Source organism: Lampris incognitus, chromosome 11 (genome assembly GCF_029633865.1).
Source record: "Lampris incognitus isolate fLamInc1 chromosome 11, fLamInc1.hap2, whole genome shotgun sequence".
NCBI lineage: Eukaryota > Metazoa > Chordata > Actinopteri > Lampriformes > Lampridae > Lampris > Lampris incognitus.
The window spans coordinates 12,760,122-12,904,300 of record NC_079221.1 but is presented as its reverse complement, the minus strand read 5'-3'; the positions used below and the strand labels follow the sequence as shown (position 1 = coordinate 12,904,300).

Genomic DNA, 144,179 nt, shown 5'->3' with positions numbered 1-144,179 from the left:
ATCAGCATCATCATAATAATCATCATCACTGCCCTCTTCATCATCCCGAAGACCACATGGCGATGTTTTTTTTCTCTTTTCATATTCAGTTTTAACAAGAGCAATGACCCCAGCCATTATTCCAAATTGAATTACACATTGACCATGTAATATCAGAAGTGGCAAGACAGGCTCTGACACGAGAAGTTTCGTCCAAATTTTCCGTGGCGTTCATACTGCACACGCAATATGAGCATCTTTCCTTTGATCACAAAGGTGAACCGTTCCTAATAGCTACTCTGTGGATCAACTGGTTTAAGTCCAATAATCATTCACGATTCACTGAAAGTCAATAAGAACCACATGAGAAAGCTGGGATGAGTTACCCTGCTCTCCTCTGTTGACAACCGAGGTTGAGATGTTAAGTTTTACAACTGAAAGGTGTTATGAGTAATATTTCATCTTCCCTAAAGCGTAATAAGACTATTAAACATCAGTGGGGTGGTACTGATTAAAACAAAGTTAATGACATATGACTCCTCACTCACATTTCTACATTCAAAGGTCCAATGAAACATCCATTAGAACACTGCAGCCTTCTGTAATTTGACATCTCTGAATCAAACAGATGGTCAGGTGGCATTTAGTGAGGGGAGGGGGATTGATTTGATTGACAGCCAATCACGGCTGGGCATTTTTGTTAGAATGTGGACATTAATATGCTATTGGCTAGTTTGTTTGGTGTTAGAAGATCACTCATACCACATCCAAATTCATCCAAAACTCAACAGCCAAAAACATCCAAATAAGTTTCATAAATGACATACCTGTGGCGGCATGGAGGAGTTCAGGAGATGGCAGTGGGGTTTTTAACTAGATTGTTTAACACAATCTTGGAAAGTGAGAGGATGCCTGGGGAGTGGAGAAGATGTATACTTGTACTGAATTTCAAGAATAAGGGTGATGTGCAGAGCTGTAGCAACTACAGAGGTATAAAGTTGATCAGCCACAGCATGAAGATATGGGAAAGAGTAAGAGAAGCTAAGTTAAGAGGAGAGGTGATGATTAGCGAGCAGCAGTATGGTTTCATGCCACAAAAGCGCACTACTAATGTGATGTTTGTTTTGAGAATGTTGATGGAGAAGTATAGAGAAGGTCACAAGGAGTTACATTGTGTCTTTGTGGAGGAGTGGTATTGTATGAGGAAGTTCAGGGTGGCAGAGAAGTACATGCATGAGTGGTGCAGGATATGTATGTGGGCAGTGTGACAGTGGTGAGGTGTGTGGTAGGAATGACAGATGGGTTCAAGGTGGAGGTGGGATTACATCAAGGATTGGCTCTGGGCCCTTTCTTGTTTGCAATGGTGATGATGAACAGTTTGACAGATGAGATCAGTAGGAGTCTCCATGAACTATGAGGTCTGTGGATGACATTGTAATCTGTAGTGAGAGTAGGGAGCAGGTTGAGGAGATCCTGGAGAGGTGGAGGTATGCACTGGAGAGAAGTAGGAGCAAGACGGAATACATATGCATGAATGAGACGGAGGACAGCCGAATGGTGAGGATTCAAGGAGTAGAGGTCATGAAGGTGGATGAGTTTAAATACTTTGGGTCAACTGTTCAAAGTAACAGGAAGTGCGGAAGAGAGGTGAAGAAGGGAGTGCAGGCAGGGTGGAGAAGTGTCAGGAGTGATTTGCAACAGAAGGGTGCTGGTAAGAGTGAAAGGGAAGGTTTACAAGATGGTAGTGAGACCAGCTATGTCACTGGTCACCAATCTTTTCAAGCCTAAGATCACATTCCAAGTCCAAACGTAAACCAAGAACCACTACTTGCAAAAAATGACAAAAAAAGCCCAAAATGTAGTTCCACTTTGACACTTGTCATTCATAAGCCAATTATTTTTGTTTCAAAGCCCCTATCAAATATTTGTCTCCCACCAAGATCACAAGCCACTTATAATTTCGTTATGACAACAGGCAAAGTATTCATTTAATCATGCAAATAGCATAATCAGAAGTGCAACTATCATTCAAAATTTTATGACAACAGTCAATTTAAAAATTTTCAATATTTATACAGGCCTATCACACTGTCACCATTCATAAAATCATGTTCCCATTTTACGTGAAAATGATAAGTTTTTTTAATTTTTCCATCGTGCCTCTGCCATCATGCTTGATAGCTTGTGATCGTAACAAGAAGTGCCTGAGCTAGTTAAGGCAGCAGTCATGGATGTAATTTGTCAGCCGTTAATCTAGAAACGATATTTGATTGGCCAGATATACCCCTTCCCCACCCCTCGACCACCATCACTACACACAGGGCTCACACTGGGCACATTTGAAATCAAAATAAATAATAATGAATAAATAAAACATTGACATTTATGGGGTTTTTTTGCCTCTGAATTTGAAAACTTCTCACAATTGACTTGGAATGGTTCCAATATTGACTTGTTGACCGCAATCAACAGGTTGGCGACTCCTGAGCTATGTTGTATGGTTTGGAGACAGTGGCACTGACGAAAAGACAGGAGGCAGAGCTGGAGGTGGCAGAGTTGAAGATGCTAAGATTTTCATTGGGAGTGACGAAGGAGGACAGGATTATGATCGAGTATATTAGAGGGACAGCTCAGGTTGGTTGGTTTGGAGACAAAGCAACCAACTGTGCAAGATTGAGATGATTTGGACATGTGTGGAAGAGATTTGCTGGGTATATTGAGAGAAGGATGCTGAATATGGAGCTGCCAGGGAAGAAGAAAAGAGGAAGGCCAAGAGGAGGTTTATGGATGTTGTGAGGGAGGACATGCAGGTGGCTTGTGTGACAGAGGAAGATGCAGAGGACAGGAAAACATGGAAACGGATGATTTACTGTGGTGACCCCTAACGGGAGCAGCCAAGAGTAGTAGTAGTAGTAGTTAGAAGATCGCTCATCTTCTCCAACTCTCACTCCCATTCATTGCACATTTTGTTAGTGTATGAACACAAGAAAATGATGATGAAGTAACAAAAAAACCACTGTATTTGTCAGGTTGGGAAAAACATTATCATTATAAAGTCAAGTCAATAAACACAAAAACATAATTTTTTTAACTTAATTTCTCCTGCTGTGTGGTGGACCCAAACAGAGCTGCAGACGGTTTGTCGCTCTTCTTCCGGGGACAAACTGTTCACCTGTGAATCTGAATATGTATAGAATCAACAGGGCCACATGTGAAAGACCGTCTAAAACAGACGAAAAGGAAAAGAATTGTCCAGGCCAATCCCGCTAACCGACTACTCTTGTTATCCAATTCTTTTCTTATCCTGAAAATTGACTAAACATGCAGTTTCATTCCCCATGACGCTGTAACTGTTATCGAGGGGACGGAGGATTACGTACACTCATAAATCCATAATGGTTAGGATTTGCTGGGATTTGTGTAAAAACAAGATAACATAACCTGTTAACTTGCTGCATTGTTCCAGTCAACTAACTGACCCAAAATATGTTCAGGATTAATCAATTAACACACACACACACACACACACACACACACACACACACACAGCCCCACTTTTTAAAAATTCTGCAGGTTATGTTTTACTGCGGATTGAGGAATTCAATTTGTTTGGATACGAGTCTCTGTGTCTGAAGGAGGGAGGTGGATGTAGAGAGCCAGACTTTGTCATGCTGTTTTGGTCTCTCCTTGTTTTTCTTGGCCTTCTCTTTCAGGTATCTTCAAATGCCGTCTGTGGTCGACAGTGATAATATTGTTTCAGATACGCGGCGCTGTGGTCGGAGAGCTGCAGCTTACCAAACCAATCTAAAGAAGGAACAGCGTGATGGGATCAACAGATTTCCTCCACGTGAAAGTTAAAAGTCATCCGTATGTTTTGTGTTTGTTTTTAGAGAATCTCTCTCTCATTCAGTTTGTGTGTGTATTTCTAGAGCACTGAGGAAAGCAATGTAGCTGAAATGTTTGCTCTCTTGTAAACTTCATTAAATGAAACCCTCAACGGTAGGGAAAGTCCTCGAAAAACAAGGAGCAAAATAATCCTGTTATTCAAGTAATTGTTTAATAGACAGTACAAGCCTGTTTCATGCTATATGCAATCATCAGCTGTCACTAGAGCTAAACAGCAAAGAACATATATATATATATATATATACACACACACACACACAACTGTCTCGCCGTGCACATCACGTGCACAACATTCAGTGGGGAAGGGGGAGGTGCCTACATTCGAATACATGTGATTGCTAACAGTTCAGTAGGAGGGGGAGGGTGCATACAAAGTTAATAGCATTTCTCTGTTGGCATTATCTATCTATAATTACAAAATAGACGCTTATATCTGTGTTTGCAACTGCTTTTATGTTTAAGGATTTATGCAAATGTGTAGCTTTAGAAATAACCGTCTAGGGAATGTAACATCTTTAAGCCGTTATATTTGGTCGTTGGCAGACAGAAATATTAGTTATTCAACCACCTGGAAAATCCTCTCAAAGAAGAGGCCATATTCAACCAGTAGCAAAATGTGCAATCTATGTCTAACTGAAAAATATTTTATCATTTGCAAACCAGAAATGTCCACATTGAATAACTGGAATGAATTGGCCAGCAGTTACAGACACAGATATAAGCATTATCAGAACTGCCGGCCTGCATGGGCTGGCAGCTGGCTTAGCCTGCCCCGCTTCCACATCCTGTCAGACCGCCCTTGGTGTTTCCTCTTCAGGCGCAGCTCCAGGCAGGGCTGTGATCCCTGGGCCCACAGGACGCAGCAGCAGACCAAACTGTCCCAACCGATCCAGCGCCAGCTCTCCCAGCCATCAAACGAAGACACAAACTTAAGACGCAGACATGGACACTGCATTGGACTGTACCGGGTGAGGCCGCCACAAACATAAGTTCGCCATCGTCCCACACTGGAAGCGGAATATATATATATATACACACACACACACACACACACACACACCTATATTGTACTGCTATGTATTAAAAGTTTTTTTCCTACATCCATCTTGATAAATATACTGCACCTTTAGGTTGTGCACTATAGAATAAAATACTTTTGATTTTTGAAGTATAATGTCGTCTCAGCCTCTCTTTTGTGTGGAGTCTTCTTTTTTCCTTGTTTTCATGATTTCTTATGATTCCTTATGATTTCTTTGCCTGGGTCCTGACCTTTGAATCGGATTCTTCTGGTCTGGCATCATGACATGAAACAGCAGTTTCTCGGTTGAAAAAGCGATTATCTAATGAGCACCACGGGAAGGGGGGGGGACGATTAGCCAATTAGCGCCACGGATGGAACTAATGCCGCATTCAAGCGGTTAGTCGATGTCTTCTCAATATCGCCCGATATCATAGTTTGTTTTTACTTCGCTCCACTCTTGAAACCCTGACAAAACCAGTATATTGACATGGCTACGCATCAGTGTCGGCTTAAAAAGACGTTATATTTAGGCGGCTATGTTGGTCTCTAGTGATTGGTTAGGGAAAACTGAATGCCCCTCCCCTACAGAAATTGGTCAGGGTGGAGGCAATGTCAGACTGAAGATGGAAATGGTGTGTAACGAGTTGACAATTCTGTCTGATATCAGGCAAATGATTCCTTACACCTGCAGTATTTCTGCATTCATGTGACAGCAACTAGTGACTTTGTTCCTTTTTGTGTGGTCCTTTTTTTAACTTTGGCAGATTCTCTCTCTCTCGACTTTGCATCTCTCCACGCCTGCAGCTGGACATCACTCACCATCTCTGTGATAACATCCAAACTTCCTGATTAAAAGGCTGACAGGCGATTAGTTCATCTGAAGCTTTCTGGTATTGAATTCCACCAAAAAAAAACAAAACAAACACAATTAATTATAAGTGACATATACTCCAGTGCGTGGCAAAATGCATCCATCATAATGACACTTTTAGTCAGCCACTGAGTATAAAAAATGTCTTCCTTAAAAGGAGAAATAGTCTGACAAGTGGAGGAGATATTTGGGGGATGATTTCAGTTTGTAATGCATGTTCATTTGTTTGAAGTTTTTTTTGACACAAGAAACAATATTTTGAAATTGGGCAGATCTCAATGTCACTTAAGATCTGCCTTGATTTATAGGAGGTTATTCTCCATCTTTGGCAGAATGTTGAGAAAAATCAACATTTTATGAGTGGCTTGTTTAGACTGATGCCTTTAAGGCTGTTATCAAGATTTGGCTACCCAGCACAGTATATGTATTTCTTGTAAAGAAACCAGATTGGATTAAAAAAAAGAAAGAAAGAAAGAAAAGGAAAAAGCCTTGGATGTAACAGCACTTGCATGGAGCATCCATCTTTGTGTCAAGCCTTTAGCAGATCTGAGGCCTCTCTGTTCCCTTTAGGAAGCAATGCGCCTCTGGCCAGTCCCTGTTCTTAGCAAAGCAGATATTTTCTGGCCTCCATTGTTTCTGACAGACATATGGAAACCAGATGGTCTTTGGCTCAACCAGTCGTTCGAGTTTCAGATTGGTGTGCGGTACGTAATCAAACGGCTGCGTTACACACACCAACCGGTGTCCAAAAGATAAACACTGCTCACGCCGATCTTGTATTTCCGTGTGTAATCCTGTTCGGCTGATGCTTCCTGCGCTCTGCATGTCTTCTGTGACCTCTGCTCACAGATTACTATGGAGGAAGCTTTAAACAAACACTGCAACGCCATGCCGCCGCACATGTCAATGAGCTTAGTGAAGGCTGTCCGGACACATGTGCTACAAGTCCGAGGTGAACTCTCTAAATGTGTGTCTGCATATTTATAGGTGTGTGTGTGTGTGTGTGTGTGTGTGCGCACGCACACGTGATTTCGTGTGTATTGTACATTATCGGTGTATTGGGATTCTGCCAAGTAGTTTAAAGAATGTTATGGAAAATTAAAGTGGCTGGCTGAGGCAGCTGTGGCATTTGAGATCAGGGGCGGTTTTTCCGATCCGTTCACGACAGTGCCGGTCAGTCACCTGGTCACAATTAAAGCCCAAAGGCTTCACTCCTCTGCAGTCACCGGCTGACCGCATACAGCAACGCCTGAAAGGATGTCGACGAAACTGAGAAGAAACCCAATGTAAAATAATTTCATCTAAACTGTTTTTTTTATGTATTTCAATGATGCATTTCATTGAACTTTGAAAATGAAATAAAATCAATAACTACAGTTTCAGTTTAAAATAATTCATCTTTTTGGAAAAATGTCTCTGTTCTGATCTGTTTAAAGGGATGGTAAATGTAATTTAATTACATGCATGGGTTGGTAGTACGTATTAATGAAATCCTGTAATAAAATTGTTAGTGCTGTGTGTCTATTACGCTGCATTCACATGGAATCCGGTAAACAGCAGCCTGCACACCGGAAGTCATTATTGTGGATGAGAGCAGGATGGTGGATTCAGATGACACCAGCGGCAACGGCAGAAAGCGCTCCCAAGACAGAGAAGACGGGGGGGGGGGTTACTTTTATAGGTATATGAATCACTGATTAAATAAAACAATCACAAAACACATTTGCACAATGTAATTTATTTTTCTACAAACAATACATCACCATAGCAACCCATGTCGTTTTGTTGTTTTACTGTCCTGCTGTTCAGTCACGCAGTTTGTGGTGTTTCCTGTTCCGTTTTGCCATCTGCCGTTTACAGTCTTCCAGATTCCATGCGAATGCAGCATAAGTGATACAGTGGCGAGTGTTTCACTATGTCTGTTGTAATGCCACTAGGAGGCGCCATGCAGTCTGCTGGAAGAGCGATGCGTGACGTCACACAGACTCAATGCTGAGAAATTCCACCGGTGTCGCTCTTCAATACAGAAGAGACAAAACGCGTAACGCCCAAATCAACTTCCACAGACAAGATGGTGGAAAGTGACTGGGAAGGCAGCCAGTGTGCATCAGACTAACAGTGTCCTTTAAAAACACTTGATGTAATGAGCTGCCACCCCAGTGCCCCCAGTCTTACTGTCCGTGTGCTGCGCTGACATGACGTCAGAGCATTTACACATCGGATCTGTGAGGGCCTGGTGGCCTGTCCGGGGAGTCTCCCCACCTGCCGCCCAATGACTGCTGGGATAGGCTCCAGCATCCCCGCGACCCTGGGAGCAGGATAAGCGGTTTGGATAATGGATGGATGGATGGACATCCGGGGGATTTCTCTGATACCTTCACATAGCTGACATGGAATCCTCCACGATGAGGACATCCTGATTAAAACAGATCTTAGTTGGATGAGTTCTTTATGTTCAATGAATTGCATCAATTATTTGTTTATTATTATAATCTACCTTCCTAACTTTTTTTTACCAGATTGTTTTATTGTCTTTATCAAGTTTATCTTATTGTTTTTTCTTACTGTGTACTTTTATAGATTTTATTCCACATTTAGCTCCCTGGGGAGTTATTATTATTGTGTTATTTATTTGCATGTTACTGTGTTTTGTGCTTACAAGCGTCTCCAAACAAATTGTCCCTAGCGGGATTAATAAAGTTGTTTGTATTGTACTGTAACTGTGTTTTTACCATGAGCTTACTTTTTCTTTAATGTAAAGTAAAAAATAGTGACTCTTGTAAGCGAGTAAGAAATACGGACAAAGGGAGATCCTGTTTTTGGAATATTTACTCGAAATTGTTGCCCCGAATCCTTTCTAGGAGCTTTTTTGCGGTTTCAGTTTGATGAGTTTTGGCTTGTTTGCTCGGCCATACAGAGCTTCTACAACACCAATAACATGATTCAGTGTTTAGTCTTCGTAGCTCTGACAACAATTACCACCAATTCTCTGAGACATGGGGGATTATACATGGAAAGTGGTTTCATTTGATGGTTTCGTGGGTTTGGAAGAAAAAAAAGTAGTTAGAAAACAATCGTATGGACCGAGCTTTTTGGCAGCGAAGGGGATGGAGAATATTTGGAAGGTATTCAACGCCAGTGATGGATCCTGGGTCCAGAGTTCAGGCCGGCAGCCTGGCCAGCACTGCAGCAGGTGCTACCTGAGGCTGGCTGTTTCAAATCCTATTTTCAATGGCTGGAAACTATTTTAATGGGAACCACAGGGCTGCATACTTCAGAGTGAGAGAGAGAACGAGAGAGAGTGTTCTTATTGTCCAGGACCAATTAGCCTGTGGACACTCCTGTCAGGAATCTCTCAGCAATTTCTTGGGAGAAAGAAACGAGAAAGAGCTAAATAGAGACAGAAAGAGAGGAGATTGTGACAAAGAAAGAGCGATAAAGTGAGACAGTGAACGAGATGGAGCAAGAGAAAAAGACAGGAAAGAGGAGAGAGCACGCTATGGAGAAAGAGACAGAGCGAGGGCAAGCGAGAGTGATAAAGAAAGGAGAAAGAACGTCTAAGCGGCTCAGAAAGAGAAAGGAGAGCAAGAAACAAAGTGAGCAAGAGATAGAAGACAGAGTGAGAGAAATAGAGCCATAGGCGTAGATTGAGGTAGGGATGGTAGATTTCAGGAAAGCTGAAAAATGTCTACCAACATTTAGACCTATAAAGGCGCTCACACATGATCAGCAGTAAAACTGCTCTGGCTGTGGCATTGTTTTCCTATGGGGAGAGCGGTGGCGCCCAACGAGGCCGAAGCGCTACCCTTGTCATGGCACGTCACTAGAAATTGCCACCGAGTGCTGCGCTCAAATTTCAACTTTGACCTCGTTTTTTCGCCGACCTTTCAAAGTGCAATCAATGAGATAACAGCTCTATGTGACGTAGCCAGACGCGACACATGCAATCAGGGGAGGCAGAGTGAAGAAAAAAATTGCCCGAACTCTATAACACAACATTAAAAACATACCACGATCTCGGCAGGGAAAGTAATGCATGGTGAAATGTCAGCAGTCAGATGGGCTACCAGGTTTGTGAATAGGCATACAGTTTACGAACTTAGCTTGAGCCAATGCTAAAGTTAGCTTAGCTTTGATGATGCACACCTGGGCTGCTCTTGCCTCTGCACCAAGTGTCTGCATTATGGTTCGTGGCCTACCTTGCGGTGAGCGAAGGGCAAATCTCTTATCATCTGAAGGCGCCCTAATCGCGGCTAAAATAGAGACATTTTTTCCCCATTCCACTGGGTGCTGTCGCACTTTTCCTATTCAATGGGAGAGCGTCAATGAACCCACTTTAGAGTAAATTTCCGTGTCCTGAAAGCTTTGACTGGCTAACCCTAACCCAACCCCAACTTAAACCAATCAGAGGCAGGCGTTCCCGAAGTGGGCCCGGCTAAACGCATTCTGTAGGGTAGGCTTACTGCGCATGAACAGAGTCGTTCCAACACCACCTCGTCAGTCAGTCTGTCACAGAGTACTGATACAGTTTGAGTGGGAGGATGGTTTAGATTTTCATGTGTGGATTCAGTAAAGTGCATACATTCAGTAAAGTGCGTACAGGCATGCCCGTCCCAGCGGAATGAGAAGTTTTTTGTAACCCGTTGTAAATAGTATCATTTTGAGCCCGATTATCTAATGCTCGTTAGTTCTTCTTATTTTGAAGTCAGTTTCCCTTTTTTCAGTTTCCTTTTTTGTATATGTAACCGGTTATTTTTTGCCAGGTGCGGGATTCGATACGAGGTGTACTGCACCACATGGCGACATCACTAACCGCTCGGCTAAAGGGTCAGACCCATTAGCTAGGGGCTAACGTGTCTTATTACTAGTTTACAGTCGTCACCTTCCCCGGAAGCGCGCCCTCGCGCTTTGTCATTCCGCGCTCCGAAGAGACTTCTGAGGATCTGCACACTTCCGGATCCCACCGCTGCCACCGATGTAACCGGTTATTTTCTTGACCGGTGCGGGATTCGATACGAGGTGTACTGCACCACAAGGCGACACCACTAACCGTTCGGCTAAAGGGTCAGACCCGTTAGCTAGGGACTAACGTGTCTTATTAGTAGTTTACATATATATTAATAATGTATATACAAAGTGGCGAAACATGGCCCTGGACCTTCACTAGGACCACATGTGGCAATAGAAAAAAAAAATCAAACAGCAATAAAAATAATAGCCAGAGCCCTGTCGCATGGAAGTTCAGCATATTAAAGGTTTCTTTGCCCTAACTGGCTTCACAATACACAAAGGTGAGTCCGGAAAACCTTATAATCCAGCTTCTAGTATACCCCTCTGGTCAATCGTTTACAAACCCACTAAAAATAATTTACAGATGACTCATTAGAACAGCAGACGTCCGCAAAGGCTGCACAATTTCGAGATAGAATAAAAACAGAGAAAATCAGCCGATTATTGAAAAAAGCTGCGTACTCACCAAATGAAGATCACTTGAAATCAAAGTCCATCCCGCGATCCTTTTTAACAAAGTGTGCTGGGTCGTACAGTTTGTTTTTTGACTTCAACTCCATAAGAAGTTATTTCTCAACTGAGATTAAAGCCATCGCTGGCAGACGAGACTGTCCAGTGCTTCTTCTTGCGTACGCTTTTGTCCTTTTCAGTGCTGAGAACGTTCTTTCCACGCAGGTGTCCGGGGGTGGACTGATGTTTCAGAGACGCTTTAGTTAAGCGACTCAAATTATAGTCTCGCGATACCAGACAATCGGAGATCTCCGCCTACCAATCGTCTGGGGATTCCTAAACGCAAGATAGTTGCTAGAACGGCGGCGAGAACGGCCGCTAACAAGCCTACGCCTACTGCTACGCCCCTTACATTTTGTCAATGGCACGCCTTACCGGAAGCTATGCTCTCTCCCCATCCTCCTCCGCAGTGAAACAAACTGGAGATATAGCGATTCACTTTGTAACGCGGAGAGAGCTTTTTAAAACATTGAACATGTATGTCCCGAGTAACGTTAGATCATTTGATTCAGTTTTATCGAACGTGTGCTCAGTCCACAAAATTGGAGCAATTAAGGATTTACAGCGGCTTTGTTTAAAACTTTTAACCCAGGACAAGAAAGACGTGTTTGCTTGTTTACCAACTGGTTACGGGAAAAGCTTGGTCTATCAAGCCTGGCCAAACTGTCTACGGCTTGTTGTCCGCACAGGGACAGAAATCTATGATGCTGGTCATATGCCCTTTGCTGTCGATAATGGAGGAGCAGGTGCCGGTTTTTGAAAGCAAAAGGCTTTCCTGCCGCATACGCGGGACAAAGCGACGACATCGATGACCAGATCGCCGCCGGCGATTTCGACCTTGTGTTTGGCACACCAGAAATTTTTGTTGGCCAAGCAAAGTGGAGACGGCTTCTACAAACACCGTTATTTCGGGTTGGAGTGGCTGTTGACGAAGTACACACCGTAGTGCATGGGTGAGTTTGAAACCATAATTAATGTTAGCTCGCTGACTGTGTATTGTAACGTGCATGGATAAGAAGACACGCTTGCCGCTAGCTGGCGGGTATGACCCTTTAGTCTAGCGGTTAGCGATGTCTCCTGCGGTGCGGACGATACAGGTTCGCTTCCCGGCCGCGGCAATTTCTGTGGTTGGGTTGTCCCCCGAATTCGCTATAGTATTGTTTCTGTAGTTTTCTTCGGCGACTGCGCCTGAGCCGTCCTATAACACAAGTGTTGCTGGTACCACAGTGTTTACAAGCACACGACTTCTGCATGTCACCGCCCCAATGTGAAGGCTCCGCCCTAAAGAATTTGGATTGGTTCTGCAATTAACTTCTTTCTTTTTTTAACTCTGTTTCCACCCAGTTTTAGCGACTAAAGCTGGGAGAATGTCCTCGGTCTCTAGTTGAGCGAAGCGTTTAGAGACTGACTTGAGTCTACTCAAATTACTAAATCCCGTGATGGACCAGGGCCCCTTGCCGGAACTGAAAAGCAAGCAATCCCAGCAGTATGTTGGTGCGCAGGCTGCCCGTTAGCCACGGATAGCGACTGTAGCTGCTAGTTTGAAAATGCCTCTGGTTAGCTCTGGGTAGCTTGCACCAATCCTGGCAAGGCGGGTGATGGTCTACCTTTCTGGATTATTTCTAGTTTTTCCTGAAAAGGCAATCTAGAAAACTGAGTTTCTATTAATTCAGCCACACGGGTCTTCTTCACTAACTCCCGCCATAAAGTATTGTTGCGTTTTGGCCGTTCGTTCACACAACGGCGTTTCGGGGGCCTGAAAACGCAAACTTTTGAAACCGGGTGAAATCTTTTGAAAACAACTTCAGCGTCGCCGTGTAAACTAGCAAAACTGGTACCTGTGGAAACGGTGACGTCACGGCTCCACTTCGCTCAGGCGTATTACGTTTTCAATCAAATAGCCATGCGCGAGTAAGAAAACATTAACAATGGCGGATTACCGAGCTGTTTGTGCCGTTATCTCTGCTAAATTCATTAACGCTCCTCCAGCGAAGTGTAGATTTGTAGTGGATTTTATAGGCCATGGTCACTCGGAGTAACAACTCCACTTCATCGTCCGTCCAGACAAAGTTATGTTTTCGAGCGTACGTCCGCCATTGTCTGTTCGTCCGTTCGCTCATCGCGCTGAGAAGAAAGCGTTTGTGCGCAGGCGCGTGGTGTACGGGGTCCATCGGAAGGGCTCTCTACTACAAAGTTTAACCGCCATCTACTGGCCTGGCATGCATACTACGGCCTTTTCAGTTGTTTTTGAGGATCCGTGTGCGTGCAAAACGATGTCGCCTGAACGCGGAACTTTTTTTAAAACGCAAAGGAAAAACTTTTCCGTTTTTAGCAACACCGTTGTCGTGTAAACGTGGACTAAATCCTTCGTTGTCATTCTGTCGTCTTTTTTCCCCCTCGATAATCGACAACCTTCGCCGGTTGATTATCAAATTTGCGAATACTCGGAAGATGTCAGATATTGTCCCGCCCACAACTCTACAGAATATGATTGGCTAACACAACTGTCAAAATCAGCTAGTCCTGGCACGGGGATCTGCTGATTCACCCAGATACCGTCGGAAGAAAAAATTGCGATTGGTCCATTTCCCGTTCCATTATATTAAGTCAAGTCAACTCAATTTTATTTGTATAGCCCAATATCACAAATCACAAATTTGCCTCAGTGGGCTTAACAGCAGCACACCATCCTGTTCTTAGACCCTCTCGTCGGATAAGGAACAACTCCCTAAAAAAAAACCTTTAACAGGGAGAAAAATAGGAAGAAACCTAAGTTTGCCATTAACCCACCTGTAACGTGCATGGCTGACCCTTTCGTCGAGCGGTTAGCGATGTCTCCTGCGGTGCGGGCGATACGGGTTCGCTTCCCGGCCGCGACAGTTCCTGTGGTTGCGTTGTCCCCCGAATTCGCTACATTGGTGTCAGAAGTGGGATGGAGCGACCATAAGGCCATCGGAAGCGTATGCGCCCCGAGGCGTGAAGGAGCTGATATGCTTAAGCCTGGGGACGCTCTTCCCAAAGGAGGGAGGGTAGTGTAATGTGGATGGATAAGAAGACACGCTTGGCCGCTGGCACTTTGGTCTAGCGGTTAGCGATGTCTCCTGTGGTGCGGGCGACACGGGTTCGCTTCCCGGCCGCGGCAGTTCCTGTGGTTGCGTTGTCCTCCGAATTCGCTACACATCGTTTGCCATGACATATTTGTCCAAGTATATAACGATGATTTGGAAATTATAAATTTTATTTCAGTGGATAAAATTAATTAAAAAAATATTTATTAGGAGTACAAAAATTCTTTCAATATTTTTTCTTGGGTATTCACTGAATACTCCAGAGGGTTCCCCTCTGATCTAAACCCATCCTTTTTGATACCGTCAACCCTGTTCTCTGTGCTTTCCTAAACACCCCCTTAAGATGTCCGATCCCATCTAGCTTTGATTAATTTTTATGAACTCCCATCTACCTTTGAACACATGATGGCGTTTTACAGCAAGCGGAAGTCATTATCAGGAAGGTGTTGCTTATATCATTTTTTTCCAAGACACATTTACAAGATTTTATTCTGTGATTTTTTTTTCAAGATACGAGTAAAGAAAGCTGTTTAAAAAGTTCTTGCAAGGATAGTAAAACGTGTGAAGCACACCGACATTAATGCCTCCAAATTCACTATATTATTGTATTGTGGTGATACACAATTGAAGGTAGAGTCACCAGGGGCTGCTGCTCCTTTAAGGCAGACGTTCAGAGTGCTGACGTAGGCACAGTAGGGTTTCCGGGGTGGAGCCATGTTTGCAGCAGTCTAGCGGTTAGCTGGTTGCCACGAGAGATTGTGCTGTATCGGTGTCGTTTTGTGTGGCGAGTAAACGGAATTGACTCGACTCGATCTCTCCGTCTCCTCATTCCTGCACTCCCACAGTATAACTATTGTACTAGGTTAGATTCTATGTAATAACGCCATTCAGAATATATTTGCCACATTTAGTAACATTTAGAATAGACCCAAAACCCTGTGATGTATCGCTCTAATTGTTGTCCCCGTCAGATCTCTGCTGTAGTTTGTTTACAAAATTAACCATATTGCCTACACATTCCACTCCACCCATGTGTCCCTCCAGCTTTTAAGCCGAATCTACGCCCTCGGATAGAGCAATGCAGAAACAAATGAGAGAGAGCAAGAGCAATAAAAAAGAGAGAGAGCGAGCTAGAGGTAGATATGGGGGACAAAACGTTTTTCCTTGTTCATGATTGATACCCTGGTGTGTGACTTGAGGTGCCAGACACATTTCCGCCTCTGGCATAATGTGAGGTCTTACGCAATAATAGCTCCTGCTAAATGACTGTATAATGTGCTCATTTGTATTGAATTAAGTGCAGTCAGACGTTAGCGTGGTCATTACAGCGCTGGCCCATGACGGCTGCCATGGAGAATATCTCCCACATGCTGCACACCATGACAGGTTATCTACAGTTCAAACCAGGGTCCTCTCCCCCTTGCCCTGTTACTGATCAGCACCCAGTAATTCAGCTTTAGCATATGGGATGAAGAGGGTGGGTAATGATGATGATGATGCCCTTTATTGTCCCAAGGGAGGAAATTCATAGTCTGCAGAAAGCTGTCAGTTTAACATCTAGTATTACAAAACACAACAAAGCACACAACATACTGTACAGTAGCGCAAAAAAACACAACTTGGGACAAATACAACAACTGTATTTTGTCCATAAGTGCAACAGGCACAGAGACTTTATGAACGTGATTTGTGCAAAGTTTTGTCGGTATTGCTGCTCAGAGGATGTTCTGTTTTTCATTGTAAGGCTTTAACTTGCAGTCAGTGCATGATTAGTGCATGATTTCCAATTGCATTTACTAGAGTTACCAAGTGTTTTAGCAAAAAGAATAAATCCGACGGAGATTTAAGAAGGTAACTTATCTACGTGTAACAATTTTCAAGGCTCACCGAGTGTTTTTCTATGGTCCTTTTATAGGAATTCAGTGTTGACTTTTCTTTAAATGGAATCATAAACACGGTCTAAGTTTACACAGCTAGGATGACATGCGGGGTTGCTGGGGTGAAGGCATCTGTGTGGAGCAGGAGCAGGAATATGGTTTTGGAAGAATGGCTCTTTTTACTGGTTTCCCATCAGCTGTGTTTCAGGCTGACCTCACATGAGGCTCTCGAGGAGAGAAGGATCTGAGGGGGGCTGCTGTATGAAACCCCACAGCATTTTGACTTTCAATGAAATGCAGGAGGCGTGTTCATGGCTTCGCCACACACACACACACACACACACACACACACAGTTAAAAAATTGTGCATTGTTACTAGTGCATCTGTATACAGAATCCACTCACCCCATACTACCTCTCTCACTCTCTTCTGTGTCATACCACATGCTCTCTCTATCTCCCTCTCTCTCCACTTCCCTCTCTCTCTGTCTGTCTCTGTCTCTCTCTCGCGCCCTCCCTCCCTCCCTGCCTCCCTCTCTCCCTCTCTCCCTCTCCCTCTCTCTCTCTCTCTCTCTCTCTCTCTCTCTCTCTCTCTCTCTCTCTCTCTCTCTCTCTCTCTCTCGCTGTTGCTCTCTCTCTCCCCCCTTTCTCTTTCTCTTTCTCTCCCTCCCTCTCTCTCCCTCTCTCTGTCTCTCGCTCCCTCCCTCGCTCCCTCCCCTCTCTCTCTCTGTCTCTCTCTGTCTCTCTCTGATATCTGACATCAATCAGTACCCTGACGGCCAGCTGAGATGGACATATCCTCGAGAATAAGATGTGTTCTCTGATGGATTAGTGGGCTCCTCTGTTAACCTCTGACCTCTGCCACTGTCTGACAAACAGACGGCATTGCAGACTGACACCTGTTGAAAGCAGTATGAGTCTCAAACAAAGGTCAAAGGTCAAATGAGGTCTGGCGCGCATAAATACAGTTCCAGTTGGAGAGAAGAATGGAACGTTGACAACACGATTCCAGGAAGTGTCAGACTTTGGATTTGTGGGCAGCATCGCGTCGATGGTGTAAAGTAATGTGATGACGGGATTTGGAGAGGCTGATTATGTTCCACACTCCGGTCGACTGGCCTCCTTTTTAATTTCACCTACTGCTCTTTATGAAAATACCTCCATCCAAATTTCTCCTGTCGCTCTGGCTCGGCGTTGGTCTTCCAGAGCCCGTCTGAGCCCGGAGGCTGATGATTTATTTGTCTTAATCACAAAGCGGGAGCGGTGACCAAAGAGGGCTTTAGTAGGACGAGCTCTATCACCGAGCCAGGAAAAAAAAGCATTTCAATCAGAGATGATCTCTCCATCTTTCTACTTGCTGTCAATCCACCTTCAACTTTTCCTACTGTAGAGCGACGGCGTTCAGAGTAGTTCAAGATGGCTCCGAACTGGGTTATCGCGAGGGAATTAGATCATCAACTGAGAAAAACATTATCAAACAGACCTTGTTTTGTCATCACCAGCGTTTCAGGGGTCAACGGGCTTTTTTTTATTGCCATTTTTTGGTTTTGTCATCCAAATGTAGCCTGCTGTACTGACTTCCAGGCAATCATCATCTCATGATGTTTTCCTGGAGATAAAATCATTTATAAAATTTTGAACGGCAATAAACGTGGCACACATATGAAGTTATGTTTGCTATATGGATATGTATATGGAGATATGTTTGATATATGGATGTGTATGGAGATATGCTTGATATATGGATATATATAGAGATATGTTTGATAAAATGTGCTGTGGACGAACACAAAGCAGGTTTAGATGAACTCGCCCAACAAAACAGTTTGTTTTACCATCTGAAGGCTCCTCGTTTGTTGTACTTACTGTAAAGTGCATGGACTCATTATGCGTGACTCAGGTACAGTACAGCTGTCGTCTCGTAGCCAGCGCGCGTTCCACAGTAAAAATATATGTGGGAAACAAGGTTCATCTCTAAAACCAAGTCAGAAGCTGGCCATGGGTGCCGGTGCAGACCGAGCTGAATGTTTTTCAGTGTGGCGGGGTCAGGCCCGAAAACGACTTCAGCATGATGTGGATCTGCTATGTGATTTGACTCACAAATGGAAGTTACATAAAGCAGTGCTGTTTTAGTGATTGTCAGGAAGGTCCATTTTCTCAGGTTGACTGGTCTGTGTTTGGTATTTGGTCGCTGCTGTAAGACTTAATGATCTGCTGGACTCACGCAGAATACGGGTTCATACTGTAATATACGGCGGTTGAATGGTTAATAATTCACTTCGCCGAGCAAACTCACATTTGGTTTTTACGGACTTTACTGTATCACACACACACTTGGACCTCTCAGACCCCATCGTCTTTCTGTGGCATTGTATTGGGATGAAACTTGGATGCCGAATGCAAATTCAGTCCCAATACAACGCCATAGAAAGATGATAAATGAAAATATTGAACTATTGTCCAGCCCTAGAGCCCATGTCCCATTTAATGTCACATGTACATGGTATGTTGTAGTAACTGTATGGTGATATACAGTATAGTATGTATAAACTGTATGTATTTATGTGTATGTTCAGGTATTTTTATTATTATGTTTTTTTTGTGTGTGGATTTTCTCCCCAATTGTACTTGGCCTATCACCCCACACTTCTGAGCTGTCCCGGTCGCTGCTCCCACCCCCTCTGCTGATCCGGGGAGGGCTGCAGACTACCACATGCCTCCTCTGATACATGTGGAGTCGCCAGCTGCTTCTTTTCAGCTGACAGTGAGGAGTTTCACCAGGGGGACGTAGTGCATGAGAGGGTCATGGTATTCCCCCCAGTTCGCCCTCCCCCCCGAACAGGCACCCCGACTGACCAGAGGAGACACTAGTGCAGCGACCAGGACACCTACCCACATCCGGCTTCCCACCCGCAGACACAGCCAGTTGTGTCTGTAGGTACACCCTACCAAGCCGGAGGTAACATTGGGATTCAAACCGGGGATCCCCGTGTTGGTAGGCAATGGAGTAGACCACTATGCTACCCGGATGCCCCCTTAAAAGTGTATTTTGATGTACAGGCTACCTATCTATCCAACCATCTATCCATCTACGTATCTATCTTTCAGCGCTTTGACTCCCCGGGGACATATGCAAAGGTCCTGTTTGTGGACTTCAGATCAACGTTCAACACCATCGTTCCAGACATCCTCCGCTCTAAAATCACTCCGCTCACTGTACTAGCCCCCACCTGTCAGTGTATCACAAACATCCTGGTAGACAGGAGACAGCAGCTGAGGCTGGAGAAAATCACAATCAGCGCTGGCGTCCCCCAGGCATGTGTGCTCTCCTCTCAGCTCTTCTTCTCCGTCTACACAAACGATTACATCTCAGGAGACCCATCTATTAAATTCCTTAAGTTTGTGGATGACACAACCATCATCAGCCTCATCCGGGATGGTGAAGAGTCTGCATATAGACGGGAGGTTGAATAGCTGGCCCTCTGGTGCAGCCATAACAACCTGGAGCTGAACACGCTCAAAACTGTGGTGATGACAGTAGACTTGAGGAGGAGCCCCCCAACACCGCCCCCCCCCCCTCACCATACTCAACGGCACCGTGTCTGCTGTGGAAACCCTCAGATTTCTGGGTTCCACGATCTCCCAGGACCTAAGGTGACCGTCCAACACAGGCACAATCATCAAAAAGGCCCAGCAGAGGATGTGCTTTCTCGGTCAGCTCAGGAAGTTCAACCTGCCTCAGGAACCGCTGATTCAGTTCTACTCTGCAATAATCCAGCCTGTCTGCACATCCATCACTGTCTGGTTTGGTGCCAATATGCCGTCTATTCAGGACTTATACATCTCCAGAGTCAGGTAACAGGCAGGCAACATCACTGCAGACCCATCACACCCTGGTCACAACCTATTCCAACTCCTCACCTCTTGTAGGCGCTACAGAGCACTCTACGCTAAAACAATCATATGTAAAAACAGTTTCTTTCTGCAGGCTGCCACTCGCATGAACACTTAACATTATCATAAAAAGCTAAGCGTGCTGTAGATACTGTATATTGTATATATACATGCATATTCTGTCATGTCCACCTAACTCATGTATATAAAGTACCCTGCTAACATATTTATTCTAGCATTTTTGCACATTGCCTTCCTGTTTCACCTGTGCATAGTCATTCCTTGTATATATTCCTCAAGATTGTTGTGTTGTTATTCTATGTAAGTACATTGTGAGCCACTAAACTGGAGTCAAATTCCACGTATGTGTAACGTACATGGCCAAATAAAGACAACTGATTCTGATTCTATCCACCTGCAATACTTACCTTTTCTCTTATGCATAGACATTGTCACCAGTGTTTATTTTGTGTCCTTTACATTTTTTTCCACTCTGTCCTGATATCGTCCACAACGCTGCAGATCTCTGTCCAAATGGTTCCTCTTGGGGTCGGCCCAGCGGTGCAGGAGGAATGTAGCGGGAACATAAAAAGTGGGACAATGGCTCCATCTGTGTGTTGGTGTGTTGACACGTTCGAGCCAGAGCCTTAATTTACGGTCACTGGATTTGTCTTGTATCTCCTCTGCTGTCGGCCCTAAGTCAGCGCCCTGATCTTCTCATGTAATGCGGTTATTTATCATCAGCGTGCAGGATTTTCTCTGACAGCTCAGCTCACAAGCACACACACACACACACACACACACACACACACACACACACACACACACACACACACACACACACACACACACACACAGAAGTACACACGTGTGCAAACAGACATAGGCGCAGACAGAGCACACACGCACCAACATACCACCAGCACCCCAACCCACACACACACACACACACTAATGCACGTACACACACAAAATGAGAAACACATTGAGCTTTTGGTTTTTGTCCTCAGTTTTTCTTGAGAGTCACATTTGTCTTCTCTGCTCTTTTTCTCTCTCCCTCTTCTCTGTCTGAATCTCTATATCAGCCTCCATAACTCTGCCCCCCACCCCACCCCCCACCCCACACACACACACACACACACACACACACACAGACACACACTTCCCGTAAAGATTCCCTGATTGCTTCACGTAGCTGGCAGCACGAGTGGCCTGTCAACCACGGCGGCCTGCCAGCAGGAGCGGCGGCGTTGTCGCCGCCGCGTGTTTCTGCAGAGTAAGGTGCACCAGAACTGGCCTTCGCCTCTCCCGTGACTCGTCTTCTGCGTGACTCGCGGCCGTGACCCACGAGGAGGGAATCGCCAACGCAGGCCTGTGTGAGCACTTCCAGTCAGGCTGATGGAGCGATTCGGAATCGCGCGGCTTCCTCACCTTGAAAACATTTGACCAGATGTGCGTGGACACACACGGTTGTCGTCACGAGTGCGGTGAGCTGGTGAAAAACTGACGCGGGCAATTACGCAACTCTCGCACACATGCTGGGGTAGTGTTAGACATCAAGTCGTCTTTGGTGATTAATACATGAAACCCACAATAACATGTGGGTGCAGACTCGGTGTATCCGGTTACTGTGGAGAGTACAGGACTCACCGCTGGATGCCAGTGTGACTGACGGAGCCTCCGTAGGGTTTCGAACGACGGAATGGACTCTTACTGGCTAAATGAGACGAGACAACTCTTCAAGGTCAAAGTGTGCGTGCGTGTGTGGCTCTGATCCTTTAGGAACTGTAAATATTTGGGGGAACATTCCATACATCATATTTTCCAGCCTGCTGCAGTATGCAGGGCCATCAGAGGTTCCTGGTGGAGAGACTGGAGTTAAACATGTTCATCTGGCGGGGACACCAGACGGCTGCACCACCGTAACCTGACAGCCACTCAATAAATTTCCAATAACCGAGCCGGGTCAGAAGTGGGAATCACTTTTTCAGTAAATGCTCCCATATAGGGATGAGTTTACAGAATGTAAGCATCGGGTGGTGGTGGTGGTGCGGGGGGGGGGGGTTGTACATTAAGGTGTGACTCCACGATGAAGAGGATGGGTTTGCCTTATCTTTGGCGTCTGCAGCGTTAAATAATGACTGGAGACGTTCTCCAGCTCTTCTCACCTGGTATGGAACAGTGGAACTTAATAAGCCATTCCACTCATGGCATCAGCCGATGAAATGGCCCTTGGATCAAGCGGGTGGAAAAAAAAAAGAAGAGAAAAAAAAGTTTTTTTTCTCCCTTTTCTTTTTCCATACTCAAAATCGAAACCAGTCCAAGCAACTCGCAAACTTGACTGAGCTGTGAAGGACCTTCTGGTCTTGGCCACGGCAGCTATCGATTTCCAGAGCCTTACTGAAACCAGCAGGGAGCAGGTTACTGGGATTGATATGTAAAAAAAAAGAAAAGTTATGGCCTTAATATTTTAACACCAGATGAAACTTTGTCTGATGCGACCGTGACAACTGTCGTTTAGGTTGTTGCAGGCGGGCGTGTCCTACCCGAATGAAGCTGAAGATGCTGTTTTTTGTGAGGGAGCCTGCAATAGTTTGTCGGTTCATCTGTGAACCACAGTGAATGGAGAGACTCGTCTGTTCTGCCGCCCACATGATCGTCCCAGCTAGCAGCTGACTTACACGGGCCGGCGTCTGAATGTGTGAAAGGTGTGAGTGTGTTGGAGTACTGTATTCCTCCTCTGCCATACCCAACACACACACACACACACACACACACACACACACACACACACACACACACACACACACACACACACTGAGTTTTCCGGCCGCGTGGCGCTCATTGGCAGGTGGGCCTGATGATGTGTTGAAAAGCAATAAAGTGAAGGAAACGAACGACCAATCAGTGATGAGTAAAGCAGAGCAAGCACAATGTGTCTGACCCGCACCGCTCTCCTCTCTGTGTCCCTCAGTGAGGGAGAGAGTGGGAGGGAGAGAGAGAGTGGGGGGGGGGGGGAGAGGGGGAGAGAGAGAGAGGAAGAGCAAAAGGAAAAGAGGGAGGAAGATGGATGGGTGGGTGGAGGGAGAGGAGGTGAGAGAGAGGGATGGATGTGGGAAAGGGAGAGAGATGAGGAAGTGAAAGAGAATGAGAGATGGGGCTAGAGAGGAGAAAAGGAGAGAGGAACACAAAGACAGATATAAAGATAGCGATAGATAGATAGATAGATAGATAGATAGATTAGATAGATAGATAGATAGATAGATAGATAGATAGATAGATAGATAGATAGATAGATAGATAGATAGATAGATAGAGAGAGAGAGGGAGAGAGGGATGACATGTTTCATCTGTGACTGATGATGTTGTTTTTGAACAGACGAGCTCCGGGATGAGGAGCTGACCCTCAAAGATCCCGATCTCTTTAGGGATGTGACACCTGCTGCCACTGACTAAGTCAGGGGTCAGAGGTCAGTGACTGGCTGTTACAGGTAGGTTGGTATCCTGATGCAAACCGGGCTGTGTTGTAAAGCTGGCTGGATGAACGGTAATGAGGGGGTCACAGGACCAAACTGGGTTACCACTCCACAGCCAGGAGGGGCAGAGAAAAGGGGACTGTGAAGATGGAGAGAAAAAAGAGGAGAGAGGCAGCAGGAGCAGTGGGGGAGGAGTGGATAAGTGTAAGGATAAGGACAAGAAGTGGATAAGGACAAAAAGATGGAATATAAAACGGGGAGGGGGGGCTCTCTGTCCTGACACGTCTCTTTTAGTCTGGTTCCACATTTCCTCTCTGAACGACCCCATGAAACAGACCACCGACTCAAATCAACGTCTCCTCGTACTCGAACAGTTACGACGTCTGCTCGGTGACGAGGGTGACAAACAACATCCACTTAACCAGTCAATCAAACGTTACCCACAATCCATCAGACTTCATTTGTGTCACTCACTTTGTACATAAAAGGTCTTCTCCGTGGACTGTCACGTTGTCATGGTGGTGCAGCTTGCGTGGTCCGGAGATCCAGAGAGCACTGCCATCTGGAGCTATGCTCCGGGTAGGGTCACCCATGGTGGTAAGGTCAAGGGGGAGGTCCCTGACATGATGATGATGATGATGATGATGACATAAAATGTGATGCAATACGCTTTATATGAGAATGGGTTTAAAAATACATAAAAATATACATGGAACGAAAAAGATGCACAGAAAAAAACATACACAACATACAAAGTATACAAAATGTTTGCATGTATTCATATATATATATACATACATACACACGTGTATAAATATGTACACACATATACACACATATGTATATATACACATATATGTATATATATGTACACACATATATGTATATATACGAATATATGAATATTAATTTAACCATATGAATATTCATTCACGCACGCACACACACACATATGTCCAAAGACATGTAGGTCAGGTGAATCAGCATTACTAAATTGTCCCTAGGTATGAATGTGTGTGTGTGTGTGTGTGTGTATGTGTGTGTGTGTGTGTGTGTGTGTGTGTGTGTGTGTGTGTGTGTGTGTGTGTGTGTGTGTGTGTGTGTACATACACACAGGGTGTTGTGATGCGTCTAGTGCAGCAGTGTGTAGTTGGAGGGAAGGTGCATGTGTTCTTCCACCCCGCTTGTGTCCTTCCTGCCCTTAGCTTGCTGCCGCTGGCTAGCCTTTGTGGTGAATAGGGAAGCATCCTAGCGTGTAAGCCTTCCCTTGCCAGTACATAGCCTCTCCTTCACCAAGACTCCTGCCAGGCCTCCCCGTGGCCACACGTGGTAACTGGGGTCTTGCGGCCCCAGGCTAACTTGGCAGGGGATCTCGGAGCAGCAGTGGGCCCCAGAGATATGGTGTGCAGGCCCACCCTGGTGGACACGCCCTGGCACCTATCAACCACTGCCCCGCTGCCTTGTGGGTGAGTCTGGAAGACATAAGGCTAAGGGAGCTTACCCCAACAGAAAAGCAAGCTGTGGCGGCACGCTTCGAGGCAGTTTCCGAAAAACTGGATTTCCGGCAGCCCCCTGCAGTTGTGTGGAGGTGCCGGTCGTCTAGGGATCCCCCTTGCCATCGGAACCATCTCCTCTACAATCAAGTCATGTGGCGTTGGGAGAAGCGCACCCCCCATGCCACTTTAAAAACCATCTCTGCGCAGGTATCTTCTGCTATCTGAGTCCTCAAAGGACCCACAAATAGAAGAAGATGGTCATCATCAGGCACGATGGACAACCAGCAAGCAAGCAAGTGTCGGCCCTGTGTGATGGCCTGGCGGCCTGTCCAGGGTGTCCCCCCACCTGCCGCCCAATGACTGCTGGGATAGGCTGCAGCATCCCTGCGACCGTGAGAGCAGGATAAGTGGTTCGGATAACAGATGGATGGATGGATGGATGGATGGAAGGATGGATGAATGAATGCTGATGACACATGCCGTGCTCCTTATCCCAGTCTTCTTGTAGTATCATGAGATCCTAACCTCTGTGTCAGTGTTTACAGAACAATAAGATGTTTTCAGCGTGTTTAACGGCTAATGATTTTATATGATCGATTGATCCTTTAAGCGTCATTGATAAAGCACAGTTCGAAGGCGGTGAAGCACACCAGCACAGGATTCAGAGCGGGGATGAATGCAGATACTCTCAGACGGCAGAGGAAAAGAAGGACAAAAAGAAAAAGTCGAAAAAGAAAACCAACAGTGGAGGAAATTTGAAAAATATGATAAAATATGTAAATGATATAAGAATTCCGTTTGGACGAGAACATGCAAACAGGGATATTAGTAATGATTTGATACGAACACACAGGGTGTGTAATGTCTCAGGGGCCCAGGCCAGACTCCACAACACACCTCCGCTGGCCGCCCGCCGCCTCCCATCTCGTGTGATGCCATGTGGGACAGAATCAACCACACTGGAGGCTGGAACTCATGGAACACACACACACACACACACACACACACACACACACACACACACACACACACACACACACACACACACACACACACACACACACATACACATTTACACACAAATATCCCTTGTCCAGACTGGAGACTTGGCTGTCTTAAATCAGACCTGGCTTCCCTCACACCAAACACACACACACACACACACACACACACATGCACACGCACAAAGTGGACCCAATGGCTGTATATAATGATGGATGAGCTGTGGACTTCAAAAGAATTTCATGATGCAACGCCATCAGCATGTGTTTGTGTTGCTGTGCATTCACCAAGAGGACGCGCTGCAGGCATGTGCAGAGTCAGTGGCCGATGGCATGCGTTTGTGGGGTGGTCTGCAGGAGAAAGTGATGCATGCGTTGGTAGTGTGTTTTCTGGTGTTCGCCGACACCATGTTTATGTACAGGGAGTATTGTGATTGACAGCCTCCATTACTTTGCAGACTTTCGGACACTAGATGCTTATATTACCTCCGCTGCCTTTCAGCTCACCTACGCTTGTATCTGTGTTGTTGATGCTGGCATGTGTGTGTGTGTGTGTGCGCGTGCGTGCGTGCATGCATGCATGCATGCATGTATGTGTGCATTAGAGAAAGAGAGAGAGAGAGAGGTTTATTATGTGCATATGTGTACATGTGTATCTCTACAGTAGTTTGAGTGTGTGCATGTGTGATAGCAGAAAGTGAGAGCGAGAGAGAGAGCGAGAGAGAGCGAGAGAGAGAGAGGGATATTGAGAGAGAGAGAGAGGGATACTGAGAGAGAGAGAGAGAGAGGGATATTGAGAGAGAGCGAGAGAGAGAGAGAGCTTGAGAGAGAGAGAGCAACAAACAACTTATTCAAATCAAACAAAAACAGATTATAAAACCAGTATACATGTGCAAACAAATGATGAGAAAAAAACTTAGTGAGAGAGAAGGGGAGAGAATGGGAGAAGAAAAGAGACTACTTAAGTTTTCATGTTTTGTTCTCAGACATATGCATTTCTACATGCTTTGGCTATACAAATGCCAATACCGTGCCAAAAAAGCACAGGGAACTAGAGAGAGAGGGAGTAGGAGATGGGAAGGAGGGCAGATGAGGAACAATGAAAGCGTCTAAAGGGCCTTGGGGATGGAGAGCTGTATCTGGGCAAACCTGACAAAGAAGGGGAAAAAAAAACAGAAAAAAAGACAAAAAGGAGAAAAAGGAGGGAGGAGAGAGAAATGGGAACTCAGAGTCCTTTCCAGAGAGAGGGAGAGAGAGAGAGAGAGAGCGCGCGCATGTGGAGTGGGTGTGCCTGCCTCCTTCTGTCTCCTCCTTCTTGCTGTGGAGGTATAGATGGTGGAGGAACTCCTGTGCATCCAGAAGCTCAGTCCTGAGAGCCGCCCGCTTGTCCAGACACGACACAACAACCCAACAGAGACCTACACACTCTCTCTCTCCAACACTGCTCCACTCCTCCGCTGGTCCTCTTCTCTTCCCGTGTCCAGCGTTCAATCAGTAAAGGCATCCGTCGCCCTCCACTTTTACCTGCTGACCTCCGTCACGCTCCTCTCCGATCTCCTGTAGATCACAGCATCAACCAGCACTACGTGTTGAAGCAGACGGTTGCTCCTGAGCCTCAGAGGTGAAGTGGTCATGATGCGGCGCTCACACTCCCTTCCGCTCCTCCTCCTCCTCACCCTCACCCTCTTCCTCCTTGGAATCGCCCTGGCCGGCACGTCCAGCACCCGGAGGAGCAGAGGTAAGAGAAATCATAGATAACATCTCTATCTCTGCTACACACTTGAATGACCATATATAGACTACAATACCGTTATGTAGACTAGAATACTGTAATACAGACTAGAATACTGTAATGCAGAGTATAACACTATAAAATAGACTTGGATACTGGTATAAAGACTAACATAGTATAATGCAGACTAAAAAGTTGCAATACAGACTTAAATACTGTAATAGAGACTAAAATGCAGACTAGAATACCGTATTATTGACTATCGTACTGTAATGCAGACTAGAACATTTAGTACAGACTAAACAATTGTACAGCAGAGTATGTTGTAATACACGCTGATTTACTGTAATACAGGCTAGAATACTGTAATACAGGGTAAGATAGTGTATAACGCTGTAATAGAGATGAAACTAACGTTATATAGACTACAATATTGTAAAAAAAAACTAGAATTTGGAATATAGATTAGAATACCATAAAGTAGACTAGAATACTATTATACAGCCTACAATATTGTGATGCAGACTTCTTCTTTTGGCTGCCCCCGTTACGAGTCACCACAATGAATCATCTGTAATAACACTCTAATAAAGACTAGAAAACCATAATGCAGACTAGAATACTGTAATAGACTAGAACACTGTAATGCTGACTAAAAAAATATAATGCAGACTAGAAGACTGTGAGAATACAGACTAGTATACTATAATGCAGACTATAATACTATAATACAGGCTAGAATACTATAATGCAGACTAGAATACTGCAATACAGACTAGAATACTGTAATACAGACTAAAATATAATGCAGACTAGAAGACTGAGAATACAGACTAGAATAAGGTAATGCAGACTAAAACATTGTAATACAGACTAAAAATATAATGCAGACTAGAAGACTGTGAGAATAGACTAGAATAATGTAATGCAGATTAGAATACTATAATACAGTCTAGGATACTGTGAGAATACAGACTAGAATATTATAATGCAGACTAGAAGACTGAGAATACAGACTAGAATACTATAATGCAGACCAGAAGACTGTGAGAATACAGACTTGAATACTAGAACACAGACTAGAATACTATAATGCAGACTAGAAGACTGTGAGAATACAGAGTAGAATACTAGAACACAGACTAGAATACTATAATGCAGACTAGAAGCTTGTGAGAATACAGACTAGAATACTAGAATACAGGCTAGAATACTGTAATACAGACTAGAATACTGTAATACAGAGTAGAATACTGTAATACAGCCTAGAATACTGTAATACAGACTAAAAAGTATAATAGAGACTAGAAGACTGTGAGAATACAGACTGTGCATATCCAAAGACAAATCAGAAGAGATCGGTGGATGAAGATCGTGTTCATGATGTATAAAATCCATTTAGAAGTCATTGTTGTCATTTGTGCTCCTGAATGTTGATGTCATGTGTTGTGACTGCTTGTTGTGGTTGGGCAGATGAGTTAAATCTGTTCCGTGGAAAAAAACCCAAAACACAAACGTCAAGTTCTCCACGAGGCAGCTGTGTTTCTGAGACATTAAACGTTGACTGATGCCGGTTGCTTGCTTACGCCGTCTGATGGTAAATCTGCCACATAAGGTCCTGATTAACATGCACGCTCCTCCTGCGTTTCCCCAAAACAAATCCTCAGTCCATACATCCCGGAGCATGTCGGGATACTGTAAGGTGCGATGCGCGGGACAATGCAAGTGTTGTGGAAACTCTGGCCGCATTCCCACAGACCTCCCTTGTCCAGGACTCGGTACTGGATCTGAAAGTGTGTGTGTGAGCGCTGGTTTTTATTATCCATATGGCCTCTTCACGTTTCCCTGAAATGAGGTGAGCAGGCACTGAGCGGAGAGGTGGGCCGCAGTTCACAGTGTCCATCCAATGAGAGAGGACGCTTCCAGGTTGGAGGTCGTGGGGTCACGGCTGGTGGGATGGACTTCCCAGAGCTGTGCCCACGTCGCCCACCAGGCAGACAATCTGTCCGCCTTGTAAGCTATACTTAATTACTTTCATTCATCGCTTCTGGCAGCAGACCTTTTATTGAGTCTATAAAGATGTAGGTTGAAGTGCTCGTTAAAGGATTTACGTCAAACAACCTGTAGGCGGTGTTTTGAACGGAACAAACGGTGCTAAAATGGGTACAGGAAGCTGCACAGGGAAGATCCGCACAGCTACCTAACCACCGAATTCACACGATCAGTTTAGAGGACACCGCAAACACAGAGCTACCAAATCCCTTCTCTTTCCAAGCAGCTTCTTTTAAATAAAACACACCACTAAAGACACCATGAAACGGACTCACTTTAACATGTGGACTCGACTTATTGAGCCTCCTCTCTGATTAGCATTCTCACGACAGTCTCGGGAAAAAAAACAGCAGTTTCCACAAGTTTTCCATATTGTCTCATTATCCCACTTGCACGCGCGCGCGCGCGCGCACACACAATCCCCCTCCTTGTCTGGTACAGAAATGCACTCTGACAGAGTTGACTCAATACCCTTCCTCTCAATCTCTATTTCTTCTTTCCCCTTGTGCCATCACTCTTTTTCTGTCTCCTCTCTCTCTCTCTCTTGTGCTCGCGCGCACGCGCGCGCGCAGACACTCACACACACAAACACACTGTGCAGACATAGATTTCTGGCACTGCATCCCTGGCTCTCCAGTTCACAGCCATAGTGTGTTCTGCGAACTAAAGTTGGGCACCGTTTGAGGACTTTGACGGTAATAAAAATGATTTGAAGTGAGCGGACTGGAGTCGGCAAGAAGAGGCAACCACAGTGGAAAAGACGAAGGCTGGCCTTGATGCAGCATGCAACATGTTGTTAGCTAAACTTGGCGTGCAGACAGGCCCCTGTGTGTCGCTCCGGGAGTAAGATGAAAGCGTGTGTGCGTGCGTGTGTGCGTGTGCGTGTTTGTTTGTTTTGGGAGGGGAGCGTACGGTCCGGATTATCTCCCTCTTCTTTCCACAATGAAAGCTTGGTTTTAGATGGGATGATGTGACGTAATGACACAAAGTCCCATTGAGCCAAAACGACCCCGTATACAAGCACAGGCTACCTTAGTACACTTACTTGTCTTGGACATTACGTCACTATATGACGTGGATGTGAGGTGAGATGTGTCTATCACGGATGTGTGATAACCACTGATTTGGTTTTCGATCCGATACCAAGTAATATTAAGGCTAGTATCCCGATACCGATACAGATACCAATACTTTAAAAAGTCTTCTTATGGACACAAAAGCAGGAAATATTTGTGAGTTCTAGATTGAAAATTGGTAAATGGAAACACCAAAAAGTTATATTGGAAAGCCTTGGCATGAGTACTAAATTAACTACCAAAGTTCAGATTTCTCTGACTGGCAGGCAGCATCTGTTTCTCTGCGTGCGGCGAGAGAAACATGGTATAGGTAGTGGGGGTCCAAATGAGAGCCCTCCCCCACAATTTTTTTTCAGTGCATTTCTCACAATTCTATATTTATATATAAAAAATCACACATTTAGAACATCGTTTTAAGGACTTGCATTGTGACCAAATATTATTATTTTACCAGAACAATGGCTGACCTTGACGACCCCCCCTTTTTTTCTTCCCAATTGTACCATACCAATTGACCTTTCGCAAAGTACCGCCCCAGAACGGTGCTTGTCCAATCCTACCTTAGCAACGGCCCGTCAAGCTTTCAAACACACAGCAAAATGCTGAAACGGTGTGCCTATGGTATCTGCAAATCGGATACTAGATATCTGAAAAGTTTGGAGGGGTGTAATTTTCTTTCCCTTCCCGAAACCCAGAACGCAAGAAGCGCAATGTCGGCAATAGATTTCGCAGTATAGCAGACCCCATGGCCAGCTTAATCCATCCAAAATCAACAACAATACCTGTCTGCTCCAAGCTAAGCTTGCTACTAGCTATTATTGGTAGCTAATACAGCTAACGTATTATTACTGTTACTTTTACCCACACAATGCGCTGATTTCTTCCTTCATGTTTTGGTGTTTTCCGGCTACTTCCTGGATAGTTCAGAAATGCTTGACGGGCATAGCAACAGTAACTCAGGGGGGCGGGACTTTGCGAAAGGTCAATTACCCCACTCTTCCGAGCCGTCCCGAACACTGCTCTACCCCCTCTGCCGATCAGGGGAGGGCTGCAGACTACCACATGCCTCCGTCGATACATGTGGAGTCGCCAGCCGCTTCTTTTCACCTGACAGTGAGGAGTTTCGCCAAGGGGACGTAGCGCGTGGTAGGATCACGCTATTCCTCCCAGTTCCCCCTCCCCCCCGAACAGGCGCCGCAACTGGCCAAAGGAGGCGCTAGCGCAAAGACCAAGACACATACCCACATCCGGCTTCCCAGAGACGCCCGACCAAGCCGGAGGCAACGGAACTTGGCGATCATTTTGATACATTGAATATTCTGCGCCTATTACTGGTTTTAGTTGCTTTAATGTTATATGATATAGCTAGCTATATAGTGTAACGTTCATGAAGGACTAGACTTGCTAGCCTGTTAGCTATCGGGTCGGATCCCTCAGTCGACTGGTTAACGTAGTCGCCCGTGGTACGAGAGACCCGGGTTCGCGCTGCGGCGGTTCCTGACTGTCCCCCGAAGTCGCTACAATAGTAAGTATCTAAAGAACGTGTACAATATGCAGTAGTCATAGTTACCTGAAACGTTAGCGATTGCCATAGCTACTAAGTTAACGTTACCTATTCAGGTGTCCTGCCAAAGTACGTATCTCCTGATAGAAGTGTGCCCCTGATCTGCTTTCTCCGCTTTTTTGGTAGGGTTACTTCCTCCATGTGTTCACCTCCACTGACCCCCCCTCCCAAAAAAAACCCCCAAAACAAACGTCAGATTACCATGACAGAACGACGTGAGGCGGATGAGAACGTTAGGGCCATTTTTATTGAACATTAGCTACAACAACATGCTAAATCGGACAACCAGTCTGTACGTGCTAGATGGGCGCAACCAAGTGTACAAATGGGAGGGGGAGAGCAAACACTTCTGTTTTCCTTAACAAACGGATATAGATATGGAAATAAGAGACAGATGCATTGACAGGTTCATAAAAGGAAGTCATATTTAACACATTTTTCTACTGTATATTGGGGAACGTATTGCTATTTTTTCAGTATGTCCCCTCTTGATAGAGAAGGTGGAAGGAAAAGTAGTCCCTATCCTAAACAAACATTAAATAAACAATACAGTTATATATATATATATATATATATATATATATATATATATACACTACCGTTCAAAAGTTTGGGATCACCCAAACAATTGTGTTTTCCATGAAAAGTCACACTTATTCACCACCATATGTTGTGAAATGAATAGAAAATAGAGTCAAGACATTGACAAGGTTAGAAATAATGATTTGTATTTGAAATAAGATTTTTTTTACATCAAACTTTGCTTTCGTCAAAGAATCCTCCATTTGCAGCAATTACAGCATTGCAGACCTTTGGCATTCTAGCTGTTAATTTGTTGAGGTAATCTGGAGAAATTGCACCCCACGCTTCCAGAAGCAGCTCCCACAAGTTGGATTGGTTGGATGGGCACTTCTTTGAGCAGATTGAGTTTCTGGAGCATCACATTTGTGGGGTCAATTAAACGCTCAAAATGGCCAGAAAAAGAGAACTTTCATCTGAAACTCGACAGTCTATTCTTGTTCTTAGAAATGAAGGCTATTCCATGCGAGAAATTGCTAAGAAATTGAAGATTTCCTACACCGGTGTGTACTACTCCCTTCAGAGGACAGCACAAACAGGCTCTAACAGGTACTATTTAATGAAGATGCCAGTTGGGGACCTGTGAGGCGTCTGTTTCTCAAACTAGAGACTCTAATGTACTTATCTTCTTGCTCAGTTGTGCAACGCGGCCTCCCACTTCTTTTTCTACTCTGGTTAGAGCCTGTTTGTGCTGTCCTCTGAAGGGAGTAGTACACACCGGTGTAGGAAATCTTCAATTTCTTAGCAATTTCTCGCATGGAATAGCCTTCATTTCTAAGAACAAGAATAGACTGTCGAGTTTCAGATGAAAGTTCTCTTTTTCTGGCCATTTTGAGCGTTTAATTGACCCCACAAATGTGATGCTCCAGAAACTCAATCTGCTCAAAGAAGTGCCCATCCAACCAATCCAACTTGTGGGAGCTGCTTCTGGAAGCGTGGGGTGCAATTTCTCCAGATTACCTCAACAAATTAACAGCTAGAATGCCAAAGGTCTGCAATGCTGTAATTGCTGCAAATGGAGGATTCTTTGACGAAAGCAAAGTTTGATGTAAAAAAAATCTTATTTCAAATACAAATCATTATTTCTAACCTTGTCAATGTCTTGACTCTATTTTCTATTCATTTCACAACATATGGTGGTGAATAAGTGTGACTTTTCATGGAAAACACAAAATTGTTTGGGTGATCCCAAACTTTTGAACGGTAGTGTATATATATATATATATATATATATATCTTTTTTTAAATACATTTATTTCTGATTTTTCCCTTTTTTTCTCCCAATTTAGTGGCCAATTGATCCCTATTTTAATTCAAACAACCGCCCTCGTATTGCATGCGTTCGCCAACTGCGTCTCTCCGGCCGGCAGTCTCGAAGGAAAGCGCCTCCCCACTTTCGTGACAAGGCGAATCCAAGCCGAACCACTGTTTTTCCGACACACACAGAGACGCATTCACGTGACGAACACAAGCCGACTCCGCCCCCCTCCCGAAGACAGCGTTGCCAATGATCGCTGCTTCATCGAGTCCGGCCATAGTCGGATCTGACGAGACCGGGGCGCGAACCCCAGTCCCCAGTGGGCAACTGCATCGACACCAAGCCGATGCTTAGACCGCTACGCCACCGCGGACTCGCATATATATATATCTTAGTAGTTAAACAGTACCTGTTAGCATTTTTTTAATATGGGGATTGATTCTCAAAACCCAACCCCCAGGATTGGAGTATCGATCCTTTGGTATCAATCAAAGAAAGTTGAATCAGTGCATCTGGACACGTTTATTGACAGAAATGTTTCATCACTCATCTAAGTGACCTCTTCAGTCTAAACTGACTGCAGGTGTCCCCACCCTTATAAACAATACAGTTGCATAATGACCATTTACTAGTGTTACAATGGCTATGTGTACTATTCACAGAGGATTTGGGAATGTTTGCAATCACAGCATTGTAAGATGGTAACAGATGTACTCTTAGCCCCCCCCCCCTTTGATTCAGGGATGGTCGTTCCCTCTTCACAGGTGGCCTCTTTGACTCCCCGTTCAAACCAGCATTATTCCTTATCAAGGATATCCTTGAAAGAGTGGCCACTGGCCTATATATGGGTGTAGACTGTGGAGTCCTGGCCTGACGTGTTAGCGCTCCTGTGTTGTGCCATCCTCTTGGCCAGCGTCTGTTTGGTTTCCCTAATGTACAAGTCACGGCAATCCTCCTGGAACTTAACAGCAAACACTATATTGCTCTGTTTGTGCGGGGGGGCCTGATCCTTGGGGTGGACCAATTTCTCGCGCAGTGTGTTTTGGGGTTTGAAAGCAACTGAGATGCGGTGTTTGGAAAATACGCGTCTCAATTTTTCCAACACTCCCGCCACATATGGCATCACCCCTGGTTTACGCTTAGGCAGCTGTTGGCCTTCCCCCCTCTTCGATCGGCTGGTGCACTATTTGGGCATCTATCTGGCCTTGACAAATTCCCAGTAAGGATAACCACACTTAACCAGGGCTTGTTTAATGTGGGATTTCTCCCCTTCCCTGGCTGCTGTGTCAGTGGGAATGTTGAGAGATCAGTGGTACAGCATCCTGATGACTCCTAGTTTGTGCTCCAGTGGATGATGAGAGTCAAAGCTCAAGTACGGATCAGTATGTGTTGGTTTTACGGTAAAAATCAACAATTAACTGTCCCCCATTGGGATACCCACTCTGTGGACAACTATACCAAGTTCACCAGGGAGGATGTGATAAATGACAGGTTAGCCTTCTTAGACTGTGAAATTGCAATTGGTGATGGGGGACACTTGATTGTTGATGTTTACCATAAACCAAGACATTCATCCTCGATAGGAAAGAATGCTGATTTGAATGGGGAGTCAAAGAGGCAATCTATGTGAAGAGGGAATGACCTTCCCTGAACCGCGGGGGCGGGGCTAAAAGTACATCTGTCGACATCTTACAATGCTGTGATTGCAACTATTCCCCAATCCTCTGTGAATAGTACACACGGTCATTGTAACTCTAGTTAATGGTCATGCCTATTTGCATATGAAACCGATCGTTGGTTTCGGTCGTTATGCCACTGTTGTTGTTTATAAAGGTGGGGATACCTGCAGTCAGCTGAGACTGAAGAGGTCACTTAGATGAGTGATGAAACGTTTCTCTCAATAAATGTTGTGTCCAGATGAACTGATTCAACTTTCTTTGATTTTCTTACCTAGAGTATTGAGCATGCATTAGGACATTTTGGTATTGATCCGCCCATCCCTAGTGTCTACCTCTCTAGATAGATTCGGACAGATGCTTTATTGCCACGCAGCAATGTGGGTTGAATTTGCTGTTGGCACACAGTAATTACAAGAAATTTAGAAAAGTACGTACACAACACTTAAGCATTTGCATGCACATTGCACATGGTTTATATCATCCATCCATCCATTATCTAAACTGCTTATCCTACTCAGGGTCGCGAGATGCTGGAGCCTATCCCAGCAGTCATATCTATAATATATTGGATATATTCTGTCAATGATGTTAATATCACCTTTCCCCTTTCATTTGTTTTATTTCGTTCGTAAGACTTCTTTGTCAGGTGTTAAGTCTCGGCATAGCTTTCTCTCAGTTTACCCAATTTGAAAATTTTATTTGATGGCAATGGGATGAGAGTCGGTTGGCATAAACGTGTACAGTTGAATGAGTCGCCCAGAAGGGATTGTTTTCCATTGGTGTGGATGGTCCGTGGAATCATGGCCTCGCATGGTGGGTAGAGTTGGAGGAAATGGGGGGGGGGGATGACAGCGAGGTCAAAGGGGAGCGCAGGACAAGAGAGATCGATTTAAAGGCTTCCGAGAAACTTGAAAGCGAGTCCATGAAGTGAAAAAAAAAAGATGGCTGGAGACAGATATGGGACAGGAGAAATGGAGTGAGGGAGAGGAAAGGGATGGAGGGATGGAGGAGTGCCATGAAGGGGAAGAGAAAACAGCTGCTCCTCCATCGAATCTGACAAGACGTGATGGACGGTGAGGGCCGAGGAACGCCAGCATGGAACCGACGAAAGGCAAGGGGAGGACATGGGAGTCTGGGCCCAAACAGCGCTCCTTCCAGCTGGGCTAGGTGGTGGACCCAAAATACCACCCCACCCCTCCATAAACCCAGTGGTGGCGCCAGAGACTTTTCTTTGCTGGTGCTATTGGTTTGCACGACTTTTCAGTGAGGGTCTTCTGAAGTTTAGGGTTTCCCATTAATGTGCCAGTCACCGCAGTTTAATTTCTACTGCAACACCCCCAACACACATACACAATACCTGCTCTGTGACCGTTACAATGTCATTCTGTGGTATTAAACACAAGGCAAGATATTCAGTCCAGGGGATATATATTTTACGGCAACACATTCTCATTCTCAGCTTGTCAAATACGGCAGCTTGGTCAGTAGCCTTACGCCTCAAACTAAGATGCTCCAGGTAGCCCTTCAGCATTAAATTTGCATGTGCAGGGCTGTTCACTATTGATATCAATAGTGTAGGGCTCCAGTCGAGTCACCAGAATAAAGTGTTGACATTATATACGTCTCTGCAAACCGCGGATACATTAAAATCTCGATGTTTCTGAACCAAAAATACATTTCATATCAACATTTCAACTTATCGCCAATTGTTGATGGAGCCTGCGTCCACATCACGTGACTGTCAAGTTTCTGTCTGCGAAAAGAAAAAAATGGCTTTTGTTCTCAGTGGAAAGTACAATATTTTAAGATAGTTCCGGTATTAAAATGCATTTTGATAATATTTCTCATGAGAAATTTGCATTTTATTTTCATAATCTTCGTTCAATAAATTTATGTGATCTTTAGTTTTAGTTGTTATGAAGATTCTTTCAAGTCTCACCAGAAAACAAAACAAAACAAATAAACTAAACAAACTAACTTTCAGTTCACGTATTGGGTTTTAAAGGGCTCAGCCTTGACAGGTCTAGTTTCAGAGAGCCCTTTGGAGGCCCAATACATGAAATGAAAGTTATTTTGTTTGCTTTTAAAATAAGTCACCTTTACATATTGCAATCCTACTGTCAGACCTGCTGACAGAAGTTGAAATGTTGATATGAGATGTATTCAAGATTTAATATATCTGTGGTTTGGAAAAACATAAAATGCTAACATTTCATTCTGGCAACTGTGTTGTCTTTTTTGTTTTTGTTTTTTTCAACTGGAACACACCATTGATATCTACTGAACAGCCGTGCACGTGCAAAACTGATGCCTCTGGTACCTCGTGCGTCATGGTTTGACGTGTAAGGTACCAAGCTGCCGTATTTGACGAGTTGGGAATGAGAATGTTTTGGCCACGGACAGGGTTTGCACACAAGCAGCAACAACAGACAGGTTTGTGCACATTTCAGGCCCAGATTCTGAGATCACAAACTCATGCTGCAAGTTACCAACACCTCGACTAATAACCAACAGTATTCTGTTCCATACGCCCCTGATATATGAATGAGCATCGCATAGAAACAGTTATAAGGAGTCAGAATTTGTGCCTCAACCACCAAATGCATGAAATTTACAGTAGGCCACAGAGGAAAAAAAGGCAAATGCCATTAGCACCCAGGCATCCTTAGCCAACAATGCTATTTGCACCCGAGCACCCGATCCGGGGAGGGCTGCAGACTACTACATGCTTCTTCCGATACACATGGAGTCGCCAGCCGCTTCTTTTCACCTGACAGTGAGGCATTTCGCCAGGGGGACACAGCACATGGCAGGATCACCCTATTCCTCCCAGTTCCCCCTCCCCCCTGAACAGGTGCCTAGACCAACCAGAGGAGGCGCTAGTGCAGCGGCCAGGACACATACCCACATCCGGCTTCCCACCTGCAGACACGGCCAATTGTGTCTGTAGGGACGCCCGACCAAGCCGGACATTTTAATTTTTTACAGATTATTTCATGCCCCATCCTTGTGTGGCTTTAACCCACAACCAAATAGACTCTTAATAACAAGGCAAATGTAAAATCTGTGTTTTTAAAAACAATTTGCGTGAGCACAAAAAGGCCACAGCTTGAGCAGTCCTGCTGTTTGGCAACTGGGAGTTTCTGTGGGGTCCATCTATCCAAACACTCCCCTGTTGAGGCACCTCTCTCCTTCATGAAGTTTCTAATTCAAAATTAAAAAAACTAACATAAGTGAAATATGTCACTGGCTTTACTGCCTAATGTGGTAATAAGGAATAAGGATAAAAATAAGGATGTTAATACAATACTATTGGTACTACTTTCGGCTGCTCATGTAAGGGGTCACCAGGTCACCACAGTGGATCATCTCTTCCTGTCCTCTGCATCTTCCTCTGTCACACCAGCCACCTGCATGTCCTCCCTCACTACATCCATAAACCTCCTCTTTTCCTCTTGCCTGGCCACTTCATCTTCAGCATCCTTCTCCCAATAGACCCAGCATCTCTCCTCCACACATGTCCAAACCATCTCAGTCTTTTCTCTCTTGCTTTGTCTCCAAACCGTCCAACCTGAGCTGTCCCTCTAACATACTCATTCCTAATCTTGTCCTTTGTCACTCCCAATGAAAATCGTAGCATCTTCAACTCTGTCGGTGTCTCCAAACCATACAACATAGCTGGTCTCACTACCATCTTGTAAACCTTCCCTTTAACTCTTGCCGGTACCCTTCTGTCGCAAATCACTCCTGACACTCTTCTCCACCCTGCCTGCACTCTTCTTCACCTCTCTTCCGCACTCCCTGTTACTTTGAACAACTGACCCCAAGTATTTAAACTCATCCACCAGTATGACCTCTACTCTATGCATCCTCACCATTCCACTGTCCTCCCTCTCCTTCACGCATAATATGCATATGCATTGCATATGTATTCCGTCTTGCTCCTACTGACTTTCATTCTTCTTCTCTCCAGTGTATACCTCCACCTCTGCAGGCTTTCCTCAACCTGTAACCCTACTCTCACTACAGATCACAATGTCCTCCGCAAACATCATAGTCCACAGATACGCCTGCCTGATCTCGTCCGTCAATCTGTTCATCGCAAACAGGAAAGGGCTCAGAGCCGATTCTTGATGTAGTCCCACCTCCATCTTGAACCAGTCCGTCATTCCTACCACACACCTCACCACTGTCACACTGCCCTCATATATATCCTGGACCACTGTTACATACTTCCTGGCAAAATTCTCAACCTGGCTCTCTCCATCTGACCACCTAATCATCCCCCATGTAATTCGCGCAATGATTTCTCCCTCTCTACCTCAGACTGATGTGTGGTGAGCGTTCTGGCCCAAAATGGCTTCCGTGCATCACCCAGGTGGGTTCGACACATTGGTGGTGGTTGAAGCAAGTTACCCCCTTCGGTGTGAAGTGCTTTGGGTGTCTAGATAAAGCACTATATAAATGTAATCCATTATTATTATTATTACTTCTCTGCCACTCATGACCTCCTCATACAATACCACAGCCCCTCTCTTGGCACCCTGTCATATGCTTTCTTTAAATCCACAAAGACACAATGTTACTCCTTGTGACTTTCTCTATACTTCTCCATCAACATTCTCAAAGCAAACATCACATCTGTAGTGCTCTTTCATGGCCTGAAACCATACTGCTGCTCGCGAATCATCACCTCCCCTCTTAACAATCAAAAAGACATGCGTGTTAGGGTTAATATTCCTGCCTGTGCCCTGTGCAATGTGCCTGTGCAATGGAAAGAAGACTTGGAGTTGGTGCCCGGGCACTGCAGTTGCCCACTGCTCCTATACAATAGGATGGATTAAATGCAGAGAACAAATTTCATTGTAACCTGTACAATGACAAAGATAAAGTGGCTTTCTTTCTTTCTTTTTTTCTTAACCTAGCTTCCGCTACTCTTTCCCATATTTTCATGCTGTGGCTGATCAACTTTATACCTTTGTAGTTACTACAGTTCTGCACATCACCCTTATTCGGTACCAGTATGCTTCTTCTCCACCCCTCAGGCATCCTCTCACTTTCCAAGATTGTGTTAAACAATCTGGTTACAAACTCCACTGCCATCTCTCCTAAACATCTAACAGACCGAAATCTGATGCTGCCTAGCTACGTTCTCCCCTATCACGATTTTGCAGTGTCCAATCTCTTTCAGATGCACCTCCTGCATAAGATATAGTCCACCTGTATGCGCCTTCCTCCTCTCTTATACATCACCGTGTTCCTCCCTCTTGAAATACATATTGACCACAGCCATTTTCATCCTTTTTGCAAAATCCACCACCATCTATCCTTCCAAATTTCTCTCCTTGACTCTATACCTACTCATCACCTCCTCATCACCTTGGTTCCCTTCATCAACTTGCCCATTGAAGTCCGCTCCAATCACCACTCTCTCCTCCTTGGGAATATTCTCCACTACTTCATCCAACCCACACCAGAATTCGTCTTTCTCTTCCATCTCACACCCAACTTGCTGAGCATATGTGCTGACAACATTCATCATCACACCTTCGATTTCCAGCTTCATACTCATCCCTCTTTCCGACACTCTCTTCACCCCCAACACAGTCTTGACACATTCTTCCTTCAGGATTTCTCTTACCCCATTTCTCCTACCATCCACACCATGGTAGAAGAGTTTGAACCCACCTCCGATGCTCCTGGCCTGACTCCCCTTCCACCTGGTCTCTTACACACACAGTATACCTAACTTCCTTCTCTCCATCGTATCAGCCAGCTCTCTCCCTTTACCAGCCATAGTGCCAACATTACGTTCAGACTCTCACCTCCAGACTCCTACTCTTCCTCCTCTCCTGCTGCCTCTGCACATGCCTTCCCCCTCTCCTTCTCAATCGCTCCTTCGGATAGTTTCCACCGGCACCCTGCTGGCCAACAGTACCAGTGGCGGCCATTGGTAGTAGCCCGGGCCTTGACCAATCCAGTATGGAAATCTGATTTATGATTTGCGTAGTTGATTTGGCAAAGGTTTTTCGGCCGATGCCCTTCCTGACGCAACCCTCCCTATTTATCCTGGCCTGGGACTGGCACAAGGAACGTACTGGCTTGTGCATCACCAGTGGCTGGGTTTGTTATCTTTGCAAGCTACTTGCATATAAAGACAGAAACTGTTGAAAATTGTGATTGATGCCCTTTACCCATTTGTTAAAACATTTTAGAAAATTGGGTCTTGGGAAGCGTCTCTGTGTTTTTGCTGTTCAGTTAAATAATTTCAAAGCCTCGCCTCACTAACTGGCATGGCACTCAGGCCGATTTTTACACTTCATTGACTTAACTGTAGGTGACTGTTTTACCAAGGCCCATAAAACATCCCCCCCCCCTCCCAGAGTCAGACGCCAAAATCCCTCTGCACCTTCTTTCTCCTGAGACAGAAACCTGAGAGGCCCACATTTACCAGCCTCATGCACAGGAACGTTGTGTGTGTGTGTGTGGGGGGGGGGGGCTCTACAGTTGACTTAATTACTTGATTGACTTTCTGAAATCCATGCACATTTAGGTTGGGGCTGATCAATATTGGCGGCACGAGGGCGCAGTGGTTAGCACGGTCACCTCACAGCAAGAAGGTCCTGGGTTCGAACCCCGGGGTTGTCCAACCTTGGGGGTTGTCTCAGGTCATCCTCTGTGTGGTGTTTGCATGTGGTGTCCTCCAGGTGATCTGGTTTCCTCCCACAGTCCAAAGACATGTAAGTCAGGTGAATCGGCCGTACTAAATTGTCCCTAGGTGTGAATGTGTGTGTGTGTGTGTGTGTGTTAGTGTGTGTGTGTATGCACTGTGATGGACTGGCAGCCTGTCCAGAGCGTCTCCCCACCTGCTGCCCAATGACTGCTTGGGATAGGCTCCAGCATCCTGCGACCCCAATTGGGATAAGCAGCTTGGATAATGGATGGATGGATGGATCAGTATTAACATGGAAGGTTTATAACCTCATTCGTTGAGACATAGACAGTGAGTCTCGGCTATCTATGGTGTTCAGGGTGCAGGCTGAAGAAAAGCCAAAGTGCTTCATTATTTTGGGTCACTTCCATTGACTGAAATCTGCCACAGCTCGGGCAAGAAGAAAATGTTCTTTACCACATTTGTGTTTTTAAGACAAGCCTTTAAAGTCTTCTGTCCTAGACAGGCATTAAGGACTTCACTTTGGATATTTATAGTTCATTAGTTCACACATAGTCCTAATGGAAAGTGAGCTCACTGTGTTCTCAGAGCTTTTGGTTCTCTGCAGTGCTCCTGTAGCAAAGGAGGTGCAAGGAGTCACACATTGACAACTCGACTGTTAGAAAAGCTGTCAAAGGAACAGACATGAGCGACGTAACGCAACAAGATTGTGCGCGCGCACGCACGCACGCACGCATGCACACACACACACACACACACACACACACACAAACAATCATAAGGACATTGTGTTGATCTCACACATTGACAACCTTATTAACCGACTCCCTTTCCCGGAGGACCATCCATCACCACCAGAGAGCCAAGATGGCCTCCTCTGAGCTCAGTCGCCTCCAGCAAGTGTTTCCAGTCGCTCTTTCCAGTAGAAGGGAGTTTCTCCATTTTGGGTCCAGAGGTTCACACTTGCTGGCTCCTTGTTCAAAGCAGAAACATGTTTATCGACTAATACACCGTTGTTTATTGTAAGATCTGATGTATTAATTGGCTGATTGATGAATTCACTGGTGCTGTTGATGGACTAGTTTTTTTTTTTTTGCCGTGTGAAGAATCACATGTTTCATGGGATGAGAATTCCTCTTTGACTAAAACTGCTCTATGCTGTTGGCCTGCAATGTGAGAGAGCCCTATGGAAAGCTTTAAGCGGCACACTTGAATGTGCATTTACATTGACTCAATTTAGGAATTAATCTCAGCAATGAAACTTTAGACCACAAACTCCCCAAGATTACCATCGCAAAAGGACCTGGATTGCTATTGAATTTACTTTTGGCTCAAGCTGTCCCAAAAATGCCCAGAAATGTGCAGACATCTTCCCAAAATGTTCTCGCTCTCCTCAGACAGCTTTTATGACATCCCAGATTTATTGCACCTCATTGTACATTAGCAAACATGTATAGTTAAAAGCTGGAACAACTTTGCTTTGGATAAATGAATGCATGTTTGCAAGCAGACCCAAAGTATTTGTTGCTGTAGGGCATTCCATGTGATGGAGTGGGTAATGGAGTTGTAGAGTCAGAGATGGTTCCAGGTCATTAAGCCAAGCCATTATTCTTCACTTATTACACAGACTTGACAAGATCCAGTCCAAGGGTAGGACTCCATATTGACCCCTGTTGTTATCATGGAACCATAACCCAACCCTTTTTAGGGCATATGTGAAGGAAGTGAGGAGTTTAAAAGTCACAAATGTGACATCTAAATTGGTCACAATCAATATAAACACACAAACACAGATGTGCATATGTGACTCGATGACTCAAAAATCTTTTTCTGGTTTGCTGGCGATCAATAGTTTTTTCTTTGCAGTTGATTAATCATTGGGACTGTGACTCCATTTTTTAAGCATTTATTCATTTTACTCTGGAAACAGTGATAACTATAACAGTCCCCGAGCGCTGTGTGGGCCAAATGGCCGAGCTCTGGAAGGGGCTGTAATGGGACCAGGCCAGTGTTTGCTTGTATTGAGGTTTAACAAGTGTTGCCAGGCGTTTCCTAACGTTTCATGCACTTAGAGCCCTCTGCTTCAGAGCCAACCCCGCTATTGTTTTATCGGAAATATTGACAGGAGAAACAAAACAAATGCAGTTTTGATAGGAAACACACAGATGGAAAAGCATTAGGCTATTTTTCAAATCCAGGGCTTCCCCCCTCTGTTTCTGTCTCTGTGCGATGCTCCAGCAGCTGCTGGCCGAACGCCTCCTACAAAGTTCCACTATTTCATTTAACTCGGCTATCTGAGCCAAGGGCTATGTGCTATATCGGTACACCTTGATGCTGAATGCATTGCTTTAAGGTCTACAGACAAATGTAGATTACACCTTGTACAGTTGTCATTCTCACATTTGCTTTTGATTGATTCCTTTCTATTTTTGCATGTAGAGACCTTTTATTTTCTATGGTCAAGCAGCCCCACAATAAGTTTAATGTGAATAATACCATCATAGAGGATTCCACTGAAATTGCCAACGAATTCAATAACTATTTTGTTAATATAGGCCCTGCTATGGCTGCAAAAGTTCCCGTCATACCCACTTATTCTCTTATTATAGAGTCTGTTACGCACTTTCATTTTCCTTTTCTTCTGTAAGTGAGCAAGAAATATGCAATATTGTATCAAGTTTGACATTAACAGGTGCTGGTCATGATGATCTTAAAATGAAGTTACTGAAACAGTGCCTCCTGGCTATTCTACAACCACAGGTGTTGTACCAGACCAACTGAAACGGGCCAAGGTTATCCCATTATTTAATGCTGACAGTCCATCATTATATTCAAATTATAGACCAATTTCTTTATTTCCATGTTTCTCTCCAAAATACTTGAAAAATGGTGTGTAATAGATTAGTCAAATACTTCAAGGATAAGTTACTATATCACTATCAATATGGATTTCATGAAAAACGTTCTACCTCTATGGCCTCAGTCCAGTTAGCTGACAGAATAGCTACAGCTGTAGATAACAAAGAATTCAGGACTGTTTATTGATTTGTCAAAAGATTTTGACACTTTATATCATAATATATAATTAAATAAGCTACAAGCTCATGGTGTTAATGTTACTGAACTTAATTGGTTTAAAATCTGCCTGCTTAACAAGAAAAAATGTGTCATTTGGAATGGAACTAACTCATCATACAGCCACATACAGTGTGGTTTTCCACAAGGTTCCATACTAGGTCCTCTTTTATTTCTTATATACATCAATTATTTGCATTTGGTATCAAAAGAATTGGTCTTTATTTTATATGCCGATGATACTAATATTTTTCTTACTGATAAAGATGAACATAGGTTTATGACCGGTATGGACAAGGTTCTAGAAGGGATGGTTATCTGGTTCAAATGCAATAAATTATCCTTTAATGTTAAGAAGAGTGCTCATATGATCTTCAAGCCTAAAAATAGAACCCTATCAGATCATCTTCACCCTATTCTCATTGCTAATACTGTGCTTGAATTTGTTTCCCATGTTAAGTTCTTAAATGTAATCATTGATGATCAGTTTAATTGGAAAAAAATACATCACTTACATGTACAATGAAGTTGCAAAGAATATTTATGGCGAGTAAAACATATCTTGTCAAGAAAAAAACTTTCTCGGTCTATATTATTCTATGATTTAGGCTTTCAATTCTTATGGCAATACAGTATGGGCAAGCACATATAAAACCAGTCTTAATTCTATCATTTTATTACATTAACTAGCTGGAATGCTCATACTACCCCATTATTTCAAACCCTGGAGATATTAAACATATTTGACATCAGTAAATTCCAGATAGGTACTTTTGTATTTCAATTTCTTAACAATTCACTTCCCGTTTCTTTTCACAGTTTCTTTGTAACTCAGTCTCAGGTCCAGTGTTATCACACCATATCTGTTGGTCTTCATAGTCAGCGCTACAGAAGTAGCCTTGGCCAGTTTTCAGTCAGGTACAGAGGTCCAGTTGTATGGAACAGCTTTTCTGCCTCAGTTCACAGTCACCCCCCTCATTTCAGATTTTTACAAAAGATCTTAAACAGCTTCTGTTGAAAGAGTACAGCACTATGTAGATGAGTAATGATAAGAAGTCAAGTCAAGTCAAGTTTATTTATACAGCACATTTAAAACAACCACAGTTGAACCAAAGTGCTGCACAAGCTTAAAATACAATATAAAATAAGTGTATGAATGCAGTGAAAACACATTATCAGAATCCTTGTATTTATTTCTTTTTATTCTTCCTTGGTCTTTTTTTTTGTTTTTCTTGTTTGGAAAATTTTCTTCTCTCTTTTACATATTTTAAAAATATTCATGTCTGTTTGTAAATTTGTGGCAAACATATACAGCGGTCTTTAATTTCAGTGTTAGGTGGGTTCTTCTTACAAGCCCACTGATTTTTTCATCCCATCTGTGCATTTTTTAATGTTCTTGTATATTATGTACTTCTCTTTTGTTTTATTTTATTAAATGCAAAAATAAAGAAAAAATACTGCTGGTTTAAGTACAGTTTGCAGAAGTTTGCTAGTAGCTGAACTAAATTCAGATTTGCACAATGATTGTGTAGTTCAGTTACCTTTTAGTCATTTTGAGGTGTGGTTAACTAAAGGAATGACAATTTTTCTGGCTCTATAAAAGAAAATAAAAGATTTTTTTTTTACCCTGCCTCTCCTCTCTTGATTGAAACCCCTTTGACCAATGCAAAAAACGTGCATAACAACAGCAAACACTGAAAAATGTACACATTCATATATACACATATAAAATACTTCATTGAATATTTTATCTGTTATATTTTTCATATTTCGTATTGATCGGTCCCTTATATCAGGGAACCCCATTTTCAATGTGGACCTGACACAGGGTAACATTAAAACACAATAAGACAAATCACAGATAATAAACTCAGCTGAGTTGTTGTTTGCAGTCATGTGATTTAATTTATTTTTTTATTTTTTTTATCGCAATAAAATTTTGTGCTGCACTGCCAATGTAGACGTGATCATTTTTGTACGAAGTAGTTTTTACTACATTTTCTGAGTAACTTAAGTTCACCAAGCCTATTTCATGCTTCTTTTGGTGTGAAGTAAATGGTTTGTTTGTAAAGGTATTCTTTCAACGTAGTTTCCCCAACACTGGTCCTCAGTCCCATCCTCACTGTGGCCGCTATGACCTCAGCTCAGCTAACACATGTCACGCATTAATAGCTGTCCTCCAAAAGTACACACTCACTTTTCTGTGGCCTCTTTGATCCCAGAATTGGCATCATCCATCGTCTGGTGTTCGTCCTCACGTGATCGCACTTCCCAAAACAACGGACATGCAGACGCACCCAACACTGACTAGCAGTTCAATCTGGCAGGGCCATCAAGGCGGTTGGCCAGGGACTAAATGCCTGGTGGTGTATTATGTGTGTGTGTGCATGTGTGTGTGTGAGGGTTTGTGTACTTTGTCTTTCTGCACACGTGTATGCGCACACGAGTGAGCACGTGTACAAATGTTTAAAAGCTTTAGTTTATTCATTTGGCTAACACATCACAAGCCTTTATTCCTGGTTAAGTGACTTCCAGCTCTCATCAAAAGTGTTTACAGATTAAAGTTTACAACGGCATTAAAACCACTTCTGAGAACAGCTGCTTACCTTGTGCCCACTGACACCTCGTAGAGGAGTAAAGTATATGGAGCTTGTAAGTGTCACATCCTTAATACTTCATTCTGTTAGCTGAAGTTAAAAGTTCTCAGCCAGTCAGCAAACACACAATAAAATTTCTTAATAAGAGCCGGCTTAATGTAATAACAACACCTTAAAAGAACAGAGCAGTGTTATACTCAGTGTTACACACCGGGACGTCCGCCAGTTAAACTGATCTGCAACTTCTCCCAGTAGGAGACTGTTTTAAAGGTGCCCTGTGTTAGTCCACCTGAATGCTGACCTCTAATGTTCTAAGATGTGAACAACAACAACAACAACAGATCAAAGCAAACAAGGCAAACTAATTCAAATAGAAAGGTAGTGGACATGCATTAGTAGATCAGTTTGTCAGGATTGCTGGTGAAAGACACGTTTTTTTGGGGTGGTATAACACCAACTAAAAAAACTCAACGCATTCAACTCCAGTGTTACTGAATGTGTAAATCTGGGAGGTGGGGGGGGGGCTGTGAGTTATTTAATTGGTTTCAATCAGTACCATTCAGCAACTCCTACTGATATATACTAGTTATATTATGCTTCAGGAAAGAAGAAATATGCATAGAAAATTTCAACCTGATGCATTCCAAAGCGTGTATCTTTGAGAGAATAATGACAGAAAAAGATATTGGGAATGGTCCAGAATATGGAAATGATGCATTGCCAGCAGCCATACCAACATGTACCCTGGCTCTGCCAAATGTTGGAAGCTAAGCAGGTATGGGCTAGGCTAACACTTGGATGGGAGACCTCCTGGGAAAACTGAGTTGCTGACAGAAGTGGTGTTGGTGGGCCAGTAGGGGGCAGTATTTCCTCTGGTCCTAATAAAAAAAACAACTATCAAATCCCAGGGCAATGACGGGGACACTGCTGTAGGAGATGCTGTCCTTTGGAGGAGACATTAAACCGAGGTCCTGACTCATTGTGGTCATTAAAGATCCCATGGCACTTATCACAAAGAGTAAGGGTTTCTCTGGTGTCTTGACAAAATTCTCAACCTGACTCTCTCCATCTGGCCACCTAATTATCCCCCCATGTATTTGGCTCAGTGATTCCTCCCTTTCCACCTCAAGCTGATGTGGGGTGAGTATTCTCATGCAAAATGGCTGCCGTGCATCATCCAGGTGGATGCTACACATTGGTGGTGGTTGAAGTGGGTTACCCCCCCCCCCCCATGTGAAGTGCTTTGGGTGTCTAGAAAAGCGCTATATAAATGTAGTGATTATTATTATTCTCATCTCATCTCATCATCAGCTGCTTCTCCGGGGTCGGGTCGCACTGGCAGCAAGCTAAATAGGGCACTCCAAACATCCCTCTCCCCAGCAATGCCCTCCAGCTATTCCTGGGGGATCCCAAGAGGTTCCCAGGCCAGAATGGACATGTAGTCCCTCCAGTGAGCTCTGAGTCTACCCCGGGGTCTCCTCCCAGTTGAACGTGCCCAGAAAACCTCCAAAGGAAGGTGCCCAGGAGGCATCCTAATCAGATGCCCGAACCACATCAACTGGCTCCTTTCAACGCAAAGGAGCAGTGGCTCTACTCCAAGCTCCATCCGGATGTCCGAGCTCCTCACCCTTTCTCTAAGGCTCAGCCCAGACACCCTACGGAGGAAGTTCGTTTCAGCCGCTTGTATCTGCGATCTCACCCTTTCGGTCACTACCCAAAGCTCATGACCATAGGTGAGGGTTGGAACAATGATTGACTGGTAAATTGAGAGCTTTGTCTTCTGGCTCAGCTCCCTCTTCACCACAATGGTCTGGTACAATGTCTGCATTACTGCTGATGCTGCATCAATCCGCCTGTCAGTCTCCCGCTCCATCCTACCCTCACTCGTGAACAAGACCCTGAGATACTTGAATACCTTCACTTGAGGCAACAACTCATCCTCAACCCGGAGGGAGCAATCCATCATTTTCCAGTAGGGAACCATGGCTTCAAACTTGGAAGTGCTGACTCTCATCCCAGCCATTTCATACTCAGCTGCAAACTGCTCCAGTGTGTGCTGGAGGTCGTGTTCTGATGAAGCCAACAAAACCACATCATCTGCAAAGAGCAGAGATGCAATTCTGAGGTTCCCAAAAATGTACACACTCCTTACCTTGGCTGCACCTTGAGATCCTGTCCATGAATATCACAAACAGAATCAGAGACAAGGGACAACCTTGGCGCAGTCCGACACCTACCGAAAACGTGTTTGACTTTGTGGCGAGAATATGGACACAGCTCTCACTTTGGTTATACAAGGACTGGATGGCTTGTAGCAACTGCCCCGGTACCCCATACTCCCACAGTACCCCCCACAGAGTGCCCCGGGGTACACAGTCATAAGCCTTCTCCAAGTCCACAAAACACATGTACACTGGCTGGTCAAACTCCCATGCCTCCCTCAGCACTTCTGCAAGGGTAAAGAGTTGGTCCGTTGTTCCACGGCCAGGACAGAGCCTCCTTTTCAGCAACTCAAAGTAGACTTTCCCAGAGAGGCTGAACAATGTGATGCCCCGATAATTGGAGCACACCCTCCGGTGCCCTTTATTATTATTATTATTATTATTATTATTATTGTTATTATTTAATAAGACAAGACCAATAATAATAATAAAAAACAGGGTGTCCCAGTGGTTAGCGCTATTGCCTCACAGCAAGAAGGTCCTGGGTTCAAACCCAGGTCCTTCGTGTGTGGAGTTTGCATGTTCTCCCCATGTCTGCATGGGTGTCAACCCGGGTGCTCCGGTTTCCTCCCACTACCAAAAAGACATGCATGTTAGGGTTAATACTCCTGCCTGTGCCCCTGACCAAGGCAATGGAAAAAGAACTGGAGTTGGTCCCCAGGCACTGCAGCTGCCCACTGCTCCTATACAATAGGATGGGTTAAATGCAGAGAATGAATTCATTGTAACCTGTACAATGACAAAATAAATGGCTTTCTGAAAGAAAGAAAAAAAGAGACTAATCCGTGATGACAACTCCCTGCATTTACAGCTCACAAGCTCTTTATCTCATATCAGCAAAGAGACAAGGTGAAAATAGTTGGAAGTTGAATTGTAATGAAAAAAAATTCCCATCTGATTTTTGCAGTGAGGCGTCAGAACATGAAGGTGCGTATCAACGCCACAGGAGACACCATCATTATGAAGTTTGTGCGTCCCAACCCAGACACCAAGCTTGAGGGGTATATCCTGGGCTACGGCAGCAGCATGTTCTCCAAACAGTTCATCCAGCTGCCTGAGAATGGACAGCCATACCAGACTGAAATTGGTAATAACATCTGTGTGTGCTTGTGAGAGTGTGTCTAAGTGTGTTTGTGTGTGTTGGCATCCGTGTCCATTTCACAATCCGCAATGATATATATTTATCTCTGCTGGGACACAAGCATAGAACAGCAGAGAATGTGAGGGGAGAGCTTCCATGCACATGTGTGTCCTATTTTGACCCTTTTAGTCACAGCTGGATTGAAATACATCCTGAAACAGACTCCAAGTGTGAACTGTCTCAATATCACAATCTCTGTTAACAATCCAGAAGGCCTGGGCTGCTATCACCCTTAAGCCAAGTCCTGACCTGGGATATTTAATTGGGGTACATGCTGAGACAAGCATCGGGGTCCATCATGGAGATCATTTTAACCTGTCTGTTTCTCTCAGACGCTGAGCCCAAGTACCTCATCGCTGTCCAGCCCATCCCAGTCAACGATGTGAAGAAACAGTGTACAGGTAACAGACACGTCCCATGAGAATATGACTCCACACAGACAAGAAATATGACAGGCTAATTTCTAGACTATACTAATGGGGGGAGGGGGGTGTCAATGAGATCTTTTGACGGGGGGGCTTGGGGTCTCTTATATTGATGATAGGGTCTCCTATTTGACTTAGTCACACTACGTATGAAGCCTGGGAAATTGAGGTCACAAGAATGGCTATTCATTTGTAAAACAGACTTCTGCAGGCCTATATATGAATGAACCGTCTCCAACCACCCATGGCAGCTTTGTAGGGTGGGCTACCTTTATTATCTAGATACCAAGCCCTCATTTAGATCCAGGCCTGATTCATGGTGGATTCATGGTGGTGCTAGTGGGTGTAGAGAGAACTGACATTGGTCTCCTCTCAGGTAAAGTGGAACTCAACAAGCCACTGCATCTGGTCATTGGATCGGTGACCCCAACCTCTGTGCTGCTGTCCTGGGGGACCCTGCTGAAGACCCCCTATGAGGCCAATGTTATGAATGACTGCCTGGAGGATGGGTGAGATTTCATGCCCTGTCATACACACATGTACAAACTTACACACATACAGTAGCACCCAACCCTAACACATTGAGTGACTGCACATATAGGGTGTGTAGTTGGGGAAGTTAGAAAGGCCTTTGTATGTGTATGTGTGTATGTGGTGGGGGGATCCCCATGAATCACCTTGGCTCTGAATAAACAGCTTCACGACTCCCTGTAGTATCTCATGTTACTGAGTGGTGGATTTGGCATTGGGAGAACACAGGTGTTTTAGGAGAGGAATCCACCCACACAGCTAAGGTGACATACTTTTCTTTCCCTCAGCGAAGTCCCTCTGTCCTCCATTTAATCAAAAATGCAGTTTTTGAGGGGAAAAAATGTTGGAAAGCTTGCTCTCTCCCTGCTCTAACTTGCAGCTGAAATCCTCTTGTGGCTCATATCTAATGTTAGAGTTGTCTGTTAATGCTTAATCAGGACATAGAATTGTAATCCAGTTTTGCAGTAATGGCTGTAGAATTCTTTAACAGCTTCATGATGGATACCTCAGACCCCTAATGGTCTCTGTTTCACAGATATTTGAATATAACATATGCCATCTGATACATTTCTAACCAAACCACATTAAAAAGTACCATGAGTGCACATATCTATTAGCACAGGAGAGCTAACTGATTCACCAGCTAGATTGCACTTAATACATTATCCAATTATTTCTTATATCCATTTACTCCCTTGTTGACCAAACATAGTTACTGCTCTTTATAATGCTCTTAAGTCTTAATATGTTTAATTTAACTATACCACTGAGTTCAAGTCCATATGTATGCAAATTTGTCAAACAAAAGTAGATGCTTCTCATTGTACATGGAAATCAAACCCTTAATTTAGTCCCGTCAACGCTAGTGCCACCCACTATCCAATGAGCTGCCCGGGGCTCCTGTGAAACACTAGATCAATGTCAACCATGTGGCATGGAGAGCCATGCGTATTTGAGTTTTCATTACCCTTCCAACACTATACCAGCGGATTTCAACAAACTAGTCCTCCCCTAGTTTGACCTAATGGATGTGAGGAACTTGTATAGTGTTCTGATTGGTACCATACAAATCTGGTTGGCCATATCCTGCCCTTTCTCCGCTGAGACTTGTGTTTAACAAATTTCAACATCACCCTAGAAACACTTTCTTTACTTAGATGCCTGCTACCAGTCAGCATTGCTTTAGCAAAGCATTTATTTTTCTGGAGGCTGAATGTTCCACTGAAATGGATTTTATTACTGAAGACATCTTCTCCATCTCTTTTCAATACCTACTGTATTTAGTGAGCATGCTCTCTCAGGAGCTGCAAATGGAGGTGTAGCTCATCACTAGCCCTAATAGGCCAGGTTGATTCATTCGAATTTAAAGCACTTTGATGTTTATTGCTGTTTTACTTCCAGTCAGGATTTCGACCACACCACAGCACTGAGGCTGCTCAGTGGCAAAATCTCAGTGCTGGTATTATTGGCTCTCAGGCTGCATTTGACACAGTAAACCACAACATATTACTAGAACAATTGGAAAACTGGGTGGGACTTTCTGGCACAGCACTAAACTGGTTTGAATCCTACTTTAAAGGACAGGGACGACCTTGTGTCTACAAGTAATTACAAATCTGAGTGGAGAAAAAATACCTGTGGAGTTCCCCAAGGCTCCATTCTGAGGTCTCTTCTGTTAAACATCTATATAGTTCAGATTATGGAAAACAACAAAATATGTTACCATAATTATGCAGATGACACAGAGATTTACATAACCATATCACCAGGGGACTATAATCCTATACAAGAACTGAGTAAGTGCATTGAACAAATCAATTATTGGATGTCTCAGAATCTTCTTCAATTAAACAATGATAAAACTGAAGTAATTGTCTTTGGAGCCAAGGAAGAACGATTAAAGTCAGCACTCAGCTACAATCGGTAATGTTAAAAACCACAAACCAATCCAGAAATCTTGGTGTAGTCATGGACTCAGACCTGAAACCGAATAGCCACATTAAGATAATTACAAAGTCAACCTAGTATCACCTGAAGAATATATCAAGAATTAAAAGACTTATGTTTCAGCATGATTTTGAAAAACTTGTCCATGCATTTATTTTTGGTCAACTCGACTACTGTAACCAGAGCTGGATTAAATGGCTAGATTACACTAAGCAGACTGTATTTTTGGGGGCCCCCTACATGCACATTTTGATATTTGGTAAACAAACAAATGACTTAACTGCCACATGATTATTATGCTCATTATCATTATCATGCTGTCAAAAATGTTTTGGTTCATGTTCTCTAGCCTGTGATATTGATGCTGATGTTGTTGATGCATTGTCTTTATCTGCTGAACATCCTTGTTGCTTGTGGTGGTGTTTTTATGTTGTTGTAGAGGAATCATCCTTGGTATCTGTCAAAGTTGCGACCCACTGCTGCTGTACTGCTTATGTAATGTTGGGGCTAAAATCACCTGCCTGTGCCGTCGAGTCTTGCGTGTGCAGAGAGTCTTGCAGTTGGTAATTGAGGCTGGCTCGTGGGCTTTGAAGCTGTAGGGCCTGAGAGAAACTTGTGTGAAGCCCCTTTCTGTAATTTTCTTTCTTTCTCTTCATTTTTTTTTTTTTTTGCACTTTGCTGCAGCTGAAAGCCTACTGAACAGGTACTAGCCTATATGTTGCTGCTAGTAACGTACGCACGTGAACTCCACTGAACCGGAAATACTTTCAAAATATATGTTACACATCTGTGCCCAGGGGCCCATTTTCTCATAATCTGCCTATGCCTAGAATGCCTGTGATAGATCCAGCCCGGATTCTAATGGTGTCTTTACAGGTCTCTGTAAAAAAATCAATCAAACTGCTGCAGCTGATTCAAAACCCTGCTGCTCCTCACTAGGACCAAAAAAGTGGATCACATCACTCCAGTTCTGAGGTCTTTACACTGGCTTCCTGTCTGTCAAAGAATTGATTTTAAAATACTGCTCTTCAGGCGATCAAAACAAGATGGCACCGACCGATGGTGACATGCAATGATCTTCTCTCCGCCTTGTATTAGTTTTTGCATTAATTGTTAGTTTTTTCACAAATACTACACCTACAACAATCATTTTTGACTGTCAGACCTTACTGGACTTAAGACTAAATGTTCCAGACTCGTGCGGTCCTCCGGAGATACCAAAAGACAATGTTTACAACTATCCGTATGTTCATTCCTGCTCTGTCTCAGACACTACACCGTGCGTTACCGTGAGAGGAGCAGGAAATGGAACTACCAGACCTGTCCCACCAGCGACACAGTCATTGACAACCTGAAGCCCAACACAGCCTATGAGTTTGGGGTCCAACCTAACTCTAAAGACGGCACTGGCGTGTGGAGCAAACCCGTCATCCACAACACCAACATAGGTGGTATGTCACCCAAACCCTTTTTTTTTACAAGAAATATTATGAATATTTCAGTCAAGGATACGAAATCCTTCTGTAAAATGTGCAAGAAAGCACTACTGACATTCAATACTTGTGTTCCACCATGCACCAGGATTATAATTCTAAAAAAATTGTTTGAAATGTTGTGGCTTTGATTATTTGATTAGTTCCATCTCTTTCCATTAGTTCTGCTTCACTAGCTTGCTTATTTTATTTTATTTTTTTGTATTGTGTTTTCCAGATAAATCAATCCAGAAACCTTTTAAACAACGCCCTGTGAAGCCTGTGGTACGTGTTAGACATTTTTTGATTTCTTCAAAAGCATTTATTTTTAATTGTTTATCTCTTCATATGAGCTTGTTAGAGCTTCAGTTTATGAAATTCAGTGCTTGGTACAGGTGCACCCCCCCCCCCCAAAAAAACCCCAAAAAACCAAAACACAAAACTATTTTATAAAATGAGCTATGTGTTTGGTTAGTGTCTGTGTGCTGAGCTTTGGTGCATGTGATTTGGTCTCAGTGTTTGTTTGGATCATTCATTTTCCATCCAACTGCTGAATGGAAAAATGATCAGCAAAGCCAAGGCTGACCAAGCCATGGCTAGCTAACTTCTGGAGGAAAGAGGAGAAAAGAGAAGAAGAAGAGAAAATAGCACGGAAAGGACAAGGGTGTGGAGAGAAGTGAGGAGAGAGAGCAAGAGAGGGGGGGGGGAGAAGGAGGAGATGGAGACTTACATTTGAACTTTCTGACTATCTAACGGTGTGGTGTCACGTGCCCGTGGGCCCACACTCATAAAACGCCACAGCTGCCAAGCATCAGCTCCGACACTGGTACTTCAAGGAGGAAACTTGGAATAACAACTTTCCCGCCATGAGCTATGGATCCAGTGTGGGAGTACAAGGCATTATGTAACAGAGAGAAACATACTAAAGGAGAAATGTGCAAAAATGTCACTTTATAAATGGGTTTTCTAGAACCTTTAAGTTATGTAAGACTTTGACAGTTCACAAACTCTTCTGCCTTGGTGCCTTGTCTTTTTTTCCTCACAGAAACCTTTCATGCCAGGCTCACGATCCTTCCCGTTCCCTGCTCACCATGGTAAGCCAATAGAGACACTGTCATGGTTTTGCTCAAACCTACTGAACCCTGTTTAATAGGAGAACTTTAACAGGATCCTAGGATTTATCACGGTTAGAAATGTCCGTTTCAGCCCTTCTCGCTGACCTGGTCCGAAAGATTCAGTACTGGAAGAATTTTAACTAGATCCTCGATTTATTGTCTTACAGACAGGACCTCCTCATTCACAGTCCTACTTTGTAATTTCACAATCTTCATTTCATTTTTTTCAGGAGATGATGGAGGGATGATGCCCCTCTTATGCCTGGCAAAATGTAGTATTCTCCTCAGCAATCTGTCGGTCAAATATATGTGACATATTACTTTCTGAAGGACTATATATGCAGTATAACATAACAGAACCTGTCTTTTTCAGGACTCCGAGGGCTCTGTTTTAAGTAATGATATATTGACTTCTTGATTTTAATCTCACATGCCTTTCTCCTTCTCAGTTCTTCATAACAGAACCCAGGGCAGACTGCCCCTCTTTGGAAATGTAGCCCCAAAGACAACCATCGGTAATGACTTTTGTGACCTATAACTCGGGTCAGATTAAAAGCTGTTGACCTTATGTGTGACCTTCCTCTCTGACCTTTTCCTCTCTCTCTTTCCTCAGGAAATCTTAGCCCATCACTTTTTCATGTTAGTTTTATGCCGTACATCCTACGGGGCTTTTCTTTCAGATCTCCTAATGTGCATTATATTCCTCAGCTCCAACATCTACTACTAGGCAGGATTCCTGGTCAACTCCCGGACCCACAATGCCTCAGGTCACCAAACAGTCCATTGGTAAACAATGCACCGTATTGGTTTTGGCTGCTGCAATCACAGGCTTTGCAGATGATATTGTGGAGTTTGTGTGCATGAGCTACAGTGGCATGTCCTCAGTGAGACGGTAGGCCTTTCTGTGGAGGAAGTTGAGTTTGTAATGAGGCCAAGGTAGGAGGTCTTGACTTCTCGCTTGCTTTTTGGCAAAGCGATGTAACTCACAGAAGTTCAAACTATGGGCTCAATAGCCTATTGTGTTCGTTGGTTATGGCTACCCTGAACAGGTTAATATGCTACATATTTTGAACAAACAGATGCCATTGGTCCACAATTACCCAATGTTTATTCCCAGGGAAAATGAAAAAACCCAAAGAATCACCTGTAGGTTGCTGTTTGGTCATGCAATGTGTTACAGATCAGTTGTGTCTACCGTCTCTTCAGAAGTTTTCCCTAAACACCGTCATTTCTTCTTTAATACTTTACAGTTTGTACTGATTAGAACCCAGAGGCTTTTGCTTTCAAACAGATGCAGTCTTGATGCTTTGAGCATGACAAATTTGCATGAACCAGACATTCCTCTCTTCATCAAGAGCCCAACAGATCCTTTATTGTCATCTAATTCAAGCCTTGAATTTGTATTATTCTGCCCTTTCCCTTTCGGTTGTGTTTCAAAAGTCTAGCCAATCTCAGACCACCTTGAAATTAAATTTAGGAAGCTCTTTTTCAGCACTTTGGTTCCACTTCTTTTCAATGTCAATGAGAAGAACCGAGGAAGTTAATTTGCTGGGCAGTGGTGTTATCACAGTCTCTTTCTGCTGAATCTCCATGTTTAAAATGTTCCAGACAAGAACATGGTGGTATTCGGATCTGTGTACTGTGATGTAACTCAACCACCATATCTCCACACATCTTCAATTTCCCTAAACCCCATAATAAAAGTAGTATGAACATTGTATGACCATAAAGATCGGTGGAGGTTCTTGAGCTGCTCTCCTTCTTTTTCTCTCTCCTTCTCGTTCTCTCTTTCTTTGTCTTTCCTGCTATCTCCTTTTACCTGTCTTTCTCTGTATGAGGTAAACATCAGATTACTTTGAAAATAAATCAGGAATGGTCCATCAAAATCCCATGGCAGGCGATCAATCAACAGCTATTAAAACATCATGTCTCATAGCCTTATATAGAGGCATGGTCAATGGATTTGGATGGCCGTAGTTCACAGGAGTACTAGGCCTGGTAGCTTAGTCTGTGTGTAGTAACACGGTCATTACACTGCAAATACTTCCATATGAGCTGATCGCCTTTGAATTTGGACCCCCTTTATCACACTTGTACCAGCTAGAAATCATCATTTAGCTTAGTGTTTAGTCAAGCATGAGCTCTGTGAAATTCTGCCATCCTGCACCTCTCTTTACCTCACGCTTTTGTGTTGCTCTAGACAATAAGCTGCTTTTATTCTCTTTTGTTTAGTCAAACAAGCTATCCTACAAAAGACTATCTGATGTTGTTTCCTATACCATTATGCTGTAATGGCCCTATTTTTCTCTTTTACATGATTCAGGTGCAGGTGAAAGGTCCAGATCTGTCCTCCCTCCTTTTCTGGATGTCCCTCTAGCTCCAAAGCTTCTTCCTCTGCTGCCCCTTCCCACCACCATTTCCTCTACACCAGTCTCTCAGACACATGGAGAGAGGCATACAGGAAATATCCAAACTCAACCACAGTTCAAACCCAGAGTTCAGCCACAAACTCTATTAGAGACCCATCCCAAGTCTGAACCCCGATCAGTACCCCAACCTCCCCCACAGCACAAGCCAAAACCTCAATCAAAAACAGTACTGAAGACCCATCCTCAGTCCCAATCCCATGCTCCTATTAAGCCCACAACAGAATATGAAACAAAGACCCAAATCATACCTGTACCTCAAACCCAAGCTCAGCCTAAACCTATAGCAGAACCTGAAGAAAAGACCCCAACTAAACCTGCACCCAAACCTCAGCCTAAACCTAACCCAGAACTGGAACTTAAGACCCAAACAAAACCTGTACCTCAACCTCAGCCCAAACTTGATCCAGAATGGGAGCCAAAGACCCATACAAAATCTGTAGCCAAACCTCGGCCAAAGACCCAGCCCCAGCCCCATTCACAGCCTCAGCTTAAGCCTAAAATGGAGCGAGAGCCAAAGACCCGACCCAAACCTGTATTTCAGTCCCACCCACAGACTAAGCCAAAACCTCAGCTTAAGGTCCAACATAAACCTGTAATCCAACCTCAGCCTAAACCAGAACCAGAACCAAAGGCCCAATCCGGACCTGTTCCCCAGCCTCATTCTAAACCTAAACCAGAACTGCAATCAAAGACCCTGCCCAAACCTCTGCCCCAACCCCAACCACAGCCTACACCTAAACCAGAACTAGAAGCAATGGTCCAACCCAAACCTGTAATCCAACCGCAGCTTAAATTTAAACCCAAACCAATAAAAAAGACCCAGTCTCAATCCCACCCTCAATCTAAGCCTACAACAGAATCTGAACCAAAGACCCAAACGAAACCTATGTCCCAACTCCAACCTCAACCTAAACCTAAATCAGGACCTGAAACAAAGACCCAGGCCCCACCTGTGCCCCGACCTATCCCTCAGCCTGAGCCTCAGACCAGGACCCGATCTCAGCCTGCCTGGGTCGGCCCGAGACAGCTGGTCCCTACTGGTAAAGACCCCACTGTTTCAGCCACCAAATATTGATTGCAAAGTTCCATTCTAAAAGTGCATTTTAAAGGGGGCATATTTGAAGGATTTAGTTTTTTTCAGCTTGAGTATTAGAATAATATTTGGCAGGCAGCAACAGGTTGTTCCCATTTAACACATCACAACTGGTTTTGGTCTTTTAGTAGTACCCCTTCCTGTTTAGGTCATTCCAATTAGTCAGCCAAAGTTATGGCACGATATTTATTCTTCACATTCATTCAAGAGTTAACCTTTGAAGTTATATTCAATTAAAGCAAACAAAAAACTACAACATGAGCCACATTATCAGTATGAGATTTGCTGGAGGAGAATATCTTCTCTCTTTTCTCTGAATTCATTCCTCTTTTTATTTATTTTCTAGTTATTTATTTATTACTGTGAACAAATGTTATTCCTCTCATAGTGATATTTACTTTGGCTGAACGGGTTGGACCCATAGACAGACATAGACACCATGATAGTGTAACGACCATGGATGCGTAGACTCACTAGCCCTTGGCTAATGGGTCGGACCCTTTAGTTGACTGGTTAGCGCAGTCACCCGTGGTGCAGGGAGCCCAGGTTCTAGCCCACCGCTGCCTGACCCGTTAGCCAAGGGCTAGCGAGTCTATCCGTGGTCGTTACACTGGTACAATAGCCTACGGTGCTAAACAACTGCAAAAGCAGAAATGGATTTCCGCTGTCAGTGCTTGCTCAGTTCTGACAAAGTGGCAGTCTGATGAGAATACAGATGAGATCATCTGGGCCACTTGATGATCCATGTTCCATTAGCCTTGATCCATGCATTACTTTGAACAATGTTATCAAACAAAAGCAGTTTAAATGTGACATGACAGTAAAGCTAGCTAAATGGGGGGGGGGATTCATTATCTCAGCATTTTAACGTATTTATCCGGGCCTTGCCCCTCATAAAAGCCCAGGTATTGCAAGTCAGAATAAGGCAACATATAGCCCACTGATAAGGGGGGAAATTCCCAGGTTGACTTATACAAACCGGGGAACAAATGACAATGTTATTGTGATATTATTGTCACGTTAATGTTGTAATGATATGCATGCCAAGCCTAACTTGGTTTCTATTAAGAAAATACAAGATCGGTATGTTTGGGGGTGTGGCTGTCTTGATTAACAGGTCTCTCGCTGGAGTGACCGACAAGTTGCTCATGCGTTGGAGGCAGGTCTCATCTCAGCTTCACATCGATGCCCAAATTTAGCTGTTCTGGCTCCAAAATCTGACAAGATGGCGGCAATTTTAAAGGCAAAATCGAGGCTTCAAAAAGGCTCTTCAGAAACCTATAGGGGACATCATAGACACTATACCCATATTCTGTAGTTTTTTTTCCTCATAAATTGCACCCTGCATATTATGACACCCAGAAATATAGTATGGGAAAAAGGAATTGGATATGCCCCCTTTAGAATTCAAGAATATATCCAGGTTAAAAAAATCCAGATAAAAAGCAAATTTTCTTCCACACAGCGCCTAGCCAACCAGAGGAGGGCAAGCCTCTGCCAAGACCCGCCCTGGCAGCAGAGAGCGCCAATGGTAACAATCAGGGTAAACATGATGGCACATTTGTCCCATTAACCATCTGTGTTGTCATCCAGTCACATGGAACCCAGTGTTTTCAGTGGTTCTTCCAACTGTCCATCAAATCATTGGATGAAATCACCGCTTCCCCATTATTCCACCCTCCACCACATCACCCCGGTCCACCATTACTCCTCCTCTCTCCATCTCTGCCTTCATTCTTAGCAAACCACACTCGCCCTCACCTCCCACCGAGCACTAGCTCCTATTTCAATGTGGCTGCTGTGTGTTGGCTCTCATTTAGCTCAGAATATCTGGTTAATTGTTGTCCGCTTTTAGACCAAACTTTTTAATTAATCATTACTAAGTTCTGTATCGCCCAAACAACTTTATTCCCCCATCCCTTTTCCTTCCCAATTGTATCTGTCCAATCACCCCACTCTTCCGAGCCATCCCAGTCGCTGCTCCACCCCCTCTGCTGATCCAGGGAAGGCTGCAGACTACCACATGCCTCCACCGATACATGTGGAGTCGCCAGCTGCTTCCCCGACTGACCAGAGGAGGCGCTAGTACAGCGACCAGGACACATACCCACATCTGGCTTTCCACCTGCAGACACAGCCAATTGTGTCTGTAGGGACGCCCAACCAAGCTGGAGGTAACACAGGGATTCGAACCAGCGACCCCCATGTTGGTAGGCAATGGAATAGACTGCTTCGCTACCCGGACACCCATACCCAAACAACTTTAATTGTCTATACAACACCAGTCTATATATTGCGTGAGAATAATTTTAATTACCCTTGTTTAACTGGTTATTTAGGCTAAGCTTTAATGTCTACTAGACTTTCACTTTTCAATCAAAATTAACCTAAATTTTATCTAAGATAACCGTGCTAAATTTAGCTGAAAAGTCTAAATCTTAACTTAAATAGGCACCAAAACAAAAGCAATTAAAAATATTCTCACACAAAATATGGACTAGCAGTTAGGGCAATACATAATAATGTAACTATTCAGATAGTTCGGTCTAAAAGTGGACAACATTTAGTCGGACATGTTCTAAGCTAGATGAGAGCGAACAGCGAAACTGGCATGTTGGAATTGTGTCTTGTAATCTGTGGGTTGCTGCCCATTCACAGCCACCAACTCTCAGCCCGGCTAAGTTCCTCTCAGACGTTCTTTCTTTCTACGCTGTTATCACTTCATTCTTCATGACATTCTTCCTTTGTTTCTTCACCCATGCACTCTGTCAGTTGTTCCATCCAGGTCTCGTTAAGTTTCCTTGATGGGAGGTGGATTAATTTTAACCTCCTTGAATACACCCCCCGCCCCCGATTTCTGTTTATCTAGGGAATGTCATCCGGATAACATCCGCTGCTGCTGTCCCTCGCTCTACTGTTAGCTCGCCAGTTACACCGGTAACCAGAAACACCATGGTGTCTCGCCTACGGGACTCTCCTCCCTCCACCACTAATGGCCTCAGACCCTTCTCTCTACCCAGGGGGTCCTCCAACTCCTCCCTCAGCTCCATCACGCCTGGGGGTAAAGGAGCGTTCACCTTCACTTCCTCTTCCCTGAACAACTACCTCACATTATTTCCTCCCCCATTCTTTTTGTTGCTTTCACAGTGTCTCTTGAGCGTGTGCTCATACAGTCTCTCTCTCTCTCTCTCTCTCTCTCTCTCTCTCTCTCTCTCTCTCGCTCTCTCACACACACACACACACACACACAAACTCCAGTTTGAGTGAATTACATGGCTCAAGTTAAAAGTGAATGGCGCAGAACACTCAACAACCGATGGTGAAACTGAGACCATTGTGTCTGAGCATCTTAAATATTTCAAACTGTCTGCCGAGCTATTATGAGCCTCAACCTCTCCCCTCCCTCCCCTCCTCTTTACTTCCCTTCTGAGTTCATATTGGTCTCACGTTGTTTCGCCGGTGCTCAGCGAGGGCCTGGTATTTGGTGTGTATTTCACACAGGAACAGGGTCGACTGAGGGGTCAGCACCGTTAACACGATTTACTCTCTCTCTCTCTCTACCTGTCTCTCTCTCCCTCTCTCCCTGTCTCTTTCTGTCGCTCTCTCTCTCTGTCTGACTCTTTCTGTATATATCGCTATCTCTCTCTCGCTCTCATATACACACACACGCGAGTGAAAGAATAGTGGATGAGGACAAGAAAAATGATGGATATCTTACTTTAAACTCAGTGCCAGTTCCAAATTGTATTTCTTTAACATCTGTATAACCAGGTGGTTGAATACACAAGCAAGTGTCCAGCTGTATTCTCCCTAAGAAAACAAAAAAAGTATTGAGAAATGCATTAAGCCATCTCTCATCCTTGACTTTCCTCTGCCTCGGTGATTCCTCCTCCATCACATGTCTCCCTCCGGGTCTTCATCATGCTGGTATGTGCTTGGCCTGTTGGCAGAAAGACATGAGAACACTTAATAACAGGAACCACTTCTCCCTCCAGCAGCCAGTGGAGAGCGTCGTAAGGACCTTGCTCTTCCCAAACCTGCCGTGTGGTCCAAAGATGAACAGGGTAATGGCGAATCATATCCATTTCCTCTCAGTGTGCCACGCCCACTAACCTGTATCCCTCTCTGAGTAATCTCCTGTAGCCAGACACACCGACTCACTGAGTTTACAGAGAAAATATCTTATCAAACAAATTGGGATAAGAAATCCTGAGGCAGCGATTTGATTGGCTGGTAGAGTAGAAAACGCCTGCCTACGAAAACAGCACCTCTGGTTAGTTTTCCTGTTTGGGTAGAAACAAGATTCCTTGTTTGCCTCAGCTACGCTAATGATAGTGAGGCTAACTTTCTTTGTTAAAGCTGAAATTTGAGACTTTTCTCCATTAATCAATGTTTATATCCTCCATGTGTGTGATGGAGTCAGGCTCCATAACACTACGAGTCATCTTCACCATGTTTGGAGACACTTTCCAGTCTCCGTATACTGCCGGTGAAATGTTTTGAGCGGGTAGGATGAACACTGGTGCAGCAGCAAACACGTACGTGATGGAAAAAAAGACTGAGACGTGATGCTGATGTGATGTATCCATGACAACTAATATGACTGCACAACTGTTCCCATACAGTGTCTACGCTTGGTTTGTTGTCCCAGAAGATCAGAGTCATTTGGATGTTATATGTATATATATATATATATATATATATATATATATATATATATATATATATATATATATATATATAAAACACTTTTCTACTGGATGATTGACTGTCTGTCCAACACAATCACCACATCATCATCATCATCACCTTTCAAATGTATAAAATAATAACTTATTAATGGAGAAACGTTGCGGATTGCAGCTTTGAAACGGAAAGCTTGTCTGCAAACATCTAATGCTTTGGACAGAGTTTTTGCAGATGTCATCTTGTCCGAGCCAAAGTTTGGCTAGCATGGAACAAATAAGTTTTTGTTTGTAGGACAGTCTGAGCACCAGCCCCAGGCTCTGCCCTCAGTTCTCCCCTGATTTAAAGTATGAAAACCCACTGTTTTCTGACTGACGTTCGTGCTTGAATTTCTCCAGACCTCCGTGAGCCTGGTGAGACGGAGGTCGGGCTATATGAGGTTACTCTCTGAGAGACGCTGTCGTGTTCCCTGCAGCCAGACTGACCAGAACTGTTTGTCCCAATGCTTTTGTCCTCAGTGATTGACAGCTTGTCCTTCTGTCAGTGGCCTCATTCTCCAGTGTGAGTTCATGGTGTGATTGGGCTATCTGACTGACACTGAAGCCGGGTGCTTTTGTCTCCGTCATTTGGTCCATGTCACATCATTTTATTCGAGTGAACATGCAGACATTTCAGTCGTGGCCCCAGCAGGTCCGAGTCAGCTGTTCACTGAAATGCTTTGAAAGTTAAAATCCTGAAGATTGTCTTTCTTTCTTTCTTTTTAAACGTATTGACACCTATGGTAATGCTGATAAAGGAGTCTTGGACTACCACAGTCCCAGAGAGCCATTCAAAATGGGTGTCAGTACCCACCGCCCAACAGAAAATGGTTGAACCTTGGTTTCAGCTGTTATTGTTGTACTATTTGTTGGTTAAAGTCCTTTTTGAGCTTCTTCAGTCATATCTGCTTTTTCGTCACAACAATTTCACCAGTACAGGCCTTGTTCTTCTGCATTTGGCTGGTGTGATGAAAATGTAAAACGCTATGCCCCACATTTTTATCCAGGAAAGTCCAACCAGACATGAACCATCGAAAATGAGCAACTAAAAAAAGTGTTTATGATCGGAATACTTGTGGATTAGCTGCTGTTTTATATCAAAAGAACATTTATTTGAAAGCAAATCTTCAGGATTGAAACTTTGGCTTAGTTTAGGAGTTACATATATATGTATATCTGCTCCGTGGTCTGTGGCCCCGTGTGGAGAGATTGTGCTTCAGTCCCATGTCACAGCTGGTGTGTGTTATTTCTGGAAACTTGGACGGTTTCAGAGGTCTTCAAGGAGCCACAAAGCTCTCTTGGAAGCAGCTCTGCAGAATATGAAAATATAGAAAAAAAATACTACTAGTGTTGCCTGCTGCTCTTCATGCTCAAATTCCAATGAACTGTAAATCTGCTCGACGTCACGAGGCAATTTGCACCTTTTCCCCCTTTTTCCCCTTAAGAGGAATCAACGGCTCGTCTAGAAAAAGAGTAAATTAACAAAAGCCAGTGTGAGATAGAAAATGACTTCATGGTGATATACATTTTTTTAAATGATTTATTTCATCGTTAATTTTTCTCGGATGTTTGACAATTTACAGGACGTTACAGTAACCGGCTCAACTCTCAGTTCTGGCAAAAACTGAAGTAGATTACGACCGGGACATTTCGCAGAGTAGAATACGGTGTTGACATTTCCACTTGAGTTTGTTTCAAAGTTGTGTTATTTTTGTGGACTACGGGTGTGTAATGGAGCGTGTCCATCCACGAATTGGGCACCTAGATTATAAATGAGTACTGCAGAAGCACCAATCCCACTTATGTGAAGCAGGGGTGTATGTGTGTGTATATATATATATATATATATATATATATACATACATACATACATACATACATATTTATTGTGTATTTCTCCTGGGCTCTTTCTGGACTGAGGGTCCGGCTCTGTGTTTTGACAGCGTGTGGAGGTTTGTTGTTCCACCTTCTCACCTGCGGTTTAGAGAGTCTGACAGAGACCAGCAGCGACGCCACCGTTACCTCCACCATCCCAGCCTGCTGAATGTGTGCGGGCTTTGGCGCCCCAGAGGCCCGGCCCCAAATTTTTGTGGGATGTATTATGGGAGAGGCCTGGCAGACCGAAACACACCCCGGCCGCAGAAACCACAGAACATAAACCAGATCGCGCCGAGGCCGAGGCTGTGACACCGCGTCACATCTCATCACCCCACACGGCTCTGATCTCATTTCCTGTCCGGCTCAAAATGACGTCCAGTCCTCTGAAAGTCTACGGAGGCCGTCACTTGATTGTTGCGCTTTCTTCCATTCCCTTCTCATCTCTTCACGTTACGAAGCTGGCATGTAAATTACCCAGTAACCATAATATGGATTCCTGGCTTCATGTCAGCATATGCTTGCCATCAGCTGAAAGTTAGCCACGCGAGCCAGCGCCATGACAGAAAATGTATGCTTAACGTTAATCAGCACGACTTGTTGGCAGATGTGGTCTGTCTTTGTCTTGGTAGCCTCAACTCATCCCTCTTGATTGTAAATGGCAGAGATCACTGCTTTATACTGACTAAAGGAGGAGGCATTTGGAGGTCGGATCCAGCCGGGGGCCATGACTAAAACAAGCCAAGATACATATTTATGAGCCGTCTTTGCCTTGACAGCGGACGGCTTTGGACCACTACAGTGGCCGGGGGTCAAAATGGCGACAAGTGAACCTCTGCAATAACAGAAGGCCGAGTGATGACCTTACACTGTTCTCTGGAAATTATCACCGAAAAAAAGAAAAGAAAAGGGCGTCGTCATAAACTGGACGCTCATCCAGCGGCTAGGATATGAGATAAATAGAGGAAATGTGGGGTGTTAAACCCCCCACCCCCCATTACAAAGCCTCCAACATGAAAAATGATTTAAGAAGATTGTTTTTCTATAAACATTCATCAACCAAGACATCTTATCTTAAGTTCAACAGTCTTCATCAATAACCCTTACTCCTTTTTACGATTATTTCTGAAGAGTGCCGCGGCTCCCCCACCCCCCCCCCCGCCCCCCCCCTGTCTTAAAACAGTTTAGACAGAAAACCGAGCCGGTCTCACGGCCTTGGCTGTGGTTCATCTCATCATCTGTGAAACAGCAGAAACAGAGAGATTGTAAAGAACCCGGCATGGTGGAGTAATAACAAGGTTATTGTAAGAGGGTTTTTTTATATTGTTATTCGGGGATAGAGAGAAGAGGGTAAACATAAAATGTGAGGGTTTGTCAGCCTTCTTTTACGGGCTTGAAGTTCTGCTGGTTGTTGTTCTCGTGAAGGTTTCATGGTGAATGGTTGCAGCAGGGGTGCACGGGTTCAAGGTCTTTACGTTCTGATGCGGTTTGCGTTAGTCGTAGGCGGTGGCAGTGGCAGTGCAGTACGGCGGTACGAAAACACTTGGGCACCTCACATCCAGTCTGTCTGGCTTTTCTCCACTGTACCATCGCCTGGATCCTGTCCGTGTTTGCGTATTTTCCCATCTCATTACACTTCCCTTCATCTTTCAATCCAAGAGCTCCGCATTCATTCACAATTACTGCACAAATCAAATAACGGACTCTATTCTCCTTTCTTTGTTTCTTTTATCAGACGTCTTCTCCATATCCAACCACCATGCTCTGTTTCAGGTGAGGTCTCTAACCCTGCAGCCGACTCTGTTTTCCAGGTTCTCCTGCAGTTCTGCGGCCCTCTCCTCCGGTTAACAAGAGGCTCAACCTGGTGGGGAAACCCGGGGACCACGGTGAGGGCCCCGAGACGGCCGCACACTGCTGTACCGTCTGGTGCTTGGCAATATGGAAAATATTATCATCTCCATAATCATCAGCAATCCAACTGAGGTTCACCACACTGAACTGTTTGGAAATGATCTCAAACCAGAACTAGCTTTCACATCATGCTCCCTCAAATATTTCAGATCTTATTTTGTGAGAAATTATATGATAGATTCTCGTTGTCATAATTTCGACCACAAAACTGTTTATCAAGATATGACAATATCATGGGTTTACGGGTAGCGTGGCGGTCTATTCTGCTGCCTTCCAACACGGGGATCGTCGGTTCAAATCCCCGTGTTACCTCCGGCTTGGTCGGGCGTCCCTACAGACACAATTGGCCCAGTCTGCAGTTGAGAAGTCGGATGTGGGTATATGTCCTGGTCCTTGCACTAGCGCCTCCTTTGGTCGGGTGGGGCGCCTGTTCGGGGGAACTGGGGGGAATAGCGTGATCCTCCCACGATCCTCCCCTGGCGAAACTCCTCACTATCAGGTGAAAAGAAGCGGCTGGCGACTCCACGTGTATCGGAGGAGGCATGTGGTAGTCTGCAGCCCTCCCCGGATTGGCAGAGAGGTGGAGCAGAGGCCGAGATGGCTTAGAAGAGCAGGGTAATTGGCCAAGTACAATTGGGGAGAAAAAGGGGGGAAAAAAACCATGACAATATCCAAATTTCATCACAATACAATACCTCACAAAGATGATCAATGGTAATATTGAATTATTGCCCAGCCCTGGCCGTGTCCCTCGTCATTATTATCAATGCTGTTATTAAAACAAGTGTTATAGGACTCTATCTTACAGTGTTTTCCAAGGCCACTGTAATGAACTTTTCACATCTGTCAAAAGAACGTGTGCAGCACCATCTAAATTCATTCTGCCCAACCACCGAGGCTTTTCTTTACAGGCTTGTTTAGCGTCAAGTCTCCAGCTAAACAAGGTCAAGTCTCTCTCTCTCCCTCTTTCTTGTCTCAATCTGTCTCGTTTCTCAAACCACGTGCATGAGATGCACATGAGGAAAATATAAGTGTGTGTTAGTGTACATATATTTGTGCACACATGCATGGTTCTGTGTGTCTGTGGCGTGGTTAACCTGTCCTGTCTGACCTCATCTCCCCTTCGCAGAACATGAGAGCTGTTACGCAACGAATGACCTGTGACTTCTTTTGCAGCCGGGAGTCCACTGAGTGACACTGCGGAGATGGCCAGAGCAGCTGGCAACTGTGCACACAGACAGATGATGAATATGAGCTGATCTCTTTTGCTGCTCTCTGTCCTCAGATAAACCCATGGACCTCAAACAGGGAGATAAAGAGTCCATCTTGAAGCCGTTCCCTCTGGTCACAGCCAAGCCCAAGCAAGAGCGCAAGCTGACAACCACCTCCCCTCCAGCTCTTAACAGTATGAATAACACTGTTTGTTAATTTGTGTGACCATGACCCTTCTATCATTTGTTGCTTTTATTTAGGGTGTACATTGTAATGGAACAAAAAGCATCTTATTCTTTCTATTTCATGTATGTTCAAATCTATGCCTTGCAATATGTGCACATGCATGTCATCTCAATAATGGTCATTTAATTGAATTGATGGGAAGAGAGAGAGAGCGAGAGAGAGTGAATGAGTGACAGAAACAGAGTGACAGAGAGAGAGAGAGTGAATGAGTGAGAGTGACAGAGAGAGAGTGAGTGACAGAGAGAGAGAGAGAGGTGGGGTAGGGCGGCTGATATGATAATCTCCATCTGTAAAACATGGGACAGAGAGAACGCCACCACATCCATCAAACTGACACATCTCTTCTCTGGTGTTGTCCGCCAGGCAGCCATTTCGACCTGTTCGATAACTCCTCTATATTCAGCTCCATACCCGCATCAGAGGTGGATGCCATGGGGAAGAAACGCTTTGTAGGTAAGACGTCTTCACAGTCACTCTGCATCTCCAGCACTCAAGAAGGTTAGACATTCTTAAAGATGCAATACTGAAGATTTACCGAACATCTATTTTTTGTTTTGTTTGTTACTATTACACTGAAATATTCATGACAATACTTTATCCTGCCCAAAAATCCCCAAAAAAGAAGCCATGAAATGCTTTTGTAGTTGTTGATTTGGGTACTTTCTGGTAGGAAGTACCTTTCTATGAAAACTAATAGTGTTTTACATCCTCATCATAGCAGCCAAATGAGGAAGAGCAGGCCAGGCTGAGTCTGAAGAAGTGAATTTGTTGTGTCTGGTGGTCAGACACTTAAACTTTAAGGAAGAATCCATTTTCCTCGTGTGGTCCATGCAGACCAGTGACGAAGTGACAGAAGGGATAAAGGAGTGAACGACTGAATGGATGAATGACTGACTGAATCGGCGACTAAATGCCGTCTCTTTTGCTCCTCGTGTCCACAGCTCCTCACGTGATCTACAAGACCGACAAAAAGCCGCATGAGCCGTGCTCCATCACCACCTCCCTCACTTACTTCCCCGATGAGGAGGCGGGCGAGCAGAACGTGACGGGTCCCCCGCGGTCACCCCCCTCCAACCTCACTGTGGTCACGGTGGAGGGTTGCCCATCCTTCGTCATCCTGGACTGGCAGAAAACGGACAATGAGACGACAGGTATGGTGGAGGGAGGGGGCTGGGTGGTATCGACAAAATGCAAATATCACAATGGGTTTATTTTTTGGGGAGGGGCTTTCTCCCCAGTTGCACTTGGCCAATGCTCCACTCGTCTGAGCTGTCCCCGGTTGCTGCTACACCCCCTCTGCTGATCCGGGGAGGGCTGCAGACTACCACATGTCTCCTCCGATACATGTGGAGTCGCCAGCTGCTTCTTTTCACCTGACAGTGAGGGGTTTCGCCAGGAGGATGTAGCACATGGAAGGATCACGCTATTCCCCCCAGTTCCCCTTCCCCTCAAACAGGCGCCCCAACCAACCAGAGGAGACGCAAGTGCAGTGACCAGGACACATCCCCACATCCAGCTTCCCACCCGCAGACACAGCCAAATGTGTCTGTAGGGACACCCAATCAAGCCGGAGGTAACACGGGGATTCAAACCGGCGATCCCCATGTTGGTAGGCAACAGAATAGACCACTATGCTACCCGAACGCCATATCACAATATTTTTGACTGAATTCCCTGATGTCAACGATGTGGAGATGTTCAGGAAGATGACAAAGTGCTTTCATTAGATATTAAACACAATAAAAAACGTAGATAAAGGATCATTAGTAGTGTGATAGGATGACCGTGCAGGTAGAGACATTCACTGTTCATTTCACTAAAACAGAGGAATAAGTTCAGAAAACGGTCTCACTTTACTGTAACGCGGCCTTTAAGAACAGGGAATGACAACATTTAAGTTATATCACAGATTACCACAACCACAATCAGGAATCAGGAACACTTTGTCATTTAATTTCATGTACACATGAAATGAAATGAAATATTGTTTCCCCCAGCCCACAGCAGTGCAACACAAAGACAAAAACACATCCAAAAACTACAAGAACACATCTATCCAAACTAAACACATATATCCAAACTAAGCAACAACAAAAAAAAAAATCACTGTCCAGGAGAACCAACGCCAGTCAGGATGACTGTTGGAACTGCTGGTCTGCAGGGGCTAGCAGTTAGCTTAGCCTGCCCCGCTTCCATGTCCTGTCAGACCACCCTCGGTGTTTCCTCCTCGGGTGCGGCTCCAGGCAGGGCCGTGGTCCTCGGGCCCACCGGACGCGGCAGACCAGGGCCCCCCTGGCCGATCCAACGCCAGCTCTCCCAGCCAGACACCCTCGACAGTCCCACAACACATCTAGTCTCAGATCGCCATGTCCATATTAAATCCAGATAACGCCCAGCTGTAGTGGAGCATTAGGAAAAGTGTCCGCGGTGTGAAAAACGGGACAAAATGGATGATTGACAGGGCGACTCGTGTGTGATTGAAAACCAGCTGTAGCTTTTGGTGAAATCCCCGAACACGGACCTTTTACAAGAGGCTCGGCGATGACCATGGAGGGGTGAAGCCTGTCAACACGAGGAGTTCATTACAGGCTGATGGCTGTGTGATGTATTAAGGAACTCCATCTGTCCTTACAACCACAAGCCAAGATGTTTCAAGGCAACCTTGTCGGCCCCACCCAAAGCCATGTTTTGCCCCATTTTTCTATTTTCTTGCATTTTAATACCCCTCTCGTTAAAATGTTGGGTACATTAATAACATCTCGTATTCTAATATCCCATCTGTGTAATATTAACAGCGTTGTTAAAGTGCAGTTGTTTATTGTTGGAACGCGTGGGGGGGGGGGGGGTTTGGTTGTGCTTTCTGACAAACTGACACACTTTTCTGCTTTCCTTTGTCAGAATATGAGGTCATATCCACCACGCAAGGGCCCAACGGCCAGGAGGTGTCCATACTCACCACCAACCAGACGCACACGGCCGTGGAGAATCTGAAGCCAGAGAGCAGGTACACGACTTTATGGACAGTGTTTTAGCGCCGGGTGTGGGGACACTCCGTCTGAGTAGCTAACGTGCAGGAGGCAGACTCAAAACTGTTTCCATATAAAAAAATGATTTATTTACAGGGTGTAGCTACATGCAAAACAAACTATGAAAAAAACGTAAAAGAACAAATCAAGTTAACTCAACTGAAAAACTCAATTCCAAATAACTGAGTTTAAACTAATTAATAAACAAAACTCAACTCTTAACAACTGAGCTTTAAATTAACAAATAACTGAACAGAACTTGGGCGGCGCAGTGGATAGCGCGGTCGCCTCACAGCAAGAAGGTCCCAGGTTCGAGCCCTGGGGTAGTCCAACCTTGGGGGTCGTCCCGGGTCGTCCTCTGTGTGGAGTTTGCATGTTCTCCCTGTCTGTGTGGGTTTCCTCCAGGGGCTCCGGTTTCCTCCCACAGTCCAAAGACATGTAGGTCAGGTGAATCGGCCGTACTAAATTGCCCCTAGGTATGAATGTGTGTTTACGTCAGCCCTATGTGATGGCCTGGGGGCCTGTCCAGGGTGTCTCCCCGCCTGCCACCCAATGACTGCTGGGATAGGCGCCAGCATCCCCGTGACCCTGAGAGCAGGATTAGCGGTTTGGATAATGGATGGATGAACAGAACTCAACTCGTAACAATTGAGCTGAAATTAACATCATGTGGACACGTCTACACCCTCACGTCCTACCCAACTAACAACTCCAGAGCAACTGCTTAAATACTCCCTCGGGAGTCAATCAGCAGCACCTGAGTTTAGGCTGCACCACTGTGGCAAGGAAAGCCAACACCTGGTAACAACAGATGATGATGGGACAAATGGTTTGTTCTCACCCACTTTGTCACACCAGGTGTCAAAATGTTGCTAAAAACGGCACGGTGGCCCAGTGGTTAGCGCTGTCGCCTCACAGCAAGAAGGTCCTGGGTTTGGACCCCGGTGTTGTCCAACCTTGGGGGGCTATCCCAGGCCATCCCAGGTTGTCCTCTGTGTGGAGTTTGCATGTTCTCCCCGTGTCTGCGTGGGTTTTCTCCGGGTGCTCCGGTTTCCCCCACCATCAAAAAGACTCCTGTCTGTGCCCCTGAGCAAGGCATGGCAAGACCAAGTGGAGTTGGTCCCCGGGCGCTGCATGGAAGCTGCCCGCTGCTTCTAGCTACACAGCTAGGATGGGTTAAATGCAGAGTGTAATTTCCCCACAGGGATCAATAAATTATCTTAAAAAAACCTCTTTACTGTGAGAAATCCAGAGGAACAATGGAGCGGTGATGCAGGATATGTGATATGTACAGTCTTTTCAACCTGCCTTGGCCAGGACGGGCTCTTCATTTTAATATACAGCAGGTTTACAGGCTGAGTAAGCCATGTTGAGAAAGTATTAAATGACTGCAGAGAGCTGTCGGTGTGCCGTGGAGCCTGCTGGCGGTGGATGTTTTCACAGTATGTATTCTCAAGGCCTGGTCCGTGAGTCAATGTTAGTGTTGCAGCACTGAGTGTTTGCTTTGAACAGCGACAGCGATACAAAAGCTATCTACGGCCGGGTGGAGTTAGTTACCGAGCTTTTAATTGGACTCGGTTGTAACAAGCATCTGGTGTCTCACAATTCACCATAACCTTCCCCTGAGTCGGGTCTACTGGCCCGGCGGGTGCCAGAAAATATGAATTCAGCATGTGGAATAGTCATCAGCTGTGTGTGTGTGTGTGTGTGTGTCAGAGAATGAAAAAAAAATACATCAAACATCTCGGGCCTGTATACAAGAGCACTATGAAGATAAAATGTTAAAACTTCCCTAGAGTTACAATTAACACTTTTCTTGAGTAGGTGTAGACTCGATTTTACTACCCACCATCCATGTTCTGTACAGGAGGATGGGTGGGATTGGAACCTATCCCAGCATGCATTGCATCACCCTGGACAGGCCACCAGTCCATCATAGAGCACAAACACACATAGTCACTCACACACCATTCATTTTACTGTCAATAAGTACACCTCCCTCCCCAGGAGTGCACAAGGAGCCAAGTTGGATTCTGGGATTTTTTTTAATTGTTTTTTTTTTGTTTTTTGCCTTTGACTGGCCTCTGCAGCCCAACCTCAAGAAAAACTTAATTTCGGCACCCATACGGACACTCTCACAACTTCTGCTACAGGTTTCCGTGAGACAGGCTATGAATTCAAACTACAGACCAAGTCAGCACTGAAAGACACGCGTCTGTTATCGCTCAAAGTCAGGAGCCAAAAATTTCCACAGAAAAAATAAAAAAAGCTGAAAATCACAGGCTGGTCAATACAACATGACAGCACGGGTCTACATAAACGCATTTTCTGAGATACATCATCACTCTGAAAGAACAAAAATTGAGCACGATGAGAAGTAATATTAGTTCATTTCTGATTCTCATTACACATAGAGTAAGTTAATGTAGAATATATACAGTTAATGTGTAGAATTCAGCAACGCAAATTCAAATTTATTGGGTAATAAAACTTGTAAGGAGAAGGTGCAAGGCATGTGTGGGGGCTGTAGCCACGGGAGGGTTCACAGATGAAGGACAGACACAGGGTTGGTGAAACACGGGGTTTTATCCGTCCATCTATTCTCCAAGCCGCTTATCCGAATTCGGGTCGCGGGATGCTGGAGCCTATCCCAGCAGTCATTGGGTTTTATTTACCCAACTATTTACAAGTCGCAATATCTCTGCTCCGCACGTCGTACGGGCCGGTACTGAGCTGGTGCCTCTGCTGCTCACTTGGCTCACCGTCCTCCGGTCGCATCTCCGTTTTCTCAACCTTTGCTCGCATCCTTATCAGTCAGTGTGTCAGCCCCAGGACCCAGCCTCTCTGCAGAATATCAGGAGTAGGTTTGTCACACCTGAGCTGATCATTAATCAGCCTCGTTGTCGTGTCGCTTCCCCCACTACCACAGCATGTTTAGTGAATCTGTGTCCATCCAAGGCGACATCAGGAACCCCACAGATGCAGTCAAGAGCCAGCGGTACCCTGCGCCATGAAGCAGCTCTGCTCAGTGGGGCCCTGCAGAGAGAACAGAGTTTACATGCAGACACGAGGCAGACGGACACAGCACTCACACGGAGAGAGACGATGAGATAAGAGAAGTGACGAAAGTGATACAGACTAGTCAAGAGCCGAAACAGATGACATAAAAGCATTTGTGAAAAAGACCAACACAGACGATAGCTTAAATCTCCGGGAGGGTGGGACTGTGACCAAGGGAAGACAGGATGCGGCACAAACAGGATCCTACATCCTAAAGTTGTCAGAGTCAGTTGAGAGAGAGAGAGAGAGAGAGAGAAAGAGAGAGAGAGAGAGAGAAGCTGATCCCATGGTCATCAGACAGTCCGTAGAGGAAGATACTTGGTCCTGAAAGGAGGGGCAGGCACACATAATGGGACTTTCATCGGGGCTAGCAGTGGATAGATGACAGGCATGGGCACAAGTCCATGAATACTGGGGTGGCATCCAGCGCTTTACCTGTGCCCCTGTCCATAGGGTTAGTGGTTGTGTCAGGAAGGGCATCCGACGTAAAATTTTGCCAAATCAGTATGCGGATTGACAAGACCAGACCGGATCGGTCAAGGCCCAGATTAACAACGACCACCATTGGTGCTGTGCCCTCACAGGGTACCGATGGAAACTGTAAAATCCACTGTGATAACCCCTGCGAAACAGGGTACATGATGGACTTCATGTTGTCCTTTGGCCTTGACAAAATCCTTCAAACTTCCTAGTTTTCTGGACTCGACAGCCTGAGTCTGGTGTTCCGGTGTTTTCTGACCAAGTTTAGTCGGTACAGGAAGTGTTACTTTCAGACTCATTTGCATCCACAGTGGGCAGATGCTAGTCTGAAAATGGTGGTTAGTTTGCTGCATTTTACTTTGTATGTTGAAATTTTTCTCTTTTGATTTTTGATTAATGCATCTTAAAGGTACAATCTCCAATGGATGCACACAGCGGCCATCTGCCCCACTTCTGCTGTTGTTTTGGTCAGACTTCATAAACGTTCTCTTTATTACTTGCAAATGAGAAAACCAGCTGATGCCGCATCGCTTTCAGTTCCTCTGAGGCCTTCAGTCGTCTCCAATTCAAATAAATTTTCCATATTTACCTGATGGAGCGATATGTCATGTTTGTGTTGTCAGTAGAGGGCTCAAGTTGTCAGCGTCCTCCACTTCGTCATGGTGGCACGTGACATTACGGATTGTACCTTTAACATTATTATGTCAAAACAGCCTTCGCTTCATTCCCCATACGTTTTCATGATGCTTGACCATTTCAGGTTGGGCTCCCAATGTGCCTACTGTCATCTATCACCTGTCAGCCAGAGAAGCTGGATGACCCCACCAGCAAAATCAATTTGCCAAATTTATCTTTCTTCTCTTAACCAGTCGTTCTCAGTGAGGTCCTCAGTTACCCCCCAGTAGCTACTGCTGGATTTATATTCTGCCAGTTATAGTCAGTGGTTCTTCCAGTTATTCTGCCTCCAATCAGGGAGGTTTTACACCTGGAACAACAGCACCTGAGGACCTGATTGAGAACCGCTGGTCTAAACGTCAACATTGCTCTCATTCCTGCGTCTGGGTGGCGTGGCGCTCTATTCCGTTGCATACCAACATGGGGGTCGCTGGTTCGAATCTCCTTGTAAACTCCGGCTTTGTCGGGCATCCCTACAGACACAATTGCCCGTGTCTGCGGGTGGGAAGCCGGATGTGGGTATGTGTCCTGGTCGCTGCACTAGCGCCTCCTCTGGTCGGTTGGGGTGCCTGTTCAGGGGGTAGGGGGAGCTGGGGGGAATAGCGTGATCCTCCCACGCGCTACGTCCCCCTGGTGAAACTCCTAACTGTCAGGTGAAAAGAAGCAGCTGGCAACTCCACATGTATTGGAGGAGGCATGTGGTAGTCTGCAGGCCTCCCCGGATCGGCAGAGGGGGTGGAGCAGCAACCGGGACGGCTCGGAAGAGTGGGGTAATTGGCCAAGTACAAATTGGGGGGAAAAAGGAGGAAAAAATCCACACAAAAAAATTGTCAGAACTTAGTCGGGCCCTTCCCTCCCACCTGAAATGATCAATTACTATGCTGGACGTTAATGAAATGACCCCTGTTGCATGTCCCTCCTTATCATTCTCAGTTATGAGTTCAAAGTGAAACCAAAGAACGAGCTGGGCTCAGGACCCTCCAGCGAGCCGGTGTCCTTCAGCACAGAGTCAGGTAAGCCTCACAAATAAAACCCATCCAACGAATCACACCAGCAATAAAACACTGATAACACGTGTTAGCCGTTAAATAAAGTAATTTCCATGGTAGAGGCACAGCTTTGCCTTGGTGTGTGTTGCTGTTTAAAAGGCTGTGATTAGCAAAGCTTAGAGACTCAGAAGGTGAGCAGTTAGCCAGTTGTTAACCTAATGGTTTCAACACGGCTCTAAAGCTTTTCTATTGCCGACACACAGGGCTCCTGTTATCTTGCCAAGCATCTCCTGCGGTTTATTTCTACCATACACACATCCAAACCTCCCGATTGGCACTTAATACACAATTTTATACACAATGGGAATACTGTCTTGCTTGTGCATGCTTAACACAGACTAAGATGCTGTGCACTGTTAGCACTGAGTTGGTTCAATGTTGTTTTTTAGTCTTGGGTTCGACTTCGATGATATTGATAGAAGAGAGAGATCTTTGCTAAACTGGCCTGTTGCCTTTGTGCAGTCGAAGCCCCGGTCATTTTGTGCAAAACAAAGTCAGCGTGACACCAAGTCAGAAACGCTCCAAGAAATATTATTTCAACAAAGCGACTATTAAAATTTCTCAATAACCCAAGATGGATTATTGGGAAATTATTATTACGCCAATGATTTTCAGGCTTTCAGCTGTGGTAGGATTCACTGCAACTAATTTCTCTACCTCCCTCTCTCTCTCTCTCTCTCTCTCTCTCTCTCTCTCTCTCTCTCTCTCTCTCTGACGAACACAGCGGATCCGCGAGTGAGCGAGAATGTATCAGGTCAGTGTCCTGTATCTGTTTAAAGCTACAATCCTGGAGATTTACATCTAAATACATGTCACTTTTGCTACTTATTATAGCCAATTCATATTTACCAGGAAACTTTACCAGGAAGAAATGACAGGGTGCATAGTGTTTTCCATCTTCATCATAGCAGCCAAATGAGGAAGAAGGCAGGTAGTGTTGAGTTTGGAGAAATGAAGTTGTTAGATACCTACATAGGAGACAATATAATGAACAAAATGACAAATCTTCAGGACTGTAACTTGAACACCAGTCTAATGAAGCTGATTTGGATGTTGACGCTTTCTGTTTTTTTTTTTAATGACCTCACCTATGCTCCATAGTTATCAGACAAATAAATTAAGCCTGATCCCTCACAGGGAAAGATGCCATCTGGACTCAATTCCCATTTAAATCGGATTCCTACTCTGAGTGCAATGGGAAGCAGTATGTGAAGAGGACTTGGTACCGCAAGTTTGTAGGCATCCAGCTCTGCAATTCCCTGAGATACAAAATCTACCTGAGCGACTCGCTCAACGGTAGGTCACCATTTACTATCAGAGGTGGGAAGTAATGGATTACAACTACTGTCCTTACAGGATCCCTGTAATGGTACTTTTTTTGAGTATAATGAAATCATAGTAATTTTACTTCAAGTTGATTTAATTTATGATTAAGTATTCAACTTCACCATTTCTATTTTGATAACTATCCAAACCACTTATCCTGCTCTCAGGGTCGCAGGGATGCTGGAGCCTATCCCAGCAGCCATTGGGCATTACAGAGTAAACAAAAAAAAAATTGGTTAAATTAATCATTTATTTGATTAAGTGTCAAGTGTTAGTGATACTGGGTGTTTCTGCCAAAATAAATGTGGTTTGTTCATACAGTGTGTTTGTCCAGGTTGTTTCCAATAAGTGCTATGTCAACTAAATATTTCCATATTTTCAGTTTATCAACACAAAAAGAACAAAATAACAAAGTAATTACGCAAGTAGTTTCTCCACTAAGAAACTAATTTACTCTGACTCGAGTCATTTTCTCCATCAATACTTTTACTCAAATAAATTATCACTGCAGTACTTTTACTCAAGTGGGGGGGTTTCAATACTCTCTCCACCTCTGCTATCTATAACATTGCTTTTATGACACGAACAGCATAGGGTTTCACATTACCCCTCTGTAGCCTTCAGATCTAACTCAGCTTTTTATCCTCAGGGAAGTTCTACAACATCGGAGACCAGACAGGACATGGGGAGGACCACTGTCAGTTTGTGGACTCCTTCCTGGACGGACGCACTGGCACGCAGCTCCTGGCGGACCAGCTGCCCAGCAGACCAGGTGTGTTGGCTGCCGAACACAGTTTACTGCTGGGAGGAAGTAGGGATGGGCACAGATAATCCAGTATTCTATTGTTCTACATAATGTTAATCCTCGAATTTTATTTCATGTTTATATTGCACTGTGTCCTTAGTTCGTCCTCCTGCATGCCATATGGGAAATGTCATGAACATCTTTCATGGACAGCAGTAAAAACAATGATGGGTGAAGCCACACAAATCCAAACTTGAACTATTTTCCAGCCAGTGGGTCAGCCCTACAAATGTTAACGTCCCTGACTGACTGTCTAAATTATCACTAGAGTGACTGAGCGATCATGTTTGACATGACTGGGCCGCTGGATCAGGTGACCAACAACGTCACTGAAGTTACATGAGAGGCATGAGGGACAGGCATTACATTACATTACAGTCATTTAGCCGACGCTTTTATCCAAAGCGACTTACAGTAAGTGCATTTAACGTAGGAAATCAGGAGAACTACTAGTCATCAGAGGTCATAAGTGCATCTAAACAAGCATCTAAGAGCAAAAACAGTGCTAAAGTAAAAGCACAAAAAAGAGATTTTTTTTTTTAAACAAGGGAATATAATAAGTGCTAAGAACAAGTAACAGGGCAGTAGTTCTTAAAGAGGTGAGTTTTCAACCTGCGCTGAAAGATGGGCAGCGACTCCGCTGTCCTGACATCAGTGGGGAGTTCATTCCACCACTGTGGGGCCAGGACAGAAAAGAGCGGTGATCGGGTCGATCGGCAGCAGGGGCCTCTGAGCGACGGGGCAACCAGGCGCCCCGAGGCAGCAGAGTGAAGTGGTCGGGCGGGGGTGTAGGGCTTGACCATGGCCTGGAGATAGGAAGGAGCTGTTCCTTTCACTGCCCTGTAGGCTAGCAGTCTTAAACTGGACGCGAGCAGCTCCTGGGAGCCAGTGTAGGGACATGAGAAGGGGAGTTTTGTGGCAGAACTTAGGGCAGTTGAACACCAGACGAGCTGCAGCTTTCTGAACAAGCAGGCACAGTTAAAGCACCCCAAATAACAACACTTAGTCTTAGACGAAACACTCGCTGGCAAGGAAGAAAAAAAAAAAGGACTGCGTGGCTTTTTGCAGCTGCTAAACCTGCACAAATAAGATGAAAAGAAACCGTGTAATTCTTAAAGCACCTGCAAAGGGTAAAATGCACCCCTATCTGTGCTGCCAAGCAAATAGCGTCTCAGTGCTATCTGCACGTATTTAAAGTAGGCAATATGCATACATTTGGTGCAAAATTGGCCCCTTTCTATGCAAATAAGCCTCATTGCTAAAAAAAAAGTCCAATTCACAGACACCATCGCTAATAGCCAGACGCAGTCAGAGTGAAAATGATTAGTGTCCTCAGAGAGTTGGTGGTAACTGGCGCCCAGACTTTCCAGTGGTCATGGCAGCAGTGATCGTAGCCAGGCGAAGGCGTCGTCATGCCAGGCATGCTTGTGAGCGGATATTTTGCCGAAGAACGTCACTTTTTTTTTTATTTAACTGAGACCGAAATCATTCGCAGATACAGGTTCCCAGGTCAAACAATGCTTGCTATACTTGATGACATCAAGGATGACATGACATTGAACCTGCCGACTCTGTTCTTGGCGCAAAGCCACCATTTATACTTTGCCACATGGATAATTGCAATCAGATGCAAAACAAAGGCAAATTGCACTCAGCTGCTAAACTTTATGGGTGTGTTTGTGCTGTAATATTATTAGCACAATATCTTTTGTGAATCGGGCCTTGAGACGGGGCAGATAGCGGTTGCAAGTGATGCGCAATTCATGGTGCTATCAGTGGCAGCAATCCATTCTTTTGTGAATTCGCCTGTCAGTACAGAGTGAGTCTTAGAAAGATGAGAGACATCTGCAGATAGAAACAGATGAAAGAGGAGGAGGAGTTACCAGATACAGATTACAATCAAACATCCAAAGATATGAGTGGAAAGGATTGGTCTCGGGTCCGCGGTGGTGTAGCGGTCTAAGCATCGGCTTTGTGTCAACGGGGGACTGGGGTTCGCGCCTCAGTCTCGTCAGATCCGACTATGGCCGGACTTGATGAAACAGCAATAATTGGCAATGCTGTCTTCGGCAGGGGGGCGGAGTCGGCTTGTGTTCATCACATGAATGCGACTCTGTGTGTGTCGGAAAAAGCAGTGGTTCGGCCTGGATTCGCCTCGCCACTTTCGTGACAAGGCGAATCCTTCGAGACTGCCAGCTGGAGAGATGCAGTTAGCGAATGCATGCAGTACGAGGGTGGGTGTTTGAACTAAAATAGGGATCAGCTCGCCACTAAATTGGGAGAAAAAGGGAAAAATCAGAAATAAATTTGAGAAAAAAAAGAAGAAAGTATTGTTCTCCAACATAGCCTAGCCATGTCATGTGATATGCTAGTTCAGTACACTTCAACAACAAATATTACTGGGATCACTACAGAAAATTGCAGTTCAACATTTAATATCCAGGAATTCACATTATAGACACCACCACTGACTATCCCTCTAACAAACTGGCCACAATTTTGAACACTGATCATACTTGTTCTAGCCACATACTAGGTTTTGACCTAGTCTTATTCCACAATGCGCATATTTGTCTTTTTCCGTGCGTCCTCTTCTGCCATGAAAGGAGATGAAAGAAGATGGATTTGCAAATTAGAAAATAAATCAAAACTATTATCTAATTTCAAGTGTTTTGAATATACTTGTGAAAATGGTTGTTGAGAAAAATGTTAACGCTGGGCTGACGATGAAAGAGTATTAATGACCAGCTTCAAAGAAAGCGTTTCCCTTCTTTTGAGAGGAGCTGCTAACGACCCTGGTAGACATCCAGCCTACAGACATCTGTTTACATCTGTCTACAGACTGGAAGACATCCAGCTAACCCTAACCCTGAACAATAAATTAGTGAACTTTTGTTATAAAGGAGAATGAATTGATTTTATGAACGAGAAAAAAATGAACCAAAAAAACACAGCTGATATGCACTAATGTGTAAATCAAAACTTGTAGCCAAATCATTACTCATCTCACTTCACTCATTTAAAATAATAGGGAACACAGAACGTGTGTAAAAGAAGTGACAGAACTCAGAACGCAATATAGTTTCTGTAAATCCCATTACTTTTGCACGTTTTTACACACTAGGATTATGTATGGGGTATCATACGAAATATATATTTAACGTAGCCTTTAACAGGACTGGATTCATAGCAGTGATATGATTCTTCACAGAAACTTTATTGATTTGACGAACGGGAACCTGTCTCATGAACCAGCCTGCATTGAACCTGCAGGATACCTTTCCCCTACGCTCAAACTGTGGGGCTTTTGGCTTTTCCTCATAGATCTACAGCCCTCAGCCCTAATGGATAGTGCTACTGTTGAATCCTTATTTGAAACTGAGATTGACAATGACGTTAGGAAAATTGTAACAGTGATTGACACATAGAAACATAACCTTAGCAGTAACTTATCACTACGCTAGCATTGGCTAGTACAAAAACATGCTAGGTGCTAACATTACACGTCCGGATCGTACCTTCGTAATTGTGGATGTAGCTTGAAACGTAAAGTTTGAAGAGATTTTTCGTTTTGATTCTTGCATGGCCAGGAGCATACACCCGATGTTATTATTATTATTATTATTATTATTATTTTGTACACAGAAAAAAAAGCTGTCATCCATTTTTACTGTATATTTACAGAGTATGTAAAATGTAAGTACGCAGATGTACACACAGACATGCAGAACTGGTCTCAAGTCATGTTTGACTATACCTTCTGCTGGTCCTGTGGGATTGTTAGCATCCTTTATGGTAACTGACGTATGGCACGCTTCTTGGATAATGCGATTAACGTCGTTAACCGTGAGTTTGGGCAGATCTTTGAAGGCACCGAGTGAAAAACGCCATTGCTTCGGCGTTGTTGTCAGTTGTCCGTATCACTTCCGGTGCTACCCGGAAATAATCGAGCTGGCTAAATCTGAACGCGGGCTAAACCCATCACTCAACGTCGAATATCTCTATTCTTGTTTTACATGTTTACACTTCTGACTTTAAGCCACGTTAAATTGGGATTTTTATGGCCAAGACTTTATTACGTCAAATGCTTACTGATGTGTGATTTCTTGCTTTATTTATTTTTTAACAATTATTATTTTACATCAGTAATAAATGGGAAGCAAGCTGCTTTATGGTCTGTAATGTATGTTTCTTGTCAATACTGTAGGCCAGATATCCTAATCATGCTAACATTGTAGGCTATATGCATGCCGCCCCTCTATCCCAACAAACAAACATGAAATTCTATTTGAATATTTTGTCTGAATATTTAAATATGAACAAAAATTCCCATTGCTATTATAACGTCGGTATGTGGGTGTCAGGGCTCTCATCTCTCCTCTCTGTCTCTTTCTCACCAGGCTTCTACAGAGCGATGAGACAGGAGCCGGTCAACTTTGGAGAGATTGGCGGGAACTCGCATGTCACCTATGTAGGCTGGTATGAATGTGGCACACCCATCCCTGGAAAGTGGTAAGAACCCTGGACGGCTATCCACGGAGCATCCTGATGGAGGGATGATGACCTCTTTGGAGGCAGAGGATGAGGAAGATGAAGACCGAGGATGGCTGAATAGGCCTGAACAGAGGTGGGCCTCTCTCTCTCTCTTTTTAGAAACCATGGACACTGTGGACAGGTCTCTCTGTCTGACGTCAGCCTTCTCTCCTGTGTATAAAGCTGTACAGAAACCATTAATGTGCCACAGCTCTGGAGTGCTTTTGTAATATCACAGGCCTAATTACGATATCTATCACACATGATGTCATGGTATGAAGGACGGAATAGAAGCATTTCTGAGTGAGTCCAAATGTTAAATATGATCACAGAGAAAATGTTGGGAAGCTGGCTCCCAAAATGTATTAACTTGTATGTTATTTATCAAGGGGTTATTAAATATTCTGTGAGTGCTCTACCGATGAGACAAAAAAATGCGTTTTGATACTTGTATGGTGAGAAGCATACACCTGATTTTTTTTTTACACAGAAAAAAAGCTGTCAATCATTCATTTTACTGTATATTTACAGAGTATGTAAAATATAAGTACACAGATATACACACAGATGTGCAGAATTGACCTCAGTCATGTTTGAATATACCTTCTGCTGGTCCTGTGGGATTGTTAGCATTCTCAGTTTGCACAGTAATAATACTTTTATTATTTATACAGCACCTTTCAAAAACAAAAGTGCTTTACAATAAAAACAGATACAAGTAAATAAGATCCAGAACTCAAGCTATAAATAAGATAATTTAAATAATTACAGCAAATACCACCAGCTGAGTCTTAAGTAGAGATTTAAAGCAGGATAGTGAGTTCCCGGTCACCTTTAGTGACAAGTGGAGATTTTGGGTTAGGGCAGGAACCTGCTGGAGGATCTCAGACAGCGATCAGGCTCACAGGGAGTTGGCAGATCACAGGTATAAGCTGGAGCCAGACCATTCAAGCAGTAAAATCTTTTGTATCAACTGCAGTAAAAAGTATTGTTCATATATGTATATGGTGTAAAGGGAAGTAAGCCCGGGACCACGGCAGTCAAGTGGAGGTAAAGTAAACATGGTACGCAACCAAACTGCACCAAGGCTCCATCAGATCCTTCAGAGCGAAGAACACAATGCTATTTTTGGGTTTTAAATCGTCCTTGCTGTCTTCAGTTCAGACGTCCCTGACACCAGTATCAGTTTTAGACTTGAAAAAGGGACAAAATATCTTGCATTGTGCAAATGGAATTAGAGCAAATGACTTATATGCTTTTGAGTTTAGATGTTATATGAATGTACATAAAGCTTTGAGATGATTGGATTAAAAAGCCCCTACAAAGGATTTTTTTTGCCACACTTTATAACTGCAGTTGAAATTTTGTTTTCAATATGCACATTATCTATTTTCAACAATAAATACAAAGATTCTTTTTATTCTGGTATTCCCTTCCATTTCCATTCCTTTTTATACCACAGGGTCACACTCAATCATATTTAACTTCTGTATCTGAAAATGGAAGTGTGAGCACTTTCAAACCATCAGTTGTAGACCAACACATCCAAGAAATTTGACTCTAGGTTGGCACAGACTGTTCCGAAGAGCTCTGCTCCACACATTTCTCCAAATTATCTTTAATAAAGCCCGTGTGCACACTTCTTCTCAGTCAGTGTGAAAGCTTGACATGAAAAACCGACCACACACTCCCTCGCCACGCGCCCCTGCCAACCACAACCCTCAGCCGAAAAACAAATTGGGAGTACGGGCATTACTACAGTTTTCCAAATCCGGGTGGGGAAGAGAGAGAAAGGGAGCGAGAGGGCACTGGGAAACCAAGCTCAACACCGAGACATGAACTCAGAAACCACAATGTGAGGGAGGTGTTGAGAGATGGAAAGAGAGAGGTTGAGAAAATACCAAGAGATACCAAAGGACTTCAAGCTGGGTCGCAATTGTTTATTGGGTTTCAGCGAAAAATGTTACACTTTAAACAACTAATATTACTTGAAGGTGGGATTTCTGATCCGATATATTAGTAAAAACCAGTGATAAGAGAAAAGGAGACAGACATAGCGATATGCATATTGGAAATGATCTACCAGGCTAAAACAAAGAGGGATCCTTCTGGATACAAGAGATCTACATCTCCTGTCAGCCATCACTACTAGTGTTCCCAACAGAGGGCAGTTTCATTGACACATCATTAATACCGACATGGTGGTAAGGTTGATTAGACAAAAACAGCCAAAAAAAAATAATTTTTTTTTAACAGGAAACTTCATTTAGTGTGTTATTAACGCATCTAAAGGTAGTCAGCAAACTCAGCACGGTATCTTAGCTGCTTCCATTTGCGCCATCTTAGTAGACAGGCATGATATTAGATGCACAACATGGAGTCTGATTTTTGCTAGCCAAATTAAGTGTTGCCGTGAATCAAACAAAATCACATTTAACAAGGGCTTGTACAACAGCCTGTTTTGGTCTCCCAGGTGTGTGCGTACAGACTGACTACAACTTTACGACGACAGACACAAGAGGATGGGAAGCTGACCGACGTGGAATGAATGGGGATAAAGAAGCCTTTAACAAAGAGGGGCCAAAAAAAAAAAGAGCGTTGTGTCAGACAGACAGCATACAAACATGAATGATAAGATTGGGGAGGGCTGCTTGTTTCATATTTGGACTTCATATTTGTGAAATGGGCCAGATGTTTACCGCACTCACTCCAAAAACAGAGCTGGAGCAACACAAAAGGTAAGGTTTGGGTTTTGTATGAGGATCAGGAACACTGCAGCCTATCTTTACCGGTATCCGGGTCCTGGCTGAGTGTAGCCCTGGCCGTAGGGGGGACGGTTACGGGCATAAGGGTTAGCCGCTCCTGGTGGTGGGGTGACGGTGTTTCCTGGTGGTGGGGTGTAGCCAGTGCGGTGCTGGTATCCTGGGCCAGGCTGGGAACTGGTGGGCAGGCTATAGTTGGCAGGCTGGGAAGCCTGGGAGGTGTAGTTTTGGGGAGGGAAGGCTCCTGGAGGATATTGCTGAGCTCCCTGAGGTGGAGGCGGCTGCTGCTGCTGTCCACCCTGGAAGCCTGGGGCGGGGGCCTGACCCGGAGCAGGGGCCTGGGAGGAGGGGGGAGGGTAGTTCTGGAATTGCTGCTGCTGCTGTTGAGGGGGTCCCGGCTGAGGCGCTCCAGGCTGGGGGCTGTATCCTGCTGAGAGACAAAGGAGAGGAGCTTTAATTAAGAAGTTAAGGTTGACTTAAATTCACCGAGGTGCAACTAGAACCTTCCACTGTGACCGTCCTGTATTCTCACCAGGGTACTGCATGCCGTACTGCTGCTGTGGGGGGGCAGCAGGTTGCTGAGGTGGCGGGTATCCACCTGGAGCCTGGTACTGTTGGTACACTTGTCCTAAGAAGACACAGACATCCAGTCAGTTAAGAGGTGCAATGTGTGATTTTGCTTCCATCTTCACCTCTAACATTAAGCCACATACCTCAACAACCTCAAATCCACCTCTTGGGTGGCGTGATGTCAAACAACAACAGAACCATTGAGCCGGCCTGCCTTCTGTGTAGAACTGGACAACATATGGATAATCTGGATATGAGACTAGAAGTGTTGTGGGAGTCACTACAGCTGGGCTATATCTGGATTTAATGTGGTTGTGTTGATCTGAGACTAGATGTGTTGTGGGATTGTGGTTGCGGTAATATGATGATATAACAAATGTTGTCATTCCCTGGTCTTAAAGGCTGCATTACAGTAACGTGAGACCGTTTTCTGAACTTATTCCACTGTTTTAGTGACATGAACAATGAATGTCTCTACCTGCTTGGTCTTCATAGCCACATTACTAATGATCATTTATCAACATTTCCTGCTTTGTTAATATTTTAACAGTCATCCCTAAAATATCACATTATCGACAAAAAGGTATTCAGTCAAAAATATCATGACATTTGATTTTGTCAACCATGCCCAGCTGCTGTGATTTTGAATGCAGAAATCTGGGGATTGGAGGGTGTAAGTCATTTACTTTGTTATAATCGGCACCATTCACCAACTCCTGATATTCACTCGTCCTACTACACTTCAATGCCAAAATATCACTCATAGCATTATCAAAATGACGTACACATTAACAGAAAAGGAAACGGCCTGGCATGACTGATATAGTTCTAAATGCAACACACATACAGGGAGGGGTCTACACTTGTGCATCTCGATAAAATCCAATACAAGTCCAGCTGTAAGAAAACAGCTGAAACCACAATCATGAAATAATTTGTTCCTGAAAGCCCGGCGCCCCAGACAAGTCTTTATGGCACATTACAGCCGGCGGTGGTGGTATTCCAAGCTAAACACAGCACCTTGCAGGTGCCTAGGCAGACAGAAACCCTCATGTACCCAAACACACGAAGACAAAAAAGGCTGAGAAATAATAAAAAAAACACAAAAGCAATTACATAGACAATCAGCATGACACTTTCTTAGCCACAGAGATTTGCACACAGACCCACACAGCAGCGTCTAAATCGGGGCGCAGGGCAGCTGCCGCCTCGGCAAACAGGCCCGTCTACGTCTGCAGACAGCACGTTCCTCCAGGGCTTTTATTATCCATGACTTCACCAGTCCTCTTCTTATGAGCACATGTGCAGGATGACCCCCGTCATCCTTACAACTGCCATCTCTGAAGTCTTCAAAACAATGGGCGTCAAATAGCCAGATTCTAACTCCGCTGACAAATAAAAGTGATCCTCATGTGGAATATCCCAATAGACAGGCCACATTTTAATAGCTCTAATCAATACCCCCTTGTCTGAAAGTTAACATCAATCTTGTTTCTCTCTTGTGGTCCGAGAACATGGAAACTTCTTTTTTTTCTTTTAACCCAGCGGTTTTCCAAAGGATGTCTGCAAGTTCAGCAAACATGCAAAGACTTGGCGGAATAGTGTTTTCCCTTTAGACAGCCCACATCAGACTCCCGCCCAGCATCTTTAAAGCCGGACAACGACATATAAAAGCAAAAAGAGTAAAGAATTAATGACCGAGGGCCACATCAGGGTTAACTCTTTCTTCATGTGCCGGAAAAACCAGAGTACTGATTTTCCATTTCACAGAGAGGGACGAGGGACGGAGAGCTCTACAACGCCTGAGGGGCTGAACAGAGCGAGGCCGAGGCCTACATGTGATGAGTCCCCGTCTCACTCCTCGTGTCATGCCAGAAAACATTCAGTCACCCTTTATGAGTCAGTAATGACCAGGCGTCGCCGGGAAAAAATCCTCTCATCACCTACACCGGATAATCATCGAGCTCCACAGGAGAACATACGGCACACTAAGCTAACCAGAGACTTTCACGGGCAGTTGTGACGCAGTATCGTTTATTGTCCCGAGTGAAGTTCACAAACACACGAAAGCACGCAAGCACACACACAACGCCAGCACTCAGTAGTCAGACAGATCTCCCCCCCTTTTCTCCCCAATTGTACCATGCCAATTACCCGACTCTTCCGAGCCGTCACAGTCGCTGCTGCACCCCCTCTGCCAATCCGGGGAGGGCTGCAGACTACCACATGCCTCCTCTGATACATGTGGAGTCGCCAGCCGCTTCTTTTCACCTGACAGTGAGGAGTTTCACCAGGGGGATGTAGTATGTGGGAGGATCACGCTATTCCCCCCAGTTCCCCCTCCCCCCCGAACAGGCTCTCCGACTGACCAGAGGAGGCACTAGTGCAGCGACCAGGACACATACCCACATCCGACTTCCCGCCCATAGACACGGCCAATTGTGTCTGTAGGGACGCCCGACCAAGCCGACGGTAACATGGGGAGTAATCAGACAGCTTTGAGGAAAAACAAAAATCTACTACTAAATTTATATACTAAAGAAGTCTGCCATATAGATGGAAATTGGATAGGTGATAGGTGAGGGTTTTGGGGCAGAAGACAATGGAACATGTGACAACTAAAGAATTAGCTGTGAACCAGTAAAGCTTCACCGTACACTGGTGTAACCAGCTGTTAAGTGTGCTGGTATATGTCTCATGACAACACTACGGTCTTCACTGTATGGGGAGGCGTATGTGTCTGTATGTGTGAAATTGGCTGCTGCTCCTGTTCTCTCTGGTCTGCTATCTATCATGTATGTTATGTAACAGATATCGAAGGACTTGATGCTGTCAGGCCATGCTGGCCCACAGAGTTCATTTCACTCTCGTGAAGCCACGAGCCCTTGCCAACAGCCTGCTCAGGGGACCGAAATGACTGGAGGCTGTACAGAGAGACAGGGAGTTGGTATTTTGCTTTAGGAAAAGAGAAAACAAGAGAAATGATTCATTGGAGTAAGGTATTAGACCACAGCTCTGTGGTTCTCTAAGGGATGCTTTCAGAAGGGAGTAATCAGAACTCCAGGCCGGTCTTTAATGGAAACCCATTCACACCAAACACACCTGCCCATCTGATAAAGAGCCTCACTTCACCGTGAGTCAGTCCCGCAGATGTATAATGTTTATTCTTTCACGCACAGAGAAAACCTACTGCTCAGGTCTATCTGCCTGACAGACAATGAAAAAAATATTTACCATCTCCCTCTGGATCCCGTTAGCAGCATTCTTGTAGTAACAAGTAATATATATTGGCATGGGCTTAAGGCAAACTTTAAAAGGCTACATATGCCTTCTTGGCATTCTAACTCATGTATTCACTTAAAAATATCCTCATGCACTGACTGCCCTGCCATTCTACACTGCAAAAACCAGGTACACCTACTACATCCAGACCTGGGGGTAGAGAGCCTGGAGGAGCGAAGGACAGAGACGAGGAGGGGACTGGGCATGCCATGGGAAAGTCTGGCTGAGAGTAATGTGTCCTCTTATCTGAGGCCGTGTGGTGACCATCTGCACGCTTGGAAGTCAAGAAAGAATGTCGGGAGGGAGGAGGGCAGGGAGGGACGGGTGAGGGCAGGACAAACTGTTTGTGGATCTCCGAGAAGGCTGCCACGTCATCCTTTCAGATATGTCAACAACAACCAGCTAACACACAGATTTATGAGTGCTATTTCATGATCCCTGTCGGGCAGTCTTATTCCAATTTCAGCTTCATTATAATGTGCCTGAAGCTGATGGTTTTGCTCAAAGGCATGTCAGCGAAGTAGCTGTTTGCCCAAATGGGGACTTATACCCAAGACTTGTTTCAGGTGGGTCTCCCTGCTTAATAAGTCGCCCTGTTGAGCATGGTCAGTAGAGAATCTAAGAGATGTACTAAAGAAGGGGACATCTCACAAACATCATTTAGGCCCAATGCCAATTCCCCCACCTGGCCCTACCCCTGGTTTGGGAGTGCCCACCGACGCCACTCGTTACATCATCACTATCATCGTTACGTCTGCAGCTCGGAATTTTATCAGCTGCCTGATTTGCTCAGGATATGGTTATAAAATTATAGTACAATACATTTTACATTAAAGCCTTTTGCTTGCTGTCATTATAAACTATTATAGTGACAGACATGACCTAATTTGCAGGACAGAAGACAGACAGACTAATCTATTGACAATAGCCAGGAAGCTTGTTTACACATCGGCTATTTCAGTGTAGTCCTGCCCATAGAAATTTCTCCCCTAGGTCATACAAGACGTAGGAATCTTTATGAATGTTTATGACTGTTGTCATTAAGTGTCATTCAGTCAACTGTCATTTTTAATGCAAAGTAGACACTGTTCAAGATGTCTTTGTTGCAGGAACTCGAGTGGGACCGAGCCGCTTGATTTGATATATTTTGATATCTCGAACAACAGTAATAAACATTCATAAAGACTCCATGTTCATGACAGGTGTCATGCCATGGCTATGATGCTGTTATGTCAGTCTTATGCACACCCCTTCACATAAAGTGTTGCCCTGCCCTACACTGTCAGATGAGCAGGGAAGTGCAGAAAATTTGCTGCTGGATAATTTTTCAAGTTTCATACAGAGGACATGGAAATAAACTGTACCGTCACTCTCAAATAGTTGTTTTCATGACGTTCCATTGACATCGTGAACAGCGATTTTTCTGAAACGCTTGTTTTAACGACCCAATTATATATTCCTTTGCATTTACATCAAACTAAGATATTCCAACGCATTTTAACATTTTTGCGAAGATATACTTCTTATGGGCTTCTTTCCCCACCCCAGTAGCAGCCATGTTTCACATTACACACTGCCTCAGTTCACAAAGCATTCTGGGAATTTTATTCTACCACTCTGTTTGGAGTCTGCACCTGAAAACGCTCTGTTTGGAGGGCTATATGACCACAACCCCTTGATGCCCAAAAGAAACGGGACACCCTACCCTATGCGGCCGTATGCAAAACAGAGGGGTAGGGTCAAGTGGTAGGGTCGGGGGGGGGGATTGGGATTGGGCTTTAGGAAACCTGAATCTCACCTGGATATCTTCCTTAACTAGATTTCCTTCCACATTACTTGATAACACTTGGTCTAGCTCCTGACTGCTGACCCACATAGGAAGGCCTGGACTGGTTATCAGGACCTCCATCTTATCTCCTTGGCTAAACAGCAATCTTGGTAATCTGTAAAAAATGGTCAGATCCAAACATCGAAGTGGTAGGAGAGCGGCAACCAACCCAAGTGGAGCAGAAAAAAAATCCCCATTTTCGTATTCTGGACATATTAAAAAAAAAGTGCTTTGGGATGAACTTCCTGGTTTTGTGAGAGCTGCTGTATGACTGTATAACCTTGCGTCTGAATATTTACCCAGGTCTTTCCCTTGAACCTACTAAACTCAGCCAGCAACAGCAACCAAGCCAAACTGTAAACCACCAGTTCCAGGAGAGTAGTCACACCATCACCACGTATAAGGATGTTCGGCGTTGGGGGTGTAGACTTGAGACTTGAGTCAGCAGTGTAGCTGTTCTGGGCACAGGTTACAGGTCCCAGAGCAGGAAACCACATCGCTCCCCCACGCTTGAGTGGCGTCCACTGAGAGTCGGGCTGAATCACAAGCTAGGATCAATCAAACCCTTTTAAAATGTAATGCTAGACAACATGGCTGCACCTGTTTGGGAGTTTCTTGATATGGAGACAAAACAAAGTTGGGATTACCCTGATGGGTAAGGTTTGTAATGGAGTTATTTATTTCTTGCACTGCCTTGCTGAACGGAGAAAATCTTTTTCCTGTGAGCTGTGAGGTCTTGGGTTCGGGTCCAACATGTCCGTATTAAAACCAGTATGGTCAGGGCTGATAAGGCTATTCCTGCCTGAGATGAATACTGAACTCACGGATACTTTTGTTTACACAGTGTTAAGATTCCTTAGTGGTGAGACACAGGGCTCACTCTTGAGTCAATGAAATGTATCAAATGTATTGGACCTCGGCCAAAAAGACACAACAACATATGTGTGTTATAAGTAGCTGATCCGTAAACCGCAAACATCTGCTCACATTTTAATTTCTAAACAAATATGTTGCATATTCATTTATTTTGCTGCCCTCTGTGTTCCATTACTGTCCTCATTTGTCGTATTACCTTCAGTTCTAGTTCAGCTAATCTAAAACAATGCTCCTCTTCGGAGATAAAATCAACACACATTCAGCTGCAGCAAAGCATGAGGCAAGCTGAGGTTAAATTGACCATTATCAACACCAAACACTATAAACCAACAACATGGGATGGGTTTTGTCTGACACTTGATTCTAGCCTATAGTTAGTCAAGTGGTGTAAGAATACACACACAAATATAAATGTTGAGAGTGGGGTCACTCAGAAAAGCTATAAAATGTCATGTCACTGCGGACAGCAGGCAGACAGTGACAGTGGCGAACTGTCGTAGGTCTTTATTTCACAGCTGCATGTGTTCCTACAGTAACTGCTTTAGTTACAGGCAAGAGCGTACATGTCTGTGTGTGTGTGTGTGTGTGCGTGCGTGCGCGCGTACACATGTCTTGTTCTAATTAGATACAGGGTGGGCTCATCAGTAGAAACAATAATACAGAAATTGTATTTTGTTGTGTCAACTCCAGACAATTTTTACATCAAAAATATCCAATTAGTGCAACACAAGCTGTTTTATATAAACTGTAGTAAAAGCCTTGAGAGAGGACGAGCGGAAAAAAACAAGTCTGCAGGATGGACTGATATTTTTGCCAAGAAATAAAACTACAGAAGAAGAATGCTGCTGAATTAAGGCACTAAAATGACTGAAGGAACATCCAGTGACATCCTGTATTAATTTTAGTCAAGTTTAAAGTAAGCTAATGTGTTTGTGTGTCTCACCGTCCATGGCTGCTGGGGGGCCCTGCTGTACCCCAGCATAAGGAGCCTGGGGCTGTGGGGGAACACCTGGCTGGGGGGCTGCAGATGAAGAGGAGGCGATGCTGTCGGGGGTCCCTGAGCGCTCCTCAGCTGCTACCCCAGGGAGAGCTGAGCAGGGGACACAGGGTGACAGACCAATACACAGACATCTCAATCTTATGGACCAACAGTAATCTGCCATCAACAAAGAAACCTGCTGCCACCATCTTATAGAGAGAGTGAGTGTGCAGTGTGGACAATGCTATTTAGAAAAGGGGAGAGGTGTGAAGACCTGGGGACATGGGATAAGGGTGGAAAACTGCTTTTACTTTTGTTTTAATTCAGATTCTTCATTCACGTTTCCATCTGAAGAGTGGAAAACTTAAAGTAAGGGGAAGCAGAAATCCGATGACATGTTTTGCCATAACATCCGCGATGTAAAGTGCTGCAGCTGTGAGAGCAATACTATCAGAGAGCTACGTCTTCCACTTTTAAAGGTGGAGTCGTGTTGTACCTGGGACCTGTTCTTCGCTCAAGCCAAAGGCTGAGATGACATTCTTGTTAACCTCATCCTGGTTCTTGAGGGGGTCGAAGGCCGACATGCTCGCCGCACTGACTGGCGTTGCCTGCTTAACCACTGGGTCCACTGCCACTGCCTTCCCCTCACGCCCATCGACTGACTCTGGAGAAAAGCAGAGGGACAAGACAGGTGACCGACAGGGTTATTTAAAAACAGAGGCAGAGGTAAACCACATTCAGATGGCAGGATATATAAGCAGAGAAAGAGCAGCAGGTTCCACAGTGTATGCATCCAACAACTGGCACTGTTGTGAAGCGAGGCGTTTATTAGAAACAGATCTATTATAAACTGTAAAACCAGTGCATGGGTGCAACTTTATGAGGGACTTAAGATATTTTGACTATTCTTCCCAAACACGAGATTATGAATGAGGCAAATGTCTCATAAAAAGGACTTCATTAAACTTCTACTTGACTCATTTGAAAACTAAACCCACCTGTGTGCTGCAGCCACATGCCAGAACACACACCGAACATTACAGCCTCAGATACTGACCACATGGTCATGATGGTGGTATCCGAGATGAGGCCACACCCACCACCATCAGACGTATTTAGAGACACGAAAGAGCAGGTTTATGAACTGACAACATAAGAAACTGCAAGAGGACTGACTCAACTCTGACAGACCGTGTATGTCGGACTGTATGCTCTAATTATGCATCTGTATTATACATCTTCCAATTTTTGTATGCTGGGAGGAGCCCAACTCTTAGTTTGGTGTGCTAACATGTGTGGGTGACATCCCATCAGGCTGCAAAATCAGCTGTACTAACTGTACTAAGCTGACCAGCTGTTGCACATACTGCACTGATACTAAAACACAATCTGAGACGGAGGCTTCAAATGCAAGTGTTCTGTCATATGCATGGGTATTGGCAACCCTGGTGTGTGTATGTGTTTTTTTTTTCTTTTTAAATATCTAGCAGACAGAGTAGCCCAACAAGACTGGTGAGGAATTCAGGTTTGTGCATCGTGTGCGAGTTTGAGAGAGTGTGTTTACCACTGTCTGGTGCCGTGGCAACCAGGCCAGGCTCTGTAGGGGGCTCTAGGCTGTCCAGCAGGCTGTTGACTTTGTTCCGGAGTTCAATGAGCTCTCTGCGCAGATACTTAACCTGACTGGACTCCAGGGGCCGTGGCTGGCCGTTCACTATAGAAAAGGGGAATATGTGAGTGAGTGAGAGGGAGAGACAGGGAGAGAGATTAAACAAAGATAAACGTCCCCATCTCTGCACAGCAGCCTACCTGCCTGTGTTTGAGGGTGGCTGATATAACTTGTGCCCTGATCAATATAACAGAAGACAGATAAGGTACGCCACTGACACCAGTTTGTAATTTGTGATATTGGGCTACACAAATAACATTGACTTGACTTGATTCTTTACCATCATCATTGTGGAATCTTTCCGTTTCTGTGTATTATTTTCAGTGATGTATATTGTTCTGAATTATGTCTTTCCTGACCATTACATGTATTTTCCCATCAGAAACAATAAAGCCTTGGACTTGTATATTTTTGGATGAGACAAACGATCTGAGTATAGGCTTGTGCCAACGGCTGATCGGCTCGTATATCGACGATTGAAGTGATGATCAATGATTGGTCTTTCACACACTGATATTAAGGCAATTTTAAATAACTTACTATCAGAACTAAGATGTTATAAAAATAATCTCTAGAAACTGCAGCCTACTGTGCATTTAGAGATGTTTCTAGTGGAGCGGCATGTCCGCCTGCTGAGCCCCGCTGATCAGCAGGAGTAAATGAGTGACTTCATTACAAACCAGTTTGCCATCTCTTTCCGTGGATCCGACAACCCGCATCCCCATTCTCCACATGCCTGCTCACCAAAACTTTGCTCTGTGCTCCATAAGAGTAGTTAACGTGATGGATATGATTTGGATTGTGATATTAAAGATAAGACAATAATGTTAAACAGAACATGATGCTGTGATATTGTCGCACCAAGCACAGACACACAGACTTTTAAAAGGGAGCCATTGTTGAATAGGAGACATTGCTATCGAATAGATTTGTTCACACTCTTTTATAAATGTTTATTCACAACCGTATTGCTTTCTGAAAGCTTAAAGGTTCGATTATTTCAAAGCTCCATCAGACACTGAGCCACGCTCAAGATGATTATTCAAAATCTTTAATCCAAATTAAATTCTAACGTAAAAAAAAAAAAAAGCTAAACAGAGAATAAATTATTTGATAAAAAATACTCCTGCTACTACTACAAACCAGGTAAAACCCATAATATTCCCAAATATGAGCGGTTACATTTTTCTTTGACACAAAACCGAAGTCATCCATGCTGGCATTTCACTGGTGTGCTGTGATGTGACGCCCCCCCACCCCCTCCTACTCCCACCACCCCATGGCAACTGGATCGCCTATTAGCGATCTCAAGTAGCCACGACTGGATGGTATGAAAATGGAAATGATTGCCCAACCCTATCCGAGTAGCAAAAATGAACTCCATGACACATTTAATAAATGTAGGGTCGGGTATCCAGGTAGCTTAGCAGTCTATTCCGTTGCCTATCAACACGGGGATCGCAGGATCGAATCCCCGTGTTACCCCTGGCTTGGTCGGGCGTCCCTACCGACACAATTGGTTGTGTCTGTGGGTGGGAAGCCAGATGTGGGTATGTGTCCTGGTCGCTGCACTAGCGCCTCCTCTGGTCGGTCGGGGTGCCTGTTCGGGGTGGGGGGGACTGGGGTGGAATAGCATGATCCTCCCACGTGCTACGTACCCCTGGTGAAACTCCTCACTATCAGGTGAAAAGAGGCGGCTGGCAACTCCACATGTATCGGAGGGGGCATGAGGTAGTCTGCAGCCCTCCCTGAATCAGCAGAGAGGGTGGAGCAGCAACCCGGACAGCTCAGAAGAGTGGGGTAATTGGCCGGATACAATTGGGGAGAAAAGGGGGTGGGGGGGGGGGAATGTAGGGTCACGGTGCAGAGAAAATTGTGAGGGACAGCTCAGTGGGCTCCAAATCAAACCAGTAGGGAGAATGGTCGGAGTGGGATTAACAGACACTTGTGCTCAGGTCAACCACCATAAAAACAGTGGGCCAACGATGCAGCATGGATTCCTGCTGCTGTACAATCACACACATGAACAAATGCAGACTCATGACCACATTCTGCTACAACAGAGGACAACTGTGAGCTTCTCTCTGAGAGGGAACTGATGCTGTGGGTTGCACTGAATGTATGTCCATATACACAATTCCCTTGTTAGACTGAGCTATCACACAGGGTAAATAATGTTCAACAACTAGTTAGTATGCTATTCAGGAGGTACTGGCCCAAACCAATAGGCCAGAGAAAAGGCATGACATGAATTTCTGCAGTGAATCCAGACCTGCAGAAGCAGGTTTGTTCTGCACAGAGTATTAGTTTGTGCAATGAATGAGTGTCCTGTCCCTCTCCTCCGAGCCTTGTGCCCAACACATTAACTGGCTGAGGTTATAGTGATCATTTATCACATCATTAAGTCCTGGAGCCTACTCAACACAGTAGTCAATATGACAGAAAGACAGCCTCATCACTGCAATCTGCTGACGAAGCATCCAACACACCACTGATTCAAGAAACAAGTGGACAGTGGGGCCACTGGTTCACAGTAATCCATGTTTAAGAGGCTAAATCAAATCGCAAACATTACGATGACTACCGCAATGTTGGCTTGGTATAGTGACCCAGTTTGATCTGCACCACCCAGGCTGTAAAAATGTCTTTCAAGCCCTCTTTTGCACACTACAGTTAAGAGTCCTGTTTGAGGGCTTCTGCAACATTGCAGAAGAAGAGTTCCAGGTTTCCTAGGTTTCTCTGTGGTGTGTGTGACACTGGACACATTCTCTGGGGGTTGGGAGGGACTGAATTAACACACTGGCTGCTGGGAGAGTCCCACTATTTCCCACCCACTTTAAAATCACACCACATGTGTCTAAATATTGGTTCCACGTGAGGTCATGACACATGCTGACGCTCTCTGGCGCAGTCCTAATTGGAAGGAAGCGGTTAAAAAAGAAGAAAAAAAACCCACATTTATTTTCTTCCCCCTGTTGCTTTGGCCTATCTTTGTTGTTTCCTGGTTACTAAAAGCAGGGCCAGCGGACACAACATTGGACTAATTGGGAGCAGAGCACAGGAAATTACATCATGTTGTCATCACATATTCAAGAGGGTTGTGTATGTATAGAAAACACTAGTACATAGGATACAATGCCTATCAGTGCAGACCCACTGACTGACAGGTTGATCCAAAACACATGGCAAATGAGGTACTAAAGTGTAGTCATAAGTGACTTCATTGAGTGTTTGTTTGGAAATCCATTATGGCATTGTCTACGGCCATTTAAAACTGATTCCAGGTCGAGGAGGGATCCCTCCTCTGAGGTTGCTCTCATTTTTCTTATCCATTACCAGTTTTTTTCGGTGGGGAATCAAAGGTTTAAGAACAGGGGGCACTGTACGTGGTATTTTACTGCATTTACCTGTTTTAAAAGAAAAGGTTGTGAATGTAAAGCCGTAACTGACATTTTTGGGTGATACAAATAAACTAGACTTGTAACCCCAACACCTCAACTTTAAGCTACATATTACTGACAAAAACATGCACCCATGTTCCACTTTGGAGCCAGCTAAGCTTTTTTTTTTTAGCACCTGTTACTGTATAATATGCACATCAGATAATCATGAGGTTACTGGGTGACTGCATCCCCTTAGGACTAGGCTGGGCTTGGCACAGAATTTAAACAGAGCAAGAACCAGTATAACTGGCACAAAAACTCATCTTTGCCAGATTAAGTTATCAATTTGCCTAATACCTTCTTTGTTGATTAAATGGTACAAACAGAACAGAGGTTCCAGTCCATACAAGTCAGAAGGGAGCAGAGAAGATCATCAATGTGATGGGAAGAAACTGGGCCGTATTGTGTTCAAAAACAGGACTCTACTGCCCTCCAGTTACAGGTTGCTGTAAATGACTCTTCATTCACAAACAGAGATATGAAACATGTTAAAGCAGGGGGTGTCCAACCATGTGCCACACATTCCATTAAATGATTCTAATAAACAGTACACCTTCAGTCAGGTTGAGGTTGTGTGTGATGGGGTGGGATTAGAAGACTCAGCTGGTGGACAGTATGGTCAGAATGAAAGCCGCTACACCACTTTACGCTACTGTATTAGTCTTAGTTTTCACATTGAAATTATTTGTATTTAAAAATCTATTTGAGATTTCCTTTTTTAGATTATGAGGCAGCTACGGAAAGGAGCACATTGTCTTACCAAACAAAGTGAGTTTGAGTATTCTACTGCACTGGATGGCGAAGGAGAGGTCAGAGCTGTCAAAGATTGTGATGAGGTCATCATCTATAAGGAAGAAGAAATGGAAACAGATGAGATATTGTACTAGTCTGACGTCACCATACCGATTCTCAAATGTGAATTAGTCTGGAGCCTCTCAGTTCATTTTCGGTTTCCGAGCGGCGTTATCAACAGGCGCAGACCAAAATGCCCTGGCCAGAATTGGATAGACCTACAACCAATCCTACAACCAATCAGAGCAACAAAACATGTGACGTTGCGCTGAGCAAAGTACAGCAAACACAGCTTTCTTATCAACAAAAGCTTTAATTGCAGAGGTTTTTTTCTTCTTTTAGAGAAAATATACCGTCCAGTTCATTTAATACTGGCACAATAGTGAAGCCAACAGACCATCCCACATCAGACAGCCATCTTGGTTGCTTACAAAAATGCCTCAACGGCACTCCTCTGTACAGTCATCGTATCAAACCCACCCCATATTAGAAAAACGGTTGCAATTGGCCCGACCAGGGCCAGGTCAGGGGAAATCTGTCTGAACGGGAGGGTGGCCAGACGCATCTGTCAGATAAAATAAAACATGAGCTCACAGATGCGTGTGGTTCCCAGGCAAATATTGTACAAAAATGAATACAATAATACACTATATTAGAATTGTACACACACATGATCATCCCTGATACTAGCTTACAGCAGTCTGACTGAACTATGACCTTCCCCGTTTGAAAAGGTGATGATGGTTTTTCAAGACTCAAACAACTTCCCTATTGGACTGTGTTGACACACACCAAGAAAATTCAGTTAAGAGCAACATTTCTCAGTACTGAAGTGATCGGCGAAGTTTTTATCTGAACATATCTAAATGATGCCTGACAACGTTTTAATGAGGTCTGGGATAAAAAAATAAATAAAAAAAAAGTCAACTTAGCCTTTAACACTAGAATGACTGCAAATTCACTCCTACCTAAAACGACCATGAAACTCTATATTCTGTCACGATAAATACCCAGTTGAGATATTAATGCATTACACATGTTAGTATGTCTGTTATGAAATTAACTGAAACCAAACTGAACATTTTAACAACTACAATACTATTTTTCAAACAATTTAAAATGGCGGCTGTCTAACGCCTGTAAATACTCAATGCGTCGGCGATAGTCATGGTATGTCTGTAATGGCGTCTGTAACCAGACATGTTGGCAACAATCAAAAATCTAATTTAGACTATTTCTCTGCACTGGAGAACACTAGTTTTTTTCTAGAACAGAGCGATGAACTTCACGAAAGAAATGATGCGACCAACACACGCCATGAATAGTGACATGACGCGCACGATCACGCGCAACTTATGAGATGGTCATGTTGACTGTCCATGGTCATTTTAGGTAGACATTATTGTAACTTTTTTTGTGCAATTGATCTAGCTCATTTTAATACAAATATATGCAATTTTAAGGAGAATCCAGGGAGCGGCAAGTCTGTATCTCTCCCCCCCCCTCCCCCACAAAGTTATTAAACTTTGAAAATCCAAAAAATGGTCTTGGTCGTTCTAGTGTTAAAATACCCAATATGCCGATTGGATGTTTGTGTGCATGTAAACAGAGCCAATGAAAGTGTTCTGCTTTTGGTCCCCACTCACCTTCATCCTTATATTTGATGGTGACCTCATCGTTGCTCTGCAGCTTGCCCCGGAAGACGCGCTGCATCATCAGCACCAGCTCGTCATAGGTGATGTCCTCATTGTGGATGGGGATGCGTCTGATGTCGTCGCCCAGCTGGGCTTTGATGATCAGCTTCCCACTTAGGTCAAGCTGGCCGTTCATGGTGCCGTCCACCCTCTGCTGCTCCCACCGCCTGAACCAGCCAGAAAGGGAAGTTGATTTAAAAACAGCTTGTTCAGTGATGAGCGCTTGGTCTTAAATAATTGTCTAATGTACCAATTGTGTGACATTTCTATATAATTTTTCAATATTAACAAAAAGAGCACCAGTATAGGCTTGGGGCTAGCTTTGACAGTATTGTGATTACACAAGACAAAGCTTTTCTCACCGATTCAGTGTTTAAACCTTTCTGCAGCAAGAACATTGACTAAAGTCCTGTTTTGATGGGATGGGAATACTTCAGGGTGACTCCGATCCTGAGCATTAAACCACATTTTTGTATTTCCTTTGAAAACTTGAAAATTGGTATCTGTACCTCTCTGTGGAAATCAAATGGATTATATTCGATATTGCATTGATTAATGTTTGCTGTGTCATGTTGTAAATGGTAAAACAATGAGACTAAACCTCAGAGTTGACCCAATTAAGACTTTTTCCTCAAATGTGACACAAATTGTGACACAAATTGTATATATGTGAACACAATAAATCAGAACATGCATGGGAGATTTTTTTTTTTAACTAAATAGTAAATTTATGATCAGAAGGCAACAGGTATCCATAATGAATTCTTCTTGTTTCGGCTGTTGCCGTTAGGGGTCGCCACAGTAGATGATCCATTTCCATCTCTTTCTGTCCTCTGCATCTTCCACTTTCACACCAACCAACTGCATGTCCTCCCTCACCACATCCATAAAACTCCTCTTTGGCCTTCCTCTTTTCCTCTTGCCTGGCAGCTCCATATTCAGTATCCTCCTCCCAATAAACCCAGCATCTCTCCTCCGCACATGTCCAAATCATCTCGATCTCACCTCTCTTGCTTTGTCTCCAAACCATCCAACCTGAGCTGTCCCTCTAATCTACTCGTTCTTAATCCTGTCCATCTCCGTCACTCCCAATGAAAGTCTTAGCATCTTCAACTCTGCCACCTCCAGCTCCGCCTTCTGTCTTTTCGTCAGTGCCAGTCTCCAAACCATATAACATAGCTGGTCTCACAACCATCTTGTAAACCTTCCTTTTAACTCTTGCTGGTACCCTTCTGTCACAAATCACTCCTGACACTCTTTTCAACCCCCTCCAACCTGCCTGCACTCTCTTCTTCACTTCTCTTCTGCATTCCCCGTTCTTTTAACAGTTGACCCCAAGTATTTAAACTCATCCACCTTCACCACCTTTACTCCTTGCATATCCTCACCATTCTGCTGTCCTCCCTCTCATTCACGCATTCCATCTTGTTCCTACTGACTTTCAGTCCTCTCCTCAAGCTGCACCCTACTCTCACTACAGATCAATGTCCTCCACGAACATCACAGTCCACAGGACCACAGAGACTCCTGTCTGATCCTGTCCGTCAACCTATCACCACTGCAAACAAGAAAGAGCTCAGAGCCGGTCCTTGATGTAATCCCACCTCCAACCTGAACCAGTCCGTCACTCTTACCACACACCTCACCACTGTCGCACTACCCTCATACATATCCTGCACCACTCTTACATACTTCTCTGCCACTCCCGTCCTCATACAATACCACACCTCCTCTCACAGCACCCTCTCATACAGTTAGGTATGTAAGTATTTGGACAGTTACACAATATTTGCAACTTTGCCCCTCTACACCACCACAGTGGATTTGACATGAAGTATTTGAGATGTGATTGAAGAGTAGACTTTCAGCTTTAATTTAAGGGGTTGGATAAAAATATGGCATTAACTGTTCAGGAATTACAGCCATGGATATACAGGGTCACCCCATTTTCAGAGGCTCAAAAGTAATTGGACAAACAAACATAACTATGATTATAACAATTATATTTAATGTTTGCAGGAAAATCCTTTGCAGTCAATGACTGCCTGAAGTCTGGAACCCATCGACATCTTCAAATTCTGAGTTTCCTCCTTTGAAATGCTCTGCCAAGACTTAACGGCAGCTGCCTTCAGTTGCTGGTTGTTTGTGGGTCTTTTGGCCATTAGTTTGGTCTTCAGCAAGTGAAAAGCATGCTCAATTGGGTTGAGGTCAGGCGACTGACTTGGTCACTGATGAATAGTCCACTTTTCTGCCTTGAGAGACTCTTGGGTTGTTTTCTCGGCTTGTTTTATGTCATTATCCATCTGCAGTGTGAAGCGCCGTCCTCTCAGTTTTGTGACATTTGGCTAAATCTGAGCAAATGGTATATCCTTATAAACATCACAATCCATCCTGCTACTTCGTCAGTAGTCACATCATCAATAAACACCAATAACCAAGTTCCACTGGCAACCATACATGCCCATTTCATAACACTACCTCCATCATGTTTGACAGATGATATGGTATGCTGAGAACCATGAGCTGTTCCTTTTGTTCTCCACACCTTTACTCTTCCCATCCTTCTGGTACAAGTTAGTCATTGCTTCATCTCTCCAAAGAACCTTGTTCCAGAACTGGGTAGGTTTTTACATGTTTTTAAACACAGTCTAATCTGGCCTTCCTGTTCTTAAGTGACACCAGTGGGTTTCACCTTGTCGTAAACCCTCTATTTATTTTCATGCAGGCGTCTCTTGATTGTAGACTTGGACAATGATACCCCTACCTCTCAAGAGTGTTTTTGACTTCACTAGATGTCGTGAATGTGTTTGTCTTCACTAGGGAAAGAATTCTGCGATCATCCACTGTAGATTTGCTCCGTGGTCTTCCAAGCCTTTTGGTGTTGCTGAGCTTGCCAGTGCATTCTTTCTTTTTAAGAATGCACCGAAATGTTGATTCGGCCACTCCTGAAGTGTTTCCTATCAATCTGATAGATTTCCTTTGCTTTTTAAGCCTAATGATGGCCTCCGTCACTTCTATTGACACCTCTATGGACTTCATGTTGAGAGTTCCAATGAACAGCTACCAAACGCAAATGTAAATACTTAGAATGAACTCCAGACCTTTTATCTGCTTAATTTGTCATGGAATAATGATGGAAAAGGTCTTACTTGCCCATGAAACCACCTGTTCGTCAAGTGTCCAATTACTTTTGATCCTCTGAAAATGGGGTGACCATATATAAAACTGGCTGTAATTCCTGAACAGTTAATGCAATATTTTTGTCCAACTCCTTAAATTAAAGCTGAAAGTCCACACTTCAATCACATATTGGTTACTTCATTTCAAGTCCACTGTGGTGGTGTACAGGGGCAAAATTACAAATATTGTGTCACTGTCCAAATACTTATGGACCTACCTGTAGGTATAGATAATGAATTAAACCTAGCTAACATTAAGACACAGTATCAAAGAACAGATGTGGGTAAAATTAAAATAACAATACAGACTAGATGCATCTCTCCATTCCCCTTTCTCCTTTCTTTTAAACTCAGTTTTCCTAAGAAATGTCAAGTCATTGTTGTCATTTGTGTTGCTGATCTGCTCTCCCTACTGGGTTTAACGATGGAAGTACAGGCATGAGGGTTGGGGGTTAAAAATAATCATTATGATTCAGACAGGATCACGAGACGAGATTAAGTACTGAATCGTGACATAATACCACAGCAAAATAATGATGACTAGCTCTGATGTTGACAATACTCGCAAAACCTTGGCTGTAATTGACCTTTTGGGGGAGCCAGTGAATACTGGCAAGTGTCACTTGGCTGTGTGTGACGGAATGACACTTGCCAGTACTTGCTGGTAGTCAGTCAGGAGTGCCTATGTGTGACACAGATAATATTGCTGGTAGGTGTTGTGGGAAATATATACATGTATACAGTAGTTTGAGATCATGTGTCACTCTGGCACAATCAGCAAACACTTAGGAATTTGCCATGAGCCACTGCAGTAGCATTATGTTGGTTTTGGGCAAATCGTGGTCTTACATTGCAACTGGTTAGCAGGAGCTGCATGGCCAGTATGGAGTACAGAATAGATCAATATGTAAATGAAATCTATGAACTGACAACATTAGTAGGAGATAAGAAATAGGAACACATTCCAAAAATTCCAAAATATTCTTTTTAAAACCTAGTAGTCTGTTCTTAACTTCAAACTGTCAGGAAATAAAACACTCTGGTGGTTTAGTAATTGGGCAGCTCCATTTGGGAAACAGTGGTTCACTCAAGGACACCTCAAGCTAGCAGCACTTCTGTTAGAGGCTGGTAATTAGCCTAATTGTTTGCTTAGAAAACAAAATCTATTCAAGTAGGATTCACAGTATGGATACGTTGGAAACCATACCAAAACTAAGTTACAGTGATGAAGACATTCAATCTGCTTCTGATGTCTGAGAACCATAAATCCCCAACGGAGGACAGCAAATCCTAGAGGCAAGACTTTGCCTTTAGGATTTGCTGTTATGGATCTACTCAGACTTTGACCCAAACACCAGTTCATTTGATAAGGGATGAAAAGTTAACCAATGAACAGTGAGTGGACCTTTTAAACCATGCAAATGTGATCAGTGAAGGATAAATACTCTAAGAATTATATTGCACTAACAAAAAATAAATAAATTGAGCAAGTGCTATCTAAAGTAAAAGGATCTAAAGTCCCTCGCATTTACGTATATCTGAGTATTTCTTTGTCATGTGCAGTCTTGTCCTCATTACTGGTCTTTGTTCCTTTCACCCACTGTCTTATCTACTGATGTTGCAAACAGTCTTTTTTATTTGATATTGCACAGCACTTTGGTCAATGTTGACTGTTTTTAAATATGCTCCATAAAACTCACAGTGTTTGTACATTTGGTTCATTGCTGAGTAACTGCAAAAAATTGGGAGCTTGGCCTAAGAGTTGCAGCTAAAGCTTGCCAGAACAGTCTGTGGGATAGACAACTGGTTTCTACTTCATTTTGTCGCACTTTGGTGGAGGCTATATGCCATCCTCCACAACAGAATGTCCTGAATTTAATTCCTGGCAGGAACAACTCCAAGCCAGATGAATAATTGGCTGGATGCTAGGGATTGAGAGGCTAAATTTTAGCTAACGCTTAGCAAAACAGAAAATCGGGGACAACGTCAACTGCAGAGACAATCATCCATCCATCTATATATTATTTATACCGGCTTAATCCCATTCAGGCCGGTGGGGGCGGGGGGGGCTGGAATCTGACCCAGCATGCGTAGGGTGGAGACGGTGAGACACCCTGGACAGGACCCCAGTCCACAGGGCCAACATACACAATCAATCGCAACAATGGGCAATTTAGAGACAACAGTTCGCATTAAAAATGTGTGTCTCTGAGATGAATCTTTCTCACACAAAGGGAAGCTATGCAAATTCCACACAGACTATAAACGACACGAAATCCTCGTGCTGTGATGCGACAGTGCTAACCACTAAACCACCGTGCTGCCACAAACACAATCACATATACCGAATCAGCCTGTACATGACTCAGTGGTAAAATAAAAGGAAATTAAGCAGAACAGTAAACGTAATTAAAACGCAGAGTCATCGGTCTTTTACATAGACGGCAAGCCAACGATTGCTAGCATTAGCTTGGCCAATTAAAACCATTTGGGGAGTCACTGATGAGATGAGGTACTAGCACAGACGGCAAATTAAAAGAGAATATTCCGTGAGGGACAAATCCCTTCATGCTGAAAGTCCGTCACGATTTCACTTTATTCCCTAACAGTCGATTCAGCGACTCATGCATCTGGCACAATCAGCAGATTTGATAGCTCATACGCCTTTCCATGCTAATAGCGGGATCATTTAGCCACTTATCGAAATTGTCAACTTAAGGTGAAAGATGAAAAATGGTAATTAATATCACAGTTCTTCAATTTCTTATGGTACAATCACTTCACACCTGTTTGGGAGGGCTAACGGTAGCTAGCATGACGTTAGCTAGCACATTGCTAATCAGCAAACTTCATAACTATCAGGGAGTGACACAAATATCACTGTGCGATTCCAAATAAATCACAACTTCACTTGGATCCCAAACCTTAGATCACCACCTCACCTTATTCAGAAGAGCTCACCACGCTGTTTTCACGGATTTTCTCTTCGACACCGTGAAAATCAAAACCTGTTAGCCTGCAATCCGGAAGTGCCCTGACTGCCGACGTCAACCAGGACGTGGCATGCATCCGCGCGCATGCGCAAACAGACCGGTACGCAACATAACCTGTCGTCTTGGTTGATAAGCCAAAACGTTGAATTAAAAAACAAAATGATAGCAATTTAGAAAAAAAAAACAACCTAGGTAGGGTAAATTCATTAAAACTGATTTTCTCTTTCAGTATACTTATTTTACAATGGCAGCTGAAAACGAAGCAGGCTTTGCTGCCCGACAGAGACATATAAGAGACAGCCACTGTAGTGATGACTTTTTATTAACTGTAAAAACTAAGTGGGAAATACAGCAGATACATCTCATTTAATCAAGTCCAGGTTAAAAGAAAAAAAGAAAAAGGGAGATTTAATGCATATGCAAACCTATTTCCTTCTACTTGTAAACAAGGCCCAAGGCTAGTTACACATTGAGAATTTGCTTATCTAAATTTCCATCACTGCATCATTTTATCATGTATTGAAAATACTATCCCACTCCAAAGTAGAATGTTCCTGTCCAGTGAGAAAAAAACACAACTCTAAATCGGTGATGAGAAGGTTGGATCTGCTCTGACTGAAACGTTGCCCTTAGTGCGGTGTGGTTGCAGGTCATAGTTGTTAGTATTGTTGCTCGGTTTTGTTTCACTCTTCAACTAAGGGAACTGGATACAAAATGTCACTGTTTGAATTCAAGCTAATTACTAATCAGTCATTTTTTTAATCTTAAACAAATAACCGGTGCAACAAAGCTTCAACAAAGAATATTGTCTTGATATATCTTACCTAGGAGAACTCTAGCATGCTAGGGTATAAGGTTGCATAATGAGATCCTGAATAACTAAAACTGAAATAAACTTTTTAATAGATATATGAACATAAAAACACAGTTCTGCCCAGTTCATTCTATCATTTCTTCTTCTTCTCCTGGGTGGCGTTGAACCACGAGTCTAACAGCTTCTTGCTGTAGTATATCTGCCAGGCATGCACCTGCACAGCTATCACCATCAGTAGGTACATAACAGTCACAGCAGAGAAGCCAAAGATGAAGCGGTAGGCCTTCCCTTGACGGTAGAGCAGCTGGGCCACAGGGAACATCTCCATGCCCCCATAGATGAGAGGTGCCACGGAGAAAAGCCCCGAGCTGATCATAGAAATGACCAGGTAGCTAATGTTGTTCTTTGGCAGTGACAGGCTGCTGGAGAGCAGTGGGAGGAGGCTGATCAGGTATGGGTACTCCCACTGGTATGGCATGGATATTGTGTCATGTGACACCAGGTTGAAGTGGCTGATGGTCACCTGGGCAGCCACCAGGAGCCAGATGACAAAGTGGACAAAGTTTAACTTTCGAACCTCTGACTTCAGGGAGGCACTGTGATGAAAGACACATTAGCAGACCATTTCAAAAGGTCAGATCACAGGTATTGGCTAATACCAGACAGCACTGAAATTTCTAACAAGAAAGAGATGGACACAAACCACTTACCTCATCTGGAAGTATAAGCCCCCCCTCTCCTTGGGTTTAGACTCGTTTCCATTAGCTCTGGCAGCTCTGAGGCCTCCGCGGGACGTCATATTGAGGGCGGCCTACTTCCACACAAACCATTTCCATACCAGCAAAAACAAAGAAAATAAAAGACAGATCAAACTGACGTTTGTTGCACCGGAATATAGGAAAAGAACAAGAGTAGATTGTATTTGTATAACACATCTGTTTCGGGGGTTGCAGCGCTAGACTGCGTGTTGTGGACGCACGGCAGGCTGATCTGCGCGCGTAGCTGAAAAGCGATTCGCCACCGAACAGCCGCGTCCGACGGACCATCGCCGGTTTCCTTTACCGGCCGCGCGCTTCGGCCGCGGAAACGCAAACAGACAAACAGGGATAACGTGGATAACATACGGTACTCACCGCTTCGTGTTTTCGCGAGTGTGACCAGGCTCACCACGCCAATCCCACCAAGGCTTCAAAGAACGGATGTCAGGCGGATGGCAGAAGCATCCTCGCGCATGCGCAGAGAGTGATCCGGCGATGGAGAGACGACCGGTCACAGCATCAGCATCAAGCTTCTCTCTCCACGTGCCTGACACGCATCCCCCCCCCCCGTTCAGTACTTTGCGAGGTGAATTATGAGTTTGTCTTTTAATACGACTCCAGTCCGTATTCGGCCATAATGTTATAAAAGCACAGAGAATAAATTTACGTTTGCGTTTATCAGTTTAGCAGACGCTTTTATCCGAGCTGACTAGTTAGCAGACAAATTCGACTTTCAGTTAATGGCATCGTACAGAGCTACACAGCAATCATATTAAAGTAGTAGCCTATGAAGTATTAGCAGTTGTTGTGTATTTATTGTAGTACTAGCCTAATGAAATCATGTACAAAGTATATCATAGCAGTAGTACTTATAATAATAATAATAATAATAATGGAGTAGTAGCAGTAGTAAATCTGATAAATAGAGAAATAATCATATAGTAGATTTACACTGGCACATATCAGTAACAGACATACTCAATTCAATTCAATTTTATTGTCATTAACACAATGTACAGGCACATGTGGAAAGGAAAGGAGGGCTGCAGCTCCAGCAATACGGTGCAGAGGGGGGCACATAGGGGCATACACGGCATAAAATACAGATCAAAAACACAAGAATATCAACATATGTACAAACTTACATCGAATGAGGTATCTGGGGTATGGCACTGTAAACATGCGGCAGTAGTGCAAAAAGAAAGTCATAAAAGTGCAGAAACATATCATCGCCATAACAGTATAAAACGTCAAGCGCAAGTAGGAGGAGGAAACAACAGTAGACACAGGGAACACAATAATGGTAGCAAACGATTCCGGTATGATATTTCTCGCAATGATTGACATGTGATGCTGTTATGCATCAACCAGCTCATCTGCTCCAGATGAGCTGGTTGATGCCTTGTATGGTTGACACCCCTATCGGTGTGTGTGTGTGTGTTTGTGTGTGTGTGTGTGTGCGTGTGTGTGAGAGAGAGACATTAATGCATTAATAGCTGTAAAGCATGCTGAGTGACTGTTGCAGCTAGACAAGCGCTCTTTAAAATGCACCCCGTTTACAATAGAATTGAACCGATACACAGATATTTCTGTTGAATTCTATTTATTCATATATTTTATTTATTACATGTTTAATGTTTGTACAATCATTTGGGCTACAAGCTATGCCCACTTTGCCAGTATGCTCTCACTAGGCCTACTGACTCCTTCTGATGGATAGCAGGGTAATGGCGAGCCTGCGGACAGCGTCGTTTAACACATAAATATATAAATAAAGACATCTGAAACACCATTCTTTACAATTAAATCACTTTTTATTTAGAAAAACAATAGACAAAAACAAATGTAAAACATTTAATTTTATTATTATTCTTTTGTTATACTAAGAATTTTAGCACCATGAAAATATATTCATTTCCCCTTATTTCTTGCTTATGTCACCACTGAAGTCCTCGGCACTACAGAATGGAGGAGATCAGCAGTCAAAATAATAAATTATTGACACAAATACTGATGAAAATTGATGAAAATGGATGAAAATATTCGAATATTTAATCAAACTGGTCGTAATCTCCTGTGGCAGACGTGTTTATTTTCCTAATTTTTTCTTTGCAAAGCTACCTGAGATACACAGATATTCTACATATTCCTGAAACCTCAGGTGTTTTGGACTTACTGTTCCAGACACGCTGAAAGCAATGAACCCACAAGGGGAGGCCTGGCAGCAATGGCGAGTTAAATCGAACACCCATGGCATCCATAATATGAAGTCCACGCTGGTTCGTTACGTCAGCTGTGACCTGCTGAAACCAGACGTCTTACACGACCCAGCAAACCAAGAGAAACCCACCAATGCGAACAAACCAGTCTTACAAACTCAATGATCTCCGCCATTACATGAAATAAGTATTCACGAGGTCCCCGACCAGCTTGGGGCTGTTCTTCACCAAACCCTAACAGTTTAGAGGCCATAATCTGGGTTTGAATGGGGATGTGTTTTGGGGTAGTGTTTTGGATTGAAACGCTTCAGATGGTAACTGTTATATACTATATCCTTCATGCGTGCTCAATAATCCAGGTAAGAAAATCACAGAAAGTTGAATGAGTTCATCTGGACACAATGTTTATTCAGAGAAACGTTTCATCATCCAGGAGGATCGCCATGACTTGAACATCGGGGAAACTAAACAAGCACTGCAAGAGGATGGCCCAACACAGGAGCGCTAACACATCAGGCCAGGACTCCAAAGTCTACACCATCTACAGGCCAGTGGCCACACATTCAAGGATGTGGATGTGCACATCCTTGATAGGAAGGAACGATTGTTTGAACGGGGAGTCAAAGAGGCCATCTATGTTAAGAGGGAACGACCATCCCTGAACTGATGGTGACATGTGTCACCATCTTACAATGCTGTGATTGCAACTATTCCCTAATCCTGTGAATAATACACATGACCATTGTAATGCTAGTTAATGGACGGATGAGTAGTGTAGCGGTCTATTCTGTTGCCCACCAACACGGGGATCACCGGTTTGAATCCCTGTGTTACCTCCGGCTTGGTCGGGCGTCCCTACAGACACAATTGGCCATGTCTGTGGGTGGGAAGCCAGATGTGGGTATGTCGCTGCACTAGCACCTACTCTAGTCAGTCGGGGTGCCTGTTTGGGGGGTAGGGGGAACTGGGGGGAATAGCGTGATCTTCCCATGTGTTACGTCCCCCTGGTGAAACTCCTCACTGTCAGGTGAAAAGAAGCGGCTGGCGACTCCACGTTTCTGAAAAATGCATGTGGTAGTCTGCAGCCCTCTCCGGTGTGGCAGAGGGGGTGGAGCAGTGACCAGGATGGCTCAGAGAGCGGGGTGATTGGCTTGGCCAGATACAACCCCCCCCCCCCAAAAAAAGGAACTCTGGTTAATGCTCACGGCAATTTGTATAAGAAACCGATCATTGGTTTCAGTCGTTATGCCACTGTATTGTTTATAAGGGTGGGGATACCTGCAGTCAGTTGAGACTGAAGAGGTCACTTAGATGAGGGATGAAACATTTCTCTCAATAAACGTATTCAGATGAACTGATTAGACTTTCTGGGATGTTATTATATCCATTTATTTGACTTGGAAATATGCGGGACGCTACCTCAAACGTCATTGAAAAATGAATGTTTGGATCACTGCTGAAATTCCCTAAAACCACAGCAGACCAAAATGAGGCCTCTTCAATTAGGGTCTGCAATGGGACTGATTACATGTCCATCCACATAATGACAGACGAATATGACAAACGAGGATTTTTTTTTGACAGAAAGAGGTTTTCACATGCTGGATAAAACAAGCTGTGGACTTTAGCTTCAGTTTAAAGCGGTTTTAAAGCACTACTAAACCCTTCAGTATATAGAATTGCCCATTGACTTCAACAAAAGCTGTTGACAGTATGCAAACATTTTAACAGGAACAGAAATAAAATGAAGACGATACAGTCTCATTCACACAAGCAATCATGACTGAACAACATAACCGCTTACCATTCCCCATGTGTGATTGTTAAATTAAATCAAAATATAAAATCAACATTTCTCTCTGGGTGGACATTTAACATTCTAACATGCATAAGCTCTCAAGTCCATAGTTCATTTTCTAAATCTCATGACAGTCATTTTTAATAATCCCCCCCACCTTGATGCATGCTCAATAATTCAGGGAAGAAAATCAGAAGGTTGAATCTGTTCATCTGGATACAATGTTTATTGACAGATACGAACTGATTCAACCTTCTTTGAATCCCCTCCAACGGATTTTAGAATCACCTGCTTCACAAGATTAAAACATTCATTCGTCACTTTCTCTAAAATACTACCACACCTCGTAAGCACGCTTTGAGATGAGCCCCTTTTTCAGTACTAAACACGTTCTTTCTTATGGCGTCAAACATGTTTTTCATAGTCCACCAAGCCAAACTTCATGTCTGAAGTCTACAGTCATGACAACCCTGACGCAGCTGTTTGATAGTAAGCGAGCTGGTACTGTAAAAACACCACCAACACGGAAATGAAGTCAGCACACATTTTACAATTGCTGTAAACCTTTTCCAAAAGTAAGTCATCGTATTTCTAATAATCGCACAAATTAAGGTGATTCATATCGTGGTTCGGTGATCTGTGAGTAGTTCTCAAGGAGTAATTTTGCCTGTTTGAAAGTACCAAAAGTACAGGAAAAACAAAAAGCCTGCACACAGAAGTACACCTTTGGATTTATAGGTAGAAAATGTTTAAAAGTCATTTTTATCTATCCCAATAAAGGCAAAACATTGAAAATGAAGATACCCTACCAAAGTGAAATAAATCATAATTTTTTATAATTCTTTCACATTTGTTGCCACATAGGACAGCTGCCAGTTTGGATAAGAATGTGTTGTATGAGTAGGTAGAAAATGTGGCACACCTTACCAGAATCTGGCGGCACGGATGGTTTATCCCTCCTCGCATGAGGATTTTTTAAAGTTTTGGTTGTACATACTTATGATTGAAACTCCCTAAATGGCATATTTTTGGTAAATGCAGGTCCATTTGTAAGAGTTTCTTTCAGCGTCAAGTTTCATACATTCTGATACACCTCTAGAGTTGTGAAAAGAGAAATCCTTTAACTCCCAAATTCACTCTCACTCTTCAGCTGGCTTGTCACATAGGGTACAACAAAAACCCTGAGAAGGAGGAATGTACATACTGGCCAGCATAAAGTCCTGCGGCTTGATCTGAGGGCAGCTGGATATGAACGGTATCTCCAGGCTGTAGAGGTAATACTGCACTCCCTGATGCTTGATCTAGGAAGCCCTTCTTGTATTCATCGTATGTATAACTCACTGGCTCATTGTTTCTCATCAAGGCCACCCACACATTTGCTCCTTTGCAGTGAACATGGTAAGCAAAGTAGTAAATGCCAGGCATGTCACAAGTGAACACACCTGTCAGTGGGTTATAGTTTTGACGACCATTGTACAGGAGCTTATCGAAGACAACAGGACTACCAACAGGGGGAAATGGTGTGGTCACCACAGCTGTGAAAGCTGGCATTTCCAAACCACTGGCACCCATTACTTCTGCCCCATTACCACCATACTTTCCCTTCTTGCCATATACACCAGCCTTAACACCGTCTAATCCAGGGCCCATCTCAGGAAGGACTCCAGCCATGTCCGGGGGGAGAGCAATTGTGCCAGGTAAACCAGGGGGTCCAGGAAGTCCAGGCTGACCTGGCTGTCCAGGTGGCCCTGCTGGGCCTTCCTTTCCTGGGGGTCCTACTGGACCAGGAAGACCTGGTCTCCCATCTCCTGCAGTGCCAGGTAAACCAGGTGAGCCACCTTCTCCCTTGGGCCCAGGTAGACCAGGAGCTCCAACTGGTCCTGCTGCACCATCCAAACCTGGAATTCCTTTAGGACCTTGGGGCCCACCCTCACCGGGTAATCCACTTTGTCCCTTTGGCCCAGGCAGTCCTGAAGGGCCTGGGGGACCTGGTAAACCTTTGTGGCCATTCTCTCCTTTTGCACCGATGGAACCTGGTGGACCTCTTGGTCCTGGCTCTCCACCCTCTCCCGGAAGACCATCCTTACCAGGAAGCCCAGGAGGACCAGGCTCACCCTTGGCTCCATCACGACCTTTGGGCCCTCCTTCTCCATTTTCTCCTTTTGGACCAGGCGCACCAACACCTCCAGGAGATCCCATAGGGCCTGGTGGGCCTGGTGGGCCATTTGGTCCTGGGGGTCCAAGCATACCAGGCAGTCCTCCATGACCTTTCTCTCCTTTGGGCCCTGGGGCCCCAGGCGGGCCATTTATACCCTTATCACCCTTTGGTCCTGGGAACCCTGGTTTAGCTAACCCGGGCAGTCCTGGCTTGCCTGGCAAACCAGGGGGTCCTGGCTGACCTTTCCCACCTGGCATTCCTGGTTGTCCTGGCAAGCCGGTTGGACCTTGTTTTCCCTGACCCGGTAGACCTGGTGGGCCAGGTTCACCGCCTTCACCAGGTGGCCCAGCTGGTCCTTGCTCTCCAGGGGGGCCAGGCTTCCCTGGTGGTCCTTGTGGTCCTGGCACCCCATTCAACCCAGGTTTGCCGATGCCCGGTTGCCCTCCTGGGCCAGGAGGTCCTGGTGGGCCTGGGAGCCCTTTGTGACCAGGCTGTCCAGGTTGGCCTGTTCCTTTGTCTCCTTTGGGTCCTGGCAGACCTGGCAACCCTGGCAGGCCTTTGTGACCAGGCTCGCCCTTGGGTCCTGGCTGGCCAGGGAGTCCCTGTCCCCCTGGTTTACCTACTCCTGGGAGCCCAGGTGGACCAGGGGGACCCTGAGGGCCTGGCTGTCCAATCGGTCCCTCAGCACCACTAGGGCCAATTTCTCCTGGCAGTCCTGGATCACCATTTCCTCCTGGCTTGCCTGGGAGTCCTGGTAAACCTAATTTGCCCACACCAGGCCCTCCTGGTGAACCAGGAGGGCCTGGTCGGCCGATGGGTCCTGGCTGTCCACTCCCTGGTGGTCCCGGAGGTCCGGCAGGCCCATCTGGTCCAGGAGGCCCAGCTGGGCCTGGGTCCCCTTGGGGAATTCCCTCAGCACCACGAGGGATAGTCAGACCTATGGGAGAAAAGATGCATATTTTAGCCAGGAACACTGCCAGAAATAATTAAGACTACAAATGCAGAGGGGAAAAGATTTTGTTCTATCATGTTTTGTTCTATAAGTGTTCTATAAGTGCTATCTCACCAAGTCTAAAGATGGAACCAAGAGTGCATAATTACAGCTCCTGTATATACAAGACTAAACCCTAAAAATAGCACAGACACACATTTTAATGGAAAAAGACGTGCACGTGTGGATACGAAGTTGCCTACATTATTAAATTAAATTAATTAAGTTTCCTTTATTAACCCCCTTGGGGAAATTCAGTTACTGCAAATTAACCCATCCTGGTTGTGATCTGTATAGCTAGGAGCAGCGGGCTGCTGCCTCCAAGCTACACCCAGGGACCAACTCCAGTTCTTTTCCTATTGCCTTGGTAAGGGGCACAGACAGGAGTATAAACCCTAACATGCGTGTTTCTTTTGATAAACACATGTTTATCAAATTCATAATTTTTCTCTGCATAGACACAAGATGTTTCTAATAGTTACTGTTTTTCATGTCAAAATATAGAAATAAAGGTCAAGGCCCCGGGGCGGTGACAAAAGCAAATCCAGTCTACAAGACACATAAGGAAGAAAAAATAAAAATTAGAAGATAATATTTCTGCGGTGTCTGTCATAACTTCAGTATGAACTTTACATGTGAAGAAGACAAATCCAAATAACTTTTCTCACAAAGCAATTTCTGGAGGACATCTTATTTATTATTAGACAATATCCCCATAAATGAAGAATTCCCCAGATGTATGTAACCAGCAGAATCTGGTTTTCTTTACAAACTTGAAAAAAAAAACTCTTTTACAACTCCCAAATAAAAAAACTTTGCTAATGTTATCTGTTATCACACCGCTCTATGCTACCTTTTGTCATTTTATTTTTATTTTTTTTGGTGAAAAGTTACATAATTCAGTGAACTACTTCTATGTAATATGTTCAGATTCTTTTTACGGTCCACTTCCATTCCACACAGCATCTAATATATATTTTTTCTCTCTCTTCTAAAGGTCTTCCTGACAGTAATGCACAAAGAAGAGCTGTGTGAGACTGTTTAATATAGAGACTTGAAGGCTTATCAAATTGATATTTCTTCTGGAACGCTGAGTGAAACAGTACTGATATCAATGATTTCATGTCATATATATTTCTTATAGTACATCAGTGAGACAGTGTAGTAAAAGTTGGATTATTTTAAGTACCCTTTTCTAATTATCTGTTTTTTGTTTTTTGTTTTTTTTAAAGGGGTTGATTGCCTCACCTTTGTCGTGTCCACCATTATAACCACCACCTTTCCGGGCGTTCTCCTTGCCCATGTGCGTGGGTATCTGGGGCAATTCCTTCCTGTAGTGGGGGTATTGATGGTAGGGCATCTCTTTGCTCATGTACTGCTGCACGGGGAAGCCCTCTTTGCCCATGCCCATCTGCTGGTGGTGTTGTAGGGGTTGGTGGTGCTGCGGGTGCTGCGGGTGCTGCTTGCGGCCGTAGTACGCCCCTCCGTGGACGAGAGGAAGAACTGCAAGCTGCAGCAGCGTGAGGAGAAGGCGAGCAGGAAGGGGAGACATGGCCATGGCCTTGTGGAAGAGAAACATGACAGTAAATCATCCATTTGGGGCTTTTGTTATTACATTTAGAGTCCATGTGATCAGAGGTTATGTGCCAAATACAAACATTAACCGTGCTCTGTCGCCATCTGCTGGACATAGATAAAAACTGTACCATGAACGTTTGTACCGCCATGCTCATCAATCAATCAAGTTGCATTTTATATAGTGCGTTTCTAGCTACTGCAACAGCCACTCAAAGCGTGTTATAATTAATTAACTCACTCACACACGCGCACGCGCACGCACACACACACACACACACACACACACACACACACACAGCTTTGGTAGAAAATAATCGGATATTTATGAAACCAAATTTGAGCTCCTTGCAGTGATCTATCTATCTATCTATCTATCTATCTATCTATCTATCTATCTATCTATCTATCTATCTATCTATCTATCTATCTATCTATCTATCTATCTATCTATTCCTGGTTGGTTTCCAATCAAACTATCCACACAGGGAATAATGTCATTATTTTTGATAATATATAATTTCACGAGTGTAGACGGTCTTATGGCTCAAAATTGCTGTTATCTTCCTTTTACAGCCTTCATTTTAGAGAGATTGTCATTTCCACAGAGTTCAATAATATCACAATTTGCTCCTTTCCATTGGCCTTGAAATGTCTTTGAGGAGAAATCCACCAGTGGCCAACACACAGCTAAACTGCTGAGGAAAAAACAGGGTCCTTACTGAGATGAATGCCTATTATTGCAACAGCCAGATAGATTTATTTTTAGTTTCTATTGGTGTTTTCACATTAAATAAGAGCAGGCACCTTTGGACTAAACGTTTACGTCATACGTTTTAATGACTGCTTTATTCGACCAAACAGATGCTTCTATGCACAATAAGTTAGAATTATGGCAAAGAAAATGATATCATAGAAGAATATAACAGTATAATGACTATAAGAAAAGTAATATTAACTTGTAAAATTAAAGCATGACTTTTAACACCTTCCCAGGGGCCCTCTTACTGTGTTAATATTGGACTTTATTCTTCTGTATTCTTAAGAAATTATTACCAAAGAGCCATAATCTGTATTTTGGCTCTTAAGACATGGTTAGACTCTAAATGTGTCTAGACGCAGTGTTTCAAAATGACAATGGGACCGTGTATGTTTGAAATTCAGCTTGTGAGACCCACTCTTCTTCCATGTTAGCCCTTTGTATTAAATACACAGGACTGAATGTAAAGTTATATCTAACTCAGAGGCAGAAGTTTGTAGATCCACTTTGTCAGATGAACAACACTTTCCAAGAGCTCCTGTCAGTCAGAACATGCAAAAGACGAGTCAATCTGCTACACAATAACTTGTCACAAGACGTCACCTTAAATCTCGGCAAAATGTACTTTCTAAAAATGTCTATCCTTATGGAAATGCCATAATGGAATGCCATATGGCATTAATAGAGTGGTGTAAAGACACATTATTAACCTTGTTATCACTGCAGGGAGAAGCTGAGCACAAATGATGAGTATCTGACAAGCTGTGTTTCCTTTAAGCATTAATATCTCTGATGCAATGCAGAAAATTGAGACTTTTAGGACACCTGCCTGGGTGGGCAGACTGAAACGTCACTATCAAGGTTATTCATTTATATATATATTTTAAAAATCTCCAGGATTACTGTTGCAGCAGCATATACAAGCTCATTGCTTTATGTGACGTTGGTAGTGGAGATATAGCAGGCAGAGCTGTATTAACATCTGCTAGCATCTCCTCTGATGGGACTTTGTCAGTAAGTCATGGGAGTTGGGTGCAGTCAACTGTCTTAAGTCTGGCCACGATTCTCATCTTAACACAGGGCAGGACAATACTGATCATGAAGGATTGCCACAAGAGTACAACACCCTCAAACTACCGGCCATTAACCTGCCTCTCCACAACATGGAAGCTCCTCTCAAAGATCACAGCAGCTCAGTTGAATAGGCACATGAGTCAGTACATGAGCGAAACTAAGAAGGGAATCGGAAACAACACCAGAGGGTCAAAACATCAGCTACTGGTTGATAGAGCAGTCACCCAAGACTCTAAGACTAGACAGACCAACCTGAGCATAGCCTGGATGGACTACAAGAAGCTCTAAGACTCAGTGGTAACAAAAGTGACCAGGACTGAAGGGGTGGAGCTACCAGAAGACAGGATTGCAGACATACAGGACAGTTACAAGTACCTGGGTATCCCACAGGCCAATGGGAGCCATGATGAGAAAGCAAGCAGGTCAGCTACAGCCAAACACCTCCAGAGAGTAAGGCAGGTCTGGAGAAGCTAGCTCAATAGTAAGAATAAAATCCAAGCCATCAACATGTACACCCTACTAGTCATCAGATACCCAGCTGGGATAATCAGCTGGCCACAGGAGGAGATACAGGCCACAAGTCCAGAACCCTGAGAGTGTATGAGCAGCGAAAAGAAGGGGCCTGAGGGTTATTGAGTGTCAGAGCCACTATCCAGGATGAAACAAGGAGCATCCAAGAGTACATCAGTAAGATGGCCCCCGGGACAAACTATTCAGTGGGCACCTCAGTCAGCAGAGGCTAAAGTATGATGTGGAAGAAGAAGAGGAGATACCGTGGAAGACCAAAGCACTCCACGTACCATCAGCAGATAGAGGCATCAAAAAACCCTACCAGTGGCTAGAAAATGCTGGTCTGAAGAGGGGGATTTAGAGATTTATATTTAAAAAAAAAAAACTAAAAAAACTCCCTCACCCTTTTTTATTCTACCAGAGGCCTGGGAGCTTGAGGGTTCTGTGTGCAGTACCTTAGCTGTTCCTAGGACCACACTCTTCTGGACAGAGACCTCAGATGTTGTTTGTGGAATTTGCTGGGGCCACTCTCCCAGTTTGGGGGTCACAACTCCTAGTGCTCCTATCATGACTGGGACTACTGTGGATTTCCTTCTCCTGAATCGCCACCTTGCCATGGTGGAGAAGCTTGCAGTACTAATGATCCCAAGAGCTATGCCATCCGGAGCTTGGCTCCTGGTAGGGTCACCCAAGGCGGATAGGTCAAGTGGGAGGTTCCAGACAAAGCGCAATTCAACAAAAACCTCAAAGGCAGAACTGGCAGAAGATATCTCCAGGTCACAACGGCAGTGAAGTTGGATGAAGTCTACAACAGAGGGTGGTCCCCAATCGTCTTGGTTCTCCATGCCATTAATAATAATAATAATAAATCGAACTTATATAGCTCTTTTCTAACACTCAAAGTCGCTTTACAATAAACGGCAGTGAAACAAGACAACAGATAAACATAGCACAAACATACAGAGGTGGATGGGAAGGGGGGCTATGAGAGAGAGAGGTGACATCCACACACGACGCCAGCAGTACTCTCCAGCTTAAACAGATACAGAAGGGCAAGAAAAAAAAAAACAACAGCACTGTGGACGTTGCTATTATTAGACAATAAACTCTGGCCACCCCCTGCCAAGGACCGTGTGGTGGCTGCAAGCGTATCAGCCATGCCACATAAAAGCTGCCATGTGCAGGCGTCCTCCCATTATGCGGCTCCAGGATCGGCCTCTAAGCCCACCTGACGACCCAGAAGGACCCAAGAAGGACAGTCATACTCGACCCCAAGTGACCGCCGATGATGATGACTGTGGATTTCACCTTCCACATCCAAAATAGTTTTTCTCTCAGCCCTTGGTATTTCTCTAGTTTCTCATGCTCTTTATTCCTGATGTTGCCGTCACTCGGGATTGCTACATCGATCACTACTGCTGTCTTCTGTTCCTTGTTGACCACCACAATGTCTGGTTGGTTAGCCAGCGCCTGCTTGTCAGTCTGGAACAACCACAATGTCTGGTTGGTTAGCCAGCTCCTGCTTGTCAGTCTGGAACTTGAAGTCCCACAGGATCTTAGCTCTGCCATTCTCAACCACCTTTGGTGGTGTCTCCCATTTGGACTTGGGGACTTCCAGTCTGTATTCAGTACAGATATTCCTGTACACTATCCCAGTCACTTGGGTTATGCCTTTCAGTGTATGCTTTCCCAGCTAGCATTTTACACCCTGCTATTAAGTGCTGGACTGTCTCAGGGGCGTCTTTGCAAAGCCTACATCTTGGGTCTTTTCTGGTGTGGTAGACCTCTGCCACAACCGATCTGGTGCCGAGTGCCTGTTCTTGTGCTGCTATGATTGAAACCTCTGTGCTGTCCTTTAGTCCAGCCTTTTCTAGCCACTGATAGGATTCCCTCAATATTAGCTACGTCTTCTATCTGTTGATGGTACATTCCATGGAGGGGCTTGATCTTCCATTATACCTTCCATTATACGTACCTCATTTAAAAAAAAATCTCTTTCTTGCGCTTTTACTTTAGCACTGGTTTTGCTCTCAGATGCTTGTTTAGAGAGAAGATGCACTTATGACCTCTGATGACTAGTAGTTCTCCTGATTTCCTACGTTAAATGCACTTATTGTAAGTCGCTTTGGAATAAAAGCATCACCTAAATTACTGTAATGTAATGTAATGTACTGTAATGTAATACCTCCTCTCCTTCTTCCTCCCCACTCTCTGTCTTCTGCTGCCTGAGTTACTCACACAGTAGTTCATCCCGGGGGGCCCTTTTTCCTCTTTCTGATGTACTCATGGATGTTTCTTGTTTCAGCCTGGATAGTGGCCCTGACACCCACTAACTCTCGGCCTCCATCTTTTCGCTTGTACAGTCTCAGGCTGCTGGACTTCAGGTAGAACCCTCCGTGCATTGTGAGGAATTTATATATATATATATATATATATATATATATATATATACACACACTACCGTTCAAAAGTTTGGGATCACATTGAAATGTCCATATTTTTGAAGGAAAAGCACTGTACTTTTCAATGAAGATAACTTTAAACTAGTCTTAACTTTAAAGAAATACACTCTATACATTGCTAATGTGGTAAATGACTATTCTAGCTGCAAATGTCTGGTTTTTGGTGCAATATCTACATAGGTGTATAGAGGCCCATTTCAAGCAACTATCACTCCAGTGTTCTAATGGTACAATGTGTTTGCTCATTGGCTCAGAAGGCTAATTGATGATTAGAAAACCCTTGTGCAATCATGTTCACACATCTGAAAACAGTTTAGCTCGTTACAGAAGCTACAAAACTGACCTTCCTTTGAGCAGATTGAGTTTCTGGAGCATCACATTTGTGGGGTCAATTAAACGCTCAAAATGGCCAGAAAAAGAGAACTTTCATCTGAAACTCGACAGTCTATTCTTGTTCTTAGAAATGAAGGCTATTCCATGCGAGAAATTGCTAAGAAATTGAAGATTTCCTACACCGGTGTGTACTACTCCCTTCAGAGGACAGCACAAACAGGCTCTAACCAGAGTAGAAAAAGAAGTGGGAGGCCGCGTTGCACAACTGAGCAAGAAGATAAGTACATTAGAGTCTCTAGTTTGAGAAACAGATGCCTCACAGGTCCCCAACTGGCATCTTCATTAAATAGTACCCGCAAAACACCAGTGTCAACATCTACAGTGAAGAGTCGGCTGCGGGATTCTGGGCTTCAGGGCAGAGTGGCAAAGAAAAAGCCATATCTGAGACTGACAAATAAAAGAAAAAGATTAAGATGGGCGAAAGAACACAGACATTGGACAGAGGAAGACTGGAAAAAAGTGTTGTGGACGGATGAATCCAAGTTTGAGGTGTTTGGATCACAAAGAAGAACGTTTGTGAGACGCAGAACAAATGAAAAGATGCTGGAAGAATGCCTGACGCCATCTGTTAAGCATGGTGGAGGTCATGTGATGGTCTGGGGTTGCTTTGGTGCTGGTAAGGTGGGAGATTTGTACAGGGTAAAAGGGATTCTGAATAAGGAAGGCTATCACTCCATTTTGCAACGCCATGCCATACCCAGTGGACAGCGCTTGATTGGAGCCAATTTCATCCTACAACAGGACAATGACCCTAAACACACCTCCAAATTGTGCAAGAACTATTTAGAGCAGAAGCAGGCAGCTGGTATTCTATCGGTAATGGAGTGGCCAGCGCAGTCACCAGATCTGAACCCCATTGAGCTGTTGTGGGAGCAGCTTGACCGTATGGTACGCAAGAAGTGCCCATCCAACCAATCCAACTTGTGGGAGCTGCTTCTGGAAGCGTGGGGTGCAATTTCTCCAGATTACCTCAACAAATTAACAGCTAGAATGCCAAAGGTCTGCAATGCTGTAATTGCTGCAAATGGAGGATTCTTTGACGAAAGCAAAGTTTGATGTAAAAAAAATCTTATTTCAAATACAAATCATTATTTCTAACCTTGTCAATGTCTTGACTCTATTTTCTATTCATTTCACAACATATGGTGGTGAATAAGTGTGACTTTTCATGGAAAACACGAAATTGTTTGGGTGATCCCAAACTTTTGAACGGTAGTATATATATATATATATATATATATATATATATATATATATATATATGCAGTCGCCTCACAGCAAGAAGATCCTGGGTTCGAGCCCTGGGTTAGTCCAAATTTGGGGGGTCGTCCTGGGTTGTCCTCTGTGTGGAGTTTGCATGTTCTCCCCGTGTCTGTGTGGGTTTCCTCTGGGGACTCGGTTTCCTCCCACAGTCCAAAGACATGTAGGTCAGGTGAATCGACTGTACTAAATTGTCCCTAGGTATGAATGTGTATGTGTGTGTGTGCGCGTGTGTGTGGGCCCTGTGTGATGGCCTGGTGGCCTGCCCAGCGTGTCTCCCCACCTGCCGCCCAATTACTGCTGGGATAGGCTCCAGCATCCCCGCGACCCTGAGAGCAGGATAAGTGGTTCGGATAATAGATGGAATGGATGGATATATACACATGTTATTCCCTTGCCCATGAATGTCTTGTTCAAGTAGCCCATGAATAACCAGACGGGTTGAATTACCAGATGGCAGGATAACAGACATACAGGACAGTTACAAGTACATGGGTATTCCACAGGCAAATGGAAACCATGAGGGGGAAGCAAGGAGGTCAGCTACAGCCAAATGCCTCCAGAGAGTGAGGCCGGTCCTGAGGAGCCAGCTCAATGGAAAGAATAAGATCCAAGCCATCAACACTTATGCCCTTCCAGTCATCAGATACCCAGCTGGCATAATGAAATGGCATAATAAGATGCTGACGAGCAGAACTGAAGAACACAGCAAGCAAGTTTATTTATAGAGCACATTTCATACACAGGGCAATTCAGTGTGCTTTACACAAATAAAAACATAAAAGGAACAACCATATAAAATATAATTAAAATAAAAACAAATAGGAACAATCATATATAAAATATAATTGAAAGAGTACAAAGTACATAAAATGTACTTTGAAATAGTAATTAAAAAGGAGTTATATAGTTAAAGACAGCCACTACAAAAAGAAAATACAAAGTACAAAAAAAAAGAATAAAAACGGTCACTTCCCCGCCGGGAGTGGTTAGAGCTCTACTTCCAGAATTGAAGTGCAGTAGGAATAAGGTGCAAGTTTTAAAGCTCAATCATAGGCACAAGAAAAAAGAAATGTTTTTAACCTAGATTTAAAAACTGCTATATTTGGGGCACATCTAATACTGTCACAGCAAACACTGTCCATCCTCGTTATTTCCCTTTCCCTGTTCCTAACAGGCTGTCCACAATTCAAAGAAGGCTGAATCGGTTAATCTGGACACAGCGTTTATTGACAGATACGTTCCATCATGCAACTAAGTGACCTCTTCAGTCTAAACTGACTGCAGGTATCCCTACCCTTATAAACAACACAGTACAACATGCCAGTGCCAGAAGTTGGTCCACCCCAATGATTGAGTCTCCCGGCACAAACAGAGTAATATAGTGTACATTTCCTCAATGTACATTGACTTGTACATTGAGGAAACTAAACAGACGCTGGCCAAGAGGACGGCACAACACAGGAGAGCTAACACGTCAGGCCAGGACTCCACAGTCTACACCGTCTACAGGCCAGTGGCCACTCTTTCAAGGATGAGGATGTGCACATCCTTGATAGGGCAGAATGATGGTTTGAACGGGGAGTCAAAGAGGCCATCTATGTGAAGAGGGAACGACCATCCCTGATCCGGGGGGGGGGGGGGGCTAAGAGTACATCCGTCACCATTTTACATTGCTGTGATTGCAAACATTCCCCAACCCTCTGTGAATAGTACACACGGCCATCGAAACTCTAGTTAATGGTCACACCCATATTTGCATATGGAACTTGTCGTTGGTTTTTGTCGTTAGGCACTGTATCGTTTATAAGGGGTGGGGATACCTGCAGTCAGTTTAGACTGAAGATGTCACTTAGCTAAGTGATGAAACTTATCTGTCAATAAATGCTGTGTCCAGACGAACTGATTCATCGTTCTTTAATTTTCTTACCTGGATTATTGATTTTAGGTCATTGGATTATTGAGCATGCACCAAGACACTGTCCACAATTATTACCTGTTCATGGAATCCCAACCCCCTAGAACCTGTAACAGATTTTTATAACAATAATAATAAAATAAAATAAAAAAATATATATATAATAATAATAATAATAATTATTATTATTATTAAATAATAATGTATAATAATAAATAATAATGTCAAAATATAAAGACCTTGAAATCGAGATTGAACGAATGTGGGGAATGAAAACCACAACAATACCAGTAGTGACAGGAGCCCTGGGACTTGTAAAACAAAGGGATGGAGAAATACACCCAACGGATCCCGGGGAACATCAGAATACAAGAACTACAGAAGATCGCACTACTTGGAACATCTCATATCCTAAGAAAGGCACTATCCATCAACTAGACTTCTACCTCATTCTAACCCTAGGCCCAAGGAATGGGCCTGGTTATTATGTTATATTATGGCACGAAGTTAAAGGAAATTTGTATAATAATAATAATAATAAGCCTGGCATTGTTATCAAGGACAGGAAGCAAAAGAGGTGCATGCTCATCGACATGGCAATACCATCCGAAAAAAAAAACCCCTCAGTGAAAGTCACAGAGAAGTTGACCAACTACAAAGACCTGGATATTGAAATCAACAGGATGTGGGGAATGAAGACCGAGACAACACCAGTGGTCATCAGAGCTCTAGGACTCATGAAGAAGGGAATGGAAAAGTTCACCAACCGTATCCGAGGCAACATCAACATCAGTGCAGTCCAGAAGATCGCCCTACTCAGAACAGCCCACATGTTAAGATGAGTACTGTCAATCAAGTGAAATCTGCCCTATAGTGCCTCAGGTCCATAGTTTGGACCCGGCTCTACAGGATGTAAAACAGGAAATGTGAAAGAAATGATAATAATAATAATAATAATAATAATAATACTACAAATACCTGGGAGTGAATGAACGGGATGGGATACAACATGCCAAAATGAAAGAAAAGATCAGAAAGGAGTACTACCGAAGAATACGAACAGTAACAAAATCCGAACTCAATGAATCCAACCGAATGGAAGCCATCAACACCCTGGCTACACCAGTCCTAACTTACAGCTTCAACATCATTGACTGGAAACTAGAAGAGATCAGGAAACTAGATAGAAAAACAAGAAAAATACTCACCTTAGACAGGATGCACCACCCAAAATCAGATGTGGATAGATTGTACCTCCCCAGAAACGAGGGTGGCAGGGGTCTAATCCAACTGGAAACTGCCTACAAACAACAACAATAGGCCTAGATACTTACCTTAACACCAAAAATGACCCCCCTCTCATGATTGCTAGAAAGCACGAAAAACAAAACAAAAAGTACTCCGTAGCTAACCAAGCTGCAATGTTCAGAAGAGAGCTCAACCTCACTGAAACACCGCAACCTGAAAATGAAGCTCCACCATCCATGCCCGAAAAGTCAAACAAAAAGCAAAGTGTCACACCCAAGAACAAATGAAACAAAAATGGGAAGAGAAACAAATGCACGGGCAATACCCAAAAAGAGTAGGTGAGAAAGGTGTAGACCAACATATGACCAACTAATGGCTCCAAACAGCTGGGCTGAAATCCCAAACAGAGGGCCTTATCATCGCTGCCCAAGACCAGGCCATCAAGACCAAGTACTACTGCAGAAAAAGAAAAAGACCACATCACAATCTTATGGGACATGTTAATACAGACAGATCATGAGATAAAGGCCAACAGACCAGACATCATCATCAAGAGCAAAAAAGAAAAAAGCTGCCAACTCATCGAAATGTCCATCCCGACTGAAAGGAGCACCTCAGTAAAAGTAACTGAAAAACTGTCAAAATATAAAGACCATGAAATAGAGATTGAATGAATGTGGGGAATGAAAACCACAACAATACCAGTAGTGATAGGAGCCCTGGGACTTGTAAAAAAAGGGATGGAGAAATACACCCAACAGATCCCGGGGAACATCAGAATACAAGAACTACAGAAGATTGCACTACTTGGAACATCTCATATCCTGAGAAAGGCACTATCCATCAAAAAGACTTCTACCTCATTCTAACCCGAGGCCCAAGGAATGGACCTGCCCGGTTATTATGTTGTATTATGGCATGAAGTTAAAGGAAATTTGAAATAATAATAATAATAATAATAAGATAATAAATAATAATGAGATACTAAAAAAGGTGAAGAATTTAGTCTGTAGCACCAGTTGTGAAGGAACGGACTGAATTCCTTCGGTCAGCTATGTTGAACGTAGGCTCTTGAAAGGAAAACTGTTGCAATGAGCCTTATTTAAATAACCGTCAACGAATTCACCGCTGTTTGTTTCAATAAAGAAATACATGTAAAAAAAACAAAAAACAAAACAAGATGGCCAACCGAGGAGATAAAGGCCACAAATATCAGGCCATGGAAACTCCTCACAATGCACAGAGGGTTCCACCTGACCTCCAGCAGCCTTGGACTGTCCCATAAGAGTACAGTCCTAGGATCAGTGCAGAATTGTCATCAAACTCCCAGGCCTCCGGTACAGGACCCAAGCTTGAGGAAGACACGTCATCCTTGGCAACTTCAAAGTACAGACAGCTTCTGTTTGCACCCAACATAAGACGTACAGCTTCTCCATACACAGTGAGGGTGGGAACATGATGGACATTTAGGAGGAGAGGTTCTGTATGAGCGTGCAATCACTACCTGCCAGACTGAAAATGTATTTTATAACAGTGTGAATTATTTCCGTCATCCAGCAGCTAAGTGGCTGGCATGTCAGGAACTAGCTCCACAATCCTGTTGCTATTTCCAAGACCATTCCTGATGTCTCTCCCACATCTACCAGCCACGCTAGCGTCATATATATACATACATCTATCCATCCATCCATTATCTGAACTGCTAATCCTGCTCTCAGGGTCACGGGGATGCTGGAGCCTATTCCAGCAGTCATTGCATGGCAGGCAGAGAGACACCCTGGACAGGCGGGGAAACACCCTGGACAGGCCACCAGGCCATCACAGCCCCCCCACACACACACACAAGGATTTGATCCATCTGAGCTGCATGAATTGATTGAATAGCGTTTCGTTTAGTTACGATGACCTTAATCAGACACCGACAAAAAAAATAGGAAAAATTCTTTCACCCAATGTCACTGTGTTTGAAGCCACTTTTAACATTTATTTGGATACCCTGAAAAATAGTGTGAGGTTTCTCCTTGTCAAAAATGATCTTTCAATTAAATCTTTTGGGTGCGTACAATAACTTATTTTTCTCCTTTTTTTTTTACACTTTCCGTGTTTTTTGCCTTTTCCAACATTCCTTATCACACGATTGTGTGTATTTTCTGGATAGACCGCATCCTGAGATGTTCGTATTGTATGCGTTGTGTTAATATTTTTCGATTTAAATAACTCTCGTCCAGATGCCAAAAATGTTGATATGCAACCAACTCCGATCGAGACTCGGGAAAAAAACAAAACTGCTAGTTATTAATGCTGCTATAGGTCAGCCACTCCACAAATCCTTTACAGAGAAAACGGTTGCAGAAGGAAGGACGAGACAGAGAAAAGAGACTCTGAAGTTCCCAGACTGGCTGCAGGTGCCTGGCAGGTGCCAGGTGCCTGGCCGGCTGCATTAAAGCCCTTCACTAAACCACAAACCACGAGCTGTTCTCCTCCCACCATGCCACTGCTGTGCGAGAACCCAGCTCTGTGTGTGTGTGTGTGTGTGTGTGTGTGTGTGTGTGTGTGTGTGTACATGAACACAAATTGAATAAATTCCAACCGGGTTAAAGAAGCCTGATCCGCTCTCTAGTCCTACGCACATAATTTGACCAATATTACATGGCCATGTTGAATACTCAATTCTGATTGGTCAGCGAAAGCATTCTGCAGTTGGTTATTTCTGATCGTACCATCACAGCGAATACTGGTCTCTGACTGGCTGGAGGGTGTGCATTAAAACCGTACAATACACACGTAGTTCGGCTCAAGTTTAAGCATTTTTCTAAATTCATACCATGTCTCTATGTCACCATAGCATAGTGGCGGTTCTACCTTTTATGGCGCCCTGGGCGAAACCCCACCCCCTTTCCGAGCACTCCCCCAACAAAAAAAGCACCCTTCCGTACTAACTGTAATTTTTATCCAGACATTTGGAACAACACAAGTAACTAATCATAACATTTAAAACTATATAAAGATAAAAATATAACTCATTAATATCAAAAGTAACAAAGAAAAATAGAAACAATTTGTAGTGAATACAAATAAAAAGTAGAATCCCATTATTATACTATTACCCTATGGCTAACAAACAACACACAAAACTAAATTGCACAAATCCTATATCACACAAATACATAGATAGAATAACACACATACTATAGAGAACCTGATTTTTACATTCTTGCACTTCAAACAAGAAACACACAAACTAAATTGCATAACTGTCATCTAAACCCGGACCTTTCTGGCCTTCCTTGATGTAAGGTCATCAATTACATCATCATAAGAAATCTGCCCAGCATTTGCATGGCTAATCCTGATGAGGGCAAGGCCACGAAGGCGTTCCTGTGACACGGTGGACCTCAGGTAGGATTTGATGAGCTTCAGTTTTGAAAAGCTTCTCTGCTTCAGCTACGCTCACTGGAAGAGTAAAAAATTCTGAGCGCAGTCCACAAATTTGCATACATTTCTGAGAGCTCCCATGTATAAATAGGGCCCTGGTCATGAACAGGATCAGCGCATGCACTTCTGCCACTCGAGGTGAAAAACAGTTATGTCACCCCTCTATTGCAACGTACCAACAACAACACACAAAGGCCAATATGGCCTACACATAACGCAAAAACCAGCAACAACACACAAACACCAATACACACAATCCAAAATAGTCTAGCGCAGGGGTGGCTAACCATGTGCCATGGAGAACCATGTGTATGCAGGTTTTCATTCCAACCCGACTCCACACCTGGTAATTTTACTGATACATTCTTCCTCTTTGGTTGAAGGGTTGTTTATCAGTGAAACCACCTGGTGTGGAGTCTGGTTGCAATGAAAACCTGCATACACATGGCTCTCCATGGCACATGGTTAGCCACCCCTGGGCTAGCGCGACGCTAGTGTGCTCAAAATGTCAACAATATCCATCCATCCATCCATCCATCCATTATCATATCCGTTATCCGAACCGCTTATCCTGCTCTCAGGGTCGCGGGAATGCTGGAGCCTATCCGAGCAGTCATTGGGCAGCAGGTGGGGAGATACCCTGGATAGGCCACCAGGCCATCACACAGGGCCCACACACACACACACACACACACACACACACACACACACACACACACACACATTCATACCTAGGGACAACTTAGTATGGCTGATTCACCTGACCTACATGTCTTTGGACTGTGGGAGGAAACCGGAGTCCCCGGAGGAAACCCACACAGACACGGGGAGAACATGCAAACTCCACACAGAGGACGACCCGACATGATGCAATATACAGGCATTTTGCAGATCCATTTACAAATAACACATCAAACAGATCTGCATAATAATTCCAATACTTTGGTTCCAAATTCTTTACAGCAGTCATGAGAGCACATATAGCTTCTTCCCAAAAAAAATCCAATTTCAACTTCCCAAACTAAATAATACCAGTGCAAATCTCTCCTACACACCACTTTCTCATGTGCGTCAAACACACACACATGAAATGTGCTCAAGCCCATATCATGAGCAACTTCAACAATGACTAGAGAGTAAATAAAGCTTACCTTTCAGAAGTGTACATGGCAGGCATATTTTCTGTCTGGAAGACAATTGAAATTGGTGTCAGTATGCCAGGCTACCATTGGCTCGTGAGAGTGGGGGGGGGGGCAGCAGCAGGATTGACACATTCCTCAGCAATTCATTGTGCTTACAGAATGTGTAGCCTAGCAAGCCTGCAGGTACTGCTATTAGTTACTCCATAATTTTGCTCATGAATACAATAACCTGTACAATAGTAATAATAATAATGATAATAATAATAATAATAAGCCCCTCTGTAGGGTCTGTGTAGCTGTCTGTTTTGCTTGCTGTAATTGTTTTTATTTTGTACTGTTAAGTGCTTCTGGGCGGCATGGTGGCGCAGTGGTTAGTGTGGTCACCTCACAGCAAGAAGGACCTGGGTTCAAGCCCCAGGGTAGTCCAACCTTGGGAGTCGTCCCAGGTCGTCCTCTATGTGGAGTTTGTATGTTCTCCCAGTGTCTGCGTGGGTTTCCTCCAGGTGCTCCAGCCATATTAAATTGTCCCTAAGTGTGAATGTGTCGGCCCTGTGATGGCCTGGTGGCCTGTCCAGGGTTGTCTCCCCGTCTGTCGCCCAATGACTACCGGGATAGGTGCCAGCATCCTGTGACCCTGTGTAGGATAAGCGGTTTGGATAATGGATGGATGGATGGATGTGCTTCTGTCTTTTATGTGCTGCAGAGTAGGACCCTGCTGTAAACCAGTTTTAACTGAGTCAGGCCAGTTTAAATGTAACACATTTTAACATCTGTAATGTTACTTTCATCATTTCCTATATAATAATAAAGTAAGAAATAGTTGGCCCACATTTCACCGCCCTTGCCAATTGCCTATTTCGCCTATATGGACACGCTGGCAGTGGTCGTGAACTGTTCGTGCAAATGTCACCATTCCAATTTTTTTGTGCACCCCCCCCCCCCAGGCAAGATGCCCATGTCACCCATACTACTGCCACAGCAACACACCGAACCAGTTGCACGACCAGTGAAATATTCAACGTTAGCTTAGCGGCTAACTTTGAATCCTGCGCTCAAAACGTTCCAACAATTCTTTTATTTTAACTATTTGGTAAGCGACCATGGTATATATTTTAGAATTTCGAATTAGAATTTTTATTACTCTTTCTACCGCTGGTTGTTCATTTAGCCTTTTAAACAGCCCATCTAACCTCAGCCAAGCCCGGCAAATCCTCACATCACAGCCACCGCCCAGTACAACCACAAAGCTGTCCCACTTCATATTTCCGCCCTTGGTTTTGGTGTATTTACCACCGTCACCTCCGATCCACACCTCGAGACACATCCACTGTCTCCTCTCCACATCACAGCTCTATGGGTGAGTGTGGGCGTCTTTCGTTTTGCCCTTTGACCTTTTCTCAAGCGCTTGGTGATTTTAACACGGCCGTGTTGCTCTCTCTCTCTCCATCTGTGAGAGATGTTTTTTCCGGCGCCTTTGAAGAAGGAGAACCACTTTGTGTCTTCGCTGACAGAAGCCAGACATATCACAGTTCAGAGGAACGCCGCTAAGTTTTCATACCAAAGAAAAGAAACACTGGCTTGATTGCTGCCCTGTATGGGACTGGACTGTATCCCCAAAATCCTTGTCAATCATTTATATGAATATAGATCAGTAGGGCATAAAGCCAAACACTGAGGTGGAAGGAACGGCCCCAGGGTGAAACATCATAAACTGAAGCTGTGGCTGGTTTTGTCCCTGATTGTAAACTGTCGTTTCATTCTTCAAACCCGAGTGCAAGTCATTTTTTTCCCACCCTATCAATGACACTCAACTGAGCCATATGAAATTCCAGGCTAATACTGGGGAAATCCAACGTTTGGTGAAACGGGTAGGACTGCATACTCCATTGGTGCGATGGCGAGTTTGACCCATGGCGTTTTCACTCAAAAGATGAGAATGCAAGTTTGACATGAGAAGATCTCAAGATGTTGAAATGATGGAGAACAAATGAGGAAATGGCAAAGCGACGTGTTGAGAAGCAGTCTGACTCGTATCGAGGCAAAAAAGGAAGATGGTGGCTCCACGATGGGCGGATCTGCGTTGTTGGTATTGCATGCTAGCTAACATCATGAACTAAGTGTTTTGTACCAAATGATGCAAAAGTAGCGGTGATCTTTGGCAAACAACATTTTGAAGCGGTGAGGGTGGTTGAGGAGGACAGACCCAGTGTGGTTTGCATGCCTGGCTGAAGAGGTTTCTTGGTCCTGAGACATTTGGCAGGGTTCACATAACTTTCAGACACACTTCTACCACCAAATAACACCTTGAGCGGGTCAACAAATCCAACAGAAGCTTTTTAAGAGACCACAAGTGTTTTGAGGTTTTGTGGAGTGGGTGCAAACAGTCACCTTCTGATCTAATGACGTAACGTATTCTCTGAATACTGGACTTTCCACAAGGCAACAAGGGATCTATTATGGCTAAAGGCTTGTCAAAGAGCATGCAGCAGCTAAATGACCCAAGACAATATAATAACCAAGCCCAGCATTGCAACCAGTTTGAAATCCAGTAATAAATGGTGAGTGAGATATAAAATTCCATCTTATTCATTGGATGAACTAAATTAACCAATTCGGCATGTGCAGAAATGTGCATGCTGGGCTAGATAATAAGTAGTCATCTGTGTATGAATGTATGGGTGTAAGCAATTGGTGTGGCTGTACACAGGTGTGCGTGTGTGTGTGTGTGTGTGCGTGCGTGCGTGTGTGTGTGTGTGAGAATGTGGAATGTGCCCTCTGAACAAAGTTGTGTTCTGTCCAGTGTCAGAAAACACCATAAAGTTGTCATCGAGACGTCAGAGAGCGGGAAATAGCCACGCTGTGTTTGTACCTTTGCCGGCTGTAACTGTTGAAAGTGTTTCCAACCTCGAGACTTATTCATGTAGAAGAGGTCTAAAATTTAACCTCCATATAACCATTAGACACCAGCTCCCAAGCTTCAGGCTGTGAACAGAGTAAAGCACAAGTACGAAGGCTGCCATTATACGACCTTCACCTCACAACGAGCAACGCCTGCAGACTTTAACCGGGTCTTCCACTGTCAGCATCATCCAGCAATCTATGTGCATATTCCTATATATTATTTTCATCAAATTGTACTACATATGATTAAAGAACAAATAACATGATACAAACATTACAAATATTAGAATAGAGTACTAGTACACCCCATTAAGTCAGATTCAGATAAGTTATTTGTGTTTTTCTTTTCAAGACAAACCATTCACAGATGACACAAAACAGTCTGCATCCGACAAGGATATCCTAAAGAGGAGTTACTATTTTAAGAAATTTCGTTTTACAAATACAGAATTTATCAAGCAAAATAAGTAGATGTACAATATATTGGCGATCAGTCAGTGAGTTTGTTTTGTAAAAGAAGATTCTAAATTGTGCAAAATTAAAAACTGCACTAAACATGACACCAAGATATAGTCTCAAATCCATCCACATGTATAAATGCACATTCACATGCATACACACACACACACACACACACACACACACACACACATAGCCGCATCCCAACATGATGCGTCGTAGGGTGTCCGGATAGTGTAGCGGTCTATTCCGCTGCCTACCAACATGGGGATCCCTGGTTCGAATCCCCATGTTACCTCCGGCTTGGTCGGGCGTTCCTACAGACACAATTGGCCGTGTCTGCGGGTGGGAAACCGGATGTGGGTATGTGTCCTGGTCGCTGCACTAGCGCCTCCTCTGGTCGGTCGGGGCACCTGTTTGGGGGGGGGGGGCTGGGGGGATACCATGATCCTCCCACGCGCTACGTCCCGCCTGGTGAAACTCCTCACTGTCAGGTGAAAAGAAGCGGCTGGTGACTCCACATGTATCGGAGAAGGCATGTGGTAATCTGCAGCCCTCCCTGGATCGGCAGAGCGGGTGGAGCAGCGTCCGGGACGACTCGGAAGAGTGGGGTAATTGGCCATGTACAATTGGAGAGAAAAATGGGGGGGGAGATGATGAGTCGTGCTGTGGTCATGTGACCATGGTGGTGCGGCCACCTGGTGATGAGTGTATGGTTTAAATGTGATGGGAGTGTGATGGTTGTTTCTTATCAACTTAGCTTTAGGACACTGGCGCTAAACCATGAGACTCTCAAACACTCTCTGATGAGCAGTCAGACCTGACAGCTTCTAAATGAGAACAACCACAACAACAACCACAAAACTCTGCTTCACTTTACCCTGATCATGTCATCAATGAGTCATGCTCCCTCTTGCCACGTGGTCCAGCTCACAGAGGAAGGATTTGAAGCATACATGCAACCCCAATACACAGGTCCCAGAAGAAGAACCCGGGTCAAAAACAACCAAATAAAATACTGTTACGACCAACAAAAACCAATGGAAACAGAAAAAGGACAAGAATGCTTCATAGTCTCTGGTGTCCAAACACTGTGGGACCGGGTGCTGTTCAGATAAAGACACCCTCTTACAGGAAGCTTTTCACATAGAAAAACCCAAAAGTGTCCTGAATTAATCCATCAAAAGTCTTCATTCTAAGGGCTTATGGGTTCATACGTATTTGCTGAGACATGGACGTAGGAAACCCTGACATGATGATCTGTGGTGACCAACTCCTCTTTACCTGATTTAAAGTATAAATTTAATTCTGTTCATCTTGATGAAGGCCACAGGGCCAAAATGCATCAAGCTATTTCTACCACACGCTATTTAACAGATTGAGGAAATTGAGCGCTTTTGGATTTTTCTATTCTAAAAACCAATCGCTATGGTTTTTGCTTTTCGCCACATTAAGCATCCATTATTTTCCGCATTAAACCTGCTGCATTATTGATCAGAATGAGCCACTCTGTCTCGCTCACATGACGTCATTGTGTCACTCACCCATTTTCCAGTTGAAAGGATTGTGTTTAAGTGTACGTCTTCATTTGACGTACTTCTTCAGTGACTTTATCAAAAACAAGAGTCCCAACTGGTGTACACATACAGTATTTAACCAAGAACTCTCAGTCTTAGATAGTCAGAGCAAATTTCCAAGATCCACTGCACACACGGGATATTCATATACTCCTTTTCATGTCCTCACTCTCAATGGGTTTTGTCCTTCTCCTCCTTGACACTATGCCACCCCAACCATCAGAAGAGTGGGTGGAGGAGGAGATGGAGGTGGAGGAGGAGATGGAGGAGGTGGAGGATGAGGGGGAGGTGGGGAGATGGAGGTGGAAGAGGATGAGGAGAAGATGGAGGATGAGGAGGAGATGGAGGAAGAGGAGGAGGCGACCACATCTGTGGTTCAAACCTTTCTTCCACATCTGCTGCCAGAAACACAAGGACTTCGTCACATGCCACCGATGCCCCTCTGCAGGATCCATCTGGTCCAGACCCCTTCGAAAATAATCAAACCTCCTCAAAGTAGTTTATTTTGTACATGTGTGTGCATGTCTGTGTTTACATGTACATTTTCTCCAACTACCTCCAGCTGTCCATCTTTCTGACATTTTTAAATAAACGCAGTACCGTGAATTGTCTGTCAGGTATGTGATGTATGAGGCCCATGGGTGTCATGTGGCATCTTTAAGGTGCTGAGTCAAACCAAACGAAGCAGCAGGTGAGATGCAACCATAGCTATACTTTAGTTATACTGTAGTTATATGATAGTTATACTGTAGTTACACTATAGTTATACTGTAGCACTGTAGTTATACTATAGTTATACTGTAGCTATAAGCTATAATGTAGTTATATGATAGTTATACTGTAGTTATACTAAACTATGATGTAGTTATACGATAGTTATACTATAGTTATACTGTAGCTATACTAAACTATGATGTAGTTATACGATAGTTATACTATAGTTATACTATAGCTATACTAAACAATAATGTAGTTATAATAATAATAAATCAATCTTATATAGCGCTTTTCTAACACTCAAAGTGGCTTTACAATAAACGGCGTGAAACAAGACAGCAGATAAACATAGCACCAACATACAGGGATGGGTGGGAAGGGGGCCTACGAGAGGGAGAAGCGGCAGCCACACACGATGCCAGCAGTACTCTCCGACTTAAACACATACAAAAGGGCAAGAAAACAAAAAACAAAAGTTATACTGTAGTTATACTATAGTTATGCTGTAGCTATACTGTAGTTATACTGTGGATATACTGTAGTTATGCTGTACCTATACTGTAGTTATGTAGCTATACTGTAGTTATACTGTAGTAAAAGTTACCTGTACTGTAGTTATACTGTAGTATATAGAATATATACTGTAGTTATACTGTAGCTATACTTTGGTTATATTGTAGTTTCTGTAAGCTGGATCAGCAGTTCTCATTTGTCATTACTGGTTGGATTGAAGGCAAAACTCAGAAAATCAATGTTCCATACTGTGGCTACAAACTCAATGGAGGAATGATATCGCTTTAGAAAAAATAGTAACACTATAGGTCCCCCATGGCACTTATTGCAGAGTTTAGCTATGATTTCTGAATAAATTCAAATAATACTGTGTTCTCCCTCTACCTACAATTGACATTTTATACTCTTATGGTAATAATATGTCTGTTTTATATATATATATATATATATATATATATATATATATATATATATATATATATATATATATATATATATACACTACCGTTCAAAAGTTTGGGATCACCCAAACAATTTCGTGTTTTCCATGAAAAGTCACACTTATTCACCACCATATGTTGTGAAATGAATAGAAAATAGAGTCAAGACATTGACAAGGTTAGAAATAATGATTTGTATTTGAAATAAGATTTTTTTTACATCAAACTTTGCTTTCGTCAAAGAATCCTCCATTTGCAGCAATTACAGCATTGCAGACCTTTGGCATTCTAGCTGTTAATTTGTTGAGGTAATCTGGAGAAATTGCACCCCACGCTTCCAGAAGCAGCTCCCACAAGTTGGATTGGTTGGATGGGCACTTCTTTGAGCAGATTGAGTTTCTGGAGCATCACATTTGTGGGGTCAATTAAACGCTCAAAATGGCCAGAAAAAGAGAACTTTCATCTGAAACTCGACAGTCTATTCTTGTTCTTAGAAATGAAGGCTATTCCATGCGAGAAATTGCTAAGAAATTGAAGATTTCCTACACCGGTGTGTACTACTCCCTTCAGAGGACAGCACAAACAGGCTCTAACCAGAGTAGAAAAAGAAGTGGGAGGCCGCGTTGCACAACTGAGCAAGAAGATAAGTACATTAGAGTCTCTAGTTTGAGAAACAGACGCCTCACAGGTCCCCAACTGGCATCTTCATTAAATAGTACTTGTTAGAGCCTGTTTGTGCTGTCCTCTGAAGGGAGTAGTACACACCGGTGTAGGAAATCTTCAATTTCTTAGCAATTTCTCGCATGGAATAGCCTTCATTTCTAAGAACAAGAATAGACTGTCGAGTTTCAGAGGAAAGTTCTCTTTTTCTGGCCATTTTGAGCGTTTAATTGACCCCACAAATGTGATGCTCCAAAAACTCAATCTGCTCAAAGAAGTGCCCATCCAACCAATCCAACTTGTGGGAGCTGCTTCTGGAAGCGTGGGGTGCAATTTCTCCAGATTACCTCAACAAATTAACAGCTAGAATGCCAAAGGTCTGCAATGCTGTAATTGCTGCAAATGGAGGATTCTTTGACGAAAGCAAAGTTTGATGTAAAAAAAATCTTATTTCAAATACAAATCATTATTTCTAACCTTGTCAATGTCTTGACTCTATTTTCTATTCATTTCACAACATATGGTGGTGAATAAGTGTGACTTTTCATGGAAAACACGAAATTGTTTGGGTGATCCCAAACTTTTGAACGGTAGTGTATATATATATATATATATATATATCAATGTAAATCTACTTTGTACTTCGATCTTACTATTAACTTCTTCTTGATGAGGTGCATTTACATTAAATGTACTCAACATGACACATACTCTTCGCTATGATTACTATATAGCAAATGTACTACTACTACTACCATAAATACTTCGTATAGTCCTATTATGATAGGATTACTATGAACCACTTTATGCAGCAATTTGTTAACACTCATACTTGCCTGCTAATTGCTAGTTCACTTGTAAGTCGTACTGGATAAAAATATCCACCAAATTAGTAAATGTAAATGTGGACTGGGTTGAAGTTAAAACTGAATTCTGGCCGTGTCACTGATGAAGCGCTGGATGGAGACTTAAAGGTACTGCAGACCAAGCGATGAGGAAGAGAAAGATTTCATTCATGTATCTAATCAATGTAAAAAGGGCGGTAATGTAAACTCGCCAAAAGTGCTGGATACAAAAAATAAACACGACGTAAAAAAGGTAAATGGACTACATTTATACAGCACTTTTCTAGTCTACCGACCACTCAAATGTGCTTTACAGTGGATGCCTCACATTCACCCATTCACACACACATTCACACACTGATGGTGGAGGCTGCCATGCAAGGTGCTCATTAGGAGCAGCTAGGGGTTCGGTGTCTTGCTCAAGGGCACTTCGACATGCTTTCTGGAGGAGCCAGGGATCGAACCAATGACTTTCCAATAACTTGACGAGCCGCTGTACCTCCTGAGCCATGCCGTCCTTCAGGTGGTCACAAATCCATATGTACTGAGCCAGAATACATAAACTAATAAAGACACAGTGACGGTGGAATGTGAGGTCAGGCACACACACACATATATATATTTACATGCACACACACACACACTCACTCACACGCACACACCTCCCCTGTACTTCCAGACACATCTGTCTACACTTCTCTCCTCCTGTCAGAGAGTCGGAGTGTCTGGCCTCTCCCTTTCTATTGCTGTCCTCACTTCTGTCTCTGTCTCAGTGTGAAACAGAGCGCTGTCTGTTCTCCGCCATGCCCTCCCTTCACAATCCATCTCCTCCCCACCTTTACCAAGACCCCCACCACCCCTCACCATCACCCGCCGCCGCCGCCCCTCTACGCCCAGCAGACATCCTCTCCCATTGACCTGTGATGACTCCATGACACCCAGCAGACCACAACGGAAGGCGGAAGGAGGAGACGGCGTGGGAAAAGAAACCAAGCATGTCAACTCAGTCTGATGAGGTGGAGGGGGGGCGGTATCAGTATAGTAGGAAGGGGTGGAGGTTAACCAGCATTGACCACATTCAGGAAAGACTGGCTGTCGTATGGACTTTCTGGACCTGCTGATGAGTGTGTGTGTGTGTGTGTGTGTGTGTGTGTGTGTAGGATGTATCTGTGTTTAGGATATCTGTGTTTACATTTGTGATATTGGGCTATACAAATAAAATTGACTTGATGGATGGATGAGGAAAACAACATTCATTTAAGAGCTATGAGGGGCCGTACAAGCCATAATTCATTTTGGCCATCTCACACACATAGTCTTCTTTCACATACATTATATTTTCACTGTCACACACATACATTCTCCTCATAAGTTTCACTCAGAGACATATTACTCCACTGAGTGACGACTAACGTTAAACTGGATGTTTAGCAAACTACCAAGACTGCTGACTCTGCTCCCAACACCACAACCAGTCACCTTCATTTATATACTTGACACGGATCTACACATGATGATGGCATGACCATATTGTACAGACAGTATTGCCAAAGTACATTGTAAAAGGCACTTCAGACAGGGAAAAGTACAGCTTTTAAGATACAAACAATACCATATCATCACAGAAAGTTGCGTCATCTGGACACAATGTTTATTGGGAGAAACTCATCTAGATGAGTGATGAAACATTTCTCCCAGTAAACATTGTGTCCAGATGAACTGATTCAGCTGTGTGATGTCCTTGCCTGGGTTACTGAGCATGCATAAAGACAATGTAACATTATGTTGACTTTATAG

At 44.0% G+C, this 144,179-nt stretch overlaps 4 protein-coding genes across 10 annotated transcripts; 1 reads left to right on the top strand and 3 right to left on the bottom strand.

Annotated features, from left to right (window-relative positions):
* Nucleotides 1–27,432: 27,432 nt before the first annotated feature.
* On the top strand, nt 27,433–87,111 carry LOC130121286 (target of Nesh-SH3). Of its 6 annotated transcripts, none has more exons than XM_056290164.1 (23): nt 27,433–27,847; nt 51,524–51,703; nt 52,090–52,158; nt 52,559–52,691; nt 55,930–56,111; nt 56,371–56,417; nt 57,178–57,226; nt 57,697–57,762; nt 57,956–58,033; nt 59,571–60,716; nt 62,235–62,300; nt 63,639–63,830; nt 64,765–64,833; nt 69,180–69,254; nt 70,565–70,684; nt 71,101–71,190; nt 71,679–71,888; nt 73,636–73,741; nt 78,912–78,991; nt 79,752–79,781; nt 80,165–80,323; nt 81,003–81,125; nt 85,559–87,111. In XM_056290164.1, the coding sequence occupies exons 1-23, from the start codon at nt 27,742–27,744 to the stop codon at nt 85,672–85,674; spliced, it is 3,492 nt and encodes a 1,163-aa protein (XP_056146139.1). In that variant the 5' UTR covers nt 27,433–27,741; the 3' UTR covers nt 85,675–87,111. The 6 variants fall into 6 exon arrangements, with proteins under 6 accessions (XP_056146139.1, XP_056146138.1, XP_056146137.1 ...); XM_056290163.1 differs by having other exon boundaries at nt 62,235–62,312; nt 64,768–64,833; XM_056290162.1 differs by having other exon boundaries at nt 62,235–62,312.
* Nucleotides 87,112–87,202: 91 nt separating this feature from the next.
* tfg (trafficking from ER to golgi regulator) lies at nt 87,203–109,825 on the bottom strand. Of its 2 annotated transcripts, none has more exons than XM_056290169.1 (8): nt 109,705–109,825; nt 103,536–103,750; nt 101,858–101,941; nt 97,553–97,699; nt 96,485–96,652; nt 95,953–96,099; nt 88,986–89,081; nt 87,203–88,883 (listed from the first exon to the last, which is right to left on the bottom strand). In XM_056290169.1, the coding sequence occupies exons 2-8, from the start codon at nt 103,717–103,719 to the stop codon at nt 88,477–88,479; spliced, it is 1,233 nt and encodes a 410-aa protein (XP_056146144.1). In that variant the 5' UTR covers nt 103,720–103,750; nt 109,705–109,825; the 3' UTR covers nt 87,203–88,476. The 2 variants fall into 2 exon arrangements, with proteins under 2 accessions (XP_056146144.1, XP_056146145.1); XM_056290170.1 differs by having other exon boundaries at nt 87,203–88,880.
* A 240-nt stretch (nt 109,826–110,065) lies between these two features.
* Nucleotides 110,066–111,794, bottom strand: jagn1a (jagunal homolog 1a). The gene is made up of 3 exons (XM_056290002.1): nt 111,703–111,794; nt 111,280–111,380; nt 110,066–111,165 (listed from the first exon to the last, which is right to left on the bottom strand). The coding sequence occupies exons 2-3, from the start codon at nt 111,366–111,368 to the stop codon at nt 110,703–110,705; spliced, it is 552 nt and encodes a 183-aa protein (XP_056145977.1). The 5' UTR covers nt 111,369–111,380; nt 111,703–111,794; the 3' UTR covers nt 110,066–110,702.
* Nucleotides 111,795–116,502: 4,708 nt separating this feature from the next.
* Nucleotides 116,503–120,045, bottom strand: col8a1a (collagen, type VIII, alpha 1a). The gene is made up of 2 exons (XM_056289985.1): nt 119,742–120,045; nt 116,503–118,439 (listed from the first exon to the last, which is right to left on the bottom strand). The coding sequence occupies exons 1-2, from the start codon at nt 120,043–120,045 to the stop codon at nt 116,503–116,505; spliced, it is 2,241 nt and encodes a 746-aa protein (XP_056145960.1).
* Between the last annotated feature and the right edge of the window lie 24,134 nt (nt 120,046–144,179).

Excerpts from the sequence above, each read along its gene's own strand:
- LOC130121286 (XM_056290162.1), top strand. The coding sequence starts at position 27,742 with ATGATGCGGCGCTCACACTCCCTTCCGCTCCTCCTCCTCCTCACCCTC. Across the intron at positions 57,763-57,955 it reads AGCCCCAAAGACAACCATCG|CTCCAACATCTACTACTAGG; the intron begins GTAATGACTTTT and ends TATATTCCTCAG. Across the intron at positions 64,834-69,179 it reads GTGGTCCAAAGATGAACAGG|GTTCTCCTGCAGTTCTGCGG; the intron begins GTAATGGCGAAT and ends TCTGTTTTCCAG.
- tfg (XM_056290169.1), bottom strand. The coding sequence starts at position 103,719 with ATGAACGGCCAGCTTGACCTAAGTGGGAAGCTGATCATCAAAGCCCAG. Across the intron at positions 101,942-103,535 it reads CATCAAATATAAGGATGAAG|ATGATGACCTCATCACAATC; the intron begins GTGAGTGGGGAC and ends TCTTCCTTATAG. Across the intron at positions 89,082-95,952 it reads CCCCCCAGCAGCCATGGACG|GACAAGTGTACCAACAGTAC; the intron begins GTGAGACACACA and ends GTGTCTTCTTAG.
- jagn1a (XM_056290002.1), bottom strand. The coding sequence starts at position 111,368 with ATGACGTCCCGCGGAGGCCTCAGAGCTGCCAGAGCTAATGGAAACGAG. Across the intron at positions 111,166-111,279 it reads GGCTTATACTTCCAGATGAG|TGCCTCCCTGAAGTCAGAGG; the intron begins GTAAGTGGTTTG and ends CTTTCATCACAG.
- col8a1a (XM_056289985.1), bottom strand. The coding sequence starts at position 120,045 with ATGTCTCCCCTTCCTGCTCGCCTTCTCCTCACGCTGCTGCAGCTTGCA. Across the intron at positions 118,440-119,741 it reads TAATGGTGGACACGACAAAG|GTCTGACTATCCCTCGTGGT; the intron begins GTGAGGCAATCA and ends TTTCTCCCATAG.